Here is a 144,179-nt window from a genome sequence, read left to right as displayed (position 1 = left end):
GTTTTATTCCTTGCCGAGATATTTTTTTATTAAATCCCCAATTCAAATTACTGAAGTGAGGATGTCATATTGTATTACATTATTCATGTGCGATCACTGTGGTAGAGTTTTAGGTCGTTGAAAAGGCTAAGAAGCTATACTGACATTGGGGAAAAGAAAGTGTGAAACACTGGAGTACTAAACTCAATGAATACTCAAGTCATGGAAAGGCTCTCTGTATTGGTTCGAGTGTGTTTCTACAGAAGTGGCAGTGGTTAGGTAGGTTAGGTCTCACTCTGACCCAAGGAACTGTGATTTTGTTGCAGTCTGACTGTGAAGCAGAGGTCTTGGGAGATATATTATCTTTAATTAAGGCACCAATCCCTTTGGCAAGTTGTCTAAACAGGCCTAAATAGGCCTACTAAATCAGACTAACATCCTCAGTATTTGATGGTTTGGGAGCGTGCAATCGCTCCAGATGGTTCATGTTTCTGGAGTGATTCATGAGGGATGGCCCAGGACAGGGATCTTCTGTTTAAGCATTGCCTTGACAGACCTGGTTCCACAGAATCACATGCTGAATCCCCCCCCTCTCTCACCCCTTAGTCGGGGACTGTGTTGCTGAGTTCAATCTAAACAGTATTTTCCCCTGCATTTGACTGCTGCTCATCTCAGCTCACAAGTTGTTGTCTTGAAATATCTATGGGGTCATGACACTGTCACAGTACTATTAAAACAAATGCATCCCATTTCACCTCTTGCGTAAAGGGGACAGAAAGTAAAAGTATTTTTAATGCCCCTTGAAAACTTTCGTAGAAGAGCAATGCAAATACATATTTGGAGGTTGTGGCACGTATACAGAGTTTGATTTTGACCCAATGGAATGTTTGTTCTCGGCATTTTAATTCAAGATCAGCAAATGTACCAACTAACTGCAAGTTGCAACACAGGGACTGAAATCATCCCCTCCATATGTCTCTTCTGAAATACAACAGTGTGGTAAAACACTTCAGAGTTAACTGACTGCCTTAAACTTAGTTTTAGCTCAAGAAGCAGAAAATAAAGATGAAAGAAGGGGAGAGCGGGGGAAAGGAGTAAAGAGGAGGAAGAACAAGATGCTGAGTCCAGCGTGCCCTTGATAAGCTGCTGGCAGAGCTCCAAAACGAACACCCACGCAGCCCCCTCTTCGCCTCTGTCCAGTCCCAGCCTGGGCCCCGGTCCCAGCACCGGCACTAACTATTCCTCTTCATTAGCCGCCTAGAACGAGATGCTTGTCATGTAATTAGAAGAGGGGTTTTCTGAATGCTTGTGAAACACATACTGTCATTAGAGACGTGAGAGAAAGCTGGTGAAGAGAGAAGAGGGTAAGAGAGCAGCACAACGTGAATCTGGAGAGAGAGGGGTTGTCAATGTCGTATGTATAGGTGGCAGGGAAGTCAGGCGCAGGAGAGTCAAAATGGAGTGTAAATGGAGTCTTTTAATAAATGTCCACGTAACATGCTCCATAACAAAAAAATGTACAGACATAAACAAACATGGGTACGAGGACCCGTCACGCACCTATACAACTTAAAACTACACTGACAATAAAACAATCTCTGACAAAGACATGAGGGGGAACAGAGGGTTAAATACACAGCAGGTAATGAATGGGATTGAAAACAGGTGTGTGGGAAGACAAGACAAAACCAATGGAAAATGAAAAAAGGATCAATGATGGCTAGAAAGACCGGTGACGTCGCCCGCCGAGCACCGCCTGAACAAGGAGAGGCAACGACTTCGGCAGAAGTCGTGACAGGGGTCAACTGGAGTGGCTTGCCTGCTTGGTAAAGAGGGAGATGACAGTGTAAAACAGCCTCCCTTGTGACCCTCTCTTCGGTGTGTTTTGGACAATCAGTAACTCCATCCTAGTCCCGTTGTGTTAGCTCTGATAGCAACATAAGTGACACAAGTAGATCTGCCAGGCTCACTCAGCTCATCTATGCTGTGATCTGTGAAGGTGCAGCGAGGCTTATCAACGGCAGGGCGATGAGAGGGAAGATGTTGATGCTTGTCAGTGAGTGATTTTCACCAGGGTCTGGGTAGTGTCCAGTCCAGAACCTATGCTTTCTTCCAGTCTGCCCTGGGAAAGACATCACTCCTGCCACCCCTCACTCATACGCTCCCTTATTCTTACCAGGCCTTGGTTTCATTAACATATCTGAAGGGATGTAAACTTAGCTCTACAACCCCCCCATAATACTATAGGTACTCCAGCTGCTACAACGATGGAGTCCTGCTAATGCTCACCCTGAGAACAGCAGAAGCCCCTAACCCATGGTTCCCTCTTCCCTTCCCTTCCCTTCCCTCCGCTCCCTCCCTCCCTCCCTCCACCTGGTCGGGCTGAGAGAAGTGTTTATAGAGCCAGAGCCTATAATTAATGACAGGATAGTTAATTTGAGTCCTCGTTCTGTTCTGTGGAGGTAGATAGATACAGCCAGGGGGTTAGATTACAACTGCTTAAATAATACCCCCCCTCCATCTCGCCCCTTTTCACTCACACTCAGTCTTATCCCAACATAACCGTCCTCTGGAGAAGTGTTTCTCACTAGCTTTCCTCCTGACTATCCCACTTGGCTCCCCTTCCCATGCCCCCTAACCCCCACCCCATTTCCACCCCGCCCCCTTACTGTGCAGCGCAGGAGATATTTTTAGCCCAGAGTTGATGTTTTAAGGATGTATAGTACATCCTGTGCCATGATTCTCTCTGTGAGGAAACGGGATGCTCTCTGTCTCCCCCCATTCTTCTTTCCATCCTTCCCTACCTCCCCTCACATTCTCTCTCCCTCCACCCCTCTCTTTGCTTAGCCCCCCCCCCTCTCTCTCTCTCTATTTGTCTCTTTCTCTTAATTCAGTTCAAAGAGGCTTTATTGGCATGGGAAACATGTTTACATTGCCAAAGCAAGTGAAATAAACAATAAAGAAAAGTGAGAAGAAACACAAAATAACATTAAACAAATGTACAGTCTTGCATTCATAAAGGTTTCAAAAGGATAACGACATTTTAAATGTTATATTATCAGCTATGTACAGTGTTTTGACAACTTGCAAATAGTTGTTGTCACAGCTAGGAGTGGAGGGTGCGGAGTCAGGCGCAGAGAGCAGAGGATTCATAGAAAACCAACTTTATTTTGGTGAACGGGTAAGTGATCAACACCAACACAACAGCCGAACAAAATATGACCGACCCAAAACAGGACACCAAAAAGGTCAGAGAACATACTACACGCAACCATCCACAGACAAACAGAAAACAAGCCCGCACAAAAGCAGGTGGGCCTAACCGGCTTAAATAGCCCTAAAACAAATCTCAAACAAGGAACAGGTGAAATCAGTACAGACATAACCAACAGAAAAGGAAAAAGGGATCGGTGGCAGCTAGTAGACCGGTGACGACGACCGCCCGAACAGGCAGGGGAGCCACCTTCGGTGGAAGTCGTGACAGTTGTGGTATTAATAGTAAGGGAAGATAAGTAAACAGATTCATATTGGTTGTATTTACAGTGTTGTTTGTGCTCCACTGGTAGTCCTGTTTTCATGCCAAAGGGTCACAAATCTTGCTGGTGTGATTGCACATTGTGTTAACTTAACTAATAGACATGGGAGTTTATCGATGTTTGATTTGTTTTCAACTTCTTTGTTGGTCTGTGTGATCTGTCAGAAATATGTGTCTCTAATATGGTCATAACTTTGTCAGGAAGTTTTTTATTTACCTAGGCAAGTCAGTTAAGAACAAATTCTTATTTTTAATGACGGCCTAGGAACAGTGGGTTAACTGCCTGTTCAGGGGCAGAACGACAGATTTGTACCTTGTCAGCTGGGGGGTTTGAACTTGCAACCTTCCGGTTACTAGTCCAACGCTCTAACCACTAGGTGACCCTGCCGCCCCAAAGTAAGGAAGTTCAGCTCAGTTTCCACCTCATTTTGTGGGCAATGGGGACTTAGCCTTTCTGCTTTTGAGAGCCACGTCTGCCTACTGCGGCCTCACTCAATAGCAAGGTTATGCTCACTGAGTCTGTATATAATCAAGGATTTTCATCATTTTGGGTCAATCACAGTGGTTAGGTATTCTGCTACTGTGTACTCTCTGTTCAGGGCCAGATAGCATTCCAGTTTGCTCTGTTTTTTGGTTGGTTCTTTCCAGTGTGTCAAATAGTGATCTTTTTGTTTTCTCATAATTTTGTTAGGTCTAATTGTGTTGCTGTCCTGGGGCTCTGTGAGGTCCGTTTGTGTTTGTGAACGGAGCCCCAAAATAAGCTGGCTGATGGGATTCTTTTCTAGGTTCATCTCTGTAGGTGAGGGCAGAATGGCCAATTTTTTTTTTTCCGCCTTGCCAGCTCATGAATTTAGAACCAGACACGTTTCGGTTACTGTCCCAATGCTCTTAAACCTTAGGCTACCTGGCGCCCACAGAATTACCAGATAATCTGCAAACAGTAAACATTTGACTTCAGAGTCTAGTGGGGTGAGGCGTGGTGCTGCAGACTGTTCTATGCCCTTGCCAATTCATTAATATACTGTATATGTTGAAGAGGGTGGGGCACAAGCTGCATCCCTGTCTCACCCTACAGCTCTCAAGAAAGAATTTTGTGTGTTTATTGACAATTTGTACTGCACACGTATTGTTTTTGTACATTGGTTATATAATATCGTATGTTTTTTCACCAACACCACTTACATCAATTTGTATAGCAGACCCCGATGTCAAATTGAGTCAAACGCTTTTTTGGAATCAGCAAAGCATGTGAAGACTTTGCTTTTGTTTTGTTTTGTGTGTGCCACGGACCGCTAGGAGTGGTGGGTGTGGAGTCAGGTGCAGAGAGCAGTGCTTCCAATTAATATGTTTAATTCAGCTGGGTCCAGCCAACAACCAGGCAAAATTACCAAAAAAACGATTAGTCCCCCAACCAGAGAAGATAACAGACAGCGAACACGTAAGCACAAAACAATAATACACCACTGGCATAAAGGATAAGCCCGCACAAAAGCAGGCGGGACCTGGGAGTTTAAATAGCCCCTAATTAACAACAAATGAGATACAGGTGAAAACAATCAAGACAAAACCAACCAAAAAGAAAAAGGAATCTGTGGCAGGTAGTAGACCGGTGACTACGACCGCCGAGCGCCGCACCTTCGGTGGAAGTCGTGACGACAGTGTGTTTGTCAATTAGGGTGGGCAGGGTGTATACCTGGTATATCATACAATATTTTGCTGTAATCCACGTTGAAATGTTTGAGTCTGCTGTTGATGATAGTGCAGAGCATTTTTCATGAGGTTACTGTTTTGGTAGTAGTTTAGTAGTTTTGGAATTGTTAGCTAGAATTGTTAGTTTTGGAATTGTTAGCTAGATTACTTGTTGGTTATTACTGCATTGTCGGAACTAGAAGAACAAGCATTTCGCTACACTCGCACTAACATCTGCTAACCATGTGTATGTGACAAATAAAATTTGATTTGATTTGTTGACGCAGATTCCACAGAAATGATTGGCGTTGACTTTTTCTCTACTTTTGTGGATTGGGATGATCAGACCTTGGTTCCAAATATTGGGGAAGATGCCAGAGCTGAGGATAATGTTGAAGAGTTTAAGAATAACCCATTTGAATTTGTGGTTGGAATATTTTATCATTTCGTTTCGTATACCATCAAACCACAGGCCCTTTTGGGTTGGAATATTTGTATTTTGTCCAGTAGCTCATCCAATGTAACTGGAGAATGCAGTGAGTTCTGGTATTCGTTAATAGCTGATTTGAAGTTTTGCAAGTGATCATGTATATGTGTTTTCTTTTTGTTCTTTCTTATATGGCTGAAAAGGTTGGAGAAGTTTTGTTAGGTTTTCTGCTATAATATTTTCAATTAGAATGTTAGCTGATAGGTAAAATATACTGTTCTGGCTTCCTACTGATAAATTTACACCTTCAATATTGCAGGGAAATATTTTGTCCAGGAAGATGTCTAGGATCGATTGGATTTGTTGGCCAATTGTTTTTTGGTAGGTTGTCTACTCTACTCATGTTTTAATAACATACAGTTTGTTTGGCTTCGATACTTCATGGTGGAGTATTGGTCTGTTCAAGTAGACAGTGATTTACTGTGATCTGATAGGGGTGTCAGTGTGCTGACTGTGAACGCTCTGAGAGACTCTGGGTTGAGGTCAGTGGTAAAGTAATCTACAGTACGACTGCCACGGGATGAACCGTAGGTGTACTGACCGTAAGAGTCCCCTCAAAGCCTACCATTGACTATGTACTGACAGAGCTGCAAGAGCTGTGACCCATTTTTTTGTTGCTTGTTTTGTTGTAGTTGTGTCAAGGGAGGCATATTTGGGAGGGAATGCTGTCACCTCCAGGTACGTGCTTGTCCCCCTGTGTGCTGAGGGTGTCAGGCTCTTGTCCAGTTCTGGCGTTTAGGTCACCACGGGCTAGTACATGTCACCATGCCTGGAAATGGTTGAACTCCCCGTCTAGGATGGAGAAGCTTTCTTCATTAAAGTATGGGGATTCTAGTGGAAGGATGTAGGTAGCACAGTGAATTAAACATTTCTCTGTTGAGATTATTTCCTTTTTAATTTCTAACCAAACGTAAAATGAAAAAATGTTGATTAATTTAATAGAGTGGGTTAAGTCTGATCTTTACCAAATTATCATACCTCCTGAGTCTCCTCCCTGTGTAACACCTGGTGGATGGAACTACAAGCTCTCTGTAACCTAGAGGGCAACCAAAGGCAGATGACCTCAGACCTTGTATATTCCAGGATGAGATAGTAAAAACGTTCTTCCATAGTGTCTAGTGTTGTTTTTGTGTGGTTTAGGCATAGGCCATTACTCTCTCTCTCTCTCCTGCCCTGTTGCTGATTGTGAAGACTCAGAGGGTTCAAATCAAATCAAATGTTATAAGGTCACATACACATGGTTAGCAGATGGTGTTGCGAGTGTAGAGAAATGCTTGTGCTTCTAGTTCCGACAGTGCAGCAATATCTAACAGGTAATCTAACAATTCCACAACAACTACCTAATACACACAATCTAAGTAAAGGAATGGAATAACAATATATGAATATATGGATGAGCAATGACAGTGGCATAGGCAAGGTGCAATAGATGGTATAAAATACAGCATACAGATATGAGATGAGTAATGCAAGATATGTAAACATCATTAAAGTAGCGTTATTAAAGTGACTAGTGATCCATGTATTAAAGTGTGCAATGATTTCAAGTCTGTATGTAGGCAGCAGCCTCTCTGTGTTGGTGATGGCTGTTTGACAGTCTGATGGCCTTGAGATAGAAGCTATTTTTCAGTCTCTCGGTCCCAGCTTTGATGCACCTGTACTGACCTCGCCTTCTGGATGATAGCGGGGTGAACAGGCAGTGGCTCAGGTGGTTGTTGTCCTTGATTATCTTTTTGGCCTTCCTGTGGCATCGGGTGCTTTACGTGTCCTGGAGGGCAGGTAGTTTGCCCATTGTGATGTGTTGTGCAGACCGCACCACCCTTTGGAGGGCCCTGCAGTTGTGGGCGGTGTAGTTGCCGTACAAGGCGGTGATACAGCCCGACAAGATGCTCTTAATTGTGCGTCTGTAAAAGTTTATGATGGGTTTAGGTGACAAATCAAATGTTATTTGTCACATGTGCTGAATACAACAGGTGTAAACCTTATCGTGAAGTGCTTACTTACAAGCCCTTAACCAACAATGCAGTTAAGAAAAATAAGAGTTATTTACTAAATAAACTAAAGTTTAAAAAAATGGATGGCTGGAGTCTTTGGCAATTTTCTTGGGCCTTCCTTTGATACTGCCTGGTATAGAGGTCCTGGATGGCAGGAAGCTTGGCCCCAGTGATGTACTGGACCGTACGTATTACCCTCTGTAGTGCCTTGCGGTCAGAGGCCGAGCAGTTGCAATACCAGGCGGTGATGCAACCAGTCACGATACTCTCGATGGTGCAGCTGTAGAACTTTTTAAAGATCTGAGCACCCATGACAAATCTTTTCAGTCTCCTGAGGGGAATAAGCGTTGTCATGCCCTCTTCATGACTGTCTTGGTGTGTTTGGACCATGATAGTTTGATGGTGATGTGAACACCAATGAACTTGAAGCTCTCAATCTTCGCCACTACAGCTCTGTCGATGAGAATGGGAGCGTGCTCCGCCCTCCTTTTCCTGTAGTCCACGATCATCTCCTTTGTCTTGATAACCTTGAAGGAGAGGTTGTTGTCCTGGCATCGTGGCTGTTCTGTGTTTAATCTAGGCCTCTCATCATTCCGCCTGCTCCCCCTTACCACCAGGACCATCTGTGCGGGCCAGGGGGGCCCACCAGTTACTGTCAGCAAACCACTTTATTCTATATGTTTACTCTTTTGTGTTTGTGAACATACAGATAACTGCCAAAATAAAGGAAACACCAACAGAAAGTGTCTTAATAGGGCTTTGGGCCACCACAAGCCAGAAAAGCTTCAATGCACCTTGGTATAGATTCTACAAGTGTCTGGAACTCTTTCGGAGGGATGTGACACCATTCTTCCACAAGAAATTCATTAATTTGGTGTTTTGGTGGTGGAAAATGCTGTCTCAGGCGCCACTCCAGAATCTCCCATAATTGTTAATTTGGGTTGAGATCTGGTGACTGAGATGGCCACGGCATCGTTTTCATGCTCATCAAACCATTCAGTGACAATTCTTTCCATGTTGATGGGGGTATTGTCATCCTATGGGGGTATAGCCATGGTAGCCAAAATAATTGCCTGTCCAGTGGATAATTGTCACAGTATTCATTGTCGTCTGATAAGGATAAGTGCAGCGTGGTAAGAGTTCATGCTTTCTTTATTAAAACTGAACACTATAACAAAAATAACAAAGAGAATAACTGTAAGGTTCTGTAAGGTGCAAACACTAAACAGAAAATAACTACCCACAAAACCCATGTGGGAAAAAGCTACCTAAGTATGGTTCCCAATTAGAGACAACGATAGACAGCTGTCCCTGATTGAGAACCATATCCGGCCAAAACAAAGAAATACAAAAACTTAAAAAAATAACATAGAATACCCATCCAAATCACACCCTGATCAAAACAAAATAGAGACATAAAAAGCTCTAAGGTCAGGGCGTGACAATAATGGTGCCGGGGGGATGGCTGCTGTTTTAAGGGCTCCAAACCAACTGTGCTATTTTGTGTGTTTTTGTAAGTTTGTAACTTATTTTGTACATAATGTTCCTAGTACCGTCTCTTATGACCGAATATCAGAACAGAACTAAGAACAGATATAACCCTTGGTTCACTCCAGACTTTACTGCCCTTGACCAGCACAAAAATATCCTGTGGCATACTGCATTAGCATCAAATAGCCCCCACGATTGTCATAATCGTCGTAAAGGGGAGACCAAAGCGCAGGGTGGTGTGAATGCATGATTTAATGATTGACGAAAAACACGAAGGACACTGAACAAACTATACAAAATAATAAGACGAACGTGACTGCTAATGACACACTGTGCTAACATGCAACATAACATAGACAATAACCCACAAACCACAATACAAAACAGGCTACCTAAATATGGTTCCGAATCAGAGACAACGACAAACACCTGCCACTGATTGAGAACCATATCAGGCCAAAACACATAGAAACAGACTAATTAGACATGCAACATAGAATGCCCACTCATATCACACCCTGACCAAACAAAACATAGAAACAAACAACGCAAATAATGGTCAGAGTGTGACAGTACCCCTCCCCTAAGGTGCAGACTCCTGCCGCAAATCCTAAACCTATAGGGGAGGGTCTGGGTGGGCATCTGGCCGCGGTTGCGACTCTGGCACGGGACGTGGACCCCACTCAAACATAGTAATTTCCCTCTTCAAGGGCCTCTTTAGAGTGGCGACCCTCGCCTCTGACCTTGGGTCGTTGTCCCTATTTAAAGGCCCCATTGGACTGAGGAGCGCCTCTGGACTGAGGGGCAGCTCCGGACTGAGGGGCAGCTCCGGACTGAGGGGCAGCTCCGGACTGAGGGGCAGTTCCGGACTGAGGGGCAGCTCCGGACTAAGGGGTGGCTCCTGGCTGGCTGACTGCTCTGGCGGCTCCTGGCTGGCTGACGGCTCTGGCAGCTCCTGGCTGGCTGACGGCTCTGGCGGCTCCTGGCTGGCTGGCGGCTCTGGCGGCTCCTGGCTGGCTGGCGGCTCCTGGCTGGCTGGCGGCTCCTGGCTGGCTGGCGGCTCTGGAGGCTCCTGGCTGGCTGGCGGCTCTGGTGGCTCCTGGCTGACTAGCGGCTCTGGCGGCTCCTGGCTGACTGGCGACTCTGGCGGCTCCTGGCTGGCTGACGGCTCTGCAACATGCAACATAACATAGACAATAACCCACGAAACACAATACAAAACAGGCTACCTAAATATGGTTCCCAATCAGAGACAATGATAAACACCTGCCAGGACAGACGGGAGACTCTGGCGGCTCAGGACAGACGGGAGACTCTGGCGGCTCAGGACAGACAGGAGACTCTGGCGGCTCAGGACAGGCGGGAGCACCTGTAGGGACGAGACGGAGAGACAGCCTGGTGCGGGGGGGTGGCACCGGATAGACCGGACCGTGAAGGCGCACTGGAGATCTTGAGCACTGAGCCTGCCCAACCTTACCTGGTTGAATGCTCCCCGTAGCCAGGCCAGTGTGGCGAGGTGGAATAGCCCGCACTGGGGTGTGCTGGCGAACCGGGTACACCATGCGTAGGGCTGGTGCCATGTATGCTGGCCCGTGGAGACGCACTGGAGACCAGATGCGTAGATCCTGCTTCATGGCACCTGGCTCGATGCCCACTCTAGCCCGGCCGATACAAGGAGCTGGAATGTACCGAACCAGGCTATGCACACGCACTGGGGACACAGTGCGCTCCACCGCATAACACGGTGCCTGCCCGGTTCCTCTCTCTCTCCGGTATGCACAGGAAGTTGGCGCGGCAGTTCTCCTATCTGGCTTCGCCACACTCCCTGTGTGCCTCCCCCCAATAAATGTGTGGGGCTGCCTCTTGGGCTTCCAGCCACGCTGCCGTGCTGCCTCTTCATCCCGGGGCCTCTCTGCTTTCTCTGCCTCCAGCTCTGCTTTGGGGCGGCAATATTCTCCTGGCTGTGCCCAGGGTCCTTCGCCGTCCAGAATCTCCTCCCAAGTCCATGAGTCCTGCGTTCTTTGCAGCTGCTGCTGCTGGCCGTTACCACGCTGCTTGGTCCATTGTTGGTGGGTTACTCTGTCACGATCGTCGTAAAGGGGAGAACAAAGCGCAGCGTGGTGTGAATGCATGATTTAATGATTGACGAACAAACTATACAAAATAATAATAATAAGACGAACGTGACTGCTAATGAAACACTATGCTAACATGCAACATAACATAGACAATAACCCACAAACCACAATAGAAAACAGGCTACCTAAATATGGTTCCCAATCAGAGACAATGACAAACACCTGCCACTGATTGAGAACCATATCAGGCCAAAACACATAGAAACAGACTAACTGGACATGCAACATAGAATGCCCGCTCATATCACACCCTGACCAAACAAAACATAGAAACAAACAACGCAAATAATGGTCAGAGTGTGACAACGATATGCAACTTTTCAGGGAACTCTGCACCCCCCACAGCATTTTACCCAAGCCCCCCTTCTCCTTCATCCAAATCCAGATAGCTGATGTTCTGAAAGAGCTGAAAATCTGGACCACTATAAATCAGCTGGGCTAACAATCTGGACCCTCTCTTTCTAAAAATTATCTGCCGCAATTGTTGCAACCCCTATTACTAGCCTTCAAAGGGGGAGACACCCAACTGTTATTGACCTATACCCATCCTGCCCTGCCTTTCTAAAATCTTTGAATGCCAAGTTAACAAACAGATCACTGATCATTTCGAATCCCACCGTACCTTCTCCGCTATGCAATCTGGTTTCCGAGCTGGTCATGGGTGCACCTCAGCCACGCTCAAGGTCCTAAACGATATCAAAACCGCCATCGATAAAAGACCGTATTGTGCAGCCGTCTCCATCGTCCTGGCTAAGTCTTTCGACTCTGTCAATCACCGCATTCTTATCGGCAGACTCAATAGCCTTGGTTTCTCAAATGACTGCCTCGCCTCATTCACCAACTACTTATCAGATAGAGTTCAGTGTGTCAAATTGGAGGGCCTGTTGTCCGGACCTCTGGCAGTCTCTATGGGGTTGCCACAGGGTTAAAATCTCTGGCCGATCCTTTTCTCTGTATATATCAATGATGTCGCTCTTGCTGCTGATGATTCTCTGATCCACCTCTACGCAGACAACACCATTCTGTATACTTCTGGACCTTCTTTGGACATTGTGTTAAACCTCCAGACAAGCTTCAATGCCATTCAATGCCATCTTAAATGCTACTAAAATGAAATGCATGCTCTTCAAATGATCGCTGCCCGCACCCGCCCGCCCGACTAGCATCACTACTCTAGACGGTTCTGACTTAGAATATGTGGACAACTACAAATACCTAGGTGTCCGATTAGACTGTAAACTCTCCTTCCAAACTCACATTAAGCATCTCCAATCCAAAATTGAATCTAGAATCAGCTTCTTATTTCGCAACAAAGCATCCTTCACTCATGCTGGCAAACATACCCTCATAAAACTGACTGTCCTTCTGATCCTTGACTTCGGTGATGTAATTGACAAAATAGCCTCCAACACTCTACTCAGCAAATTGGATGTAGTCTATCACAGTGCCATCCGTTTTGTCACCAAAGCACCATATGCTACCCACCACTGCAACCTGTATGCTCTCGTTCGCTGGCCCTTGCTTCATATTTGTAGCCAAACCCACTGGGTCCAGGTCATCTATAAGTCTTTGCTAGGTAAAGCACCGCCTTATCTCAGCTCACTGGTCACCATAGCAACACCCACCCGTAGCTTGCGCTCCAGCAGGAATATTTCACTTGTCATACCCAAAGCCAACTCCTCGTTTGGCCGCCTTTTCTTCCAGTTCTCTGCTGCCAATGACTGAAACTAATTGCAAAAATCACTGAAGCTGGAGACTTATATCTCCCTCACTAACTTTAAGCATTAGCTGTCAGAGCAGCTTACTGCACCTGTACACAGCCCATCTGTAAATAGCCCACCAAACTACCTCATCCCCATATTGTTATTTATTTTATTTTTGCTCTTTTGCACCCCAGTATTCTCTACTTGCACATCTATCACTCCAGTGTTTAATTTCTAAATTGTAAATATTTCGCCACTATGGCCGATTTATTGCCTTACCTCCCTAATCTAATTACATTTACACACACTGTATATAGATTTTATATTGTGTTATTGACTGTACATTTGCTTATCCCATGTGTAACTCTGTGTTGTTTTTGTCGCACTGCTTTGATTTATCTTGGCCAGGTCGCAGTTGTAAATGAGAACTTGTTCTCAAATGGCCTACCTGGTTAAATAAAGGTGAAATCATATTATTTTTTTAAGCAGCGATTATTCACCTGGAATTGGACGAAGATTTTTTCTTACATTTTTTCTTTAACGAAATGGATATACTTCTTTGAGACCAGGCCCAAATCCCCTTCATTTGCGTGAAGAAAAAACGGTGGGCGAAGATCAGGGCGCCTTGTTAGAATTTGTCCGCCTCTACCATCCGTTATATTGGCCAACATGCAATAGCTGGAGAATAAACTGGATTAGCTCCGTTCGAGACTATCCTACCAACGGGACATTAACTGTAATTTCTTATGTTTCACTGAGTCGTGGCTGTACGATGACACAGATAAAATGCAGTTGGCAATGTTTTCCGTGCATCAGCAGGACAGAACAGCTATGTCCAGCAAGATGAGGGGTGGGGGTGTTTGTCTATTTGTCAATAACAGCTGGTGAGCGATGCCGAATATTAAGGAAGTCTCAAGGTATTGCTCACCTGAGGTAGAGTACTTCATGATAAGCTGTAGACCACACTATCTACCAAGAGCGTTTTCTTCTATATTATTCTTAGCCGTCTATTTACCACCACAAACCGATGCTGGCACAAAGACTGCACTCAACTAGCTGTATAAGGCCATACGCAAACAAGAAAATGCTCATCCAGAAGCTGTGCTCCTAATCGCCAGGGACGTTTAATGCAGGCAAACTTAATTTGGTTTTACCTAACTTCTACCAGCATGTCACATGTGCAACTAGAAGGGGAAAAACTAGGCCACCTTTACTCCATGCACAGAGACACATACAAAGCTCTCCCTCGCCCTCCAAATCTGACCATAATTCTATCCTCCTGACTCCTGCTTACAGGCAAAACCTAAATCAGTACCTCAAAACCTTGCTCAGTACGGATGTGGTCAGATGACGTGGATGCTACAGGACTGTTTTGCTAGCCCAAACTGGAATTTGGCATTGAGGAGTATACCGCCACAGTCACCGGCTTCATCAATAAGTGCATCGATGACGTCTTCCCCACAGTGACCGTATGTACATATCCCAACCAGAAGCTGTGGATTACAGGTAACATCTGCATCGAGCTAAAGGCTAGAGCTACCACTTTCAAGGAGCGGGACACTGATCCGGATGCTTATAAGAAATCCTGCTATACCCTCCGATGAACCATCAAACAGGCAAAGTGGCTATGACACTTGTTGGATGTGGCAGGGCTTGCAAACTATTAAGGACTACAAAGGGAAACTCGGCCACTAGCTGCCCATTGACGTGAGCCTACGAGACAGGCTAAATGCCTTTTATGCTGGCTTTGAAGCAAGCAACACTGAATCATGCACGAGAGCATTAGCTGTTCTGGACGACTGTGTGATCACGCTCTCCATAGCTGATGTGAGCAAGGCCTTTAAATAGGTCAACATTCACAAGGGCACGGGGCCTAGACGGATTACCAGGATTTGTACTCGGAGCATGCACGGACCATCTCAATCGCACTCCACACTGCTCTTTCCCACCTGGACAAAATGGACACCTATGTGAGAATTCTGTTCATTGACTAGAGCTCAGCGTTCAACACCATAGTGCTCACAAAGCTTATCATTAAGCTAAGGACCCTAGGACTAAACACCTCCCTCTGCAACTGGATCCTGGAAATCCTGATGGTCCACCCCCACGTGGTAAGGGGTAGGCAACAACACACCTGCCACGCTGATCCTCAACATGGGGGCCCCTTAGGCGTGCTTAGTCCCCTCCTGTACTTCTTGTTCACCCACGACTGCGTGGCCAAGCACGACTCCAACACCATCATTAAGTTTGCTGACACCACAATGGTGGTAGGCCTGATCACCGACAACGATGAGACCGCCTATAGGGAGGAGGTCAGAGACCTGCTGCTACTCGCTGTGTATTATCTATGCATAGTCACTTTACCCCTAGCTACATGTACAAATTACCTCGCCTAATCTAAACCCTGCACATTGACTCGGTGCTGGTACCCCCTGTCCATAGCCTTGTTATTTTATTGTGTTACTTTGATTTCATTTTTTACTTTAGTTTATTTAGTAAATATTTTCCTAACTCCATTTTTTGAACTGCATTGTTGGTTAAGGGCTTGTAAGAAAGCATTTCATGGTAAGGTCTATCTATACCTGTTGAGTTCGGCGCATGTGACAAATACAATTTGATTTGATTTAATTTGTCTTCTTGTTACTCATTTATTGAGGCACCACAAGGCATGCACTCATCCCCAAATGCTCTGCTGGATACACACTGCAGCAAAACAAAGACAATTAATCCCCAATAAATAATTGTATTCAGAAGAGAAACATTTCCATTGGTCATATTTTTTCAACACCTGTTGTATTCGGCTCATGTGACAAATAAAATTGGATTTGAATGGATGTTAATTGCCTAATTAACTCCAGAACCACACCTTTGTGGGAGTACCTGCTTTCAATATACTTTGTATCCCTCATTTACTCAAGTGTTTCCATTGTTTTGGCAGTTACTATATTGTAGGTAATTGCCTTGTCGAGTCATGCCTAGTCTTCTAAATGCTATATTCGCAACTGCATGTATATTCAGTTCTCCATTTCCCAAAAGTATGTCATAACACTGACTGTCAAGAACACCTGTGACCAAACTCTGATCTCTGGACATGTTTGGTCCTCAACTCTAACCCAATGTCTTTCCTATTGGTATCTGAACAAATCCAGTAAAATTGGATTCTTCTCTGCTGTTAATCTTATTTATTTCACCTTTATTTAACCAGGTAGGCTAGTTGAGAACAAGTTCTCATTTGCAACTGCGATCTGTCCAAGTTGTCAGTTTGCCTAAATTATTCAACGTCTAAATGTTTTGGAAGTTGGTGCGTGTTGAACAAGTTTGATGTTTGTTCCGATTCATAGCAGTCAATTTCTGTATTCCTTTTTTATAGTCCTCTGGTTACTAGCTTACTAATAATCGTGAATAGACTTTACACAAGGTTCTCAGTCTGTTCCAAAGCTCAACTGTGCCCTCTATCAGTGGAACACCATACTACAGCCATTTCCCAGCCAGTCCTCTCAGTAGCACGGTAAAGTGAAGAAGTGCTATAAGGTTTAAAGTGGCAGATTACATTTAAATAAACGTTTTTTTTTTCATAAGACCTGCTCAAGCTGAGAACTTTGATTCAGGCAATTTCTAAATTGGACTCTATTTATCTTTCCCAAAAACAATTTACACCAAATGACTGAAGTGGATATGTAATCAAGCACTGTGTTGAATACATTGTCTTTACGTACACAAAGCCCATTATAATAACTAGTATGGCCACCTTCTGGCTTCAACGTATCCTGCAGTCAGACCCAGAGAACAGCACCATATGTTAAAACTTTATTCAACAGATACACATATGATGACAGTGAGTGACACTGTCTCTTTAAGAGGCATGCAGGAATGCAGTGGTTTTGCCCAGGCGTTTGGGGCACTGCCCTTATAATTGCACACAAACACAACCTCTCTCTCTCACTCTCAAAGTGATTTATTGCCATTGGAAACACATGTTTACATTGCCAAAGCAAGTGAAATAGATAATAAACAAAAGTGAAATAAACAGTAAACAACACACTTAAAAGTATCAAAGGAATAGACTATTCAAATCATATAGTATGGCTATGTACAGTGTTCTAACAATGTGCAAATAGTTGAAGTACAAAATGGGAAACAAATCAACATAAATATGAGTTTTATTTACAATGGTGTTTGTTCTTCAATGGTTGCCCTTTTCTTGTGGTAACAGGTCACAAATCTTGCTGCTGTGATGGCACACAGTTATCAGGTATTTTCAGTTTGCTCCTTTTTTTGGTTGAACCTTTCAGTGAAGTGGACTTAAATCAGCATCCCAATATTACACTTTATATACATTACAGAAGACTGAAATATAACAAAACTGTTTGACAGAGAATATAAAAAATATTCCACCCATGAGCCCACTTGGGTCAATCACAGTGGTCAGGTATTCTGCTACTGTGTATTCTCTGTTTAGGGCCATATAGCATTCCAGTTTGCTTTGTTCGTTGGTTGGTTCTTTCCAGTGTGTCAAATAACTATCTTTTTGTTTTCTCATGATTTGGTTGGGTCTTATTCTGTTGCTGTCCTGGGGCTCTGTGAGGTATGTTTGTGATCAGAGCCCTAGGACCATCTTGCTGAAGGGACTCTACTCTAGGTCTGTCTCTCCCTATGTGATGGCTTTGTCTTTGTCTTGTCTCTCTCCTCTTTGAAGTTTTTGAGCCCTATCCTCTGGAATGATGTGTGTTGTTGTGGCTGATTTTCATTTCACTCAGCGTTTTGGAAAAACAATGCTTGGCATTGAGAGAGAGAGAGAGAGAGAGAGAGAGAGAGAGAGAGAGAGAGAGAGAGAGAGAGAGAGAGAGAGAGAGAGAGAGAGAGAGAGAGAGAGAGAGAGAGAGAGAGAGAGAGAGAGAGAGAGAGAGAGAGAGAGAGAGAGAGAGAGAGAGAGAGAGAGAGAGAGAGAGAGAGAGAGAGAGAGAGAGAGAGAGAGAGAGAGAGAGAGAGAGAGAGAGAGATGGCAATCGCTACGTTGTGAACTCTCAAACAGAAGACGTGTCTGTGTTTTGGTGTATAATAGGTGAAAGGATATATGCTTAGTAGCTAAGGAAATAGTCATGTATTATCAAGTCTCCTGAAGATCTGCCAATGAAACTAAACATATTGTTCATATATATATAAATGCATGTCTTAGGACATGCTTCTTCTCTTCAACATGCCTTGTAAGATGTTTTAGACACAGAGCTTGGTAAATTGCTCTGGCTTGGACCAGAGAGCCCTCTAGTGGTCTGAGGTTGAATGACTCCTAAATGAAGGGGATCAATAGTGGGTTCCTTTATTAGATCCAGATTTGACTGTCTGAAGGCACAGATGAATGATTTTTGTAGTCTGGTGAACAGCCCACATCGAGAGAGTTCAGGCTGTCAGACATGTCTGGGGGGGACAGGGGCCTCAAAGTAAATGCTTGAGAATGTATGGCACGGTAAACCTGAGAGCCCTACTGCCTTCAGCCGCCTTCCAGGGAACAACACAAGTCTTATGGAGCAAAGCAGCTAGATCAAAATTAGAGGTGACAGCATATTCATTTCATTCTGTGTTTTTCTTTAAGGGCTTTTTAAATGCTGTTGAATGATGAGTGGTCAGTAGATTTATAGTCCAGGGATGATTTAGGCTTTCTAAATGGCACTACTCTCTACTGCTCGCTCCCTCCTTTTTTTCATGGAGTATAGGCATTTTTGAAGGCTTTATTCCATCCCCATGTAGTTTATACAAGGATGAATCCCCTTGTGTTTTACTATTTTGAGTATTTGTGTAAGGTGAACAGCACCTTGGTTCCCATGTGCAGTAAGGAAGAATGGCAGCCTTCTTTACACTTTTGCACTCACACAGAGAAACATAAACACACAGGGTAAGTACTATTTGATTACAAGTGGGATACACGTTTAAGGTGTGGTGAGACAACGGTAAGGCATGTAATCAACACACACACCCTTTCAGTGATTTTCATTAAAAGCATACCAGAACATATTGTGTATAATGAGAGCATGTATTTGCTGTCTGAAAGATAACCCTCTGGGCAGCAGCCAGCGAGGCCTTCATATAAAGGACTTCTCATTTCTCCATGAGGTCAAAGAGGGTGTATTATTGATACTCTCAGAGCGTGATGAGTGGCAACACATCAGGGATGCCATTACCTTCAGAAATGTTTGCCTCATGAGAGGACTGCAGCGCTTTCATTTAATACTTCCCCCCGCAAATGATTATGACACACGAACGTGTCTCTGATTACACAGGGTGGGATTGATGGGGGCATTTTCCTCTCGTCGTCTATGAATTTATATTGCATACCATGAATCTGGAGCATTGTTCTTCTACACATTCATCTGTAACAGTCCTTTATGAAAAGAGGATTGGTGAGACTTATATAGGCGTTATAGTCTTCTCTATTCATAGTCTATAGGCCCCCCTCTACCCACTCCCTCCTTACCCCCCTCCTAGGACCAGAACTCTCTTCCCCAGAAGTCACGGTTTTAAAGTTTGGGTCTTTGGGTTTAACTACACTGCATCTGGGCTTGACGGGGGTTAGCGTGAAAAGATGTCAAATTCCGCCCTGCCTTGCCTTGCCTGGTGCCACGCTCCAATTTTCTCTGCCCCTGAGGAGTTCGCTCCCATTGCAGCCCTGTTTCTATCTCAATATCCAGATTATCTCTCCTGGTAGCTCCTCCAACTAAATAAATAACTAATTACAGTTCAGAGTCAGTAAGGGGCTTAATTTACTCCAGTCGATGTAATCAGAGATGTCTGTACGACGTTGCTGCCACAAAGTCCGAAATACAACTGTTTTGGTGGAATCCCAGGAGAGGGTGTAGAACTCTGGAACAACCCATGATGTTAACACCAGTCAGAGGGCCTGTCAGTGGAATGGAGATGTGGCACAGACCTGAATGCATACATGTTTTTTATAGAGCAAGACAGAGAGAATGGCTAGAGCCAAGAGATACAAAGAGAAAGCTAAAGTATAGCTACTGTAACAATTACAAATATGCAGATCATGTAGTTGTAACACCAAAACTAGCTGAAAATCTAATCAATTAGTTTTTTTTTTTTTGAACTTTCTGACGTTAGATTGGAAGGCAGATTGGATGGCATCTCTCTGATTCAGAATCAGATGAGCATACCTCTTCTTTTTTGAGAACCATTGTTTTTACTGTGTCACATAGGCAATGCAATCAATCCAAAACAACACAAATGTTCCCCCTTTTTCACAACCCCATCCCAAAAAATACCCCTTACGGCCCCACCCAATACCCAACCTCGGTCAACACATGAACTCAACGGCCCTATTTCAGGACCCTGTCTTTCAAAGATTATTCATAAAAATCCAAATAACTTCATGATCTTCATTTTAAAGGGTTTAAACACTGTTTCACATGCTCGTTCAATGAACCATAAACAATGAACATGCACCTGTGGAACGGTCGTTAAGACACTAACAGCTTACAGACGGTAGGCAATTCAGGTTACAGTTATGAAAAATTTTAACAATAAAGAGGCCTTTCTACTGACTCTGAAAAACACCATAAGAAAGATGCCCGGGGTCCCTGCTCATCTGCATGAACGTGCCTTAGGTATGCTGCAAGGAGGCATGAGGACTGCAGATGTGGCCAGGGCAATAAATTGCCATGTCCGTACTGTGAGACGCCTAAGACAGCACTACAGGAAGACAGGACAGACAGCTGATTGTCCTCGCAGACCACGTGTAACAAGAACTGCACAGGATTGGTACATCCGGACATCACACCTGCGGGATAGGTACAGGATGGCAACAACAACTGCTTTAATTACACCAGGAACACACAATCCCTTCATCAGTGCTCAGACTGTCCTCAATAGTTTGAGAAAGGCTGGCTTATAGGCCTGTTGTAAGGCAGGTCCCTACCAAACCCACCGTCACTGGATCAGACAGGATTGGCAAAAAGTGCTCTTCACTGACGAGTAGCGGTTTTGTCTCACCAGGGGTGTTGGTCGGATTCGTGTTTATTGTCGAAGGAATGAGCGTTACACCGAAGCCTGTGCTCTGGAGTGGCATCGATTTGGAAGTGGAGGGTCCGTCGTGGTCTGCTGCGGTGTGTCACAGCATCATCGGACTGAGCTTGTTGTCATTGCAGGCAATCTCAACGCTGTGCATTACAGTGAAGACATCCTCCTCCCTTATGTGGTACCCTTCCTGCAGGCTCATCCTAACATGACCCTTCTGCATGACAATGCCACCAGCCATACTGCTCGTTCTGTGCGTGATTTCCTGCAAGACAGGAATGTCAGTGTTCTGCCATGGCGAGCGAAGAGCCCAGATCTCAATCCCATTGAGCACATCTGGGACCTGTTGGATCGGAGGGCAAGGGCCATTCCCCCCAGAAATGTCCGGGAACTTGCAGATGCTTTGGTGGAAGAGTGGGGTAACATCTCACAGCAAGAACTGGCAAATCTGGTGCAGTCCACGAGGAGGAGATGCACTACAGTGATTTTGACCACCCCCTTTGTTCAGGGACACATTATTACATTTCTGTTAGTCACATGTATGTGGAACTTGTTCAGTTTATGTCTCAGTTGTTTGAATCTTATGTTCATCCAAATATTCACACATGTTAAGTTTGCTGAAAATAAACTCAATTGACAGTGAGAGGACGTTTCTTTATTTGCTGAGTTTAATATAGAAAACACACAGAAGAAAATGAATTAAAAAAAATAACAAATCAACACTACAATTAAATAAAAAGTACACAAAGTAACATTTATGACCAGTATAACAACATCAAGAAAGCATTTTTATCCCACACCTGCACCATCTCAAGGAATTCAGAGATTTCTGAAGCAGAAACTTTCCACGTTTCCAGAGTAGTATGTTTGGCTTTGTGCACACGGGCAGTAGATAACTCCAACATAACCACGTCCTGAAAGTTTACAAAACATTTCCTTATATGAAGGTCATGTGGTGGCAACCAGCACTGAACAACAGATCTTTTGACAGCAATCAACCCAGCCAGGCAAACTTTCCATTGTTTCTCATTCAGATACATACTTAAAACTACATCTCCAGCACCACCCCAACATCAACATTCACAAACATAAGAAACACCTTCCTAATATTGAGTTGCAGGCTCAATTCTTCAGGCCATGGACTCTACAAGGTGTCGAAAGCGTTCCACAGGGAAGCTTGGCCATGTTGACTCCAATGCTTCCCACCGTTGTATCAAGTTGGCAAGTTGTCATTTGGATGGTGGACAATTCTTGATACACACGGGAAACTGTTGAGTATGAAAAACACAGCAGCATTACATTTCTTGACAAAAAACGGTGCACCTGGCACCTACTACCATACCCATTCAAAGGCACTTAAATATTTTGTTTTGCCCATTCACCTTCTGAATGCCACACATACGCAATCCATGTCTCAATATTCTCAAGGCTTAAAACCCCTTCTTTTACCTGTCTCCTCCCTTTCATCTACACTGATTGAAGTGAATTTAACAAGTGACATCAATAAGGGATCATCGCTTTCACCTGGATTCACCTGGTCAGTCTATGTCATGGAAGAGCAGGTGTTTTTGTATACTCTGTGTATGTGAAAATGGCATGTTTCTATGTTTTGCAGTCAAAAAAAGATAGAAGATAAGTGTTTCCAGTGACATCATCAACCCATTAGTAGGCAATTAGTAGGCAATGCCTACTAGTAACTGGTTAAAATCACTTGAATCACACTGATGATGTCATTGGAAACACTTATCTTCCTCTATATTTTGTACTACAAAACATAGAAACGCACAATTTTCACATACAGTATGTTGATGTTAGGGTGGTGCTGGACATGATGAATATGAAGTTTAAAATGTTTGAATTGTCCTTTAAAGTAACAAAGGAATTTGTTCAAGGGTTTCTAATCCCAGAGGTGCAATGTTGCGAGATTTCAGGGAACGCTTGTGAAACAGACCAATCAGACCAAGCCTGGGTTTGGGGTTTGAGAAGTCAATGAGAGAAGTGAAAAATGATTTCTTAGTTGTACATATTCTCTCTATCTAAAGGCAGAAACTAGATACGAGCCAGAGTCTTAAGTAGTCGAGCATGTTATTACTCCAACCTCGTGAAAGAGACAAACTGACACGTTTAAATTTTAGTCAAAAACAAGTTTATATTGAAGTAGTGCCTTTGATTTGACGGCCTGCCTATGCGCAGTCAGGCACGAAATGACCATTACACCCGACGACGTGTTTCTATGCATGAGCTTAGCTAGCCAACTTTGCCATTACATCGACCAGAAGTGTGACCTGGGATTTCTATTGGAGAAGCAGTTTTAGCCTATCTTCATACTGTACTGTCTTTGGTTACAATTTTATCAATCATATCAGAGAGAATAGATGACCTTTTCCTCCAAAACTCATAAACCTCAGGACCATCCCAAATCATATGTTTATATGTGCCAAGTGTCCTATTGAGGGAACATAGGTCACAATTTGAGCTTGGAGCATGTTTTGCATTTTTTGCATCTTACCAGTGGTGTCCATTGCAACCTATGACAGAGCTTAAAATAAATAAATTGATGATTTGAGTTCTTTGATAAGTGAAATATATTCTTCCAGACATTCTCTCAATCAATAGCCTCTTTATCAATAGCCTATTTTTATCAATAGCCTCTTTATCAATAGACTCTTTATCAATAGCCTCTTTACCAATAGCCTCTTTATCAATAGCCAAATCCTTTACCCATGTTTTAACCATTGAAATATCTTTCTGGATTAGTAATTGAAGATGAGAGTAAATAGCTGACACAAAACATCTGGATGGGAATGTAAAAATCCACTCTATCACAGGGTACCCATGGGTCTTCTAAAAAGGAAAATAAAGTTACCATATTAGCTATAAACTGCATCTGTCATGAACGCCATTACCCATTTCTGTCATTAGGTTGACTTATAATGCAGATTTCAAAATGTCAATGTTCCTCACCATTTTAACTGGAATTCCTATAGGTAGACTAGTCAGTCCACTGTTTTCTTTTCCTGGTGTCCTGCTAGGAGGCTCTTGGATGTGTATGCGTCATCAACTTTACAATGTTGAAGTCATGTGTATGTTTTGTGGGCTTTGTTTTTTAATGATCCCCCCCACCTGTATGGTTCCACACTTCCGTTATCTGTTACAAAATCAACAGATGCTCAACAGATTGTCTTGAAAGAAGGCTACTTGAATATGACTGTAGCGTGTCATGCAACAGAAGGAAACAGTATTGAGAAGTTGAGAACATTGTCAGTTAACGGATGTTAGAATTTCGGGTCATTGTTCTGTAGAAGCAAAATCATGTAGCAACTGATGCTATTTTTATTAGGAACACCTTGACCACATCAGTGCACGCCAGCCATGGTAATACAATAATCTACCAGCTTTGACCCATAGGCCTAGGCTACAACATGCATCCATTACAGAGTATTGATACATGGGTTAGGCAAAGTGCCTATACCTAAGACATATGTAGATAACTGAAAGCTTCTCAATTTCACTTTGGTTGCCCTGCGTTAAATGATGACCTTAATGAGGCTGTAAAATCCTATGCTTGGGCAACTTTTCTCCCTGTGAATTGCCCAACATCCTTTGAGGGACTCTTGGGTGGAGGATAAGGGCACTGTGTAGGAAATGAAGTTACTGAACTGAGTGGGGTCAACTGAACAGGAAAAACAAACTCACTGGAGACACGTGTCTCTGTCAGGAGGCCACGAAGCGCGGATCCTGCTATGGCTGCAATTATTCATGCGGGAATTATCACAAGAATATCTCCATTGTTGGAGACATTTCAAAGTAAAATAAGATAAATGTAGATTTTTTTTAAAGGTTTTACATTCAATCGGACTGTACTGTTGTAAACACGTAAAGGGAAATATAACGTATTCAATCAGACATTGTTATCACTTTCTGTGTTTGAAAATAACATGTTTAACAACAGAAACGGTTTCATATGGTTGATATTATTGAGATCTTATTTGTGGTTTCAAGGTTGGCATGATATTTCTTTTGATAAAGCATTTTGTTTAAGTTTTATACAAAAGTTCACTCGATGTCCTGTTGTATTCATAACGTAAACATAGCCTACATGGACAGGTGTGTAGATATGCCTATTTCTTTTGTCCTAAAAACACTTGGTGGCCTTCAATATCCCACGAAAGGGCGGCAGAAGGACATTAGGCCCTATTATTTTTTCCAATTTAAAAGTACCTCTCACTATTTGCCTTTTTTATGGTGCTGTTCCTATTTCCTATAAGATTTTCCTTATTTCATGGTTCATTTGACTTGCAACTCCGGCTCCCTCTCACACTAAACCCAAGGGGAGTTTTTTCACTCACTTCCCATTGGTTGCCGACTGGCGGCTCTCTCATCACAGTAACATTCCCATTCATACACCCCGCGCTCCATACACCTTCTCAAAATAACTTACTGTCATCCATGGTAACGACTTTGAATAGACGGGACAAATTATTTAAATTGGGGAATAATTAAACTGAAATAATAGACGACTGACAACATAACGACAGGTGAGTGAGGAAATTACATTTGTAAGATTGCGACCCGTAGGCTATTCTAACCAGCCACAAACCTCTGTGTATGCTGTGTGTTTGGTGACCATAAATCAATTCCACTGTTTTTTAAAAACTAATTCTGGATTAATGTAGCCTGCCTTTTCAGAAAACTATCTAATTTATCAAGATTCAATGCCAGTCTGGTTTCCATTTAGATTAAACAAATGTTTTGCAGGCTATCATCTGATAAAAAAATTACATTTAGTTTATTTTTCGTTTACAAGTCATGTTTGTTTTCGAAATGTGTTTTAGTTTGTCCTAATATAACTTGCTTTCGTGGTTGCTTGATGAGTGAAAACTGTGGTTAGAAAGAAATGCAAAGATTAGGGGAAATCAGTTCGTCCTCATGTATGATGGATAACAGCAAGCTCTGGTACAAGGTAATATGCTTAAAATGTAACACTAGAGGCTTCCAGTCCACGGGCTGTCTCAGAGGAAAGCCACTGCAGTTATTTAACAGTCCTCCTGAGCCGCGAGTCGGCTAATTGCCTACATATGCGGAATTCTATGCTCTTTTACCATTTAGAAATTGGATGCATTTGGGAAACTTTATGAGGCGAGCCTAAAGTTTGCCTACAGGAGCTGAAAATACGAAACATGTTGGTCCCCTACAATTATAAATCGTGCCACGATCATAAGCCTATTGGATAATGTATCAGTGGTCGGTGCTGAGGCAGATATTCAATAACCAAAACATTTCAGCCAAACGTGAAAGGATTCTATAAAATATGTGACTGTGGGCCTATAAAATATCTGATCAGACACTAGTCAGTCCGTGTGTTTTACATGTATTTATTTGTTTAGAGATTGCTATAACATGCATTCTGGATGTGTAGTGGTCCATTTGTTTTCATCGTATTTCGAACATGTGATTATTTTTAACATAATGCCGCTGTGGATTTGGGGGCCTTGCACAATGCATTTTAGGCCTATAGTGACAAGTTATACTTTACCTTTCGGTATTCCCCGTTTTCACAATGACAGTGAATGTCTCCTGTCAGTGGATGTGAGTCGAAATGAATGAGTCTTTGACCGCAATCTGACAATAAAAAGTTCGTTTTCATTATCCACTAGTTCTGGAGACCAGTGTTTGTCTCAGTGTAATTTGCTTGATGTTAGGAATGTTAAATGATGCATGTGCCAGCCTTCTTGATAATTGCACACTGAGGGAACCGCTAAAGACACCGTCCTCGAGCTGCCCTTTCACCCTAGACTTTGTAAACTGCACTTATTAAAGCGAAAAGTGTTTCAATATGTGGTAAGCTTCAGGGAGAAACGTGATGGGGGTTGGGGTTGGGGCTCTGCTGCCCTGCTTTCTCCACATGAGTTGTCTATCGAGAAAGTTAAAGTCAGTCAACCATGGTAGTGGTTCTGGTCATCATGAACAGTGGTATCATGCATGATAATATGTGATTGGTTGTTAGATTATCATTGCGCCACCAAATATATGACGAAGGAAACAACACGGCAAGGAGGGTCACATGTCTGAATGAATCAAGTCTGTGTCCAATAACTTACAGTGGGCCTACGAACCAAATCTGTCCCTATTCCTTATTTCAGTGGAAGTGGTTGCACGGAATGGAACGCAATTCACAAAACCGCAAGGTGCTCGTGCGCGGTCCTGGGATCGCTCTCTAGCTGTGGTGGTTATTGATAATTGTTTCCATAATTTACCCTGATATCACAACAGCATGAACAATAGCAAAAGGCTTCCGAAAGTAAAAAGGTTTTCAAATTGTTTATTTAATTGAAACCACAATATGTGGTCTGAGGCTTGGAGACTTGGCTAAAGTCTATATAAATAAAGAATTTTACTTGAGGGCGAATTGAAAAAATATCTAAACAAAACTCATTTGATAACAACCAGAGTGCAGAAAATTGGACTGTTAGCCTGAAGGGAATATTTTCAGGAGATCACAGCCATTGAAAATGCACAAAAGTTGGCATATTTAATTTAACATAAAAAAATGAACTAACAAAAAGAGTCGAAGAGGTATGAGTTAATTGATTAATGAAGCTTGAATGCTGGCTGTGTGGATGCTAGTCCATTATGAAGAGAGGTTGTTGATGGTCGATTGCATTACTGGACGAGTGGTCAGGAAAGTGTGTTATCCCAGTGTTACGTCAAGCCTACTGTAGCTCTTTTACCAATAGGAAGCGGAGTCATTCTTCCACCAATCAGACAGAGCTATCATAGCTATTTAGACGTGACATATTGGCATGATATAACATGTATTATTCTCCACACTATAGGCCTTATTTGTCATTACATTGTTATTACATAATTAATTATTCTCATATGCATTGAACCACAATTGATGATCAATATGCACATTATTATAAGTATTGTTATTGACAATATTAGCATATTATGAATATGTTTTACTAATCTATTTATTTGTGTTATAATTATTTTAATGCATTGTTATTTTAGAATATATTTCACTCTTTCAGTTTTTCCCTTTTTTTGGTGTTAATATTCCTCTACTCTCCCCAGGGCCCGTTGAACACTGTTGAACACCTCTCGGCCCTCTCGGTTCTATGAACATGTTTCAGACCGTGCCTGACACTTCGTCTTATGTCAAGGTAAGACAACATCGTCTCTTCGAGCAGGTAATTTTGGTGGACGTTCTGGGTCGTCCCTCATTTTATATTCATGGGGATATTTTGCGAATAATTTGCATCTGGTAGTCATTTTTAAAATCTCTATCGTTATGCCTACCCTACGCATAATATGAGAGGTGTATTGAATAGGTATCCTATCAATTAAATCTTGGCACAATTGCCTCTCTCTATTCCATTGTTGTTATCATGTTTTAACCGTTCTGCAGAATAGTCCTGTATTCAAACATTGTTTGGTAGTCTACTGTATAATGTGATTCTGTTAATCTGTCTGGACATCAATATTGATTTAATCTCTTTGCGGGACCGGTATAGCACATTATTATATTTGACATCATGCAGTTTTTGTTCTCTCTCCGCCACAATCTCAAAGAATGTAAACAAAGCAAATAGTGGACATCTGGTTTTCAGGTTTAAAACTCTGTGCATTGAATCACATGGTACAGCGTGTAATTCTTGCAAGCGGACAATGTGTAGGCCTTGGGACGATTTGTTTGAAACGAAATATGCATTCCCATTGTTAATCTTAAATCCTACATTAAACTGCCCAATACCGGACATGCCATAATCTGACGTTAGAAAACTATCAGGGTACGTGCAGACGTCATGTTTTATGGGAATGTGTTGTGTGAGTGTATATGCCTTGTCATTGTTCTGCCTGTTGATTGCTCATCATAACACATAAACATTTCGGCAGGCTATTATGTGAGTCAGGCTGTTTTAAAATAATATTGGAAATGTGATGCCATATCTTTCATAGATCATTGGTTGAAGACCATTTGCATATAGGCGGAGCATGTCTGCTTATGAAAATGAACAATTATGCTTAGTCAAGCCATTCATAATATCTTTATAATCAAAATATTCCAAGAGTGACTTGTTATGTTTTGGCGACTTATTCCCCTTTGCATATAAGGGCTCTTTTCATACAGTCATAACGTTTGTAGCGCTCTGCAGAAATACTTAATTTTCACTGGCCACATTGCTTGAGTCCTCTGAACAATTCACGATTTGTTTTGGGAGACTTGAACAGCAAGGAATGTTTGAGGAGAAAATGTGTTTTGAAATGACCCTTTTTGCTCCCTAAATAAGACAAAGGGGCAATGACTGGGAAACCAATCCAAGAACCTGTGCGAAGTACTCTTTGGTTAACCACTGAATGCTTAAGATTCCTTAAGCAACCCACATTTCAGACAAAGTAGGTCAGGTCAATGAATATCGCATTGCCCTCGTTTTAATCGAAACGTTCATTTAATTATTTTACATTTTCGGGCAAGATATTGGTTAGAATGTGAACCAGGCACGCCTCAAGGCACATTTTAAATAAATATGCTGCTTCATTCAAGCGAATCCATGGTCTAGCATTTGTTTTGTTAGGTTAAGGCCAGGCGAGGCTCGAGCTCTCCAATAAAAATAAATCTCAAATTAATTATGGCCCCGAGCAAGGGACCAGACAGTTAGGTCTTGTATGCTGCAGTCTCTGCTTTTTGCCTTGAGTATTTTACTTGTTTTTCTTTTTGCCGAGAGAGGGAAGGGGTTTACCAGAACTCTGAAGTCTAATGAACAATCGTAAATTGCCGATCCATATCTATGGCTATGTAAGCCTAGTGGTTAAAATAATAGGCCAAAAAGGTTTGTCACATAAATTAATTTATAGAAGTGGAATTTTGTAGGCCTAACGTTTGTTTGGTCTTTTATTAATTAATATTTGTTCACGAATAATATAAACAAAGGCCTCTTTCAGTAGGCTAATAATCTTGACTAATAATTATGACGAATATCTATAATAATACCGGCATAATCATCGCCGTTATAATTTACTCTTTAGATCATTTGGTTACATTATGAAGATGTTTAGGCCTATATCTGCTATTCTTGCGCATTTATAAGCAAGTGAAGTGGTGAAGTGCTGTAAATTCACGATGAGCAAAAGGGCAACTATTTAAAAACTGGAACTAGTAGTATCCACCCACTTCTTGTATTGTCCAATGGAGGAGCTATGGCTTCCCACGGCTCGTGGTAAGAAATGTCTGGCTGTCAAGTTTCAGCGTCAAGCCAGATGTTATGTGGTTCGCTGTATAAACCAACTTGCATCTGCTTATTGGCCTCCGAAAATGTTTGTTACCACAGTATTCATTATGGCCTTGGCGGAAGCCGGGATAGCTTTTCTCTTTTTGCATAAACTTGCATGTTTCGTGCGTAATGGCGTGAGTAATTTGATTAGTGATAGCCTAGCTCTTACTTAGTCTTTAGTTTTGTTGTGTGATTTACCTCGCTTACTGTGCCTCTATGACCAACTCAATCAATATTGGCAGGTGATTTCAGAGTTTGGTCACATTATTCCTCAAGTAACCTCAGGTGTCAACAAATCACACAAGATTGTGTGAGCGTTCTACGGGTTATTAGGCATATTGGAAATAGGCCTACTTATATGGCCCAGAAAATGACAGACATTCACTATTAGGCATACTAGTCAATAGGCTATTTAAAATAATAAACATATATTATTTTCTAAAAGTTAAGCCATGCTATTGCCCTCTTCTATTGCAAACGGGTTTAAAATGGATGGAATCTATAATGAATATTATACCATGACATCATTCGCCCTACTTTTATTTTGAACTAAAATGAACGAAATCCAATACAAAACCAAAACAGTGGAATGTTGAATTAGAAAAAGTTACGGCCACTAAATAGTTAAACAAGGTGTCTCCCTTAATTACACGAAGCTGAACTGGCCTCAGGCAGGAGAAGCCTTGACCCCAAGCAGGATCCAGATGTGGTGGTCTCGAGGGGGCCTCTCCCGCAACAGACCCCCAAGTCGAGAGCAGACAGACCGGCCCGTCTGTCAGTCGCAGCAGCGCAGGCTCGGTTTGGCCGCTCTGTGGCCTTGCCGCTCCCTCAGGCAGAGCCCTATTGGTCTGGTCACGTTCAGAGCTGGCTCCATGTCTGGCATCTGAGCTGAAATTGTGTCTGAATTGATGAGGGCAATTTCCAAAGGTAGAGGGAAAATGGTTGGGGGTGGGGACAGGAGATGTTTGTCCATGGCTCCAGGAACCTAAGGAAGAAAGTAGTTCAACTATAGCCTAGACCTAATAATAATAATAATAATAATAATAATAATAATAATAATAATAATGATAATAATAATAGAAGCCTATAATAATGTAATAACATGTAATAGCAATGTAATAACATATCATGGGAGTAGGTATACTTCATCATTACATTAATGAAAACCACACACATTTATTCATGAACTAAACTCCAAACATATTAAGAGAGGGGGTTCCCCTTTGCAATATTTGGAAATATAAGCCTACAATCCATCATAATTCCCTACTGTGTTGGATAGCAGACGCACACGTGTAGAGCGGACCTTGATCTGGGGCGCTGCGTGCTTGGATGTTATTAATGGTGTTTCAGGAAAACGTCACTGAGGCTTGGAAAGCTATAACAAAGAGCATCAACCCTTGTCACAGGTAGTTCAAGTTCTTGTTCCTCTTGGTTTGATTTACAGTCAATTTCATCAGCACTCTCGAGGAAAACATCTGTCTGCTTTGAAAGTGAAACTCTATTTTATATCTCCATCTCGCAGTGGAAACGCGAATATAATATGTTAAAAGAGCAGGGGATGAATTAGGCTAAAGTAAAATCAAGGGGGAAATTATGGACGCATTGTATTAAAAGCAATGAGGAGATTATACAACATTATGGAATCACATAACAGTCTATACCAGTTTAAATTATTACTTTTTCATCGGCAAATGAATTTAACATAATACATGTATATTGATGGAATTGTTGAAACAAACTCATTCGCCAGTGTCTGTGACGTTTGTATAAAACATGCCACAAATGTAGCCTACAACAACATGTGCACAACGCTGGCAACCATTCTGTAAATATTTCAGAGTAAAAACATTAACAGCGGGGGAAACACGCAATTGTTTTCCCTGCTTATCTCTTTGGGACAAGTATCCTGCTTTTTGGAGCTGCAATGAAGGCAGGGCTTGAAGTGACACACATAGCTTCCTTCTCAAAAGCGGTGACTTCACTTCCCAAATGTAGAGAAAAAAACCATCCGGTAACTGTCTCTTTCTCTCTGCGACATATCGGGGGCTGGAATTAATTCAGGAGCGTGTCATGTTTGGAATATTGTTGGGGTTCGCTGAAAATTGCGCAAAATGGACGGAACTATTAAGGTAAGGGTGGAAGACTGGGTGTACGAATTTGTGAGAGCTTTGCTTTTCGGAGTTGCGCCTCCTTTTAGCATGAGTTGCTATGTCTGTGAGCAGTAGCCTACAATGTTGGGCAATGAACGTTTTTTTTTTGCTCCGAAAGCGGTAACCAGATGTCCTTCTTTTTTCCTATTTATCCCGAAGTTTCCTTTTCTGTTAGGAAACTTTGAAAGGGAAAAAAAGCTTTGGTTGGATAAGAAACGTTTAGACTCGACATATGCGTTCAATGTTGGAACGAGCGCGTAGATGCACATCTGCAACTAAACAAATTGCTGATTTTATTCAGTGGAAAGTATGTATTATATAACAAAATGGTGAACAATTATTTGTCTCCAGTTGAAATAGTGTTGGCTAGGGATTACGCAATATTTAGGCGATATATTGCTGTGCGGTTAGATGAACGTGCGTTTCTTTGTAAGGTATGGCGTGTCAAAGATGTGGCTGCGCAATTGTGGTGGCACGGTGCCCGGGGATCCTCTCACAGTTCATGGTTCAAAACGTTACTGATGGTGTACAAGGAAGTAGAATCCATGCGAAAAACCATAGCTTTTTAACGCATATTTTCGGTTGTAAAACGAGTGTTGAACACTTGCCATTTTTAATAGCCATATCAATAGCCAGAATGTCATTTGGAAATATCACGGAGTGATTTAGAAGCGAAAACTGCACATCTCCTTCTTGTAATTCATGAATAACAAAAGGCTCATAGTCTTACCTGGGTAGTTATACTTAAATTGAACACAAAAGGTCATTCATAATAGGGAGCGCTCATATTTTAGTCTTGAGGGACGGGTATTCAAGCACGGTCCTCCATGTATTGAAATTCCAGATGCATGGCTATGCAGATGTTTGATGGTTAGGTCACTGCATTTCGCACCACGGTATTGTGTCTTGACTTTGAGTAGACATAGCCGATTGTCAAATATAGTTATTCTGCTCTTATTGCTAACTAACTGGGCTATTATAATACCCATGGAAACGTATTGTTCTGCCAATGTGTTTTCTTTGGATGTTGAAAGAAGCGGGGTTGTGTGGTTGAAGTGGCGGCTGGGTGTGGTGTAAATTTTGGAACGGTATAAGCTTTGACTGCACAGAAAAATTGAATTAATATTAAATAATTTTTACCCGACTGGTTTGTGATTGTTTAATACACAAACATGCACAAATAGAAACATTTAGGCCTTGTGAAATGATTGTTAATATTCTGATAAATTGTGATGATGTATAACAATGATGACTATATAACAATAATATAACAGCAATAATTAATATATTATTATGAATGTATCAGGACTGTGCATGTATCCGTGTGTGTATTTGATTGGCTACAAACTGTATTCAGACTTTACTCATCAAAGGGGGGTTATCGAGCCATGAGAGCTTCCTGTTCTCCACAATCTGGTTTCCTGACAGGTTTCCCTTTCCTCCTCAAACAAAGGGCAGGAATGCCTCCTGAATCGCATGCTGATGGGTGTGTGTGGAGGACACAATAGACGTGTGCAGTCTGGATGGAAGTGGTGTACTGGGTACTGGCACTTGGTACTGGCACGCATCGTGAGGCATTTGTGATCCAGGCCGTTTGGCTGTAAGGCATCTGTGGTGGCCCAGGCACGTGGCAACTTCCACTGTCACAGTTTCCCAAGAAGAGTTTAGGAAGACCTGTTAGTTTATGAATGAGGGTTGTGAACAACATTAACCTATGTTGAGTTCATAATGGCATCATATGGTACCACACAATCATTGAAAAGTACTGTAAATCATTTAGAGAATGCAAGGCTTGGAGTGCCTTTCTGTTTGTTCCCAGTGAATATTATGTTGTAGGCTACTTGAATAGCCTACGTAGGAAGGGATGTTAGCACAAGATGTTCAGGAGAGAAGAGTGTAGATCAATGAGTGTAGATAAATGAACTTTATCTCTGTCGCACCCTTATCATTGGCAGTGTGTGTGTTCCACATTGATAAAGAACACACATTTCAAATAGACTCAGACTGGTGTGTTAGATTGTCTGTTTGGAAGTGCATACACTAACATTATTTAAAAAAAAACCTGCCAACATGATAGACACATGCTGATATGTCAGTGTAAATGTAACGTGCAACAGCCATAACAGTAGAGCTGCCCTTATCAGGAGACATTGAGACATTCCCTCACTACTCTCAACATATCATCCACAGACCAGGCTAGCTTCTGTATAAACTTCTCTGATAGGGCATATGGCTACCAGACTGCTAGTGTGCAGCTATAATGGTTTGACTGATGAAATCACTGGCATGTCTGTCCAACTCTGAGGGCATTATCAGATGCTGTCACAAAGTATCATCCATCCAGCCTTCCCAATGAATGGCCTTAAAAGCTGTCGCCTTGGTCAGTTTAGAACCGGTGGCACATTACAGGCACATTAGCGAATGTACATTGAAGCATTAGTTTGCTGGAAAGCACTGTACTGTATGTGAATATGCCGTATTCTTCTGATTCGCGGTGAAGATAGAAATCCCCGTCCCAAGATTAGACTTCTCAGGAGATGAGTACACAGGCTGTAAACAGCAGACTGGCCACTGCATGTATCACTGCAACTCCAGTCCACAGGGCAAACTCTGCTTCACTTTTTCACTTGTTAGGACTCATTGGCTCCGGTTAAGGGCTTCTAGTAAGCATTTCACCTGTTGTATTCGGCGCATATAACAAATACAATTTGATTCGATTCTTGAAATCTAGCCCTTGTAGACTTTTTGATCCATGTTTGCTATTTCGTGAACAGTCAGACGTGTTTTGATGCATACATACAGCACTTTGTTCTTCCACGGGGTAAGAACTGTGCTAATGGCACATCTTTGTCTTGATCTAGGATGTTATCTTTTAAAATATCTATAATCCCTCAAGATTACAGACATCTGTGTAATCTGTGACATCAGATGCTACCAGATCAGATGTGTGTCAGACATGAGCCTAATCCTTGAAACAGCTTAATTGTAATGACTGTAGATCAGTTTGTCTCTGTTGCTGCTGCTTTGTTTCACTAAAATGTGTCATTGACAGAGCTGAGGCAAGGCAGAACTCACCAGCTCCTTCATTCATAGTAAACAGAGGTTTTAAAATGGATTTAGCTAAAAGGCTGCCACAGTCTATACAGGCAGAGCCGTTTACCTGCATGTCTCATAAATACTGTACATCTCTTTGGCTCTGTGTGTAGGTTGTTGCATGTCAGATCATTGGAATAGCAAGTATTGTATTCCCATTAGCCCATATATCTCTCTGGCAATGATAGATCTGATATGTATTCCATGCATCAGTTACCAGACATGAGACAGAACACGTGGACACAGACAGAGGAGAGTTCCAGTGGAGCCACTGCACTGGGGTCAATGTAGAACTGACCCCCCTGCTGTTCCTGTTGATTCTTCATCTGCTTTTCCTTCTCTGTGGAAGGAAAACGCAGACTAGATCTTGTTGTGCATAGTAATCATCAGGATTTTAGTCATGTTTGAAGTCATGGTAACATCAACAGGAAGCTGTAGTTGCTACATAGGCCCAATCACTGTATACACAAACCCCTTTGGATGCCAGATTGCGATATGACACATAACTGCACATAATTACTGTAAACAAAATGGATCTACAACAAGTGAGAGATTGAAGTTGTGAGATCACAGGTCCTCTCTGTTGTTCTAGAGGTGCCCCGCTATAACCTGTTCCTCCTCTGGCCTGCAGGAGGCACTGTCAGTGGTGAGTGAAGACCAGTCCTTGTTTGAGCCTCCTTACGCTGCTGCTGCCCCTCTACCCAAGACAGACATGACTGCATCTGGCACACAGGACTACGTCCAGCCCCACAAAATCAACCCATTACCCCCTCAGCAAGAGTGGATTAACCAGCCAGTCCGAGTGAACGTCAAGAGAGAGTATGACCACATCAATGGATCCAGGTATGTTCAGCAGTATGCACAGTCCATCTCACTAGACTCCAGCTCTTATGTCTTGTCGTAGTATGTCTTCGTCTCTGCTGATTTGAGTTGATGTTCCCTAGATTAGTCGAGATTCAAAAGGACAGTTGATCATAACAATTGCTTGTGCACAGTTAAATATGATTTTTGTCCACCTTCTGCAGAAAGTGAGCTGTTTATCTACCACTAACTCACCTGACACTTACATTTCATTGGGCTAGCTCAAGCTCTGCTCCATTGGCCCTGTGGTTGGTCTATATTGCAAACCATTTTCATCTGCTTAGAGCCAATATAAGGATCCCTTGTCTCTCTCTGACACTGACACTGTGTGTCTGTGCAGCAGGGAGTCCCCAGTGGACTGCAGTGTGGGGGGTAAATGCAACAAGCTGGTGGGGGGCAATGACACATCTCAGATGAGTTACGGAAGCTACATGGACGAGAAGAACGCTCCGCCCCCCAACATGACCACCAATGAGAGGAGAGTCATCGTCCCCGCAGGTAACAATTACTTCTATAATATAAACCGCATGTTATTTCTTTATAATGAATGAAAATAACAAATTGTTTTTTCTTTATTTCCGATGTTATTAATTGCTCAATACCTAGACCTATAAGTACTATGACTACATTCCAGGCTGTGAGAAAGGTTTATTTCTTAGTCATTTTTCTTCCTAGTCAAATGGAGGGCCTATAAACATGCTCTTAATTGGCATACATTTTCTGATGTTGTAGAAGTGTTTTTATTAGCCCCGGATGTATTTAGCTATGTCACGGGTGAAGGCTCTTTGATGCTTTTGTTAGTCATGTTTTAGTTTACTCATGGGAGTACGGCTAAACACATACAGGCAAGAGAGGTCTGTTCAGTCAAAGAGCTCTTTACATTGGCAAATTGGTTCACATATTACAGAGTGTTATTTATGAGGGATAAATGCTTTGGGAAACACTCTCTGTCAGTCTTGGAAGCGATTGATGGTACATCAGATATACTGTAGAATAGATGCAGGTGTATGATTTCACTCCATCAAAGTATTACATAGGCTACACAATCTGGGAAAGGATGGGTCGGATACATTCACTGAAAGATGGATGAATGAATAGCTATTTAAATAAACAAGTGAAAATAACGAATGGATACATTAGCCATAATTTGGAAATAATTATGAGACCAAAACTTGAAATGCATTCTCAATCACTGTGAAAAGACTAGATTGTCCCGTGCTGTATACACTACCTCTGTCTTCTTGTATTTCTCCAGATCCGTCGCTGTGGTCTCAGGATCATGTCCGCCAGTGGCTAGAGTGGGCCATCAAGGAGTACGGCCTGCTGGAGATGGACACGGCCATGTTCCACAACACAGACGGCAAGGAACTGTGTAAGATGAGCAAGGACGACTTCCTCCGACTGACCACCATGTACAACGCTGAAGTCCTACTCTCTCATCTCAATTACCTCAGGGAAAGTAAGTTCTGGCAGCCATTTGAATTGATCTATACTGAACAGAAATATAAACACATCATGTGAAGTGTTGGTCCCATGTTTCAGGAGCTGAAATAAAAGATCAGAGAAATGTTCCATAAGCACAAAAAACGTATTTCTCTCAAATTTTGTGCACAAATTTGCTCACATCCCTGTTAGCGAGCATTTTTCCTTTTCCAAGATAATCCATCCACTTGACAGGTGTGACATCAAGAAGTTGATTAAACAGCATGGTCATCACACAGGTGCACCTTTTGCTGGGGACAATAACAGGTTTCTCTAAAATGTGCAGTATTGTCACACAACACGATGCTAGAGATGTCGCAAGTTTTGAGGGAACGTGCAATTGGCATGCTTTTTGCAAAAATGTCCACCAGAGCTGTTGCCAGATAATTGAATGTTAATTTCTCTACCATAAGCTGTCTTGTTTTAGAGAATTTGGCAGTATGTCCAATCGGCCTCACATTCGCAGACGTTGTGTGGGCGAGCGTTTTGCTGATGTCGTTATGAACAACGTCTTCTCCTGAGTGGCTCAGCGGTCTAAGGCCAGTTAGCCAGTTTGTACTGCATTCTGACATTGACATACGTCCAATCTCGTTTACCCGGCCATGTGAGAATGCCAGAAAACGTGGTCTACCCACTTTGAATGTTTTACATTGGTCTTTTGCCTGGATTGGTTTTTCATAAAGTGTAGAGGAGGCTTAAATAGCACAGACATTTCAGTCTCTGTTTCTCAGCGCATTGCCCCTGCTTTTGGATGTGAACAGAGTATGCCGAACCAAGGGAAATTAAATGACTCACTGTGTTTTGTCAGCATAGTCATCATGTTACAGTCGCCAGACAATGATGCAGCCTTACTGGAAAACTGGACCCCATTTCTCCAAAATGGCCGCCCTGCGGGCCTTGGCACATACAGCTATTCCAGCCATGAGGACTTAAGAGTTTTTTCCCTGTAGATAACCATCATCTCTGGACTGTAACCCGCTCTCCCTCCACTCAGGATTGCCTTATTCCACATAGGCCACAGTAAGATGAAGCCCAGGTGCATTGCCTCAGGAATCACGCGAGTGAGTGAGGTCTGTGTGTTCAGCAGAGCACAGGAAGTGTATCTGTAATATACAATGGAGGCAGCTTTGCTGATTAATTGGAAGGCCTTTTGTACATTACGACCTCACACGTTTTGGCAGCGAGACACGACTAAGGAAACAAGGTTTTGCTGCACCAATATGCAAATGCAATCTATAAGCAAGATACCAGGAGGACAGGCAGCATCTGGCATCTCGTGGAGATGATCTGGAACTGTGTACCGTTCTGTGCTGTAGAGTTCAGGTTTTTATAGACATCCACTACACTTAATGGAGTTGGGAGTTGGGATGGCCATCACAAAACATACTAAGCCACAATGTTGGAGGCCATCCATAACATCAGTCATTTCAGTAAACCAGTTAAGATTTCCATGGATATCCCACCCTCTATGTATGACAGTTATCCTCTGCTGTTTGCACTGTACTGTATAGCAAGAATAGCAGCTGCAAAGCGTCATGACATGGAGCAGGGTGGAGCCCTAATGGCTGACTCATTTTAAAGTTTCTCCTAAAAATCGTGATGGGTCTTGCTGTGATGTAATGGGAACTTTATTCTGTGGGTGTCAACAGTTTTCTCTGTGCTGTGCGTGGCGTCTGGGCCCAGGGAATAGGGATGGCTGCTGTGAGTATAACAGCCCCATTGTGTTAAAATGCAGCATGGACTGGAGGCTCTATGTGTTTGAATGACCGCCGCTGGGCCCTCTTACTCTCAGCAGAGCAGTTTTCATTAGGAATGGTTGCCGCGGGACTTAACCTGGCTTAGGCGTCCTGCACTGCGGCTCTACCCCCGCCACCATTCTTTTGATTTAGTTGTTGTGTGTTTTGGAAACAGAAGAGATGCTTCGGAATCCTCGGCTTGGGTATTGAAATTGCTTTGGACTCCTTCCCAAGCCAGGAGACAAATGCTCTCTCTTCGTCCCGTGCCAGGCTGACCAGTGGCAGGCCTTTTGAGAAATGAGCAGCATTAGGGCGTATATTGACGTGGGGCGGTGAGCTCGCGTTGAGGTGGGAGGAACTGTGTTAGTAAAGGCACGACGTCGGAAGAGTGTGGGGACTTTCCAGGGTTTACCCTGACCTCAGGGCCGCAGATTTGAAACTGAAGCCGATCTCTTCCCCCTGCAGCACAAACAAACACAATCACAGACACGGAGCTAGCCCATCCAGAACGCAGACCTCTGGCTTCACTCACGAGGAGAGGTGGAGCGGGGCTAAGCTCTCGGTTCCGACTCAGACACACAGGAGAGGGAGAAGCAGGCCCTGGAAGTTTTTAGTGATTACAGGCCGTCTGATGCCTCACCCTCTCCCATCCTCCGCCTCTCCACTCTCCTCCCAACTCGACGACAGTCTGTCCTCGACGAGCTGGAATAATTTCATACACATCTGTGTACATCATGTGTGTTACTTTGGGGTCTGTTTATTGAAACTCTGATTAACATTCTTCAGTGTCATTAAGCTTATTCACAGTAGGCCCGAGCAGGGCAGGGACATTTCCCCTCCCTGCGGCTATACGCTAAAAGTAACAACACACGCCTGTCTCTTTTGTCTTAGTCATACACAGGGAGGAATATCATATAAAAGCTCATGCCAGCAAGGCATTCTGCACATATCTGAATCTCTGTCTCCAGCTGCGAACAGTAATAAGGGTGGTTGCCTGTGCATTATTTTGGCCCCATTGTTGGTCACTTATCCAGATTTTCTACGCGATGGCCTCCCATTCTCCAATGTGCTTTCAATTTGGGGCGCAATTTGAGAATTTGTTCAAATTAGTCTGTCAGGGAGGGACTGCGGACTGTTTGCTTTATTGCACCCATGTAGGTCGGTTTGATACCACATGTGCTGGAACGAACCAAGCACAGCACAGTGAAACCTCCAACAAGGAGAGACTGTATCCTCAGACACAGAGACAGGAGAAAGGGGGGAGAGAGAGAAAAAGAGAGAATGAAAGAGTGGGAGTTTTTATTGAAGTGCATGGAAATAGCCTGAAGTGGCTCTGATTGAGTGCCATAGGAGAATAGCTGCATTGCTTTCTTTCCCAGGTGTCCCTGCTATGGTCTGGTCTGCTCTGTGTGGCTGACTGTGGCTGGAAGGATTTACAGAGTGATAAGTCTGGGCTCCCAGCCTCCCGGGCTGCCTCTGCTCCTGATCCTACTGCTGCTGCTGGTGCAGCCCACTCGAGTGTGGGGACATTCTCAAGACCTCAATAGTTTATGCAGACCATAAACATCTGGGCTGAAGGCTGCAGAGGAAAAGGAGATCTGGAGTTCTCTCCTTCGCAGCAAGTTACTCCCAATCTCTCTCTCTCTCTCTCTCTCTCTCTCTCTCTCTCTCTCTCTCTCTCTCTCTCTCTCTCTCTCTCTCTCTCTCTCTTTTTAGGTTTTTATGGAGCTCCTCCTGCATTAGTTATTTCTATTGGCAGATTAGCACTGCAGTGGAGGGGCTCAGAGGCCTGGCTGCCTCTTGTTAGCTGTTAGGTACCATTACACAGCACCTCTGGTTGGTTTGGCGTTGGTCAGGGAACTGGGCTAATGTAGTCTAATTACTGGGGTCTCCTAGGCCTCCTTTAAGGGGAAGTGGCCTCATCGCCCAGGTGGGTGCCCTTCAGATTGTTGATGGAGAGAAGGGTATGTACATGTTTGAGGGGGTGTGGGACTTGAGAGGGGTTTGTTGATAGAGAAAAGGGTATACATGTGTGAGGGGATAGTATAGATTTTAGCTTGGTAGGATCAACATCAGGCCAGGGCTCAGCAAAGGTCAATGACGTCTAACCATCTCAGAAGGATGTCTGTCAATATTATGGTGTGTCAAGATGGAGGATGAAGGGGCAGGAAGCGTTTTAGACTCATCATTTAGAGAAAAGAAAGAAAACAAAACACTGCTATTGGCAGGTATTATGTAATAGAAGTACAGACTTTTGGCAGATGTGGCTCGGTTGGAGGAGGCTGAACATCAGCCAGTCATTCCACTGCGCAGTCAGATTACTGGGATGCGTTTTCGAGGGGGAAGAGCACGTCCAAATAAATAGGCGGTTTAGCCAAGCCTCCCTCATCCAAAGTGTCAGTGTTGGCGCTCCCCATTTTCTCTTTCTCCCTCTTTCCCTTGCTCCCTCTCTCTCTCCCGTCCTTATAATAGCGGTCCCAGTGTTCTCTTTTGAATCTGTTTTCTCAGCAGCTCTGCCTGTCTGGGGCGGCCCCCATGTGGAACCCAGTAGGGCAGTAGTTAACCCTAACCCCGTCTCTCTCTCTCTACTACTTTTTACTATTCTCTCTCTCGCCCTGGAGATGGGTTGGTGCCGTGCCTGCCCCGTGCGCTTACACTGAGAGTGTGGAATAATTTTTGTATGGGGAGCTGCGTTTGATTGCTGTGCAGGGACCCTGCCTCACACAATGCTTCCCCTGTTCACCAGCCCCAGGTCCAAACCAGGGCCAGAGCCTTGGGGGTGGCGTGGGCTGTGGTGTTGCGGGATGGGGTGGGGGTTAGAATATGTGTGTAGAGCCCCCGCCTCCCGCCTCCCTCCGCCAACCCGCCAAGAAACAGACCCCAGGTCTACATTGCTGTGGGCCCCCCCTATTCCCCCCACCCTCCAAAATGAGCAAAGGCATCCTGCATTCCCAAGCTGTAGCCTATACTGTTATTCATCTCTCCGTCTCCTGCCCATTCAGAAAAGCTCATAGAGTTCCTTCCTAACCAGCAACTCCCAATAGTAGTAGTCTTTGTCTTAAATTTTACACTCCCCATAGTAGTACTAGTACTGGTATTTTCCCAGTGCATTTTTGGTCTGTTTTTCCACTCTGATTTATGCGTCGGGGCAGCTAAAGTTAAGAGAGCATTTTGGTGCCGCCCAGGGTGCCTGTGTAAGCAGAGGAATGCAGAGCACAGTTCTGCTCCATAAGGTAAAATGAAAAGCTCGCCATTATGCTATTATAAATAGTCTTGGTTTCTGGACTTTAATAGTCAGGAGGTTTGTGGTGGAATTGTTGACTCAGCACAGCATTCTGAGTTTAAAGGATTACATATAAAAAATATTGCTGGGTCGATTCTTTATTGGATAGAATGGATTGATTGTTTACAATGTACCATGGGCAGTTTTTAAGTATACTTTTAAGGGGCATCTCAAATTAAAAGGAAATTGAGATCTACTTACACTAATCAAGGATCTTCTTACTGCCACCTACTGGGTATTGGCCAGTGTTTCTACTCACAGCTAATATCATTGTACACTGCATACCAAACATTAGAAACACCTTCCTAATATTGAGTTGACTCCAATGCTTCCCCTAGTTGTGTAAAGTTGGCTGGATATCCTTTGCGTGGTGGACCATTCTTGATATACCTTTATTGGAAATGATTGAGCGTGAAAAACCCTGCAGTGTTGCAGTTCTTGATGCACTTCTATACTATATAACCTATTAGCCAGTATATTTGATGAATCTTGCCCTATGCACAGATAACTGTAAACTTTGAGATCATACAGCTCTGACGTTGTGCCCATCTGGCGTGTTGCAGGTAGCTCATCATTATCCTACAACACTCCATCTCACACGGACCAGTCTCCACGCCTGGCTGCCAAAGAAGGTAGGACAGCATTATTTTCTAAAACCTTACTGCAAATGTTAAATATGGGCAACAGTATTCTATTTCAGAGGTGTTTTTATAGGGGTCTATGCTTCCTTTTTTGAAGAGAGCCAGGTATATGCTGAAAGGGTGAGAGAGAGAGAGAGAGAGAGAGAGAGAGAGAGAGAGAGAGAGAGAGAGAGAGAGAGAGAGAGAGAGAGAGAGAGAGAGAGAGAGAGAGCGAAAGAGAGAGAGGACAAGAAAGAGTGTTCTCATTTAGCACGATCATTTAGCCAAAACAATAGAGCTGCAGCACGCTCCGCTCTGTCTGCCAGCCCCTCAGCGCACGGTGGTCTCAGTGTGAGTGCCAGCTCCCTCTCTGCTGCCACAGAGGAGAACAGGCCCAGGTCCTGGCAGCACCAAGCAGAGACACAGCTATTGACAGGTGTATCTTTTGTACAGGGGAATAATATCAGGCAGCGCTACCCCAGTCTGTGCTATTCATGGCCTACCTGCACATGGAGGAAAGCGAGGGCCACCTTACAATGGAAGGGAATTAGCAAAACAAAAGTCATGCCGTGGCAAACCTCCGCATCCACAGGGGGAGATATAGGAGGATAGGGTGGGGGGGCTCAGCGAGATAGCACGTCTAAATAAGGTCATTTTTGTGGAGCGGTGTACTTAAAGGACAGGTGGTTCAGCCACAATGTAAACAGAGACAGAAAGGAGACAGAAGGGGAGATGAGTTGTTTTTGTTGTCACAACTTTGACTCAATCTAAGAGGGAACACGTGGTGGTAGGGAGGAAAGGTTTTTTGGCGGTTGATGTGTGTATTTGTGCAGGTTTTGGAGGGCAACTGTTACACTGAGCATTGTAGGGCACAGTTCATTGTTTTAACATTCTGTGTTGTTTGGTGTTGATGAGACATGTTCATTCTCTCTGATCAGATACACTGATCAGTCTGGAAGACAGGGTTTTTTGCAGACAGCTAAAATGTGACTTTATGGTCCATAAATAACTCTGAATGTTTTTTATTTAACTAGGCAAGTCAGTTAAGATCAAATTCTTATTTACAATGACGAACCTACCCCAGCCAAATCCTAACCCAGACGACGCTGGGCCAATTGTGCACCGCCCTAAGCGACTCCCAATCATGGCCGGTTGTGATACAGTTTGGAATCGAACCAGGGTCTGTAGTGACGCCTCTAGCACTGAGATGCAGTGCCTTAGATCGCTGTGCCACTCTGAGGAGACACTTTGTCAAATGCGCATTTGCACTGACATTTATCAAATCACATTTTATTTGTCACATGCTTCGTAAATGACAGGTTTACCAATGCATTCCCAACAATGCAGAGGGAAAGGAAGTGGAGAAATAATAGAAAAGAAAAACACAGAATAATAATAAAAGTAATACTAGATACACAATCAGTAATCATAACTTGGCTACAGACAAGGGGTACCATCACCGAGTCAATGTGCAGGGTTATGACGTAAGTGAGGTAGATATGTACATGTACAGTGCATTTGGAAAGTATTCAGACCCCTTGACTTTTTCAACATTTTATTACGTTACAGCCTTATTATAAAATGGATTAAATAAAAACATGTCCTAATCAATCTATGCCCATAATGACAAAGCAAAAACAGGTTTTTAGAAACTTTTGCAAATGTATTGCAAATAAAAAACAGAAATACCTTATTTACACAAGTTTTCAGACCCTTTGCTATGAGACTTGAAATTGAGCTCAGTTGCATCCAGTTTCAATTGGTCATCCTTGAGATGTTTCTACAACTCGGAGTCCACCTGTGGTAAATTGATTGGGCATGATTTGGAAAGGCACACACCTGTCTATATAAGATCCCACAGTTGACAGTGCATATCAGAGCAACAACCAAGCTGTGAGGTCTTAAATGAAAGAAGTTTGGAACCACCAATACTCTTCCTAGAGCTGTCCGTCTGGCCAAACTAAGCAATCAGGTGAGAATGGCCTTGGTCAGGGAGGTGACCAAGAACTCAATGGTCCCTCTGTCAGAGCTCCAGAGTTCCTCTGTGGAGATGGGAGAACCTTTCAGAAGGACAACCATCTCTGCAGCTCTACACCAATCAGGCCTTTATGGTAGAATGGCCAGATGGAAGCCACTCCTCAGTAAAAGGCTAATGACAGCTTGGAGTTTGCCAAAAGGCACCTAAAGAACTCTCAGACCATGAGAATCAAGATGCTCTGGTCTGCTGAAACCAAGATTGAACTCTTTGTGGTGGTGGCAGCATCATGCTGTGGGGATGTTTTTCAGCGGCAGGGACTGGGAGAATAGTCAGGATTGAGGGAAAGATGAAAGGAGCAAAGTACAGAGAGATCCTTGATGAAAACCTGCTCCAGAGTGCTCAGGCCCTCAGACTGGGGCAAAGGTTCACCTTTCAACAGGACAACGGCCCTAAGCACACAGCCAAGACAACTTGGTGGCTTCTGGAAAAGTCTCAGAATGTTCTTGAGTGGCCAAGCCAGAGCCCAGACTTGAGCCTGATCAAACATCTCTGGAGAGGCCTGAAAATAGCTGTGCAGCAACGCTCCCCATCCAACCTGACAGAGCTTGAGAGGATCTGCAGAGAAGAATGGGAGAAACTCCCCAAATACAGGTGTGCCAAGCTTGTAGCGTCATACCCAAAAAGACTTGAAGCTGTAATTGCTGCCAACGGTGCTTCAACAAAGTCCTGAGTAAAAGGTTGAATACTTATGTAAATGTTATATTTCAGTTTTTTAATTTGAATACATTTGCAAAAATTTCTAAAAACCTGTTTTTGCTTTGTCATTTTGAGGGTAGATTGATGAAGAGAAAAAAAACGATTTAATCAGTTTTAGAATAAGGCTGTAACATAACAAAATGTGGAAGAAGTCAAGGGGTCTGAAGAGTTTCCTAATGCACTGCAACAAGGAATAAAGTGACAGATAGTAAACAGTAGCAGCAGCGTATGTTATGAGTCAAAAAAGTAATTGCAAAAAGGACCACTGCAGAGGTTGCTATTTGGTTAACTATTTAACTACATTTTTTGCAGTCTTATGGCTTGGGGTAGAAGCTGTTCAGGATCTTATTGGTTCCAGACTTGGTGTGTCAGACCCGCCTAAGCCTGTGTTAGTGTCTGTGAGATGAAGTACATATCCTTTACATGTGGACTGGGAAGTCACCACCATATACAGTACATGAGAACAGGTTGCAATAACACTGATAGACTGGCTCACAGGAAAAGGGCATATCTAGCTGGGAAGAGAGGAAGAGACTAGGCTGAGTTACACTGTTCTCACCCTGGTTCATATCATCATGGGTGTACTCGATGAGATACTTTATGTTTCTGTACGATTTTATTCCGTTTTTTTTAAGAAATTGACATAGACAAAATACATGAGCGCTAAGATTCTGCAGTGTCACCTCTGACCCCTTCTTCCTGGTTCTCAGTGGCAGGTGTTTGGACTGGCAGATCCAGCAGGTCAACTCCCCTCAACACCATTTCCCCAACACAGAGAAGTGGCTACCATAATAGTGCTCCTTCTTCTCCTAATACAAACTCAGTCACAGCCCAAATTCCATAAAAGCCTTTTTCCTCCAGAAATGCCAGTATTGAGACTTTTATCAACCTTCTATCACCAGATGTTCACAGTCATATTGTCTGTAGAAAAGGGTCACATACCATCTCAGCTCTGTCAGGGTATAGTAAGCACCGTTATTCAGCAGGAGACCTCCAAATCTTTTCCAGACTGTCTGATGTAAAAAGCAATGTTATGAATAAAAGTGAGCATATAAAACATGGAATGCAGCAGCCATGAAAAGTGTGTGTGTGTGTTCATGTGCTTGCTTGCCTGTGTGTTGAGTTTAAAGGGTACAGGGAGATAGTTTGGAGATTCAGTGATTTACCACATGGCTCCTCAGTGGTCACAGAGAGGGAAGCTTTAGCGATTGATGGGCTATTCTTTGTCTTTTATCTTTCCCTCTATGGCCTCCCAAGTGGAGAACTGCTGATTTACATTGGTTGTATAGCCAAGCATACATACAGTACTCTATCCATTGTATGTACATTGTGTCTGCTAAAGCTTGGCAGCTGCCTCTGCCAAGCTCATATAGTCAGCTCTTTTCCTTTCTCACACAGATGGCTTTTAAAGCACCTGCATACAGTATAAAAAGCCCTGCTCTGTCTGAGTCTGTCTTTGGCTTAGACTGTGGGTTAAAAGCGGTCCATGACTATGCTTCTCTCTCGTTGGTGCTCAGCCCTTGTTTTGAATAGCTGGTCTGCAGTCAGGTCTCCCAGGAGGAGCAAGCATTGCACCACACCCCAGCCCAGAGTGGAAACTGGCTCTACTCAGAGGGCCTGGAAAAAGAGGGAGAGAGAGGCTCCATACTTCTGGGGTGTCTGTTGAGTTTGCATGGCTGACTGTATTCCTGACCTGGTGTGCTCATCTGGACTCTGGTCGTCCTTCCCAGTCTGTCTGCCTGGCTTCCCCCTTTCCTATCATCTCTTCTCGTTTCCTCTCTACTCCTTTCGTACCCTCTCCTCCCCTCTCCTCTCCTCTCCTCTTCTGCCCTTGAGCAAGGCAGTTAACCCCCACAACAACTGCTCCCCGGTTGCCAATGAAGTGGATGTCGATTAAGGCGCCCCCCCCGCAACTCTCTTATTCAGAGGGGTTGGGTTAAATGTGGAAGACACATTTAGTTTGAAATCATCCAGTTGACTAAGTATTCCCCTTTCCCTTCCTTCCCTTCTTCTTCCCTTCTCATCTCCTCACCTCCCGTCTCCTCTCGTCCACTCTTCTGAATGGTGCTCCACATAGGTCTCATGTCCACCCCTGCCCTTCTGGTCTGACTCAGACCCTAATCGAATCAGGAAAGCAACTTCCCCACTGTCTATAGCGGTGAACCCTTAATATGAGGATATTGCAGGGATGTGACCCTCTCTCATGTCGAAAGGCTACATAGTGGAGCCGAGTGTAGTCTATCCAACCACCTCCTCTGCTCTTTATCAGACAGTAGCGGGATTCAACACCATTGTTTTCTTTTCACATTCCAACGTTGTGTTTTGTCTGTCTGAGTCTCTTGAGTTTCTCACTCTCTCTCTCTGTCTCTCTCTCTCTCTCTCTGTATCTGTCTCTCGCACTCTCTCTCTCTCCCCCTTCTGTTTGTGACCCTTCTCTTGGAAGGAGGTAGCCCCTGTGTGTTTTTTTGCAGAGGAGGGGGAGCGGGAGAGGGGAAAAAAGGGCTAGTAAAACAAAGAGAGGTTGTCTGCAGGCAAGGCAAGCAGGAAACGCAACTCTCCGAGGACTCTCCCCCAGTCGCTGCTACTTGGCTATCCCACCAGCCCACTGCAGATTGGACCTGACAGCCTCTGCTGAGCGACGGCCGCCCGACTGTTATTCGTCTCTCACTCTCTCACTCTGTCTCTCTCTCTCACTCTCTCTTCTATCACTCTCTCTCTGACTTCTCTCTTCTCCCTCCGCCTCTTTCTCTACCACTCCACCAGCTCCCTCCATCCTACCCCAGGCCCACCTGACAGTGAGAGAAAAGAGAGACCCACTCTTTGTTTAGTTCTTCCAGGTTCAGGCCCATTGAGTCAACTCTGGGGTTAATAGTTTAAAAAGCATAAAGAGTGAGATGTTCATGAGATATCTTTTTAGGGAAATGTTTCTGCTGAAGGACGGTTTTATAAAGCACAAACACACATGAGCAAAAGGAAATAACTTGAAATAACATCCTGTGAAAGTGTGATTAAATACACTGTTTGTAATTATTATAATTTATAATTATAATAATTTTATTGTAGATATGTAATTTATGTTAGACAATAAAACAAGTTCTAGTGACATTGCTTCTTAGAAAGCCTTATTTTTTATTTTTTATTACAGCTTTAAATCAAGTTTGTGGTTGAGAAGTACTCAACACTAAAGTAGATGTGCATTTTGATTTATTCAATGTTGGTTGAAGTAAACCAGTGGAAGGTCTGCATTTCCAAATGTTTGTTTTATAGGAAATGACATGTTTCTGACCACGAGAGGGCAGTGTTGGATAATGTTTTGAGAAGCCATGACATGGCTCTCAACCAGTTGTAGATGCGGAGGTCACTGATGAGTCAGAGGGAGCTAGTTGTGACAAAACCTCCTGTAATAGGTGGGTGTCTGCATCACCACGGTGAAGCATGTTAAGTTCTAGCTGTCCCATTGGCTGTATATGTAGCGTGACACACATGATTTAGAGCCTTAAGTCTTCACGTTAGGCACCTGCGGTGTCTCTTAACTGCATGTTGAGCTCAGCAGGGGCTTATATGAGCACCACTTATGTGACCAAACATAAAAACAGTGGTGACATCATGAGATTTGAAACATTAAAATATTAATGTAGTCATTATAACACGATGGAAGACTAGTAGGACATTACATCAGCTATATGTAATATTAGTAGGACATTACATCAGCTATATGTAATATTAGTAGGACATTACATCAGCTATATGTAATATTAGTAGGACATTACATCAGCTATATGTAATATTAGTAGGACATTACATCAGCTATATGTAATATTAGTAGGACATTACATCAGCTATATGTAATATTAGTAGGACATTACATCAGCTATATGTAATATTAGTAGGACATTACATCAGCTATATGTAATATTAGTAGGACATTACATCAGCTATATGTAATATTAGTAGGACATTACATCAGCTATATGTAATATTAGTAGGACATTACATCAGCTATATGTAATATTAGTAGGACATTACATCAGCTATATGTAATATTAGCTATATGGACATTACATCAGCTATATGTAATATTAGTAGGACATTACATCAGCTATATGTAATATTAGTAGGACATTACATCAGCTATATGTAATATTAGTAGGACATTACATCAGCTATATGTAATATTAGTAGGACATTACATCAGCTATATGTAATATTAGTAGGACATTACATCAGCTATATGTAATATTAGTAGGAAATTACATCTGTTAGATGTGTGTCTTGTTTCACTGGCTGTTATATGTCCTCCTGTCTAGTGACTCTTTGCATGTGGTACAGTCTTAGCCGATAACAAAGCTAAATGTCAGGGTTGCTATAGTCGTTGCCAACCAAATGAAGGTGAAATTGCATCTACTTTCAATTTAGATGGGAATGTGCAGTACTGTTTTTGATGCCTTGATGGAGAAAATATGCATCTTGTTTTATCTGCATGTCAAGGAGATTGATTACAACAGGTAGCAATTCAGGTACCCAGACAGCATTCATCAGTTGGGAACCTCACAAACATAAGGCAATTCTTTCCAGTTGCAGCATCTTACAATCATAAACTACCAGAATGTCTATCTGTCTGTTTGTGTGTCAGTTTGTGTGTATTTTCCCCTCCAGTTTGTGGTCACCATGGTGCAACCTGCTCATGAAACTGTCATTTCATCGAAGACATCTTGTTGGTTCCTCTAGTTTTGAGACATAGTTGTATGTCAGATAAACCCACATAACCGTGGCCAGATATCCTGCTGCACAGGGTTTCTTGGACAGGGCTTGGATAGGCAGGCAAACCTTTTTATAGCCAGCTCTTGGCATCACTACTCTGCCTTATTTCTGTGACAATCTCGTTGCTTGTTTAAAGCCAAGTTGTGTTCCTGAGATGGGTTCGCTTGCAGGTGGGGAGGTAGAGAGCACAGCCTAGAACATACACAGCCACATACCAAAAAGAGACACTACCACATTTTAATTCAGGACTAGTGTATATTATGAGATGAAGTGGAGGGTTCATCTTCTCGAGCAAGAATCAGTTCATTTCCCACTCGAGGGAGAGGGTGTCGAGGGAGAGGGTGTCGAGGAGAGGGTGTCGAGGGAGAGGTTGTTGTTTTATTCGGGGGGTCGAATGGTTGGGGCAGCTCTCACGTAACTGTAGGGGGATCTTGGATGGTTGATGGCCTGGCGGTTGGGAGCTTGGGCCGGTGACCGATAGCTCGCTGGTTCGGCTCCCTGTTTTTGAAAATTAAAAATACACTGAGTTAAAACGAGCCACAAACGATTCCCCACATGGCAGCTTCTTGTAATTGTTGCTAGCTATCTGACCATTCAGAGTCATAACACCCCACAGCCTTCTGCCTCATCGATGCGTGGGCATCATTTTCGTATACGATGTCAGCCAACCCATCTATAGGATAAATAAATGCAATACTCCGATATTAAATGTTAGGAAGTGCAGTAGAGTGTTTAATGTTGACAAATCTCTCTTTGTCGCTCTCCACTTCTCAGACCCTTCATATGATGCTGTACGGCGGACTGGATGGTCGAACAACATGCACAGTGGAAAAGGTAAGCAAGCGCTTTGCTTTACTGAGTCGCAGAAAGACTTGTAGCCTAACCACGCAAGGAATTAGCATATGGTCCAACCCATCATGCATCATCACATACAGTGCCTTCGGAAAGTATTCAGACCCCTTGACTTTTTCCACGTTTTGTTACGTTACAGCCTTATTGGATTAAATAAAACAATTTCCTCAGCAATCAACATGCAATACCCCATAATGACAAATAATAATATAATAATATATGCCATTTAGCAGACGCTTTTATCCAAAGCGACTTACAGTCATGTGTGCATACATTCTACGTATGGGTGGTCCCGGGGTGGTCCCGGGGATCGAACCCACTACCCTGGCGTTACAAGCGCCATGCTCTACCAACTGAGCTACAGAAGGACCACAGGAAAAATAGGTTTTTAGAAACTTTTTCAAATGCTTAAAAACAAAAAACAGAAAAACTTTATTAACATAAGTATTCAGGCCATTTGCTATGTGACTCGAAATTGAGCTCAGGTACACCCTGTTTCCATTGATCATCCTTGAGATGTTTCTACAACTTGATTGGAGTCCACCTGTAGTAAATTCAATGGATCGGACATGATTTGGAAAGGCACAACCCTGTCTATAAGTTGACATCACATGTTAGAGCAAAAGTCAAGCCATGAGGTCAAAGGAATTGTCCGTAGAGCTTGAGACAGGATTATGTTGAGGCACAGATCTGGGGAAGGGTACCATTTCTACAGCATTGAAATTCCCCAAGAACACAGTGTGCTCCACCATTTTCAAATGGAAGAAGTTTGGAACCACCAAGACTTCCTAGATCTGGCCGCCTGGCCAAACTAAGCAATCGGGTGAGAAGGGCTTTGGTCAGGGAGGTGGCCAAGAACCCGATGGTCACTCTGATAGTGCTCTAAAGTTCCTATGTGGAGATGGGAGAACATTCCAGAAGGACAACCATCTCTGCAGCACTACACCAATTAGGCCTTTATGGTAGTGGCCAGACGAAGCCACTTTTCAGTAAAAAGCACATGACAGCCTGCATGGAGTTTGCTAAAAAGCACCTAAAGACTCTCAGATCATGAGCAACAAGATTCTCTGGTCTGATGAAACCAAGATTTAACTCTTTGGCCTGAATGCCAAGCTTCACGTCTGGCGGAGACTTGGCACCCTCCCTACGGTGAAGCATGGTGGTGGCAGCATCATGCTGTGGGGATGGGTTTTTTAGCGACAGGGACTGGGAGACTAGTCAGGATCGAGGCAAAGATTAATGGAATAAAGTACAGAGAGTTCCTTGACAAACCTGCTCCAGAGCGCTCAGGATCTCAGACTGGGGCAAAGGTTCACTTTCCAACAGGACAATGACCCTAAGCAATCAGCCAATTCAACACAAGAGTGGCTTCGGGAAAAGTCTCAATGTCCTTGAGTGGCCCAGCCAAAGCCCGGACTTGAACCCGATCAAACATCTCTGGAGAGAACTGAAAATGGCTGTGCAGCAATGCTCCCCATCAAACCTGACAGAGCTTTAGAGGACCTGCAGAGAAGAATGGGAGAAACTCCCTAAATACAGTTGTGCCAAGCTTGTATTTTATAAATTAGCAAACATTTAAAAAAAACTTATTTTTGCTTTGTCATTATGGGGTATTGTGTGTAGATTGATGAGGAACAAAACAATGTAATCAATTTTAGAATAAGGCTGTAACCTAACAGAATGTGGAAAACGTCAAGGGGTCTGAATGCACTTTAATGCACTTTACATTCTTCCCTAGCTCATAGAGAGACGTGTGAGAGCCCACTCAACCCAAGCACGCAAGGCAAACCACCAATGATTAAATCCTCAGTCGTCAACCCTGAAATCTGTGAACTTTAAGCACTTACCCTAGCCACCAGTTACTGGCCTGTTTTCTTTGGAACGGGGCTGACATGCCATTAAGATGTGTACTGTGGTTTATCCATGACCGCCCAACTGGCTTTCTTCCCTCCTGTTTCTTTCCCCTCCTAAACTCTCCCTCTTCAGGCTCGCCGGTGGTCACACAGAACGTGTCCAAGTCCACTGAACAGCCCAGACCTCAGCCAGGTAATGTATTTCACCCTGCTCAATCCTACCATCATGTGTGTGTGCTCCACTTAAGACAGCCGCATTTGGTTACACCCATCTCACAAGGATGAGGATCAGCCTAATGTATAGTGATACATACAGACTAACAGACCTCTCTCTCCACAGATCCTTACCAGATCCTGGGGCCCACCAGCAGTCGACTGGCCAACCCAGGTAGGTACAGGAGGATGTATGAGACCAATCATACATCAGATGTAAACTAAATTTCCCAACATACATTGCTTCATTATGGCCCTGGTGGATTTCTCTGAAAAAAAATAATTTGCTGAGAATTGTGCACATTTGCATTCTAATTTATTGCAGTATTCAGTAAGTACAGTCGTGGCCAAAAGTTTTGAGAATGACACAAATATTAATTTTCACAAAGTCTACTGCTTCAGTTTGTATGATGGAAATTTGCATATACTCCAGAATGTTATGAAGAGTGATCAGATGAATTGCAATTAATTGCAAAGTCCCTCTTTGCCATGCAAATAAACTGAATCCCCCCAAAACATTTCCACTGCATTTCAGCCCTGCCACAAAAGGACCAGCTGACATCATGTCAGTGATTCTCTCGTTAACAGAGGTGTGAGTGTTGACGAGGACAAGGCTGGAGATCACTCTGTAATGCTGATTGAGTTCGAATAACAGACTGGAAGATTCAAAAGGAGGGTGGTGCTTGGAATCATTGTTTTTCCTCTGTCAGCCATGGTTACCTGCAAGGAAACACGTGGCGTCATCATTGCTTTGCACAAAAAGGGCTTCACAGGCAAGGATATTGCTGCCAGTAAGATTGCACCTAAATCAACCATTTATCGGATCATCAAGAACTTCAAGGAGAGCGGTTCAATTGTTGTGAAGAAGGCTTCAGGGCGCCCAAGAAAGTCCAGCAAGCGCCAGGACCGTCTCTTAAAGTTGATTCAGCTGCGGGATTTGGGGCACTACCAGTACAGAGCTTGCTCAGGATTGGCAGCAGGCAGGTGTGAGTGCATCTGCACGCACAGTGAAGTGAAGAATTTTGGAGGATGGCCTGGTGTCAAGAAGAGCAGCAAAGAAGCCACTTCTCTCCAGGAAAAACATCAGGGACAGACTGTTATTCTGCAAAAGGTACAGGGATTGGACTGCTGAGGAATGCGGAAAAGTCATTTTCTCTGATGAATCCCCTTTCCGATTGTTTGGGGCATCCTGAAAAAAGCTTGTCCGGAGAAGACAAGGTGAGCGCTACCATCAGTCCTGTGTCATGCCAACAGTAAAGCATCCTGAGACCATTCATGTGTGGGGTTGCTTCTCAGCCAAGGGAGTGGGCTCACTCACAATTTTACCTAAGAACACAGCTATGAATAAAGAATGGTACCAACACATCCCTGAGAGCAACTTCTCCCAACCATCCAGGAACAGTTTGGTGACGAACAATGCATTTCCCAGCATGATGAAGCACCTTGCCATAAGGAAAAAGTGATAACTAAGTGGCTCGGGGAACAAAACATCGATATTTTGGGTCTATGGCCAGGACACTCCCCAGACCTTAATCCCATTGAGAGCTTGTGGTCAATCCTCAAGAGGCAGGTAGACAAACAAAACCCCACAAATTCTGACAAACTCCAAGCATTGATTATGCAAGAATGGGCTGCCATCAGTCAGGATGTGGCCCAGAAGTTAATTGACTGCATGCCAGGGCTGATTGCAGAGGTCTTGAAAAAGAAGGGTCAACACTGCAAATATTGACTCTTTGCATCAACTTCATGTAATTGTCCATAAAAGCCTTTGACACTAATGGAATGCTTGTAATTATGCTTCAGTAACATAGTAACATCTGACAAAAAATGTCTAAAGACACTCAAGCAGCAAACTTTGTGAAAATTAACATTTGTGTCATTCTCAAAACTTTTGGCCACGACTGTACATAATGAGTTATGGGTCTTTGATCAATCGGCTGTTAGGTGTTCAGGGATAGAACAGCTGTTGATTTGACCTATGTATGTGTGTGTTTCCTGGCCAGGTTCAGGACAGATCCAGCTGTGGCAGTTCCTGCTGGAGCTCCTGTCAGACAGCACCAATGCTGGCTGCATCACATGGGAGGGCACCAATGGAGAGTTCAAGATGACTGACCCTGACGAGGTGGCGAGGCGCTGGGGCGAGAGGAAGAGCAAGCCCAACATGAACTACGACAAGCTGAGCCGCGCCCTGCGCTACTACTACGACAAGAACATCATGACCAAGGTGCACGGCAAGCGCTACGCCTACAAGTTTGACTTCCACGGTATCGCTCAGGCCCTTCAGCCCCACCCCACCGAGTCCTCCATGTACAAGTACCCCTCGGACCTTGCATACGTGCCCTCCTACCATGCCCACCAGCAGAAGGTCAACTTCGTGTCCCCACATCCCCCCTCCATGCCCGTCACCTCTTCTAATTTCTTTGGACCCACTGCTCCGTACTGGAGCTCCCCTACAGGGGGCATCTACCCCAACCACAGCGTCCCCCGCCACCCCAACTCCCACGTGCCCTCCCACCTAGGCAGTTACTACTAATCCCCACTGCACCATGCCGTCTTCCCCAACCTTCTCTCCCCCCAACCAAACCCACCAGTGCTGATCTGAAACCACAATGAAACCAAACCAACTAAGACCGAGAGAAAGGGCGATTCTCTGCCTGGACCCAAAGTCTGCTCTTAACTGGCAAGAAAGCTAACTGAAGAAAGCTAACTGAAGAAAGTTAACTGAAGAAAGTTAACTGAAGAGATCTAACTGAAGGAATGTTTGAAGGATAAAAAAAACTGGATGTTCCAAATGGAGTACTACTTATTTACAAGACAAGAGACTGTTTCCATGTTTGTTTTGTTCAGTTTTTCAGTTTGTCTGTGTTTTTTGTGCCATGTGTCCCTTGAAAACAGCACCCATGGGCCAGTTCAGAGTGCCCCCAAAATCTAGACACGTTACCCACACAGACGCAGCCTTATCGAGAGACCATAGAGGCTCTCATACCTACTTTGTGCCTGATCACAGACATGGACCCATTCTCTATGTGTCTCAATCTACATTTCCCTCATATGATAAAGCTCCTGCCCTGTTCCTCGTTCCAGTCCTGTATGGGGTCTCAGATCAACATCATGTTCTTCTGTCTCATGTTCTGGTATTAGTCCGTCCATCTGTATCCGGTGTAGGTAGGGCTTTAAAGAAAAGGACTTCTCAGCACTGAATGAAAATGAAATGTTGGCAACTGGAATACGCCATTGATTCACACTTATCTTATCCTCCAAACTGGAAGTAGGCGAGTTGGAGACCAGAGTTGGTAGTGAAGCGCTGTAGCTATGTTTTCAGGGGGCCACACACCGGTTGGCTGTTGTTATAGGAACTATGCTGTTTGTCCTCTTCAGCCATTGGTTCGTTCCATTTCCAGATGTTTTGTTGGACCAAGTCATTATTAATGTGAATGCCCTCTGGTCCATGGAACACATCCTCAATTTGACAATCACAGTTGTTTGTCTGTCCAGGCCAGTCAAGTGTCTCTGTGCATTCATATTGCACTGCCATTTCAAAACGTGCATTTTCAGATGTTTAAAGTTTGTTGTATGAAAGAAATAATTGTATTTAAACAGCTGAATATGGACTTGAAAATAAATGGTTTACGAAATAAAGAACAAAACCAATAAAGTAAGAAAGGATGAAAACGTAGAAATCCTCAGATTCGCGAATGCTGTGCGTTCGTCAGACCTATTTTCTATTATTTTGTAAACATTGGTCAACTAGGCATTAAAGCAACTTACTGTATAAATTATGCAGAGTTATTTTCATATGTGACACAGTTTTAAAAAGTCAAGAGAATTAATACGAGTTGACCTCGGTCAAAAATGCAAACATTGTTAAGTCCGTTACTGATATATAAGTATGTTCAACATTTTTAAACGTTTTATATCTGTACATTTGGGCAGTCCATTTTTACATGATTTGTATTTTATTTTATGAAATTCAATTTGTAATGTCCTCAGTGCCTTGGAGTGAACACAAGATTTGTTCTAGCTAGTTATTACCAAAAACCACAAATGCCTGCTTGAATCATAATCCTATACTTATAGTCAATCTGTTATTCTGTATATACCATGCTTATGGTTGCTTTCAATTCTAAAATAGGCCAACAATACTTGTCATGTCTCATATCATTAAGCCAACCACCCAGAAATTGCCAGCTTTTGTCTGTGCCTTTAAATTGGCCTGGTATATTATGCAAAAGAGCACAGACACCCCTTATATTCACAGCAAGCATCTCTTTTAAGCTCGATTGCTTTAGATGTGTGAATTAAAGGGAATTTGTTAATGTAGCATGAAGATAATAATCTAAAATGTACCCTTTACATCCACCTCTCATAAACAGTCATGTTCAATGAAAGGGGAGCTGTGCTACTTCGTATATGCAATGTATTTTGGATATTAAATATATAAATGTAATTTTGCAATTAACCATTTTATTATTATTGTAATTCCTGCCATGTATTAAGTACTAACTTTTGAAAAAGGGCTTTTGTATAGGAAAGAAATTTGACAAAATAAAAGTTTTTACTTCTGAACATATTTACTTCTGTTGGTCCATTGTCTGCCAGAAAGTAGGATACTGATCTTTAGCTACTAGGCAAAGTTACAACATCATTTGTATATTTTTCCTCTTATCTGCATCACTATAAGAAATCTAGTTAATGTGTAGCTCTGTTTCAATCAATACGTAATCATCATTACTAGCAATATTATCCAGACTATAACACAATTTCATTCATTTTTATAATTTCAGTGTTATACAAAATTATTTGATGAGAAAATACATTTCCTGTGGAGAAGAGATTGTAACAGGAAATACTTTATTGGTTTCTCTGATGTTTCTTATATACTGTATGAACACACATCGACCCAAGTCCCAATACCTGTGCTAACAATATCAGATGACTACTGGGGTTGTTGGGGTGTTATGTAAGTGCCTCAGAAGAGTATGTTGTGATTTCTTCTCAACTTGAGAGGTACATGGATGGGAGGAGAGACCTTTGTCCTCTTGTTATCATAGAGGATGTCAAGTGTGTGTTTATGATAACTGAGTTATTTACAGTAATGTATTCAGTGTACCCCATCAGCCTACGTACAATTGAGTCGTACAAAATGACAACGCGTGCATGTGTGTGAGAGAGAAAGAAAGGAGAGAAACTCTTTCCTATCCTATACTGTCATACTCATTTATCGATGTATCATGTCAGTCAGTCAAGCAATGCAGCTGTCATCAGGCTACACGTTTCCATATCAAGTTTTTTATGTGATGTGGTCCTTCTGTAGCTCAGTTGGTAGAGCATGGCGCTTGTAACGCCAGGGTAGTGGGTTCGATTCCCGGGACCACCCATACGTAGAATGTATGCACACATGACTGTAAGTCGCTTTGGATAAAAGCGTCTGCTAAATGGCATATTTTTTTAATTTTTTATGTCCATTGAAAGCCTTGATTATTTACATGGATTTTAAACAGCTGTGAAATATTCTGTGAATGATAAACCATTTATTGTATTCCATTAAACAGAGAAGGCAACATCCATCACATCCATCCTATACCACCTTTAAAATCGACAATTGCAGTCATGCACATCACCACGAGCAAAAACACTTCACTGTCGCCACCATGTGGCTAGTACAGGCCAATGCAATTGACGAAGCAATTCACTGTGTAAATCAGCCTCGAACAGGAGTCTTTTTTCCCCACATCTTGTCTTATCACCTAGTGAATGATAATGTCAGGGAGAAGTAATTAACATTTTAAAGTGAATAGATTTGGTCGATAGTTTTTAATTATTTCCAAGACCCGTTCTCGTGGGTGCTTTTTCAAAGCCTATGTCAGAGACTCCAGTGAGTGTAATGTGCTCATTATTATGACTTGAGAAATAAAGTTAACATCATTAGAAAGAAGATGTTCCCCTCTTATCTACTGTAGGTAATTTCATATAAACATACACAAAATCACTTTTTTAATATATATACAATATATATACAGTACCAGTCAAAAGTTTGGACGCACCTACTAATTCCATGGTTTTTCTTTATTTTTACTATTTTCTACATTGTAGAATAATAGACTTCAAAACTATGAAATAACAAATATGGAATCATGTAGTAACAAATCAAAATAAATTGTATATTTAGCCAGACTTTGCCTTGATAACAGCTTTGCACACTCTTGGCATTCTCTCAACCAGCTTCATGAGGTAGTCACTTGGAATGCATTTCAATTAACAGGTGTGCCTTGTTAAAAGTTAAGTCCAATTTTTTTTCTTCTTATTGCGTTTTAGCCAATCAGTTGTGTTGTGACAAGGTACGGGTGGTATATAGAACATGGCTGTAACGGATTTCCTCTTCCTCTTCTGAGGAGGAGTAGGAGAGATCGGACCAATGCGCAGCGTGGTACGTATCCATAATGTATTTTAATGAGAATGAATACAACATACAAAAACAAGAACAAGAGGATCAAAATGAAAACCGAAACAGTCCCGAATGGTGCAAACACTGAAACTGAAAATATTCACCCACAAAACACAGGTGGAAAAAGGCTACCTAAGTATGATTCTCAATCAGAGACAACGAACGACACCTGCCTCTGATTGAGAACCATACCAGGCCAAACACATAAACACAACCTAGAAAAACGAACAGACTGCCCACCCCAACTCACGCCCTGACCATACTAACAAAGACAAAATAAAGGAACTAAGGTCAGAACGTGACAATATTTGGTAAGATACCAAGTCCATATTGTATCAAGAAGAGTTAAAATAAGCAAAAAGAAACAACAGTCCATCATTACTTTAAGACATGAAGGTCAGTCAATCTGTAAAATTTCAAGAACTATGAACGTTTCTTTAAGCGCAGTCGCAAAAACCATCAAGCGCAATGATGAAACTGGCTCTCATGAGGACCACCACAGGAAAGAAAGTCCCAGAGTTACCTCTGCTGCAGAGGATAAGTTCATTAGAGTTAACTGCACCTCAAATTGCAGCCAAGATAAGTTCAAGTAACAGACACATCTCAACATCAACTCTTCAGAGGAGACTGCTTGAATCAGGATTTCATGGTGTTTCTGTAAAGACGTTCGTCTGTTGCGAGAAGAGAGTCAGACCGAAATGCAGCGTGTAGGTTACTCATGACTTTAATGAAGATAATTGCGGTACATGAAATAACTGAATAAGAAAACAACAAACGAAACGTGAAACTAATTACAGCCTATCTGGTGACTACAACACAGAGATAGGAACAAACACCCACAAAATACAACGCGAACTCAGGCTACCTAAATACGGTTCCCAATCCGAGACAACGAGAATCACCTGACTCCAATTGAGAATCGCTTCAGGCAGCCAAGCCTAACTAGACACACCCCTAATCATACACAATCCCAATTAATACAAACCCCAATACGAAACACAACATATAAACCCATGTCACACCCTGGCCTACCCAAACATATAACAAAAACCCAATATACAATGACCAAGGCGTGACACTCTGCAATTTTCAATCAGGATCTCAGCGATCGCGGCCTCATTGCCTGTATTGGCTATGGGTCCGTGGTCAAACGACCACCCCTCATCACTGTCAAACACTCTCTGAAGCACTTCTGGGAGCAGGCCTTTCTAATTGACCTGGCCCGGGTATCCTGGAAAGATATTGACCCATCCCATCAGTCGAGGATGACTGGTCGTTCTTTAAAAGTAATTTCCTCGCCATCTTAGATAAGAATGCCCCTTTCCAAAAATGCAGAACTAAGAACAGATATAGCCCTTGGTTTACTCCAGACCTGACTGCCCTTGACTAGCATAAAAACATCCTGTGGCAGACTGCAATAGCATTGAATAGTCCCTGCGATATGCAACTTTTCAGGGAAGTCAGGAACCAATACACGCTGTCAGTCAGGAAAGCAAAGGCTAGCTTTTTCAAGCAGAAATTTGCATCCTGTAGCTCTAACTCCAAAACGTTTTTGGACACTGTAAAGTCCAAGGAGAACAAGAGCACCTCCTCCCAGCTGTCCACTGCACTGATGCTAGGTAACATGGTCACCACCGATAAATCCATGATAATCGAACATTTCAATAAGCATTTCTCTATGGCTGGCCATGACTTCCTCCTGGCTACTCCAACCCCGACCAACAGCTCCGCCAACCCTTCAGCTACTCACCCGAGCCTCCCCAGCTTCTCCTTCACCCAAATCCAGATAGCAGATGTTCTGAAAGAGCTGCAAAACCTGGTCCCGTACAAATCAGCTCCGCCGCCATTGTTGCAAACCCTATTACCAGCCTGTTCAACCTCTCTTTTGTATCGTCCGAGATCCCTAAAGATTGGAAAGCTGCCGCAGTTATCCCTCTCTTCAAAGGGGGTGACACTCTAGACCAAAACTGCTATAGACCTATATCTATCCTGCCCTGCCTCTCTAAAGTCTTTGAAAGCCAAGTTAATAAACAGATCACTGACCATTTCGAATCCCACCATACCTTCTCCGCTGTGCAATCCGGTTTCCAACCCGGTTACGGGTGCACCTCAGCCACGCTCAAGGTACTAAATGATATCATAACCGCCATCGATAAAAGACAGTACTGTGCAGTCGTCTTCATCGACCTGGCCAAGGCTTTCGACTCTGTCAATCACCGTATTCTCATCGGCAGACTCAATAGCCTTGGTTTCTCTAACGACTGCCTCGCCTGGTTCACCAACTACTTTGCAGACAGAGTTCAGTGTGTCAAATCAGAGGGCCTATTGTCCGGACCTCTGGCAGTCTCTATGGGGGTACCACAGGGTTCAATTCTCGGGCAGACTCTTTTCTCTGTATATATCAATGATGTTGCTCTTGCTGCTGGTGATTCCCTGATCCACTTCTACGGAGACGACACCATTCTGTATACTTCTGGCCCTTGTTTGGACACTGTGCTAACTAACCTGCAAAACGAACTTCAATGCCATACAACACTTCTTCCGTGGCCTCCAACGGCTCTTAAATGCTAGTAAAACCAAATGCATGCTTTTCAACCGTTCGCTGCTCGCACCCGCCCGCCCGACTAGCATCACCACCCTGGACGGTTCTGACTTGAATATGTGGACAACTATAAATACCTAGGTGTCTGGCTAGACTGTAACTCTCCTTCCAGACTCATATCAAATCAAATCTAGAATCTGCTTCTTATTTCGCAACAAAGCCTCCTTCACTCACGCTGCCAGACTTACCCTAGTAAAACGGACTATCCTACCAATCCTCGACTTTGGCGATGTCATCTACAAAATAACTTCCAATACTCTACTCAGCAAACTGGATGCAGTCTATCACAGTGCTATCCGTTTTGTTACCAAATCATCTTTCACCACCCACCACCACGACCTGTATGTTCTAGTCAGCTGACCCGCACTACATATTCGTCGCAAGACCCACTGGCTCCAGGTCATCTATAAGTCTATGCTAGGTAAAGCCCTGCCTTATCCCAGCTCACTGGTCACGATAACAACACCCACACGTAGCACACGTTCCAGCAGGTATATCTCACTGATCATCCCCAAAGCCAACACCTCACTTGGCCACCTTTCCTTCCAGTTCTCTGCTGCCAGAGACTGGAACAAATTACAAAAATCAGACCTATATTTCCCTCACCATCTTTAAACATCAGCTATCTGAGCAGCTAACTGATCACTGCAGCTGTACATAGTCCATCTGTAAATAGCCCACCCGATCTACCTACCTCATCCCCATACTGTTTCTTTTACTTTTCTGCTCTTTTTCACACCAGTATCTCTACTTGCACATCATCATCTGCTCATGTATCAATCTAGTGTTAATCTGCTAAATTGTCATTCTTCGCTACTATGGCCTATTTATTGCTTACCTCCTCATGCCTTTTGCACACAATGTATACAGACTTTATTGCTTTTTACTGTGTCATTGACTTGTTTATTGTGTTATTGGCTTGTTTATTGTTTATTCCATGTTATTCCATGTGTAACTCTGTGTTGTTGTCTGCATCACACTGCTTTGCTTTATCTTGGCCAGGTCGCAGTTGTAAATGAGAACTTGTTCTCAACTAGCCTACCTGGTTAAATAAAGGTGAAATAAAAATAAAAAAATAAAAAAATTCCCCATTAAGCTTTTTGAGAGAATGACAGAAGTGTGCAAAGCTGTCATCATGGCAAAGGGTGACTACTTTGAAGAATCTAAACTCTATAATATATTTTGATTTGTTTAACACTTCTTTGGTTACTACATGATTCCATATGTGTTTTTTCAAAATTTTGATGTCTTCACTATTATTCTACAATGTAGAAAATAGTAAAATAAATAAAAACCCTTGAATGAGTAGGTGTGTCCAAACTTTTGACTGATACTGTATATATATTTTTGCGGACCCACTGCAGTACCTCCCGGTTGAATAACCCTGCCCTATATTTGTTTTCTCAGTAGTCACAAAAACATTTATTTTCGCGATAAAGTGCACATAGTCTGGAAAAAAAGACTATTTAGCAATGTCAGTGTTATCCGAGATTGTTTTCCTTGGAACATCCCTACCGTAAACCCTAACCCTAAACTCTAACCTAAACCTTACCCTAACCCTTCCCTAACCCTAACCCTAACCCTAACCCTTACATTAACCATTTTAAATTTCAGCTTCAATGCGGTAGGGACGTCCCAAGGATTTTGAATTGCATGGGGCATTTAGCAATGGACAGCTCTGTCTTAAGTTCAGTAGCCAATTTGGCATGAAAGCACATTTAATTATTTTGTTATTAAAACGTTATCACTGCGTTGACAATTCAGGTTGGTTGAAAAAGTATTTTGTTGTTCTAAAATGAAAGCACAGTTTGCTATTCCGTAGCCAATACAACGGCGTGATTTTGTTCAGAGAGAGATGTTCTTCACCTGGTTTCCATCATAATGTAAAGATAATGCTAATGATAGCTGACTAATCTCCATTCCATGGTGAAGGAAGTTTATGAAGAACTCCACCAACGAAGTGGAGCAGAGACCAGGCTTTATGTAATTCAGCTCTGATTACATCGATTCGCCCGAGATCAATTTAAAAAAAAAAAAAAAAATGATGAAATGCTTGCCTTGTACCTATGATTGTCCTCTGTAGGTGCCTTTTTTTGCTTGCTGAAATCATTACTTTTTCACGAAATGTTAAACAAATACAACCCCCAACTGATGCTGTCATTTGTCCTACAGACTATCAAAGAACCTTCCAATGAAAATAGGATATTTAAAAAAGGCCTACTTACAATGCAGTTTCAATGACGGTCAACATTCTGGGCCAACACTTTCCACAATTATATGATGTTTAATGCAAGAGATATATTTAATAACCCACATACAGTAGGATCATGTGCATGTATCGGCCTTCACTCAGTACCCAGCTAGCACATAATGTTCTGAGGACCATATGTTTCATAGAGCTTGGTGAGAGTGTGATTCTGCATACAACATTCCCATAACATTTCCTACAGGTTTCCTTCAAGGTTCAATTTAAAGTAATGTTTGGGGCCATCTTGCAGCTCAAGATGGCGCCGATTGACATGATCGCCGTGTTCATAGCTGCTAAGCAACTCTGCAGTATTTTTTGGGTGTGCGAGTTATTTCTCACCTTATTAGCTCAGAATGTCCTTATTACAGCTGGAAATAGCTTTTGGATATTAATATGGCGGGTAACTCACCAACATTTTGACCAGAAGTCGACTTTCTTGAATTGGATCCATTGTTCGTAGACATCAGGGACTGTAACATACTCTGTTCATGGCCATGTTTTACACCTGTTTTTTTTCACCCTTTCTTACAGACCAGGTTCCCAGAACGCTAAGGCAGACGCACTGTCCCGACTGTATGACACAGAGGAGCGGCTCATGGATCCCACCCCCATACTCCTGGCCTCCTGCCTGGTGGCTCCGTAAGTGTGGGAGCTGGATGCGGACATTGAGCAGGCGTTACGAGCAAAGCCTACTCCCCTCCAGTGTCCCACTGCTGTCCGTGACCGGTTTATCTATTGGGCCCACACGTCACCCTCCTCTGGGCATCCACACATCAGTCGGACGGTGCGCTGTCTGAGTGGGAAGCCCTGGTGGCCCACTTTAGCTAAGGACGGGAGGGTTCATGTTTCCTACTGCTCGTGTGCGCCCAGTGTAAGGCTCCTAGGCACCTGCCCTGAGATAAGCTACACCCCTTACCTGTTTCACAACGGCCTTGGTCGCACCTGTCGGTGGATTTCCTTACAGATCTTCCTCCCTCACAGGGTAACACCACGATCCTGGTCGTTGTGGAACTTTATCTAAGTCCTGCCGACTACTCCCTCTCCCTACGGCCCTACAGACTGCGGAGGACTTGTTTATACACATCTTCCGGCACTACGGGGTGCCTGAGGACATAGTGTCTAATTGGGGTCCCCAGTTCACTTCGAGTGTCATGGAACGTCTGGGGGTCTCGATCAGCCTTACCTCGGGTTTTCACCCTGAGAGTAACGGGCAGGTGGAGAGAGTTAACCAGGATGTGGGTAGGTTTTATAGGTCTTATTGCCAAGACCGGCCGGGGGAGTGGGCAGCGTTCATGCCCTGGGCAGAGATGGCCCAGAGCCGATTCTGGCCCAAGGAGCCGGTTCTGGCCCCTTGGCATCAGAGTCAAACCGAGGCTCCTGCGGTGGACGACTGGTTCAGGTGCGGGAAGGAGACATGGGACGCCATATTCACCTTCAGCGCGCCGTGCTGCGCCAGAAAGCCAGTGCAGACGTTCTCCTCAGGCCGGGTATTCTCTGTAATACTATAAGCCAACTAGCAGTTTATTATAGTTCCTAATCTCCCAACCTCAGCTACCAAGAATCCATTTCAGGCTATCAATCGAGTTGGAGAAAGTCAAATCTAATTTTATTTGTCACTAAATACAACAAGTGTAGACTTAACAATGAAATGCTTGCTAAGGAGCCCTTCCCAAAAACGCAGAGTTAAAAAATAATAATACAAAGAAAAATTGTAACACAAGAGGAATAAAATACACAATATTTTTTTCTATATACAGGGAGTATCAGTACCAGATCAATGTACAGGGGAATTCGGTATTTGAGGAGGATATGTACAAGAAGGCAGGGTAAAGTGACTAGGATAAATAATAATACGAGTAAAATAAGGAACAAAGTAGAAGCAGCATATGATGACTGTAAAAGTGTGTGTGTCTGTGTATGTGTTTGCGTTGTGTTGGTAAGTGTGTGTGTGTGTATGTGAATGTACAGTGCCTTGCGAAAGTATTCGGCCCCCTTGAACTTTGCAACCTTTTGCCACATTTCAGGCTTCAAACATAAAGATATAAAACTGTATTTTTTTGTGAAGAATCAACAACAAGTGGGAAACAATCATGAAGTGGAACGGCATTTATTGGATATTTCAAACTTTTTTAACAAACCAAAAACTGAAAAATTGGGCGTGCAAAATTATTCAGCCCCTTTACTTTCAGTGCAGCAAACTCTCTCCAGAAGTTCAGTGAGGATCTCTGAATCATCCAATGTTGACCTAAATGACTAATGATGATAGATACAATCCTGTGTGTAATCAAGTCTCCGTATAAATGCACCTGCACTGTGATAGTCTCAGAGGTCCGTTAAAAGCGCAGAGAGCATCATGAAGAACAAGGAACACACCAGGCAGGTCCGAGATACTGTTGTGAAGTTTAAAGTTTAAGTTTAAAGCCGGATTTGGATACAAAAAGATTTCCCAAGCTTTAAACATCCCAAGGAGCACTGTGCAAGCGATAATATTGAAATGGAAGGAGTATCAGACCACTGCAAATCTACCAAGACCTGGCCGTCCCTCTAAACTTTCAGCTCATACAAGGAGAAGACTGATCAGAGATGCAGCCAAGAGGCCCATGATCACTCTGGATGAACTGCAGAGATCTACAGCTGAGGTGGGAGACTCTGTCCATAGGACAACAATCAGTCGTATATTGCACAAACCTGGCCTTTATGGAAGAGTGGCAAGAAGAAAGCCATTTCTTAAAGATATCCATAAACAGTGTTGTTTAAAGTTTGCCACAAGCCACCTGGGAGACACACCAAACATGTGGAAGAAGGTGCTCTGGTCAGATGAAACCAAAATTGAACTTTTTAGCAACAATGCAAAACGTTATGTTTGGCGTAAAAGCAACACAGCTCATCACCCTGAACACACCATCCCCACTGTCAAACATGGTGGTGGCAGCATCATGGTTTGGGCCTGCTTTTCTTCAGCAGGGACAGGGAAGATGGTTAAAATTGATGGGAAGATGGATGGAGCCAAATACAGGACCATTCTGGAAGAGAACCTGATGGAGTCTGCAAAAGACCTGAGACTGGGACGGAGATTTGTCTTCCAACAAGACAATGATCCAAAACATAAAGCAAAACCTACAATGGAATGGTTCAAAAATAAACATATCCAGGTGTTAGAATGGCCAAGTCAAAGTCCAGACCTGAATCCAATCGAGAATCTGTGGAAAGAACTGAACACTGCTGTTCACAAATGCTCTCCATCCAACCTCACTGAGCTCGAGCTGTTTTGCAAGGAGGAATGGGAAAAAATGTCACTTTCTCGATGTGCAAAACTGATAGAGACATACCCCAAGCGACTTACAGCTGTAATCGCAGCAAAAGGTGGCGCTACAAAGTATTAACTTAAGGGGGCTGAATAATTTCGCACGCCCAATTTTTCAGTTTTTGATTTGTTAAAAAGGTTTGAAATATCCAATAAATGTCGTTCCACTTCATGATTGTGTCCCACTTGTTGTTGATTCTTCACAAAAAAATACAGTTTTATATCTTTGTTTGAAGCCTGAAATGTGGCAAAAGGTTCAAGGGGGCCGAATACTTTCGCAAGGCACTGTATGTGTGTGTATTTGTATTAGTATGCAGTGAAAGTGTGTGTGTCAGTGTAGCGTGTGAGTGTGTATATAGTGTCTATATATAGATAGATATATATATCTTCTGAGTCTGCATAGAGTCAGTGCAAGATAGACTCAGTGCAGATAGTCCGGGTAACCATTAAGTAACTATCTTATGGTTAGGGTTGTTGTGGTGACCGTATTTTTCTGTTTTGCTATTTGCTATTTAAGTGCATAGATGACATGTATTTTCCTAGCTGCCCCTGTTTTGAGACCGGTGCATGATAATTGTCCATTCTAAATCTCAAAAGAATTCACACATGTATAATTTAGTACATATGTAAGGTAAGATTAAATCAAGAAGAGTCTGATGGGTGACAATATTAGCCTATCACTTGTGAATTATATATTACCACTTGTGAATGACGCCCAGCAGAAGAAACAATTTGTCACGACTTCGGCCGAAGTTGCTCCCTCTCCTTGTTCGGGCAGCGTTCAGCGATAAATGTCACCGGCTTTCTAGTCACCACCGATCCATGTTTCATTTTAATTTTGTTTTGTCTTAATTATACACACCTGGTTTCTATTCCATGAATGAATGTTCCTTATTTAACCCTCTGGCTTCCCTCTCTGTTTTGTGCGTTATTGTTTGCCATGTGGGTTCGTGTTTTGTGCTCTGGGATATTATGTTTTTCCTTATTGGAACATTACTTCTATTTTTGAGTAAATTATCAGATTATTACTCATATCTGTGTCCTGCGCCTGACTCCGCATTTTTCCATTCACCAACACCCTCACACAATGCCTTTTTTAAATACGTTTTCTAATCACAGTCGCACACCTCATTTTGCCTAGCCCATAGGCCTATATGTTTTGCTAAGGTTTGTATCACAACTAAAGTGGCCAAATAACTTTAGGCACATTTAGGCACATTAATACAATGGCCGTAGAGCCTAACTGGCATACATAAGCAGCACATGAGTTTCAAGTTTGGGGAAGATCATTTTCACCATAAAAATGCTACTTTATATTGAAAGCATGACATGCATAATTGCATTTGCGGTCACTTTTGATAATGGTGTTTTTCTGCTAATGGAACATTTGTGCTTATAGCCTAATGTTTATTGCTGCGCATATAATGTGAAGAAATAGCCTAATAGTTTATCAACATTTTAAGCTAAATGCTCTGATCTGTTGCGTCAGCCACATTGTGTAAAAGGTTTTTTTTATGCTAGTTGTATTAATTTGGTATCTATCGCATCCTACAACTGTCCCAGACTATGTTTGTAATATTTATTTCTCGCACAGAAGAGAATAGGTCGACTTTTGCACTATGGGGGATAGTAGATCGACAGGCTATTGCTTTTGCTATTCGTTCGGCTGACTCATCTTGAAGGCTGACGAAAAGTAAATGTGAACAGTTCTTCCAATATCTTCAATATGCACCTCGTAATTGGATAAGGACGCACGCAGTTGTGTCCCAGATGTGTCTGTCTTCACTTGTAGCCTCTGAGAATTACCCGAAGCCTCTGAGAATTACCCGATCACGTGATGGAGCCATGTGAGTGAGAGGTGATTGGAGCGCTACTTATGGCTATTTAGCAGTCTTATGGCTTGGGGGTAGAACTATTGGTCTGCGAACTGATGCCGTTCGCTGGACGTTCGCTGATGCCGTTCTACCATTCGCTGGACGGTAGCAGAGTGTGGCTTGGGTGGCTGGAGTCTTCTACATTTTTTTCTGACATCGCCTGATATAGAGGTCCTGTATGGCAGGGAGCTCAGCCCCAGTGATGTACTGGGCTGTCCACACCACCCTCTGTAGCTCTTTGCAGTGTTAAGTTCTAGCTTGAAATCTACTGATTCATGTTGCTATACTAGAACTCGTGAATTACTTGACATGTATATGGAATGTATGTGTTGGGGTCAATGACGGGTAGATGTGGAAGTAAGAAACTTAATCTTCTGTTCCATGTTTCTGATGAGGGAGGTGAAAGGCAATTGTTAGTCTCTGATAAGGCAGGCTGGCTGTGGAAGTAGGGAGGAGTGAGGAATGTGTCTCGAGGTCAAATCAACAGATGAAGTGAGAAGAAACCTCTGGGAAGGGGGCCAGAGAGGCCCACCACAACGACTCTCCTACTGCAGTACTATTTTTTTATTTTTTATTTCACCTTTATTTAACCAGGTAGAACGGTTGAGAACAAGTTCTCATTTACAACTGTGACCTGGCCCAGATAAAGCAAAGCAGTGCGACAAAAACAACAACACAGAGTTACATATGGGATAAACAAATGTACAGTCAATAACACATTAGAAAAATATGTATACAGTGTGTGCAAATGAAGTAAGGAGGTAAGGCAATAAATAAGTAATTAGTTATTGCGAAGTAATTACAAGTGGCGAAGTAATTACAATTTAGCTGTTTACACTGGAGTGATTGATATATGTGCAGATGAGGATGTGCAAGTAGAAATACTGGTGTGCAAACGAGCAGAAAAGCAAAAACACATGGGGTAGGTAGTTGATTGGATGGGCTATTTTCAGATGGGCTGTGTACAGCTGCAGTGATCGGTAAGCTACTCTGACAGCTGATGCTTAAAGTTAGTGAGGGAGATGTAAGTCTCCAACTTCAGTGATTTTTGCAATTCGTTCCAGTCATTGGCAGTAGAGAACTGGAAGGAAAGGCGGCCAAAGTAGATGTTGGCTTTGGGGATGACCAGTGAAATATACCTGCTAGAGCGCGTGCTACGGGTGGGTATTGCTATGGTGACCAGTGAGCTGAGATAAGGCGGAGCTTTACCTAGCAAAGACTTATAGATGACCTGGAGTCAGTGGGCTTGGCAACGAATAAGTAGCGAGGACTAGCCAACGAGAGCATACAGGTCGCAGTGGTGGGTCGTATATGGGGCTTTGGTGACAAAACAGATGGCACTGTGATACACTTCCACACTCAGGGCTGTGACTACACCAGTGAGAGGAACCAATTACATTCATGCCTAGCAACAGTGATGTATTGGTTATCTAGATGTGTAAGGAGTTGACCACGCCTATTAGGAGGTTATAAATACTGTATTTGTGCTTGTGTAATCATGTCTTGTCTTTGCAGCTGTACGACCCAGTGGGTGAATAAACTTGGTTTGAGATTTTTATTCAATTTGTTCAGAACCTGATAGTTCTCAATTTTTGTAATCACAGAGTAAAAAAACGTTGGGGTAGATTAAAACACACACTGGCCTCCTTGTGAACAGAAGTTATCATGTTTTGTGTTGTCTGTAATTAAAACTTTTTTTGTTGCTGATTAAGATTTGGCAAAGTAAAAACTAACGAAATATACATATTCTCTTTTAGAAGAGGATGGGTTGTCCATATCTCTCCCTTTGAAATTTTTCCCGAGGCTGTTGCTTTGGGAGAGCAGTTAGTCAAATTCTGCACTTCTATTAAGTATAAGTGTACCCAGCTCCCAATCAAGTAAGGCCTGGCCATTTGTTTGTTTTTGCCCTATGTGTTACCACACACAACCCACCTGTTATGAATATTTGTTAGTGATGGTAATACCGTTTGTGATTTATTTGGTATTAGTGGGTTTTTCACAGGTTCGAAAGGATGTACCTTAAAGGGCACACCAATGACATTTTCTGAGGTATCCATTGTCGAAATTTTGGTTGCACACATACATTCTCTTGATAAGAAATGTGCTAAAAATCCCAATGTAAACCTGGTGCACAGAATGTTTGAAATGTCTTTAAATAATGAGTCTGAAGGACAGGGAAATAAAAGGGAAAGAACACTCACTTAATGGTGTTGAATGACCTGATCACCCTCACCAGAAAGGCTAGATACATTGGTTGATATTTAATTATAATATGTACATTCTGGTAAATATGAAGAGGTGTATTGCTGTGATTGTTTTTTGTTGTTCTGTTTTTGTCTTTGCTCCAATACAAATCTCATCAGATAAGGTCTGCTGTATGGTTGGAATGTCTCCCTAAGGGTTAGCCCTCTAACTCCCTGACCATGTAAATCTGCGCTGAGGTCGCCAATATGATAAGAGAGTATAAGCCAATCTGCTAAATGGTTTCAATCGTGTGTTTTTATTCTCTTCAAGAATTGTCGTACAAATTTGAATTAAGAATATTAGGAATGTAATAATTTGTCATACAGTGAATAGTTTATCCGGATTTCCAAAATAAGAAATGCCCTAAACTGTTTTTCTGGTCTGTCATCTCTTGAGGTTATGACAAAGATGACCCCAGATTGTATCTAGATGCATGAAAGGATCATAATTTGACCGAGAACAATGTGAGCCTCACCACCCCCTCGGTTGAAGTAATGGCGTTCACTATGGCCCTGTCCTTCACCACTTCTACCTGAGACCTGAATCCGAGTCAGCAACCGGTGTACAGCATCCAGTCAAATCTATCAACTGCCTTTTCTCTCAGGAGTGCTGCATGAGTCCCGAGACCGTCCATGTGGAGTGAGCATGGAGAGAGATCACGTCCAAACTTCTCTCATGCTGCTGGTGTACTGGCCAGAAAATGGACAAGACAGAATGGACCGTAAAGGAAGGTATGAGTTACATGTGTGCCATTGGGAGGATGAAATATACAGCTATCTAAAGAAGAAAATGAAGAGACGCCAGAAGAATGAGTGCCGGGGAGGGACGGAGGAGTCAACTGTGCCCATAATGGATTTAGGCTTCTTCAAAATTGGTCATTTGGGGGTGTCGGATTGATTGTGGGGGTCAGCACACTGTGACATTTATGGTAATTTAGATTTAAAATGCATTGCGATACCGATCTGTCATTAACATGCAACTCGCAAAGGTGTAGGAGGTGGATCAACGGGGGGTCGTGCTGAGAAAAGTTCATGCTGGGAATAAGATGAATATACTGTATGTCAATGTTAGTAGTACATGCTGTATATTTATCTCCCGTATGTAAATTAACATTCTGCCAGTGTCGGTGTGTGCTAAATTGAGGTTCTTAAATTTGAATGATAGACTCAATGTGAAGCACTGGGGACTGTAATTCTACATTTGTGTTGGATAATTTACAGTGGGGCAAAAAAGTATTTAGTCAGCCACCAATTGTGCAAGTTCTCCCACTTAAAAAGATGAGAGAGGCCTGTAATGTTCATCATAGGGACACTTCAACTATGACAGACAAAATGAGGAAAAACATCCAGAAAATTGTAGGATTTTTTATGAATTTATTTGCATATTATGGTGGAAAATAAGTATTTGGTCACCAACAAACAAGCAAGATTTCTGGGTCTCACAAACCTGTAACTTCTTCTTTAAGAGGCTCCTCTGTCCTCCACTCATTACCTGTATTAATGGCACCTGTTTGAACTTGTTATCAGTATAAAAGACACCTGTCCACAACCTCAAACAGTCACACTCCAAACTCCACTATGGCCAAGACCAAAGAGCTGTCAAAGGACACCAGAAACAAAATTGTAGACCTGCACCAGGCTGGGAAGACTGAATCTGCAATAGGTAAGCAGCGTGGTTTGAAGAAATCAACTGTGGGAGCAATTATTAGGAAATGGAAGACATACAAGACCACTGATAATCTCCCTCGATCTGGGGCTCCACGCAACATCTCACCCCGTGGGGTCAAAATGATCACAAGAACGGTGAACAAAAATCCCAGAACCACACTGGGGGACCTAGTGAAAGACCTGCAGAGAGCGGGGACCAAAGTAACAAAGCCTACCATCAGTAACACACTACGCCGCCAGGGTCTCAAATCCTGCAGTGCCAGACGTGTCCCCCTGCTTAAGCCAGTACATGTCCAGGCCCGTCTGAAGTTTGCTAGAGAGCATTTGGATGATCCAGAAGAAGATTGGGAAAATGTAATATGGTCAGATGAAACCAAAATATAACTTTTTGGTAAAAACTTAACTTGTCGTGTTTGGAGGACAAAGAATGCTGAGTTGCATCCAAAGAATGCCATACCTACTGTGAAGCATGGGGGTGGAAACATCAAGCTTTGGGGATGTTTTTCTGCAAAGGGACTGATCCGTGTAAAGGAAATAATGAATGGGGCCATGTATCGTGAGATTTTGAGTGAAAACCTCCTTCCATCAGCAAGGGCATTGAAGATGAAACGTGGCTGGGTCTTTCAGCATGACAATGATCCCAAACACACCGCCCGGGCAACGAAGTAGTGGCTTCGTAAGAAGCATTTCAAGGTCCTGGAGTGGCCTAGCCAGTCTCCAGATCTCAACCCCATCGAAAATCTTTGGAGCGAGATGAAAGTCTGTGTTGCCCAGCAACAGCCCCAAAACATCACTGCTCTAGAGGAGATCTGCATGGAGGAATGGGCCAAAAATACCAGCAACAGTGTGTGAAAACCTTGTGAAGACTTACAGAAAACATTTGACCTCTGTAATTTACCAACAAAAGGTATATAACAAAGTATTGAGATATACATATATATATATATATATATATATATATATATATATATATATAAACGTTTATTATTGACCAACTACTTATTTTCCACCATAATTTACAAATAAATTCACTAAAAATCCTACAATGTGATTTTCTGGATTTTCTTTTCTCATTTTGTCTGTCATAGTTGAAGTGTACCTATGATTACAGGCCTCTCTCTTCTTTTTAAGTGGGAGAACTTGCACAATTGGTGGCTGACTAAATACTTTTTTGCCCCACTGTACCAATAGGTCTAATTATGATTTGGAAAGGCGAGAAGGAGTGACAGCTGCCCCTAAACTGTGAGGAGAGCACAAAATGAAGGGAGGGTGCACTGCTTATCCTGCAGGTGGTTTTTGAAACTAATTAAGTATTTGTGGAAATCCATTGAGTCTAGGGAGGTTATCAGAAAATCGACTAGAATGTAGCATGGGCTATCCATAATTGGGATGATGATGGTAGAGGCTTTGTGGTCCTTGCCCCAATCTCATTCTTAACAAGGTTGGTGTGAAACTGTTATAACATGTGTTCTCTCTCTTCCCTGTGAATGTCAATAAGGTTTCTAGGTTGTGTGAAATGTGAGTGATCATTGTTCCAAATGAGGGAAATGGACTTGAGCACTATTTTAGTATGTTTATAACTATATAAGTGGCCAAGCAGTAGTAATTATTGGGTTAGATGGAATGATTTATGTGCAAATGTATTTGTGGCCGGCAGCAGCCTGTCTCTGAATCTAATTGACTTAGGCCACCTGGGAAAGCAGGAGGAAGTTTTTAGGGCATTCATTTTTGTGTACCCCAGCAGAACAGTGTCCCGAAGGTTAAGGAAGGTGGGAATCGTCATGTTATCAAACTTCAGTTTTTGCTATATATGAATATGCATAGCTTAATGCATTACCACCTGTCATATTTTGTGTTTCCTTTTGCTTTTCAAGGCTTTTGCTATCACTCTCGTAGGAACCTGAAGGAGGAAGAGAAAGTCACAAGCTCCGGCTGAAATGTCAGAGGGGTGTTGGCTTGTGAAGGGATGCATACAGCCGTGATGATTACGGATGAGAACTCTGTTGGTAGATAAAAGTGTCTGCAGCTTACTATGAGGTATTCTATATCAGGTGAGCAAAAGCTTGAGATTTCCTTCACACTGGAAGCAACGTTCATGAAGAGACTCACCCCTCCTCCTTTGGACTTACTCTAGGCCACCTTTGTCCGATTGTGCCACTGCATGGAGAAACCATGGAGTGCATGGAGTTCTATGTACAGAGTCATCCAGCCTTGTCTCTGCAGGGCATATTATATTGCAGCTTTTTGAGTCTCTCCAACGAAGGAGAGGGTCAGAGGGTCAATGATGGTAATGGTGAGAGGTTAGCATGTCTTGGGGGTATGGTCTTTGATCCTCTGTAAAGTTCTCACTCATCATTGTTCACGATTCATTCAGGATTATCCATAATGATGGTACATTAATGTACAGTAGAAGTGCTTGGAAACATAATCCATTGTTATTTACAATTAACGTCACTCCAAAATGACACAAGACACTATTTACTATTCGTTTTGATTGGGCTCAAAATATTCGCTTACACACCAAAACAATCTGCAAATGCATCCAAAAAGTCTGTAGAGTCACAAGCTTCATGTCGTCATTGCATGCTAGGAATTGGGACCAAATAAAAAATCTTATTGGTAACTTATTGAGAAAATATATATTGTTTGTTAAACTGAATCTCTTTCTCTGAGCAGTTGTGGAAATGTATTTATTTATTTTTATTTATTTATTTATTTATAGGGGACAATGCACATTAATCAACATCAATATTACAATAATGAAACATCCATGTAAATGTGCCGGGTTTAGTCAAAAGCTCATTTGCACCCGTAGTCCCTGGACATGTAAGGGTCCTTACACAGCCACAATACAAATACTCACTAAAGTAATACAAAATACAAATACATTACATCCAATAATATATAATTCTAACAACAACAACAACAACACTATCATCAATTGTCGTCTTACGTACGAGGAACCACAGATAACTCATGTGTACAGGTTTGGATAGATTTGAGCCATGTTTTAAATTACATTTTAAAAATACAATAATCATTGCGGCTTCTCATGTCCATGGGCATTGCAAACCAGTATACTGTAGCTATTACAGAGAAGGTTGATGGACCGATTTTACTGTGTTGAAAAGAGACAATGGAATCCCCTCTAGTTACTGCCCTTGTTATCCCGAGGTGCTTTCCTTGGGCATGAAATGCTGGCATAGGGTTTTTTCCCCCCAAAAAGTTGGATACAATATAGCACAGTTTATTTTAGTTATTTTATACATTCAATATTGCTCATCTTTATCAACGGTATCTTTAATATCGTACCCTACTGTATGTACAGTGGGGAGAATAAGTATTTGATACACTGCCGATTTTGCAAGTTTTTCTACTTATACATTTTTTTGTATAATTTTTAAGTAATTAATTTGCATTTTATTGCATGACATAAGTATTTGATCACCTACCAACCAGTAAGAATTCCGGCTCTCACAGACCTGTTAGTTTTTCTTTGAAGTCCTCCTGTTCTCCACTCATTACCTGTATTAACTGTACCTGTTTGAACTCGTTACCTGTATAAAAGACACCTGTCCACACACTCAACCTCTCCACAATGGCCAAGACCAGAGAGCTGGTAAGGATATCAGGGATAAAATTGTAGACCTGCACAAAGCTGGGATGGGCTATAGGACAATAGGCAAGTAGCTTGGTGAGAAGGCAACAACTGTTGGCGCAATTATTAGAAAATGGAAGAAGTCACAGATGATGGTCAATCACCCTCGGTCTGGGGCTCCATGCAAGATCTCACCTCATGGGGCATCAATGATCATGAGGAAGGTGAGGGATCAGCCCAGAACTACACGGCAGGACCTGGTCAATGACCTGAAGAGAGCTGGGACCACAGTCTCAAAGAAAACCATTAGTAACACACTACGCCGTCATGGATTAAAATCTTGCAGCGCACGCAAGGTCCCCCTGTTCAAGCCAGCGCATGTCCAGGCTCGTCTGAAGTTTGCCAATGACCATCTGGATGATCCAGAGGAGGAATGGGAGAAGGTCATGTGGTCTGATGAGACAAAAATAGAGCTTTTTGGTCTCAACTCCACTCGCCGTGTTTGGAGGAAGAAGAAGGATGAGTACAACCCCAAGAACACCATCCCAACCGTGAAGCATGGAGGTGGAAACATCATTCTTTGGGTATGCTTTTCTGCAAAGGGGACAGGACGACTGCACCGTATTGAGGGGAGGATGGATGGGGCCATGTATCGCGAGATCTTGGCCAACAACCTCCTTCCCTCAGTAAGAGCATTGAAGGATCTTCCAGCATGACAACGACCCGAAACACACAGCCAGGGAAACTAAGGAGTGGCTCTGTAAGAAGCACCTCAAGGTCCTGGAGTGGCCTAGCCAAGCTCCAGACCTGAACACAATAGAAAATCTTTGGAAAGAGCTGAAATTCCGTATTGCCCAGCGACAGCCCCGAAACCTGAAGGATCTGGAGAAGGTCTGTATGGAGGAGAGGGCCAAAATCCCTGCTGCAGTGTGTGCAAACCTGGTCAAGAACTATAGGAAACGTATGATCTCTGTCATTGCAAACAAAGGTTACTGTACCAAATATTAAGTTCTGCTTTTCTGATGTATCAAATACTTATGTCATGCAATAAAATGCTAATTGATTACTTAAAAATCATACAATGTGATTTTCTGGATTTTTGTTTTAGACTCCGTCTCTCATAGTTGAAGTGTACTACCTATGATAAAAAGTACAGACCTCTTTCTAAGTAGGAAAACCTGCAAAGTCAGCAGTGTATCAAATACTTGTTCTCCCCACTGTATATATACAGTTGAAGTTGGAAGTTTACATACACCTTAGTCAAATACATTTAAACTCAGATTTTCATAATTCCTGACATTTAATCAAAGACATTCCCTGTCTTAGGTCAGTTAGGATCACCAATTTATTTTAAGAATGTGAAATGTCAGAATAATAGAAGAGAGTGATTTATTTCAGCTTTTATTTCTTTCATCACATTCCCAGTGGGTCAGAAGTTTACATACTGTACACTCAATTACTATTTGGTAGCATTGCCTTTAAATTGTTTAACTTGGGTCAAACATTTCGGGTAGCCTTCCTCAAGCTTCCCACAATAAGTTGGGTGAATTTTGGCCCATTCCTCCTGACAGAGTCAGGTTTGTAGACCTCCTTGCTCGCACACGCTTTTTCAGTTCTGCCCACACATTTTCAATAGGATTGTGGTCAGGGATTGTCATGGCCACTCTAACAACTTAACTTTTTTGTCTTTGACCCATTTTACCTCAACTTTGGAAGTATGCTTGGGGTCATTGTCCATTTGGAAGACCCATTTGCGACCAAGTTTTAACTTCCTGACTGATGTCTTGAGATGTTGCTTCAATATATCCACATAATTTTCCTCCCTCGTAATGCCATCTATTTTGTGAAGTGCACCTGTCAATCCCGCAGCAAACAGTTCTATTTTTGTTTCATCAGACAATTCTCCAAAAAGTATGATTTTTTCCCCCATGTGCGGTTGCAAACCATAGTCTAGTTTTTTCATGACGGTTTTGGAGCAGTGGCTTCTTCCTGCCTGAGCAGCCTTTCAGTTTATGTCGATATAGGACTCGTTTTACTGTGGATATAGATACTTTTGTACCTGTTTCCTCCAGCATCTTCACAAGGTCCTTTGCTGTTGTTCTGGGATTGATTTGCACTTTTCGGCACCAAGTACGTTCATCTCTAGGAGACACAACATATCTCCTTCCTGAGCGGTATGACGGCTGAGTGGTCCCGTGGTGTTCATACTTGCGTACTATTGTTTGTACAGATGAACGTGGTACCTTCAGGCGTTTGGAAATTGCTCCCAAGGATGAACCAGACTTGTGGAGGTCTACAATTTTTTTCTGAGGTCTTGGCTGATTAATTTGGATTTTCCCATGATGTCAAGCGAAGAGTCACTGAGTTTGAAGGTAGGCCTTGAAATACATCCAAAGGTACACCTCCACTTGATTCGAATGATGTCAATTAGCCTATCAGAAGCTTTTAAAGCCATTACATAATTTTCTGGAATTTTCTGAGCTGTTTAAAGCCACAGTCAACTTAGTGTATGTAAACTTCTGACCCACTGGAATTGTGATACAGTGAATTATAAGTGAAATAATCCGTCTGTAATTACTTGTGTCATGCACAAAGTAGATGTCCTAACCGACTTGCCAAAACTATAGTTTGTTAACAAGAAATTTGTGGAGTGGTTGAAAAACTATTTTAAATGACTCCAACCTAAGTGTATGTAAACCTCCCACTTCAACTGTACATATTATTCATTTTTCCTCCAAAAGTTCACAACTTGGTCATATTAAGTTATTCTAGGATACCAATCACTCCAAATCCACTGTTGTCGATTCCATTAATGGAGGGGATGTGGTGTCCTACTATGTTGTGGAAGCAGTAGGCACAGTGTGCAGTGGTCACCGCCACCACCTTGGAGAAGTTGGAGAAGTCCACTCTGTACTTGCCCTCTTTACTGCGGGAGATGATGGGCAGGAAGTTGTAACCCCACATGATCTCCTGAGGGATGAAGGAAGTCCTGACCTGGCAGGCTGAGCTGGTGGTCTCGGCTGTGCTGTCCAGAAAGACCACCAGCTCAAACTCCTGTTTATGGAAGGTGTCCTCTGCCATGTCAAAGAAAGGGCTCGCCTTGTCAATCACATGGTAGAGTGTGAGAGGGCACACAAAGAAGAGGTTGTCCTTCCCAGCGTCCATCAGGAACTCAATGTTCACCTGGTCCATGATGATTGTCTCCCCATCGGGTTTGACGGTTGTCCTCAACAGCTTGCCATAGATTTGGCTCCCGATCATCAGGGTCTTGCGTAAGTTGGCCACTCTTATCATGAGGCAAAGGAAGTCCTTCTTAGGACAGATGACAGCCATCTCACTGAATGTGATGGTCTTGGCCCTTTTCTTAGGGAGGGATATCTTGGACACAATCACTCCACATATGAAGCAGTGTATGAGGGCCCCTATGAGAGTCTGGATAATGATTAGGGCTACAGCAACAGGACAGTAAGGGGTAATGGCGCGTACACCATACCCGATGGTGGTCTGGGTCTCCAGGGAGAAGAGGAAGGCTGTAGTGAGACCGACGACGTTCCACACACAGGGGGTGTGATCGTTTGAGGGGTTCTGCCACTTCAGATCCCCGTTGTTCCGGGCAATCCAGAACCACAGCAGGCTGAAGATGAACCAGCTCAGGGTGAAGGAGGTGATGAAGAAGAAGAGGACAAAGCGCCAGCGGAACTCCACAAAGGTCGTCCAGAAGTCCACGAGGAAAGCAAAGTGGTTGCCGTATTTGACGTTGCCAAATTCAATGTTGCAGCGGCCATCTTTGGTCACCAGCCGAGTTCTGCGGATTCTTCGCTCCACCAGGTGGTCTTGGATGAGCTTCTGGATACCAAACACCATTTTCTAGCTCCTGTCGCCTGTTAGAGAGGACAATGTGTTAATTTAAATTTAGTACACACCCAGAAAAATAAATCAAATATCCTTATCATCCACAAACTGTTAGATGTATACAGACTAAATACTATTAATACAGAATACTGTTTTTTTTTATTAATATGTTTAATCTTCCAAGATTAACCTGCATCCCAGATTTTGCAAGAAAGGCATTTCAGTGTACTTATGCATGTGACATTAAAACTTGAAACGTGAGAGGAGACAGACAACCAATCCCTCCCTCTATGCCAGTTGTTTAAGGTTCTTGGACGCTTTGAATTGAATGGAACAAGTATTATGAACTAGAATTCAATGATTAATAATGTCCTTATCCTTTCAAATGACCTTCTTGATCCAAATCAGTCAGGTTTCAAGACTAGTCATTCAACTGAGACTGCTCTTCTCTGCATCACGGAGGCGCTCCGCACTGCTAAAGCTAACTCTCTCTCCTCTGCTCTCATCCTTCTAGACCTATCGGCTGCCTTCGATACTGTGAACCATCAGATCCTCCTCTCCACCCTCTCCGAGTTGGGCATCTCCGGCGCGGCCCACGCTTGGATTGCGTCCTACCTGACAGGTCGCTCCTACCAGGTGGCGTGGCGAGAATCTGTCTCCTCACCACGCGCTCTCACCACTGGTGTCCCCCAGGGCTCTGTTCTAGGCCCTCTCCTATTCTCGCTATACACCAAGTCACTTGGCTCTGTCATAACCTCACATGGTCTCTCCTATCATTGCTATGCAGACGACACACAATTAATCTTCTCCTTTCCCCTTCTGATGACCAGGTGGCGAATCGCATCTCTGCATGTCTGGCAGACATATCAGTGTGGATGACGGATCACCACCTCAAGCTGAACATCGGCAAGACGGAGCTGCTCTTCCTCCCGGGGAAGGACTGCCCGTTCCATGATCTCGCCATCACGGTTGACAACTCCATTGTGTCCTCCTCCCAGAGCGCTAAGAACCTTGGCGTGATCCTGGACAACACCCTGTCGTTCTCAACTAACATCAAGGCGGTGGCCCGTTCCTGTAGGTTCATGCTCTACAACATCCGCAGAGTACGACCCTGCCTCACACAGGAAGCGGCGCAGGTCCTAATCCAGGCACTTGTCATCTCCCGTCTGGATTACTGCAACTCGCTGTTGGCTGGGCTCCCTGCCTGTGCCATTAAACCCCTACAACTCATCCAGAACGCCGCAGCCCGTCTGGTGTTCAACCTTCCCAAGTTCTCTCACGTCACCCCGCTCCTCCACTCTCTCCACTGGCTTCCAGTTGAAGCTCGCATCCGCTACAAGACCATGGTGCTTGCCTACGGAGCTGTGAGGGGAACGGCACCTCAGTACCTCCAGGCTCTGATCAGGCCCTACACCCAAACAAGGGCACTGCGTTCATCCACCTCTGGCCTGCTCGCCTCCCTACCACTGAGGAAGTACAGTTCCCGCTCAGCCCAGTCAAAACTGTTCGCTGCTCTGGCCCCCAATGGTGGAACAAACTCCCTCACGACGCCAGGACAGCGGAGTCAATCACCACCTTCCGGAGACACCTGAAACCCCACCTCTTTAAGGAATACCTAGGATAGGATAAGTAATCCTTCTCACCCCCCCCCCCCAAAAAAAAATATTTAGATGCACTATTGTAAAGTGGCTGTTCCACTGGATGTCATAAGGTGAATGCACCAATTTGTAAGTCACTCTGGATAAGAGCGTCTGCTAAATGACTTAAATGTAAAATGTAAATGTAAATCATTGTTTTTCAGATGAAATAGCTGCCCTTCACAACTTTCTAAATGTGATAATGACAAACCAAGCATTGGTCTATAAGAGGCTGTAAGAGAGAATGGAGTTGTGTAACATTCACTCTTGGATTCAGACTTGTGAAAAAGTTAATGTTTTACCTTCTTTAATTCTTAATTTCACACATCGTTATTAAGGTAAAACACAAGGTAATAGTCCCACTGACCTTAATTCTCATCAAAATATCATTATTTGAAACAGCTTAGTAGCACAAACGCCTCAGCCAGTCTATGATCAATGAAATGATTTCACCTGCTCCAACCCTCAGTCTTATTACTTAACTGTAAAGTGTTGCTCTAGTTACTAGCAGTTACTATGCATCACTTGCACATTTTAATCCACACTTAAATCCTATAATCCTGGGCACATGGCATAGTTAAGACCCCAAGTAATTACAGAAAGAAAGTTATTGTTGAAATATATCACTCCACTGACCCAAATCAGTCAGATCCCCATAACCTCCCTAAAACCATTATCATCTAGCCTACTACAACCATATATAGTTGAAGTCGGAAGTTTACATACACTTGTTGGAGTCATTAAAAATTGTTTTTCAACCACTCCACACATTTCCTGTTAACAAACTATAGTTTTGGCAAGTCATTTAGGACATCTACCTTGTGAATGACACAAGTATTTTTTCCAACAATTGTTTACAGACAGATTATTTCACTTATTATTCACTGTATCACAATTCCAGTGGGTCAGAAGTTTGCATGCATTAAGTTGACTGTTCCTTTAAACAGCTTGGACAATTCCAGAAAATGATGCAATGGCTTTAGAAGCTTCTGATAGGCTAATTGACATCATTCTAGTCAAGTGGAGGTGTACCTGTGGATGTATTTCAAGGCCTACCTTCAAACTCAGTGCCTCTTCGCTTGACATCATGGGAAAATCAAAATTAATCAACCAAGACCAAGAAAAATTGTAGACCTCCACAAGTCTGGTTCATCCTTGGGAGCAATTTCCATATGCCTGAAGGTACCACATTCATCTGTACAAACAATAGTACGAAAGTATAAACACCATGGGACCACTCAGCCGTCATACCGCTCAGGAAGGAGACGCGTTCTGTCTCCTAGGGATGAGAGGTGCGAAAAGTGCAAATCAATCCCAGAACAACAGCAAAGGACCTTGTGAAGATGCTGGAGGAAACGGGTAAAAAAGTATCTATATCCACAGTAAAACGAGTCCTATATCGACATAACCTGTAAGGCCGCTCAGCAAGGAAGAAGCCACTGCTCCAAAACCGCCATAAAAAAGCCAGACTATAGTTTGCAACTGCACATGGGGACAAAGATCGTACTTTTTGGAGAAATGTCCTCTGGTCTAATGAAACAAAAATAGAACTATTTGGCCATAATGCCCATTGTTATGTTTGGAGGCTTGCAAGGGGGAGGCTTGCAAGCCAAATAAAAACATCCCAACCGTGAAGCACGGGGTTGGCAGCATCATGTTTTGGGGGTGTTTTGCTGCAGGAGAGACTGGTGCACTTCACAAAATAGATTGCATTACGAGGGAGGAAATTTATGTGGATATATTGAAGCAACATCTCAAGACATCAGTCAGGAGGTTAAAGCTTGGTCGCAAATGGGTCTTCCAAATGGACAATGACTCCAAGCATACCTCCAATGTTGTGGCAAAATGGCTTAAGGACAACAAAGTCAAGCTATTGGAGTGGCCATCACAAGCCCTGACCACAATCCTATAGAAAATGTGTGGGCAGAATTGAAAAAGCGTGTGCGAGCAAGGAGGCATACAAACCTGTCTAAGTTACCTCAGCTCTGTCAGGAGGAATGGGCCAAAATTCATTCAACTTATTGTGGAAAGCTTGAGGAAGGCTACCCGAAACGTTTGACCCAAGTTAAACAATTTAAAGACAATGCTACCAAATACTCTTTGACTGTATGTAAACTTCTGACCCACTGGGAATGTGATGAAAGAAATAAAAGCTGAAATAAATCATTCTCTCTACTATTATTCTGACATTTCACATTCTTAAAATAAAGTGGGGATCTTAACTGACCCAAGACAGGGAATTTTTACTAGGATTAAATGCCAGGAATTGTGGAAAACTCCGTTTAAATGTATTTGGCTAAGGTGTATGTAAACTTCCGACTTCAGCTGTAGCTGCATATAAACTGGCACTTTCATAGTGATCAATGGTAGGGTATAGCACATAAATATTTGATGGAGGACCTCTGGCGATATGAAAGGCATAGGAGTTTTCTGAATAAATTTGTCTTGTCCTGCTGCCAAGTTATGCCAAATACTGATTTGGGTGGTGGTGCGCTTGTTAGGGAGTGGTGTGTACAAAATGACCAGTGCCGTAAGCTTGTGCCGTAAGCTTGTGCGTTTGTTTCTACGCTCAAAGCTTTGAAACGTCCTGTATTGTATTTCACAAACAAAAACCCGATAATCACACACCATGCTTTGTTGTGAAGCTTTTCTTGTTTGGGTCTCACAAAGCAATTTACTACTAATCATTATTTCTTCCCCATTGTTACTGTATCGTGATGTAATGAATGCTGAGCTCATTTTAGGTTACTTTGATACGATGCTTGGCTGATGCTTTTCAGTAATATACTTTTGAAATAGTGATACTTTTATTAGTATTGTATGGTTCACTTGTCAATGTCAGTAATAACTCTTCAACAATGAATGGTTTCCTCAAGGAAATCTTATAATAATTAATTTAGGCGTGTTACACACTGCTCTGCAACCAATGCCAAGGTAATAGGGACCATTTCCACCCTTGTAATCATCAGTTTGTGATTAATTGCGATGTTTTGACTACACTTATTCAGATTTTAATGTTTGAGCCAATTAGATACTTCACTCAATATTTACACTGACAAATGTATACACATGTTGTATATTTTGCTTCTGCAATGAGAGGTCAGAAAGTCCACAAATTATTTTACCGTTTGTGAGAAAGGTAATAACAATAACAATAAAAATATATAAAAATATATATATATATTTTCCCAATACCATTTCCTTTTAATGTTAAGATCCTCAACAATTTACAAGATGACAAACTAGCCTATACATGTACTTGCACACAAAGTTAGGACTGGAGTCATATCAGTCATACTACATACAATATGCTCACTGGCAGACATGCCACTTTCACTCATAGTGTTTTGGGAAGAAGAACATTAGCGGAATGCCGATTTAAAAATATATGAATCACATGTTTGTAGGAGAGAGTAGCTCTAACACGAAAAGCTCACCCAAGGCTCAAAGTGGGTGCATTTAAACATGATAGATATTATCATTACACTGTTGTTATAACAGGAGAATACAAAGTACTCACTGGATGATAATGGTCCAACTACAGAAGATGAGATCCTCACTCAAACTGAGTTTTCCCGTGAGTGTGGAAACTGTGTTGCACCCTGGATCACCTCTGTCTCTGTCTCTCTCTCTCAGCCAGTCTCTGATGGTGTGCCCTCTGAACTGTAGTGTCTCAGTGCTACAGCTGTGTGTGCTTTTATAAAGCCTTGTACTGATGGGATTGGAATCACTTCAGGTGATGTTTACACACACACAAACATGAAGTACGCTACCCATACAGCCCTCGATCAGGGCTGTCGAGTGGGCATGTGTTTACCCCACACTGCACTGGTACCCGTGTCCAGCCCTGCTACACCACCCGTGTCTGGGGCAGGGCTCTCAATGTTCAGATCAAGAGGAAGCTGTGTGCCACTGTTTACTGTACACACACATACACAATCACACACAATGGGAAAAATAAAGATCTTGAATCGAGGGACAGATTTTCTGATAAGACGTGTGACATAGGATTTGAGTTGCATCTGCTATTGAATTGTCAACCTGAGTCAAACAGTGATGCTGCATTTATGATGCACAGTCGCACAGTCACACAGTTCCCCTGATCTACCCGTAGCTCACAGCTCCTGAAGTGCTGTGACTTGCACTTTCTCCTTTTCTTATTCACAGATTACTGTAATACTTCTAAGGCCTGGTGAGCTCATCCCCATTGTGAATGAAAAGTAAACCTAGCAACATGCATAGGTTAGACTAACACAGAGAAAGGAGATGAAAGAAAGAGACCATGTCCTAGATCAGATAGCAGATAGCTCTCTTGGGTAAGACTGGTATTATCTTTGTTCATGATCGTGGAGGATATGTGTGAATGCGTGGGGTAGGGGGTAGACGTGGTGTGAATTGCTGTTTGTGTCGTCTTTCACCTCGTATTGTTTCCATGAAAAAGTCTACATGTCTGTTGACACACAAGAAGGGATCATGGCTGACAAAAAGTATTACTTCATCTTCCTAGGTATAATGGTTTCCACTAGCTACCACAGCCAAAAAGTCAAAAATGGCTATATCGTAAAAATCGTAAAAATTAATTATTAGCTTTTTGGTCTTCATTTCTGGTTAGGGTTAGGCATAAGGTTAGCGGTGAGGTTAAGGTTAAGGTTAGGTTTAGGTTCAAAATCACATTTTAATAAGAGACATTAAGAGATATTGAAGAAATAGGCAAGGTTTATGACTTTGTGGCTGGGGTAACTAGGGACGACCCGGTAGTTTTTTAGTTTTGTTTATTAAACAACTAACAACTAAAACTTGAAATAGCCATACATGCACATTAGTAAAATCATTGAGAATAACACACAATAAAATCTTGGACTTATTTACATTGTGGTCCTCTTGAGACAAGATCAAACACAGTTGCACATAGAATGACCTTGAAATAATAAAACATAAAAAGAAAGAAGAAAAACATCTATCTCATCACTGCAGTTACATCATAGGACACATTCACTTGGGCACAGAAGACATCAAACAGTTTGGTACTTTATTTTTAAAGCTGCCCAGAGAGGAAGTTGTTTTTATGGGCAGAAGCAACTCATTCCACTCTGAGGCTCCAGTACACAAGAATGTACCTTTCCCAGCATTACTCCTGAAACTGTATAAGCTATACTGCTTTATTACGTGTTAAAAGCATGTATGAGCCCGCATTACCTTAATATAAGGTTAATAATACACTACATGACCAAAAGTATGTGGGCACCTGCTCGTCGAACATCTCGTTCCAAAATCATGGGCATTAATAGGGAGTTGGTCCCCCCTTTGCTGCTATAAAAGCCTCCACTTTTCTGGAAAGGCTTTCCACTATATGTTGGAACATTGCTTTGGGGACCACAAGAGCATTAGTGAGGTCAGGCACTGATGTTGGGTGATTAGGCCTGACTCGCAGTCAGCGTTCCAATTCATCCCAAAGGTGTTCGAAGGGGTTGAGGTCAGGGCTCTGTGCAGGCCAGTCAAGTTCTTCCACACTGATCTCGGCAAACCACTTCTGTATGGACCTGGCATTGTGCACTGGGGCATTGTCATGCTGAAATAGGAAAGGTCCTTCCCCAAACTATTGGCAAAAAGTTGGAAGCACAGAATCGTTGAGAATGTCATTGTATGCTGTAGAGTTAAGATTTCCCTTCACTGGAACTAAGGGGCCTAGCCCAAACCATGAAAAACAGCCCCAGGCCATTATTCCTCCACCACCAAACTTTACAGTTGGCACTATGCATTCGGGCAGAGAGCGTTCTCCTGGCATCCGCCAAATCAAGATTCATCTGTCGGACAGCCAGATGGTGAAGCGTGATTCTTCACTCCAGAGAACGCGTTTCCACTGCTCCAGAGTCCAATGGCGGTGAGCATTACACCACTCCAGCCGGCACTTGGCGTTGCGCATATGGAATCTTAGGCTGGTGTGTGGCTGTTCGGCCATGGAAACCCATTTCATGATGCTCCCGAAGAATAGTTATTGTGCTGATGTTGCTTACAGAGGCAGTTTGGAACTCGGTAGTGAGTGTTGCAACCGAGGACAGACGATTTTTATGCGCTACGCGATTTAACACTCTGTCCCATTTTGCAATATCCCTCAATCAATTTGATTTTCAGCTCTTTTTCAAGGAATATTTATAAGTTTTGGTCGAAAAATCAGGTCAGAGGAAGTCCACAAAGACTTGGAATTAATTCAAGTTGAAGGATAATTTGGGCTTCTTCATATGAAATTATTTTCTTTTAATTTATGATGAAAAAAATCTGTCTCACATGATGGTTTTCAGCAAGGGGTCCGTTTTTCTACAGGGAAGCTTTCTGCAGAGTCATCATATTGAGGGACATTCATGTTCCTCAAACATCAGTCTGCCCTGCAGTCTCTGGCAGAAATGGTAGGCTGCTACGCTCTCAAATGTCTGACGTGGAAAATTGGGTAGTACTCAAAAATGATTTGCTGCTTTTGATCACACAAATAGTCCTTCAAAATGATTTGTTTGGCATGTAGCTGCCTCATTGTCTGTATGCATCGATGCTCACCTCTGACAGATGAGAAAAATGTAAACATTCAGAGAAGCAAGGTTTTATCAATATGATTGTAGGACAGAGGCATACTGTGATATCTTTGTGTGGATGAGGTGGGTGAGGCTGTACATGTCAATGGTACTGTTCCAGTTAGACCTTGATGGGGCTTTCAGGCTTTCCTCAAACACGCTGTGGCTGCTGGTTACCATGCTGGCATCTAACAAGAGCAGGTATAGACTCTCAGGGTCACATGGAGGTGTGGGTGTGTGCGTGCGCGTCTCTTCCTCCCTTGTCTTGCATTACCTAGCTCATGTCCTCCCCTTGCATGTCCTCCCCTCCAAAGACTTCATGACGATTAAGCAGCCGTCTAGCTTGTAGAAAGTAATTACACTGAAGTGAAAGAAAAGGCCTAAATTAAATCTGAGCATATGAAAAGCTGAAAATCTATTATTTTCTCTCGAGCGGCCTTTTTCATCCTGTTCTGTTCTATAAGGGGTGCAGTGGCGTGTGTTATGGTATGAGTGCCAATATAATTTCTTACAGATGTAGGATCTTAATTCGATCACCCTGATGCAGGAAAACTTGTTGTTTTTTAGGTTTAAAAAGCCTTCTGAAGTTTGTGATTCTCACTTTCTGACTTGATTTTCCCTTACAATTTTTTTTATCTACCCTTAAAAAAATGTCCATTAATTATAATCCACAAAACAATTCACATTTCCTACTGCTGTATGATTATTTTCCTGCTGTAGCAAACAGGCTCAAATTAAGATCCTACATCTGTAGAATGTTATGTGACACTAAGAGGTGGAAAGAGCACCATTTGTAAGAGAGAACATTAAGTTAAAGCCCGCTGCAAGCTCTTTCTATTGTCCCCCCTGTCTGGTTTAGTTTTGCCACGTCTGCTGTTTTAGATAACACCGCACCATAGTTAGTTCCCATTTAATTTACAATTACAGGTACAGTCCTTTACATTTAAGCTTCCATTTCTGGTTGTTGTGAAATAATAGAAACGTTGTCTGACCACCTTATCCCACTGCTGAACATTTCCTTTCAGCCTGTGTTATTTTTCTCTGTCAGCACTTCACTCCCCTACCTTCACTCCCCTACCTTCACTCCCCTACCTTCACTCCCCTGCCACAACATGAGGCTGATTGGGGTCAGAATGAGCCTACAAAGTGGAGGTACTGATCCTTCTAACCCCGCCAGGCCTCCCTGAGAACCACAGGGCTGGTCAGCTTGATGAGGAATTACTATCAGACATTGGTGCCAATCCAACACTGTTCCACTTCCAGAGACCAAACACCGGCTGGAGTGTTTTTTCCCCCTCTAAGCATGACAGGACCTCCCAGCAGACAACATGAACATTTGTATAGACAACACTGTTACAAGAGATGGCTTACAACAAGCCTAACTCCCCAGCCCAGCCAACAGCCACAGCCTGTCCTGTTGTAGTTATACACCTCTACAACAACAGTGCAGCGATACTTACACACTGTACATTCACACAGAGAACTGCAGCAGTCAGGGCAATTCTTCAATGGTTTACTGCTACTGCTTCTCTCCACACAGTGTCTGTGTGTCAGGGCTGTCCTTATCACGCACAACACACCATCGTGGGCAAGTGGTCTAGTCTTCCAGTAGAGTGCATCCTTGCTTCCCTGTTTTTAAGTTGAAATCCAAACCTCTTCCAAAGAAATTGTTGCAGTTCTCTCAGTTTAAATATTGTGCTTGATAGGAGGTAGAACGTTGGAGAATCTAACCAGTACTTCAAAAACATTGACAATCTTTTTAACTGCGGTGTCAGAGATAGTTCAGTGGTCCTGGAATGTTAACTTTTATCTCCCCGTTTTATGATTTATGTTAAGAGCCCCATAGAGGAACTGAAAATGTCCTAAACAATAGGATCAAACCGCATGACATGAGCTTGAGTAGATCTAGATGAATAATGTATCCTCATAAAAGAAGTAGATCCACACACCATAGAATAATTCATAATTTAAACACTAATAGAAGTTCTTTCCCATAGTTAGTGCATCAAACATGTGTACTTGTACTGAACAAAAATATAAACTCAAAATGCAACAATTTCAATGATTTCACAGTTCATATAAGAAAATTGGTCACTTGAAAAAATATTCATAGGCCCTAATCTATGGATTTCACATGACTGGGAATACAGATACTGTATGTACCTGCTGGTAACAGAAACCTTTTTTTAAAAGGTAGGGGCGTGGATCAGACAACCAGTCAGTATCTGGTGTGACCACCATGCGCCTCATGCAGCGCGACACATCTCCTTCACAAAGAGTTGATCAGGGTGTTGATTGTGGCCTGTGGAGTGTTAAACCACTCCTCTTCAATGGCTGTGCGAAGTTGCTGGATATTTACGGGAAATTGAACATGCTGTCGTACACGTCGATCCAGAGTATTCCAAACATACTCAGGGAGTGAGATGTCTGGTGAGTGTACAGGCCATGGAAGAACTGGGACATTTTCAGCTTCCAGGAATTGTGTACAGATCCTTGCGACATGGGGACGTGCATTATCATGCTGAAATATGAGGTGATGGCGGCAGATGAATGGCATGAAAATGAACCTCGGGATCTCGTCACTGTATCTCTGTGCATTCAAATTGCAAACCGCTCTCCTACACGATCCCATACACATGCTGACAAAACTGCCATTTTTTTGTCCCCAACACAAGGTGCATCTGTATAATGATCATGCTGTTTCATTAGCTTCTTAATATACCAAACCTGTCAGGTGAATGGATTATCTTGGCAAAGGAGAAATGCTCACTAACAGGGATGTAACCAAATTTGTGCACATTATTTGAGAAAAACAAGCTTTTTGTGCAATATGGAACATTTCTGGGATATTTTATTACAGCTGTAACATACGACCAACTGAAACATAGGACCAACACAACATGTTCCATTGATATTTTTGCTCAGTGTTTATTGATGGTTGGCTGGTAAATGGATGGTCTAATGATCTACACGATCTGAATGCCAAAATGTTTGCTTTGCTGACAAGGTGATTTATTGAAGTTAAACAAATCGGTCCCAGCACAGACGATAAATTAATCATTTAATCATTTTCTGGCGCCAATTGATATGCTTCATTATGAATATATCATTACCATGTTATTCATGTTGGCCCTCTCTGCTTAATATGAAAATGATAATTTAGTGAAAATGTTAAATATTGTAGACATTAACGCAGGGACTGTACCTTAAAAGAAGTTAAAACCTGCTGCACTATTTAGTTAGCCAACAAGGCAGAGTGATTATGGAATACTATTTCGATTTTTTTAAGCAATCCCTCCTCCCTTACAGTCCCTCCCACCCTTACTCCATAGTCCTGTTTCTTCCATGATGAGGAGTTTATTATTTGTTTAAGTCCTTGGCTCGCTTTGATTTCCCTGCCTGGTCCTTCTGACTGGTCCTCCCGCCTGGTCCTTCTGACTGGTCCTCCCGCCTGGTCCTTCTTGTTCTTGGGAGCTGGTAACACTTCAGTTCATTGAGGTGTCAATCACAACTAATGAACTCTGGGACAAGGCAGGGGAATGAAGGAAGGAAGGAAGGAAGGAAGGAAGGAAGGAAGGAAGGAAGGAAGGAAGGAAGGAAGGAAGGAAGGAAGGAAGGAAGGAAGGAAGGAAGGAAGGAAGGAAGGAAGGGGAGAATGGAGATAAATTACTCACTCATTCAGAGTTTTGTGCCTCCTAAGTCTAGGTAATTAACATTTTCCAGGGACACATCCGTCAACCCTATGGCCCAATCTCCCATCAGTCCAAGGTAAATGAGGACAAGGCTTGTGTAAAGGGTCAGACAGATGGTAGCTGGTTGTGAAGGAGATGTGTGAAAGGAGATGTTTGTACTCTATTTTCCTATTTATTATTGGAATCCAATGTAGCTAACAAAAATAGTGCAACTCAGTTGTCACCCAGAACACATTTACATAATACCACGGTTCTGGAGTTGGGGAAACACCAGACACTCACTCCCTCCCTCTCCTCCTCACTCCCTCTCCTCGTACCTAAAAACAACACACACTCCCTCTCCTCGTACCTACACCTCTTCCTGTTAATACTCTCTCTCTCTCTCTCTCTCTCTCTCTCTCTCTCTCTCTCTCTCTCTCTCTCTCTCTCTCTCTCTCTCTCTCTCTCTCTCTCTCTCTCTCTCTCTCTCTCTCTCTCTCTCTCTCTCTCTCTCTCTCTCCTTGTGTCTCCTTCTCTCTCTCAAGCCCTTAGGGCCTTTTCCTCAACTGCAATTTTAGAGGAATTGATAATACAGCACTTCCCTTTGGCGTATCTCTCTGTCTCTCCCTCATTCTCTTCCTATCCCCTCTCTCTCTCTCTCTCTCTCTCTCTCTCTCTCTCTCTCTCTCTCTCTCTCTCTCTCTCTCTCTCTCTCTCTCTCTCTCTCTCTCTCTCTCTCTCTCTCTCTCTCTCTCTCTCTCTCTCTCTCTCTCTCTCTCTCTCTCTCTCTCTCTCTCTCTCTCTCTCTCTCTCTCTCCCTCACTATCTCCCTAATCTGTCTCCCTATCATTTTTCTCCCTATCCTCTCTCTCCCTCACTGTCTCCTTCAATCTCTCTATCCTCTATCTCTCCCTCACTCTCTCCCTATCCTCTCTCTCTCTCGCAGTATTTTCTCTTCCAAGCTCATTCCTCTATGCCTTTGCCTGCAGAGTGAAACGAGCCATGTGGTAGGCAGGCACACACACATAGACTCTCTCTGCACACACACACACACACACACACACACACACACACACACACACACACACACACACACACACACACACACACACACACACACACACACACACACACACACACACACACACACAAAGGACAAATCCTGAGAGACAAGAGCTCTGTGTGGAAGTGAGAGAAGAGCAAGAGGGGGAGGGGGGTGGTTGGGGGAGGAAACACTCACACACATATTCACATGCTCTCCCTCTCTACCTCACACGCACTCAAACACACACTCAAACACACACACACAGGACTAGAGCGGTGAAGAGGAGAAGAGAAGAGCTGGGAGGCAGGAGGGCTGCTGAACAAAGCAAGGGAAGGAGAGTGGAGTCCAGGGGAGAGCAGCAGCCGTGAAATGCCTCAACAGGAGCCTGCCAGCTACTCTTGTGGCCACCTAAAGGTAAGACTCATGCTATACTGAGAAAAGTGGGAAGACACGGACGGAGCAGAGCGAGAGAGAGGGGTGGAGAAAGTATAGCGCTGATGCAAGCCTAACGCTGGGTACCCTCAGGCTGCAGCGGAGTTGTTCGATCTGCCTATGAATGCAGTGCTGTGCTGTGCTGTGCTGTCATTACCTTCCGTAATTCTTCACCTTGACATTGTCCATTTAGCCGCGTGTCAGATCAAAGAGTGTATGTTAATAGTATGGCTCTTATGCTCCCCAAGAGAGAGACTGATACGGTGTGTTGTGGTGGAGCTCAGCTGCCTCAGATTCCTCCAGCCTGCTAGCCTGTCTGCCTGCCTGCATGCATGCCTGCCTGCCTGCGACCTCTGTCCCATCACAGCCTGCCTAGGTTCTATATCACTAATGTCACTGCAGTGATAGATCACCCATGCATTTGTTTGCCCTCAATGCGAGGGCTAGGTAATCAAAAAGCAATGGGTTTTCAGCCCTGTCAGACCACTGTGAGAGGCTGCTGATGCTACTGCCTTTGTGTGCCTGCCTAGTTGTCTGGTGTGAGAGGACTCTGTAATTGTCCTATAGTACAATGCAGGAGTTTTACGAGTGCAGCAGCCAACAGTGTGGGGGTTTGCTACAGAGGGTGGCCGCACAACATAGTCCTCACATTCAATGAAAGAAGGAATGGTGGAGAGAGAGGGATAGAGAAAGAGGGATAGAGATGGAGACCATTATCTGTTTGCTGTAGTTTTCCGCTGGAATATTAGAGACTATCAAAACATTTAGACCAAATCATTTGTATTGATTCCATTGATGTGTCTCTGAGCCGGGCATTAGAGAGTCTGATTTCAGTGCCATTGTGATGTACTATTGTCTGCTGATTCCGTAAGCTCTCCTGTTATCGGCTGTCCTGGAAGAGTGTACCTTGCACAAAACATCTTGAGAGTTGTCACTGTAAAACTTTCATGACAATCAGGTCTGTGGCCATGGACAACAAGATTTATTTTCCTACGCAGTGTTCCCGGGAATGTCCTCAGCAGGGAATGCAGAGGTGGTGTAGTAGCGTTCAGTATTCATGCAGAATGTGTACGTGATCATATATTTCCCCTTAAGCAGTGTAAAAGCAGGGCTAACAGGGAAATGCTATAGAAGAAGGATGGTGCAGACCAGTAGCACATAGCACATATTTTATTCTATGCTCACCTTTTGACCTTTTGATACAATGTGCAGTTTTTTTCTCTCAGTCCATCCATATAGGCATCACTTCATTCTGACCAGTCTATCCATATAGGCATCACTTCATTCTGACCAGTCTATCCATATAGGCACCACTTCATTCTGACCAGTCTATCCATATAGGCATCACTTCATTCTGACCAGTCTATCCATATAGGCACCACTTCATTCTGACCAGTCTATCCATATAGGCACCACTTCATTCTGACCAGTCCATCCATATAGGCACCACTTCATTCTGACCAGTCTATCCATATAGGCATCACTTCATTCTGACCAGTCTATCCATATAGGCACCACTTCATTCTGACCAGTCTATCCATATAGGCATCACTTCATTCTGACCAGTCCATCCATATAGGCACCACTTCATTCTGAAGAGTCTATCCATATAGGCACCACTTCATTCTGACCAGTCTATCCATATAGGCACCACTTCATTCTGACCAGTCCATCCATATAGGCACCACTTCATTCTGACCAGTCCATCCATATAGGCACCACTTCATTCTGACCAGTCTATCCATATAGGCACCACTTCATTCTGACCAGTCTATCCATATAGGCATCACTTCATTCTGACCAGTCTATCCATATAGGCATCACTTCATTCTGATCAGTCTATCCATATAGGCACCACTTCATTCTGACCAGTCTATCCATATAGGCACCACTTCATTCTGACCAGTCTATACATATAGGCATCACTTCATTCTGACCAGTCTATCCATATAGGCACCACTTCATTCTGACCAGTCTATCCATATAGGCATCACTTCATTCTGACCAGTCTATCCATATAGGCACCACTTCATTCTGACCAGTCTATCCATATAGGCATCACTTCATTCTGACCAGTCTATCCATATAGGCACCACTTCATTCTGACCAGTCCATCCATATAGGCATCACTTCATTCTGACCAGTCTATCCATATAGGCACCACTTCATTCTGAAGAGTCTATCCATATAGGCATCACTTCATTCTGACCAGTCTATCCATATAGGCACCACTTCATTCTGACCAGTCTATCCATATAGGCACCACTTCATTCTGACCAGTCCATCCATATAGGCATCACTTCATTCTGACCAGTCTATCCATATAGGCACCACTTCATTCTGACCAGTCTATCCATATAGGCATCACTTCATTCTGACTAGTCCATCCATATAGGCATCACTTCATTCTGACCAGTCTATCCATATAGGCACCACTTCATTCTGAAGAGTCTATCCATATAGGCACCACTTCATTCTGACCAGTCTATCCATATAGGCACCACTTCATTCTGACCAGTCCATCCATATAGGCATCACTTCATTCTGACCAGTCTATCCATATAGGCACCACTTCATTCTGAAGAGTCTATCCATATAGGCATCACTTCATTCTGACCAGTCTATCCATATAGGCACCACTTCATTCTGACCAGTCTATCCATATAGGCACCACTTCATTCTGACCAGTCCATCCATATAGGCACCACTTCATTCTGACCAGTCTATCCATCTGTACAGGTGGTAGACATAAGTTAAAAAGCAGCCCATCCCCACTTATGTTATACAGTGCATTTGGAAAGTATTCAGACCCTTTGCCTTATTCTAAAATGGATTAAAAATAAATACAAAAAATCGAATCAATCTACACACAATGCCCCACAAAGACAAAGCAAAAACAGTTTTTTTGCATTTTTTGCAAACATTTTTTTTTTAAACTACGGGAATATCACATTTACATAAGTATTCAGACACTTTACTCAGTACTTTGTTGAAGCACCTTTGGCAGCAATTACAGCCTTGAGTATTCTTGGGTATGATGCTACAAGCTTGTCACACCTGTATTTGGGGAGTTTCTCCCATTCTTCTCTGCAGATCCTCTCAAGCTCTGTCAGGTTGGATGGGGAGCGTTGCTGCACAGTTATTTTCATGTCCCTCCAGAGATGTTTAATCGGGTTTAAGTCCGGGCTCTGGCTGGGCCACTCAAGAATATTCAGAGACTTGTCCCGAAGCCACTCATGTATTGTCTTGGCTGTGTGCTTAGGGTCGTTGTTCTGTTGGAAGGTGAACCTTCACCCCAGTCTGAGGTCCTGAGCACACTTATCATCAAGGATCTCTCTGTACTTTGCTCTGTTCATCTACCCCTCGATGCTGATTAGTCTCGGAGTCCCTGCCACTGAAAAACATCCCCACAGCATGATGCTTTCACCACAATGCTTGACCGTAGGGATGGTGCCAGGTTTCCTCCAGACGTGACACTTGGCATTCAGGCCAAATAATTCAATCTTGGTTTCATCAGACCAGAGAATCTTGTTTCTCATGGTCTGAGAGTCTTTATGTGCCATTTGGCAAACTCCAAGCAGGCTGTCATGTGCATTTTACTGAGGAGTGGCTTTTGTCTGGCCACTCTACCGTGAAGGCCTGATTGGTGGAGTTCTGCAGAGAAGGTTGTCCATCTGGTAGGTTCTCCCATCTCAACAGAGGAACTCTGGAGCTCTGTTAGAGTGACCATCGGGTTCTTGGTCACCTCCTTGACCGAGGCTTTTCACCCCATATTGCTCAGTTTGGCCAGCCGGCCAGCTCTAGGAAGTGTCTTGTTGATTCTAGACATCTTCCTTTTAAGAATGATGGAGGCCACTGTGGTCTTGGGGACCTTCAATGCTGCAGACAGTTTTTGGTACCCTTCCCCAGATCTGTGCCTTGACACAATCCTGTCTCGGAGCTCTACAGACAATTCCTTTGACCTCATGGCTTGGTTTTTGCTCTGACATGCATATAGACAGGTGTGTGCCTTTCCAAATCATGTCCAATCAATTGAGTTTATCACAGGTGGACTCCAATCAAGTTGTCGAAACATCTCAAGGATGATCAATGGAAACAGTATGCACCTGAGCTCAATTTCGAGTCTCATAGCAAAGGATCTGAATACTTATGTAAATAGGAATTTCTGTTTCACATTTTTATAAATTAGCAAAGATTTTTTTAAACCTGTTTTCGCTTTGTCAAAATGGGTTATTGTGTGTAGATTGATATGGATTTATTTATTTTTAATCTATTTTGGAATAAGGCTGCAATGTAACAAAATGTGGAAAAAGTTAAGGGGTCTGAATACTTTACGGTTGCCCTGTAGCAATGCATCTGTGTCATGAGCTTAGCCAAGCGTGAACAATTTGTTGTATTACACTTGTATTCTTTATGATTAAAATAGAAAGCTATACTCTATATTATATATTGCGTAATGGTCAACTGTGGATGAAAGGAGTGCTCTCTTCTGATAGCTGTTGTGTTGTTGAATTAGTTAGCGGAATTAAAAAGTAATCTACTGTAGAATTTCTCTAGCCTATAGCATGTTCTATCATTGAAATATATAGTCGACACTGAGCTCTGTTCTGTTAAAATACAATTCCAAATCATGCACGGGAAGAAAATGATTGAGGGTCCCATGTGGTTCAGTTGGTAGAGCATGATGCTTGGTAGAGCATGGGGCAGTAGGTAGCCTGGTGGGTAGGTGCGTTGGGCCAGTAACCGAAAGGTTGCTGGATTGATTCGCCAAGCTGACAAGGTAAAAACCTGGGGACCAAGGCTGTTCCCCGGGCACTGTGGATGTCGATTAAGGCAGTCATCTGCATCTCTCTGATACAAGGGGGTTGGGTTCAATGCTGAAGACACATTTCAGTTTTATGCATTCAGTTGTACAACTGACTAGGTATCTCCCAATGCCAGGGTTGTGGGTTTGATTCCCACGGGGTGCCAGTACAAGAATGTACATGCTCAGTACTGAAAGTTGCTCTGGGTAAGTTGCTCTGTCTCCTAAATGACTCGAATGTTAAAGGTATTCTTCCAGCAATCTTTGGCCATTGGTAATGGAAAGAGCTCTGTGTTTATACTGTATTTAAAAGTGACATCGTACATGTTTAATGTAGGTGAGTTTTCCTTGTAAAAGTATATATGCTCTGTCTATTGCTATTGCCTGGTTCTGTCATAAATTAAAGTTGGAAGTCCACGCTGCTTGTAAGCAGATCAAACGTACCTCCAGCAGCCTGTAAACAGATGCAGGTCGGGCAGCTGCAGGGATCACCTTTTTGTCCTCTATGCCCCTCAGCTCTCTGCCCACAGCCAGACCTCCTCGTACAGCAGAGACAGAGCTAGCAGATCACCTTCAGTCTCTACTTCCGTGTCTGGCAGTGCAGTACAATAATTTTCTCCTTCCCTGTAAAGCCACTCACCTAGACAGAATGGGAAGAGCATTCCTTGTCCAGGTTAATTGGCCGTTACCGAGGCGGAGGTGGGAGGAGAGTAATAATTGGCCGTGCTCTAATATGTCCAGTGTCATTGACAGGAGAACAATCTGGGATGACATTGAGGTTTTAGAGACAGAGCTCCTTGTTAAAGCAGTGTTATCCCTAACTAGCCCCATTGGAATATCCACGGGCATTACGATTGGGTTGCGTGCAGCTGCGCTCCGAATTGATGATTACTTGTGTGCTGCCAGCTGTGGGCATGTGTGCAGGATGGAAACAAACCCAACCTGTTTTACGTTCAAAAGTCTGTTTTGTATCCGACTGACTATATGACCAAAATTATCTTATTTACACTTTGTAATAAAGTCAATTGAACCTTATCTTTCAGGGTGAGACTGGTGCATCAATCGTTTCTCAGTATGTGTTCTCCGTAAGTCCGTTTGGATAGAACCATTTTATTAGTATTACTTCAGAACAGCTTTGATGACATTCAAATCCGTAAGAGTCGATTGACACACGTATTTAACAATCTAGCTGACATAATTGGACTTTTAGAGGATAATGACAATAATCTTCACTTTCCTTTCATATGACAATAATAATGTATTATTTGTTCTATAATATGACGGTGGTATAAAGCAGTAGTTGTGTCTATGCTGGAGAATCATAACTACTACCAAAGCTATCATTAAGGTGAAATTACTGAATATGCTGTTGACTTAACCATCTCCAGAGGAGCTTTTCTTTGCGTACACATCTATCTATGGAGGCAAGCTTGATTATTCATCACCCAGGTGACAAGTTGCCCTCAGTCATAGCCCATTGACACAGAGAAAAGAGACATATGTTTAATATAACAGGCTCAAGGCCTATTGAGTGACACCATGGATGTTCTGATGTGGTATGGTGGTGGCGTGTGGAACGGCCTCCTGATAGGACTGGAGCAGGGACAGAGCGAGGTGCTGCAGGAATTCTAATTAGGTCTGTGTGACCTTTGGCTCTTCCTGCATGCACTTCGCACCCCCTCCTCTCTTCATCTCCTGTTCTCTACATCCTCTCGTCCATCCATCCCTCACTCTCTCACTCCTACAGCGATGGAGCTGTGAGAGAGGAAATGTGGGGTTTGGGCTGTAAATCATGACAAGAGGCTGACGAGCCACCTGATAAAAGCGGGACAGGGTGTTGCAGGGTGTTGGTGCTCCTTTCCTCTCTTTAACCCCCATCCCCCGCCACATTCATTCCTGTAGGACTGCTCTGGTCCAGTAGAGTGGGTGTTTTTGGCTTGGCCCGGTGCTCCTTTCCTCTCTTTAACCCCCATCCCCCGCCACATTCATTCCTGTAGGACTGCTCTGGTCCAGTAGAGTGGGTGTTTTTGGCTTGGCCCGGTGCTCAGTCCGTCCAGCATCACTCAACAGTGTTGGGGAGTCTGGGGCATCACTTTTATAAATACACGTACCCTTGGCGCAGGGGCGCGAGAGGACGAGATTGGAGCAAGCAGCAGAGACTCAACTTGCAACAGCTATTCCTGGCTGAGGCTGTGTGGTGTTTTATTTGTCTTTTGTCAATTCATTAGACTAATAGTCTCCAGTGTGGGCAGGACATCTAGCTGAGGCAGTGTCTATTGCTCTGGAGAAGGTGATCCGTGAGAGATGTACTGTATATTCTCAAGGCCGTCTATCAGCCATGGGGAGGCGAAAAGTCAGTCTGGGCCTGGAGCCAAGCTGGCTGGCATCCGCAGGCTTTGGAGACGTTTTTAGTCATTTGCCCTGACCGACCTCAAAGTGTCATAGAGATAGGGACGAAGCGCTGCACTGTGGGCCACTTGTCTTAGCCTGAGACGAACGCACGCATGAGAACCTGGTAACCATGACGCTGCTGAGAGAAAGTTCCGGTACGCTCCCAATGCTGGGCTACAGAGATGAAAGAGACATGGGAGCAAATTATTCCACTAGAGGAGATATCTATCTTCTGCACTGATTGTGCAGATCCTCCCAGTGCAGATACTGTTTAAGACTCAGCTCTCTCTCTCCTCTCCTCTGCCAGATCTGTGCTCTGTTTTGATGTCTCCTCAGGATTGCCTTTCAGTGGAAAACGTGAAGATTCTGTATGACCTCGGAAATATATGGATGATTGCCCTCTCTCATAGCAGAATTTGTATTGTAAACTGAAGGTTTACTGCAGAATTAGCAGTTTCTCACTGCACTCATCATTCTCTGATGAATGGACAGTACCGTGGTATACTGTAGCTTGTTCACAGATCTATCTTGAAACAATTTTCAAAACATGCACGTCTCATGGATATTTTTAGGCAGAAAATGTGTTTGTTTCCCAGACTCCCTAAACTTGCTCTTTTAAAGAGCTTTGATTACCTTCAAATTATGAGAAAATGTAAGCTAATCGAGAAAATAAAGTGATCCAAACTCAGTTATCTTGTTGATGAAGTTCTTTGTCTTCTCAGGCAGAGTAATGATTAGGAGGTAATCTAAGGCCTCTGTACTACGGTCCTCCAGAGGCCGGTTTAACTCTGCTGGGCGACGGCCGTGTTATTGGAGCAGTAATTAGTATTGATACAAGCCCCATCCTGGCCTGGCCACCTGGCTCCTCATGGCTAGCCCTCACCTTTCCAAACTGCACTGAGGGCTGATGTCAAATACATTTTAGAAGTGCCTTTAATTAAGATAATTAAACCTTACAATAGCTTTTTGTGTAACTCAAACAAAGACTTGGACTGTCCTCAACACACATAATGTGAAAGTATACAGGTGGAAACACTACAGAAGCCTGACACAGCTGCTGTAGTGAGAGACAGAGAAAGATAGAGAGAGGGGGGGCAGGTTTACTTCTCTGCCACTGTCACCCTGCCTCTAAACACGACAGATGAGCGCTCACACTATCAGAGCCTAAACACAATTTACCCAAAGCATCCTGTCGCTCTTCAAGTAACAAGATAAACGCTTGTTACCCTCTTAAAGATAAAACACTGAGCTGGAATCTGTGTTCGCACAACCGCTGGTGAGTCTGCAGCGAGAGCAAAGCGACAATCAAACGCAGGCAGAGTATGCACACAGGTCCTGGGTTCACCAGTCACTGGGGAGATGTTTAATGCATGAAAGCCTAAACTGACTTGGAAAGCAGGACCTGGTGACACTATAATGCATTCACCCAGGGTTCTTCTGGGGCTTTGTGTGTCTTGTATTCCTCTGTCTGTCTGTCTTTCTACATCTCAGATGCCTGTCACGTCACTCTGCCCTTTGCTTTAAACCCGTCAATGTCAACACTGTATTCCTGCGTGGATCTCCTGTGTGACGTGAGCCCTCATTCCTCCACCCTGCTTTGCAATTTCTCTCCATGATGCCTTGCCTTACATCTCACTGATCAAAACAGATCCATGTCAGAGCAGGATGACAGAGACTAATCAGATAGTGTTGTAGAAGCAATCTGGTGATTGTTCTCTGATTGGCAGAGGTGGGATCAAGTCACTATTATTTTGGTCACAAGCAAGTCTCAAGTCACAAGGTCCGAGTCTCAAGTTGAGTCCCAAGTAGAATGGGGCTGCAGGTAGCCTAGTGGTTAGAGCGCTGTAACCGAAAGGTTGCAATATCAAAAAAGGTTGCAAGATCCCCGAGCTGGTAAAAATCTATCGTTCTGCAAGGCAGTTAACAAGGCAGTTAACCCACTGTTCCTCGGCTGTCATCGATAATAAGAATTTGTTCTTAACTAACTTGCCTGGTAAAATAAAATAATAATGGGTGGAGTCTCGAGTCAAGTCCAATCATACATTGGAGCAAATTGTTTAGTCATGTAAAGAAAAAGCTGTACATGCAATGAGTTGTTCAACTACACATCTTTGTCTAATTATTGAGACTACCAGATAGCTTTTTTCATAATTCTGTCTAAAACATATTTTGATTATGTAAAAATTCCAAATGCAAGCTTATGATCAAGCTTATGATCAATTTCAAGAAATGTTTGACACACCAAAAGACCAGTAGGCGTACGCTAGTAATTGTTGCTTGATGGCCCATTGCTGGTGAGCTTGCAAAGTAAACAGTGAATATCACCAAACAATTTTTGGAGCTGCATATTTATTTATGGCAATCCTCTCCAAAAAATGTGATGTTTGCGCTGCACCCGATCCTATAGCTGTATAGCAAATCAGCAATCTGTTCGCTAGCTCAATGGCTCTCAAAATGTTTGACCCTTGACCCCCAAAAAGCAGTGGTTAAAAGCTTGTGACCCCCCCGTGCACACACGTACATGTTTTACACCTGCATTTTGAGCTAAAAGTCATTCATCTTAATAGCCAATATCAAGAAGGCATATCATGTCACTTCTCTGGAGGCCAGAGCAAGCAGAATCATACGGCCAACCTACCTGTATGCAGTGGAGGTTGCAGGATCGAATGGAAAGCATTGTCTGTCTACACCAAAAACGATCCCTTTCAAGGTCTGCCCTTCTCCAGAATACTCCTTGCCAATTGGGAAACACAAAAATACTGTATTTAATTCACCAGAATATGTTCAATATTCATCCCATAATATTGAAGGCAGTGATATATTACAGCTATCCTTAAAGCTATCTGAAATATGTAAATTATCAATCAAATCGCCAGGTAGCCTATTGTTCCGGCATAGATGATTCAGTAGTACATTTCTAAATTGTATTTTATTGATGGATTAGCTGACAATGTCACAAAAACAATGTGCACACTTCAATGGGGCAGAAGTCCGTGAGTTGTGATTCTGGATGGCCAGATAACTACCAACAATGACAAGAAACTGCCATGTGGGGAATCGTAAGTGACTCGTTTCAGCTAGTTTCAGCTTGTTATTGATGCCATCTCTTGTTTTGGGGTGTTTTGACTGATTTCATGTCAATGCTAAAATGGCAAAAAATTGTCCACATACCTTTGTATATATATATGAAATGGGTTTCATGGTCGAGTAGCCGCACACAAGCTCAAGATCACCATGCACAATGCCAAGCGTCAGCTGGAGTGGTGTAATGCTCTCCGCCACTGGTCTCTGGAGCAGTGGAAACACGTTCTCTGGAGTGATTCATCACGCTTCACCATCTGGCAGTCTGACGGACGAATCTGGGTTTGGCGGATGCCAGGAGAACACTACCTGCCCCAATGGATAGTGCCAACTGTAAAGTTTGGTGGAGGATGAATAATGGTCTGGGACTGTTTTTCATGGTTTGGGCTAGGCCCCTCAGTCCCAGCGAAGGGAAATCTTAATTCTACAGCATACAATGACATTCTCAACGATTCTGTGCTTCCAAATGTTGCCAATAGTTTGGGGAAGGCCCTTTCCTGTTTCAGCATGACAATGCCCCCATGCACAAAGCAAGGTCCATACAGAAATGGTTTGTCGAGATCGGTGTGGAAGAACTTGACTGTCCTGCACAGACCTCTGACCAAAACTCCATCGAACACCTTTGGGATGAATTGGAACGCCGACTGCGAGCCAGGCCTAATCGCCCAACATCAGTGCCCGTCCTCAGTAATGCTCTTGCGGTTGAATGAAAGCAAGTCACTGCAGCAATGTTCCAACATCTAGTAGAAAGCCTTCCCAGAAGAGTGAAGGCTTTTATAGCAGCAAAGCGGGGACCAACTACATATTAATGATCATGATTTTGGAATGAGATGTTCAAGGAGCAGGTGTCCACACTCGCAACCCCACAACCCCCCTCACACTTTGAGAACCATTGCGCTCTCACCCGACCTGTGTTGATTGACAGTTTTCTGGTCCAATCAGAGGGCCGAGCATGCATTTCACTAGCCAAACTGTTGCAGTTTTTTTTAATTTGCAACTGAATGCTGTGGCTACAGTCTCTGACTGTGTGGAGAGTAATCCATGGAGACTCTGTGCCACAAAATGAGTGACAAAACGTGGCCAGATAATTTCAAGTCCATAGTCTCAAGTCAAAGTCGGGTCCCGAGTCTTGAGGCTCCAAGTCCAAGTCAAATATCAAGTTATATTTTTTTCTATCAAATCGAGTCTCAAGTCATCAAATTTGTGACTCGATGCAGATTTGAGTCCGAGTCATGCGACTCGAGTCCACACCTCTTCTGATTGGTGATTATGGAACACACAGTTCATACTCTCTGTCACTCTATTGGTTTATTTTCAAACACCAGTGACCCTATCAATTATTATGCCTTTATATAACTGAAAAGGTGTTATGAAATTGCTGCTAAAATTAGTCCCTATCGATGTGCCCTCTCCGCCTCTCATATCTGTAGTTCTGACTTCCTGTATCTGTTATTTCATCCTTTTGCCAAAATATTATTTTTTCTTTTTTTCCCTCTGTCGGTTTGAGTCATTGTAATTGATGTTTAAAAATAAAATTTCCAGCACTTTAAAATCAGATCACAGATACTGCAGTCTGTCACTAGATCACTGTATTACACCAACATACCTAAAATAGCAACAAAGAAACCACATTTAGTGTTCGAAAGAAGTCTTCGAAACTACATCAAATCACCTTTCATCGTGTTACTTTATTTGAAAAAGCCAAAGAGCTATTATTGTAGTCACATGGGAAGTTTAAACAAAGAAATTAAGGCTTTAAAATGTGCTGTGGACAGAATGTGAAAGGTCCAGGCTGGTGATCGTTGTGATTCAAGTAATGGTCAGCGTGTCCGTGCAGCATCAGGGCTTTTAACAGTTGGGTTGGTGTTCAGCCCAGGCAGCGTACTGGCACTGATGTGTTCTCCTCCACTCCTCCTCGGGGGGATAACAAAGGTTGAACACGGTAGCTACAGACAGCTGAGACTGCTTCACTCAGAGATTACAAATGAGCTAAAAGAGTGATGCACATTTTGAACAGAGTCCTATTTCCCATGTGAGTTTAGAGATAATCCACACATTAGCATTCTGTGTTGATGAGAAAGGTCTGTCTTATTATGATGAACTGAGAATCTGTTCTAATGTCCTCACTACTGACTTCACTGTCCTCACATGTCACCTACTGTAGCATGGAGTAATGAATTCATTAATATACTGGCTAAGTATTCTTATTGGCATGCTAGTATGGTTGTTGGAACATAGTGTTTTAGCCTAGATTTAACATGAAAATGGAGACCTGAGCAAGCATTGTTAAGATTCAGGCTCGCTGTTATTAGTAGCTTCTATTCAAACAGATGACTGGCATAGTAGTATTGATGTCATGAAAGTGATTGACATGATATGTGTAGAAACCTATTTATTGCGGGGTTATCACTCAATGTAGTATTGACTACGCAGAATTTTCCTGATCCCAGATTGTTCCGGAGTGATCTTAAGGGATGTTTTGTGAAAAATCATCCATTGTTGAGAGTTGATTGATGCATAATTCTGAACATGAATGAAAGTGAAATGCTGAATGGAGATAGTGTAGTGGAGATTCACAGTTTGTTGAACCTCCACCCCCCTCTCTCCCCACAGGTGGTGAGCTCCACCTGAGGATGGCAGGAGATTCTCAAGTCCACATGGACCACGACATGGAGATAGGAGTCACACCCACAGCGGTAAGAACATGTTTTCCATACGCACATACAGCCCTCTCCCTCCCCCAATTGTCCTGTGTAACACTGCTGGGTGGTAGAGAGAGGGGGGGGGGGGGCAGAGCAAGGAAGAGGGAAAGAAAGAGGTGGCGTGAAAGATGGAAGTGTCCGGTCTAAGGGAAAATATAAGGGGACGAGAGGGAACCATTGTGGATCATGAGTTTCCTATAAGAAGGGTGATCATGTGTGTGTGCCTGTCTGTCTCTGCAGAAGAGGATGGATGGTTCATCCCACTACCATGGAGAGATTGTGAGAAAACGACTCACACGTCCTGATAATGGATGGTGAAATAGTCCAGGTTATTTGTCTTCATTCCAGAAACGATTTCATTTATTCTTCCTAACCGAGTGTGGTGAGGCAAACCAACTGTGGAAAAATATCAGCACACAGCAATTGCTACTGAATTTGTTCATGAAGTGTCAGCACTGCGGACATCATTGACTCTGGGATGGCCAAACGTGGGCTCGCTGAACTACTGTAGCACTGTCTGTGATGGCTTCATCAGTCACTCAATTAGACATTTCTTCAACACTCAAAAAGGAAACAAAAAGGTCCATTGTCAGGAGAACTTGCAATGCAGGACATTTAAAACCTGTAGTGTGTTGAAGGTTTAAAAATGTCCATTCTAATCCACATAATAATTCACACTTCCTGTTGCTGCAGGATTATTTTCCTGCTAGAGCAAACTGTTTCAAATTAAGATCCCACATCTGTACAATTAAAGTCCTAGAGGAACCATAAACTGATCTTGTTGTCGGAGGGGATCTAAAAGCTACCTTCTCCCAAGGAAATACATGTTGAAGTGACCCATGCGTTCTCCCAAACACAGGTCAAAGATCCCAATGTCATTGAGTGACTAATTTCTGTAATTGTCAATGGGTGTTGTCTTTCACTTCACTGTCAAACCTCTAATTACCGTAGAGAAAGATCAATATGTACAGAAATAAAGCAACATCTGATGCATGGAATACTCTCCTAATGTGTGTGTACATAGAACTACAATGAAGAGACCCTAGCTAGAAGTTCAAACAGTAGCCATGTTTCCATTAACTTGTCCAGTCATTTTGTTGGTCAACATTTAGAACATTTTTATAGAAAACAGATTCAACAATTGCCTGCTATCTTGTGTTTATAAAAACAGCTGGCCGAAATGATGTCACACCTAAGAAAAAAACAACTGTGTTGAATACAAATTAAGTGGTTGATGTGTTTACATTACCCAAGTAGGCAAATTGTGGATGAATAAATTGGTGACAGGCTGTATGCCCTCCCTCCTATCTGTTTCATGTCTCAGGTAGCCCTCCCTCCTATCTGCTTCATGTCTCAGGTAGCCCTCCCTCCTATCTGTTTCATGTCTCAGGTAGCCCTCCCACCTATCTGCTTCATGTCTCAGGTAGCCCTCCCTCCCATCTGTTTCATGTCTCAGGTAGCCCTCCCTCCTATCTGTTTCATGTCTCAGGTAGCCCTCCCTCCCATCTGTTTCATGTCTCAGGTAGCCCTCCCTCCTATCTGTTTCATGTCTCAGGTAGCCCTCCCACCTATCTGCTTCATGTCTCAGGTAGCCCTCCCTCCAATCTGTTTCATGTCTCAGGTAGCCCTCCCTCCTATCTGTTTCATGTCTCAGGTAGCCCTCCCACCTATCTGTTTCATGTCTCAGGTAGCCCTCCCTCCTATCTGCTTCATGTCTCAGGTAGCCCTCCCTCCTATCTGCTTCATGTCTCAGGTAGCCCTCCCACCTATCTGCTTCATGTCTCAGGTAGCCCTCCCTCCCATCTGTTTCATGTCTCAGGTAGCCCTCCCTCCTATCTGTTTCATGTCTCAGGTAGCCCTCCCACCTATCTGTTTCATGTCTCAGGTAGCCCTCCCACCTATCTGCTTCATGTCTCAGGTAGCCCTCCCACCTATCTGTTTCATGTCTCAGGTAGCCCTCCCTCCTATCTGCTTCATGTCTCAGATAGCCCTCCCACCTATCTGCTTCATGTCTCAGGTAGCCCTCCCTCCTATGTGCTTCATGTCTCAGGTAGCCCTCCCTCCTATCTGCTTCATGTCTCAGGTAGCCCTCCCTCCTATCTGCTTCATGTCTCAGGTAGCCCTCCCTCCTATCTGCTTCATGTCTCAGGTAGCCCTCCCTCCTATCTGCTTCATGTCTCAGGTAGCCCTCCCTCCTATCTGTTTCATGTCTCAGGTAGCCCTCCCTCCTATCTGCTTCATGTCTCAGGTAGCCCTCCCTCCTATCTGCTTCATGTCTCAGGTAGCCCTCCCTCCTATCTGTTTCATGTCTCAGGTAGCCCTCCCTCCAATCTGTTTCATGTCTCAGGTAGCCCTCCCTCCTATCTGTTTCATGTCTCAGGTAGCCCTCCCTCCCACCTGCTTCATGTCTCAGGTAGCCCTCCCTCCTATCTGCTTCATGTCTCAGGTAGCCCTCCCTCCTATCTGTTTCATGACTCAGGTAGCCCTCCCTCCTATCTGCTTCATGTCTCAGGTAGCCCTCCCACCTATCTGCTTCATGTCTCAGGTAGCCCTCCCTCCTATCTGTTTCATGTCTCAGGTAGCCCTCCCTCCTATCTGTTTCATGTCTCAGGTAGCCCTCCCTCCTATCTGTTTCATGTCTCAGGTAGCCCTCCCTCCCACCTGCTTCATGTCTCAGGTAGCCCTCCCTCCTATCTGTTTCATGTCTCAGGTAGCCCTCCCACCTATCTGTTTCATGTCTCAGGTAGCCCTCCCACCTATCTGCTTCATGTCTCAGGTAGCCCTCCCTCCCATCTGTTTCATGTCTCAGGTAGCCCTCCCTCCTATCTTTTTCATGTCTCAGGTAGCCCTCCCACCTATCTGTTTCATGTCTCAGGTAGCCCTCCCTCCTATCTGTTTCATGTCTCAGGTAGCCCTCCCTCCTATCTGCTTCATGTCTCAGGTAGCCCTCCCACCTATCTGCTTCATGTCTCAGGTAGCCCTCCCTCCTATCTGTTTCATGTCTCAGGTAGCCCTCCCTCCTATCTGCTTCATGTCTCAGGTAGCCCTCCCACCTATCTGCTTCATGTCTCAGGTAGCCCTCCCTCCCATCTGTTTCATGTCTCAGGTAGCCCTCCCTCCTATCTGTTTCATGTCTCAGGTAGCCCTCCCTCCTATCTGTTTCATGTCTCAGGTAGCCCTCCCACCTATCTGTTTCATGTCTCAGGTAGCCCTCCCTCCTATCTGTTTCATGTCTCAGGTAGCCCTCCCTCCTATCTGTTTCATGTCTCAGGTAGCCCTCCCACCTATCTGTTTCATGTCTCAGGTAGCCCTCCCTCCTATCTGTTTCATGTCTCAGGTAGCCCTCCCTCCCATCTGTTTCATGTCTCAGGTAGTCCTCCCTCCTATCTGTTTCATGTCTCAGGTTGCCCTCCCACCTATCTGTTTCATGTCTCAGGTAGCCCTCCCACCTATCTGTTTCATGTCTCAGGTAGCCCTCCCACCTATCTGCTTCATGTCTCAGGTAGCCCTCCCACCTATCTGCTTCATGTCTCAGGTAGCCCTCCCACCTATCTGCTTCATGTCTCAGGTAGCCCTCCCTCCCATCTGTTTCATGTCTCAGGTAGCCCTCCCACCTATCTGTTTCATGTCTCAGGTAGCCCCCCCACCTATCTGTTTCATGTCTCAGGTAGCCCCCCCACCTATCTGTTTCATGTCTCAGGTAGCCCTCCCTCCTATCTGTTTCATCTCTCAGGTAGCCCTCCCACCTATCTGTTTCATGTCTCAGGTAGCCCTCCCTCCTATCTGTTTCATGTCTCAGGTAGCCCTCCCACCTATCTGTTTCATGTCTCAGGTAGCCCTCCCACCTATCTGCTTCATGTCTCAGGTAGCCCTCCCACCTATCTGCTTCATGTCTCAGGTAGCCCTCCCTCCTATCTGTGGTCCTTCTGTAGCTCAGTTGGTAGAGCATGGCGCTTGTAACGCCAGGGTAGTGGGTTCGATTCCCGGGACCACCCATACGTAGAATGTATGCACACATGACTGTAAGTCGCTTTGGATAAAAGCGTCTGCTAAATGGCATATATTATTATTATTATTATTATCTGTTTCATGTCTCAGGTAGCCCTCCCACCTATCTGCTTCATGTCTCAGGTAGCCCTCCCTCCCATCTGTTTCATGTCTCAGGTTGCCCTCCCACCTATCTGCTTCATGTCTCAGGTAGCCCTCCCACCTATCTGTTCATGTCTCAGGTAGCCCTCCCACCTATCTGTTTCATGTCTCAGGTTGCCCTCCCACCTATCTGTTTCATGTCTCAGGTAGCCCTCCCACCTATCTGTTCCATGTCTCAGGTAGCCCTCCCTCCTATCTGTTCCATGTCTCAGGTAGCCCTCCCTCCTATCTGTTTCATGTCTCAGGTAGCCCTCCCACCTAACTGCTTCATGTCTCAGGGAGCCCTCCCACCTAACTGCTTCATGTCTCAGGGAGCCCTCCCTCCTATCTGCTTCATGTCTCAGGTAGCCCTCCCTCCTATCTGTTTCATGTCTCAGGTAGCCCTCCCTCCTATCTGTTTCATGTCTCAGGTAGCCCTCCCACCTATCTGCTTCATGTCTCAGGTAGCCCTCCCACCTATCTGCTTCATGTCTCAGGTAGCCCTCCCTCCTATCTGTTCCATGTCTCAGGTAGCCCTCCCACCTATCTGTTTCATGTCTCAGGTAGCCCTCCCACCTATCTGCTTCATGTCTCAGGTAGCCCTCCCACCTATCTGCTTCATGTCTCAGGTAGCCCTCCCACCTATCTGCTTCATGTCTCAGGTAGCCCTCCCACCTATCTGTTTCATGTCTCAGGTTGCCCTCCCACCTATCTGTTTCATGTCTCAGGTAGCCCTCCCACCTATCTGTTCCATGTCTCAGGTAGCCCTCCCTCCTATCTGTTCCATGTCTCAGGTAGCCCTCCCTCCTATCTGCTTCATGTCTCAGGTAGCCCTCCCTCCCATCTGTTTCATGTCTCAGGTAGCCCTCCCACCTATCTGCTTCATGTCTCAGGTAGCCCTCCCTCCCATCTATTTCATGTCTCAGGTAGCCCTCCCACCTATCTGCTTCATGTCTCAGGTAGCCCTCCCTCCCATCTGTTTCATGTCTCAGGTAGCCCTCCCACCTATCTGCTTCATGTCTCAGGTAGCCCTCCCTCCCATCTGTTTCATGTCTCAGGTAGCCCTCCCACCTATCTGTTTCATGTCTCAGGTAGCCCTCCCTCCCATCTGTTTCATGTCTCAGGTAGCCCTCCCACCTATCTGCTTCATGTCTCAGGTAGCCCTCCCTCCCATCTGTTTCATGTCTCAGGTAGCCCTCCCTCCCATCTGTTTCATGTCTCAGGTAGCCCTCCCACCTATCTGCTTCATGTCTCAGGTAGCCCTCCCTCCCATCTGTTTCATGTCTCAGGTAGCCCTCCCACCTATCTGCTTCATGTCTCAGGTAGCCCTCCCACCTATCTGCTTCATGTCTCAGGTAGCCCTCCCACCTATCTGTTTCATGTCTCAGGTAGGCCGCAAAAGCCAGCATGGATAGAATCCAGGAATTTACACATATTTGCCATATTGTAATAATTCTCGTGTCAATGTATTGTCACAGCCCAGGCCATGGTGAAACTTATACTCCTGTAGATCTGACATAACTGGATGGGGAAACTTGCGTCCAGCAAATCAGAAAGCAAGTCGAAGCAAATCAGCCATTGTTGAAAGTCAGGACAAGGATCCTGCAAACAAACATTATTTTTTATAGCTGAACAAAAGATTTAGCAGGAGGTAGGCATTTAAAATAAATGTGGAGTGGAGCTTCATAGTTATGTGTTGATATCACGTGCCCTGTGTATTCGTCAATCATAATTTATTTGAAAAAACACGGTTTCCATCATAATTTGTCTCGATAAATAAACTTTGACAAAAGAAAAATCCATCCATTGAATGGATAAATTAATGGATCATTTATTAAACAAAATTTCCCCAATATCTTCTGCTTCCACTACACATTGCAAAGATTTATTTTGAGCATTGCTTTTGTCGAATAAACCTGGGTCAAAGGAAACCTGCCTATTCAGATCTTTATTTAAATCATTTGCAGGACTATAGCACGTATTTTGAAGGTTGTGTCTTTAATTTGAATTCCTTCAATCGGAGGCCATTATTTCAGTTTTGGATCTGGTGCTGAATAATACTCAATACAGGTTGTAAAAAAAGAAGAGTAGTGTGGCAGTTTCGGATGTCACACCACTCTGGGGAGAGGGTGAGCAGTGAACACAGGTGATTAACACCCTGATTTTGAGTATTAACACTCTGATTTTCACAGGAGGGGCAACACCACTACGGCAATACCACATTTCAATTAACAACTGAGCTCGTCGTCTCCAACGATCAGGATACAGAGTGCCAATGTACCCTTGGCCTGTGTGTGCTGGGGGATAGAGTAGGAGCTGAGAGAGACGGGACAGTGGGGTGTTCCTATGTTCCTATCCAGACCTGCCAGTGTCCCATAGGGGGACACGAGGGACAGGGGAGGCACAGCTATGGAGCCAGATCGCCTGGCTGGAGCTGGGCCAGCAGTGAGGAAGAAAGGCCCTGTACCCCTATGTTCTCTCTCTCCTTTTCTTCCCTTTTTCCCCTTCCTTCTTCCTCCCACAGTCATGACGCACCATGTGCTTGGAGAGACACTCTCTCACACAATGTTATGGGAGCAGTGCAGCTACAATCACTCAAGCACTCAAAAAAACAAATGTAGACCTCCACTAGTCTGGTTCATCCTTTTTAGCAATTTCCAAATGCCTGAAGGTACCACGTTCATCTGTACAAACAATAGTACGCAAGTATAAACACCATGGGACCACACAGCCATCATGCCGCTCAGGAAGGAGACGCATTCTGTCTCCTAGAGATGAACGTACTTTGGTTCGAAAAGTGCAAATCAATCCCAGAACATCAGCAAAGGACCTTGTGATGATGCTGGAGGAAACAGGTACAAAAATATCTATATCCACAGTAAAATGAGTCCTATGTCGATATAACCTGAAAGGCCGCTCAGCAAGGAAGAAGCCACTGCTCCAAATCCGCCATAAAAAAAAGCCAGACTATGGTTTGCAACTGCACATGGGGACAAAGATTGTACTTTGAGAAATGTCCTCTTGTCTGATGATACAAAAATAGAACTGTTTGGCCATAATGACCATCGTTACGTTTGGAGGAAAAAGAGGGAGGCTTGTAAGCCGAAGAACAAAATCTCAATCGTGAAGGACGGGGGTGGGAGCATCATGTTGTGGGGGTGCTTTGCTGCAAGAGAGACGGGTGCACAAATTATATGGAATCATGAGGCAGGAAAACTATGTGGATATATTGAAGCAACATCTCAAGACATCAGTCAGGAAGTTAAAGCTTGGTCACAAAAGGGGTCTTCCAAATGGACAATGACCCTAAGCATACTTCCAAAGTTGTGGCAAAATGGCTTAAGGACAACAAAGTCAAGGTATTGGAGTGGCCATCACAAAGCCCTGACCTCAATCCTATTGAAAATGTGTGGGCAGAATAAAAAAGTATGTGCAAGCAAGGAGGCCTACAATCCTGACTCAGTTACACCAGCTCTGTCAGGAGGAATGGGCCAAAATTCACCCAACTTATTGTGGGAAGCTTGTAGAAGGCTACCTGAAAGGTTTTGCCGAAGTTAAACAATTTAAAGGCGATACTACCTTATAATAATTGAGTGTATGTAAACTTCTGACCCACTGGGAATGTGATGAAAGAAATAAAAGCTGAAATAAATCATTCTCTCTACTATTATTGCGACATTTCACATTCTTAAAATAAAGTGGTGATCCTAACTGACCTAAAACAGGGATTTTTTTTTACAAGGATTAAATATCAGAAATTGTGAAAAACTGAGTTTAAATGTATTTGGCTAAGGTGTATGTAAACTTCAGACTTCAACTGTATCTGTAGCATTGACTTACAGTTTATTTGTCGTCAACGAGGGTAGCAGTTGAAGGTGGTTGAGGATGAATGCAAAGAAATTACTTAAAAGCTTTCGAATGTGTATTTTCTCATAATATAATGCACACATTGTAGCAGCAAGGGTAATATGAGGACATTTCACACATTTTAGCAACAGGGTAATGTGAGGAAATGTCACTTATTGTAACAAGAAGGGTAAAATGAGGACATTTCACACATTGTCGTAACAAGGGTAATATGAGGACATTGCACATGAATAGAGGCATACATTTTTGTTGACCTTTTGACCTGACCAGGAAAACAATGGCCTCTAGCAATAGACTGTAATGAGAGCACAGAGTGTTTCCTGAACAGGTCACTCCTGGCTACACACATGAACTTTTGAAGACAATGATAATGTGACCAACATCTCAGCAGAACTGTCTCTATTCCTCTCTGTCTCTCCAGGTGAAAAAGCTTCCCAAACACATGCGGGAGGCCCAAATCTCCACTGAGCGCACCCACCTCATCGCCGACCCCATCAAGAAGCCCCGACAACGCTACGTCCAGAAGGACGGCAAATGCAACGTTCACCACGGCAATGTGCAGGAAACCTACCGTTACCTTAGCGACCTGTTTACCACCCTGGTGGACCTGCGCTGGCGATTCAGCCTCTTCATTTTCACTTTGGTCTATGTGGTCAACTGGCTGTTTTTCGGCCTGCTGTGGTACATCATCGCCCTGATCCGAGGGGATCTGTGGCACAGCGACGAGGAGGGCTGGACCCCCTGCGTAGAGAACCTCAACAGCTTCGTCTCTGCCTTCCTCTTCTCCATTGAGACGGAGACCACCATTGGCTACGGCTACCGCGTCATCACAGAGAAGTGCCCTGAGGGCATCATCCTGCTGCTGATCCAGGCCATCCTGGGCTCCATCGTCAATGCCATGATGGTGGGCTGCATGTTCGTGAAGATCTCCCAGCCAAAGAACCGTGCCGAGACGCTCATGTTCTCCCACAAGGCGGTGATCTCTGTGCGGGACAACAAGCTGTGTCTGATGTTCAGAGTCGGGGACCTGCGCAACTCCCACATCGTGGAGGCCTCCATCCGGGCCAAGCTGATCCGCTCACAGCAGACCAAGGAGGGGGAGTTCATTCCTCTCAACCAGACGGACATCAACATCGGTTTCGACACGGGAGACGACCGGCTCTTCCTGGTGTCCCCACTCATAATCTCCCACGAGATCAACGAGAAGAGCCCCTTTTGGGAGCTGTCCCAGGCCCAAATGGACAAGGAGGAGTTTGAGATTGTGGTCATCCTGGAGGGCATGGTTGAAGCTACAGGTACGTCTTCTTGAAACAAGGCTAATTGGTCAGCAGGACCACTAGCCCATAGACCCTTCATGTAGATCTGAAATAATTAGATAGGCATAAGCAATATGGTAGTAGCTCCACCTTGTCTTCTGATAGGCTTGGTGGAATTGTCCAATCTTTTTGCACCTACACAAATGCGTAGGGAGTAGGGTCTAGCTAGGGGTTGTTTCTGGATTGGGCCTTGGTCAATTCCATTTTAACTCTTGTCTGTTCAGTTAATCCATTGAGGTTCTTCATATTCATTGATAATGTAATATCTTTCATTCTACAAACCAGACAATTTCAAACCCATACAAACACAATTTCTAGAGGTACGGATGTGGTACGGATCTGCATATAATAAATACAGTGCCTTGCGAAAGTATTCGGCCCCCTTGAACTTTGCGACCTTTTGCCACATTTCAGGCTTCAAACATAAAGATATAAAACTGTATTTTTTTGTGAAGAATCAACAACAAGTGGGACACAATCATGAAGTGGAACGACATTTATTGGATATTTCAAACTTTTTTAACAAAGCAAAAACTGAAAAATTGGGCGTGCAAAATTATTCAGCCCCTTTACTTTCAGTGCAGCAAACTCTCTCCAGAAGTTCAGTGAGGATCTCTAAATGATCCAATGTTGACCTAAATGACTAATGATGATAAATACAATCCACCTGTGTGTAATCAAGTCTCCGTATAAATGCACCTGCACTGTGACAGTCTCAGAGGTTCGTTAAAAGCACAGAGAGCATCATGAAGAACAAGGAACACACCAGGCAGGTCCGAGATACTGTTGTAAAGAAGTTTAGAGCCGGATTTGGATACAAAAAGATTTCCCAAGCTTTAAACATCCCAAGGAGCACTGTGCAAGCGATAATATTGAAATGGAAGGAGTATCAGACCACTGCAAATCTACCAAGACCTGGCCGTCCCTCTAAACTTTCAGCTCATACAAGGAGAAGACTGATCAGAGATGCAGCCAAGAGGCCCATGATCACTTTGGATGAACTGCAGAGATCTACAGCTGAGGTGGGAGACTCTGTCCATAGGACAACAATCAGTCGTATATTGCACAAATCTGGCCTTTATGGAAGAGTGGCAAGAAGAAAGCCATTTCTTAAAGATATCCATAAAAAGTGTCGTTTAAAGTTTGCCACAAGCCACCTGGGAGACACACCAAACATGTGGAAGAAGGTGCTCTGGTCAGATGAAACCAAAATTGAACTTTTTGGCAACAATGCAAAACATTATGTTTGGCGTAAAAGCAACACAGCTCATCACCCTGAACACCACATCCCCACTGTCAAACATGGTGGTGGCAGCATCATGGTTTGGGCCTGCTTTTCTTCAGCAGGGACAGGGAAGATGGTTAAAATTGATGGGAAGATGGATGGAGCCAAATACAGGACCATTCTGGAAGAGAACCTGATGGAGTCTGCAAAAGACCTGAGACTGGGACGGAGATTTGTCTTCCAACAAGACAATGATCCAAAACATAAAGCAAAATCTACAATGGAATGGTTCAAAAATAAACATATCCAGGTGTTAGAATGGCCAAGTCGAAGTCCAGACCTGAATCCAATCGAGAATCTGTGGAAAGAACTGAAAACTGCTGTTCACAAATGCTCTCCATCCAACCTCACTGAGCTCGAGCTGTTTTGCAAGGAGGAATGGGAAAAAATGTCAGTCTCTTGATGTGCAAAACTGATAGAGACATACCCCAAGCGACTTACAGCTGTAATCGCAGCAAAAGGTGGCGCGACAAAGTATTAACTTAAGGGGGATGAATAATTTTGCACGCCCAATTTTTCAGTTTTTGATTTGTTAAAAAAGTTTGAAATATCTAATAAATGTTGTTCCACTTCATGATTGTGTCCCACTTGTTGTTGATTCTTCACAAAAAAATACAGTTTTATATCTTTATGTTTGAAGCCTGAAATGTGGCAAAAGGTCGTAAAGTTCAAGGGGGCCGAATACTTTCGCAAGGCACTGTATATTCACCAACTCAGGTAAATATGGCTGTTATAAGTTTCATAAGACCATTAAAAAATAGAAACAACACTTTTTGAGAGCAAAGGTGTGTTTGGTATAAAGGGTCGGCAGGGAGGCGCAGGAATGTTTTATTTACCCAAATTACAGCGTGCCATGTACAGGCAAGGGGACAAAGACCAAACAAACACTATAAAAATACGCAATCGCACAATGATTATCACATGGGACGAGACCCGTAATCATCTGCACAATACACGTCGGACGAAAGCCAAAACATCACAGCACAGGTACTCACACGACCAACGGACATTGGAACAATAATCGACAGGACAATGGTGAACAAAGGGCACACTTATACAATAAAATGGGAATAGGGACCAGGTGTGCGTAATGACATTTCCGGAGGTATCCATGACAATAGGTTATATCTTGTTGCCATGACCATCCTTGTAATTTTCTACAAAGATAAATTACCACAAAAAAACAGTGGGTAGAGAAAGTTGTTACAGTTATGCATATGTTTCCACATCAATACTTAGGCCCACATCTACCCTATGTTGGTGCATCAGAGAGACCTCTTTGAGATGTTTGTTCCAAAAAGGAAAGAACATTAGCTGCCCATGCTGGTCTGTGTTTGGGGAGAGGCGGTCTGTATTTGGGGAGAGGCGGTGTAATGATGAAAGCAATCACTCCAGGGGGGTTTCAGACCTGGCCAAAGCATTATTAGCGCCTTCTCTTTTCTGGAAAGTTACCAAAAACACAAAAACACAGTTTTATACAGATGTCTAAGGATAAGAAGATTTCCCTTTTTTCTCTTGCAACATTTAAATTCAAGCTGTAAAAGACCTGTCCTATGCCTAATTAGGGGCAGATGGCAAAGTTGCATCCCAGAGACCTTTTAATTAATTTAATTCACGAGATCCCCCAGCAAGCTTCCTGATAGCCTTGGAAATCCTTGTATGGAATATTGATTGAGGAAATCTGCTTATTTATCATAGTAGCACAGGGAATGTAGACACTTGTAGAGTCCTGGCTTCCTTATTTGCTTGTCCTAATATATTCCTGTGGTGTATTATTTCACTCATAAACACTGTACGTGCAAGCCTTACGCATCGTATACTGGCAGGTTATAATGCACTAATCTAAATACGATGCATTATACATACGGGTCACTTGCTTACTTTGTTCTGTAGGGTCATGCTTTTTCTTCCTCATGAATGCAAACATGGAGAAACAAGGCACTCTTCGTGTAATTACAATGCCTTTATTTGTATGGCATGTTCAATGGATAAGACTCCTGAACAGGTACTATTTGCAATGTGTCGTCCCCCCAACTCCTCTTTTGCGTTGCTGCTACTCTGTTTATCATCTATGCATAGTTACTTTAACTATACATTCATGTACATATTACCTCAATTAGCCCAACTAACCGGTTTCCCCGCACTTTGGCTACCAGGACTATTTGCAATGTGTCCCACCACCCCCCACCCGCCAGCCCCCTCTTTTACGCTGCCGCTACATTCTGTTAATCATCTATGCATAGTCATTTTAACTATACCTACATGCACATATTACCTCAATTAGCCAAACTAACCGGTGCTCCCGCACATTGACTCTGTACCGGTACCACCTGTATATAGCCTCGCTTCTGTTATTTTCACTGTCATTTTACATTTTTTGAATTTCTTTACTTATCTGTTGTTTACCTAATACCTATATTTTTACTTAAAAATTGCACTGTTGGTTAGCGCTTGTAAGTCAGCGTTTCACTGTAAGGTCTACACACCTGTTGTATTCGGCGCACGTGACAAATAAACTATGATTTGATTTGAACAAATATTTTAAAACTCTGACATGTTTCGGCAGTATGGCCTTCATCAGGGAGTAGAAAGTTACAATGACACAATTATATTTTTGTACTACTTGATGGCTGAGCCCAAAGGCCTGCAGATGGCGATAATTGAGTCGTTTCATCTTACCGTCCCCAAAGGAAATGAATGCAGCCTGCTACACATTCGTATCCCCATGGACCGGTTTGTATATAAAACATTCTCCATTCAGGCTGCAAAAGGTGTCGATTTCCTCAATTTAATGGAGAGAAGTTGAAAAAAAAGTTGGAAAATATTTTTTTTAAAGACATTTAACTGTATAATCTGTTTGTAACTCCACTCACTACTTGTGAGTATAGTCTGTTTGCTTGTGTTGTTGATCTTGGCTAGCTTGATGTTCCGATAGGTAGCTAGCTAGCTAGCTAGCACTCACTCATGTGGCTGCTAGCACCTTAATGAAAAGGGACATGAGGGAAACTCTACAATATCGTGTTTTTTTTTAGACACATACTTTTGTTAAATATAGTTTTGTAATTGACAAAATCAAGCAGACAACAAGAAAAGGGCAAAGACTTAGCTGTGAGACTATTTCTGTAACCTAGGTAACCACATGTAACCACAAGAGGATAAGTACATTAGCGGCTAGTTTCTTCAACAGTGAATAGGTGACTCCGGGATGCTGGCCTTCAAGGCAGAGTTGCAAAGAAAAAGCCATTTCTCAGACTGGACAATAAAAAGAAAAGATTAAGATGGGCAAATGAACACAGATAAACTCTGAGACTGGTGTTTTGTGGGTACTATTTAATGAAGCTGCCAGTTGAGGACTTGTGGGGCGTCTGTTTCTCAAACTAGACACTAATGTACTTTTCCTCTTGCTCAGTTGTGCACTGGGGTCTTCCACTCCTCTTTCTATTCTGGTTCGAGCCAGTTTGTGCTGTTCTGTGAATAATGGGTCTCTGTACACCTGTGTAAATATTCCATTAAAAATCAGCCATTTCCAGCTACAATAATCATTTACAACATTAACAATGTCATCTGTTCCAAGATGGCGTAGCAATCGGACGTGTGTTTTGTCTTGTCCCGTCCTGTCTAGTGTAAATATAGTTTTCTTCAGTTTTTTTTTCTGTATATATTTCGTACATATTTTAATCTCACTTTCAAACTAGAGCTGAATATACTCTCCTGCAACCCGCATCACCCAATGTGGTACGGATCTGCTTTTTCTATACTTTACTTTAGAACCGGAACCACCATCAGAAGCTAGCCAGCTAACTAGCTACTAGCTCGTACTCAGTTAGCCATTGCTAGCGGTCTTCAAAGCTAACTAGGACACCAGCGCGACATCAACCCAGAGCATATCAGACTGCTCTTTCTCTACCACATCTCCGGATTCCTACCGCAAGCTCTGAACCTTTACACCGGATCATCGCAACTAGCTAGCTGCAATCCGAGTGGCTACTCCTGGCTAACGTCTCTGTCCCAAAACAAGCTACAGTTAGCCTTGAGCTAAGCCCATCTCCCGACTAGCCGAAGAGGCCCAACAATACCTCTTTTGCCAATTGGCCTGGACCCTTTACTGCCGACACGGAGCCCCGCCGATCCATCACGACTGGTCCGCCGACATAATCGTCCGAGGTGGTTTCAACAGGCTTTTTCGTTGCGACATCGCCAAAGATCCATCTGCTGGCCAAGGCCCGCGAGCTTTCTGAAACGCTGTGTCTCCAGCTCACCCAGCGCACTAGAGCTCCTGTAGCATACTCCTGGGCTACAATTACCCGGGCCCACGACCGGTCTGTCGATGTCACCGCAAGAAGAGGAATAAACAGACTCACCCCATCGCGACGTCCCCCAAAGGTTAGCTCTCTAGCCCTCGCTATCTCCCTGCTTGCTAATTCGGCCTGCTAACGGCTAGCTTGTCTAGCCCGGGCCTACGAACTGTTAGCACAGGCCTGCTAACCATCTGGCTCACTGCATTCCAAACACTCTGAACCCATTTACTTTATATCTCTCTTTGATTTTTATTTTGTTTATACCTTCCGGAAACCTGCCTCACCCACTGTGATACGGAATCGCTATCACCTTTAATTTTTATTTTATTTTTATGACACACTCAAGAACCTCCAGACGCTAACCAGCTAACTAGCTACAAGCTATTTAGTCATTGTTAGTTTTTTTTTTTTTTTTTTAAACCTGGATAACACTCGCCAGCCCAGCTTCCCTGCCCATCCACCGCTGCCCCCTGGACACTGATCTCTTGGCTACATAGCTGACGCACGCTGGACTGTCCATTAATCACGGTACTCCATTCTGCTTGTTTGTTTTATCTGTCGGCCCAGTTGCCTAGTCAACGCCATTTTACCTGCTGTTTGTTGTGCTAGCTGATTAGCCTCGCCTACTGTTTTTAGCTAGCTTTCCCAATTCAACACCTGTGATTACTGTATGCCTCGCTGTATGTCTCTCCCAAATGTCAATATGCCTTGTATACTGTTGTTCAGGTTAGTTATCATTGTTTTAGTTCACAATGGAGCCCCTAGATCCACTCTGCATACCCCTGTTACCTCCTTTGTCCCACCCCCCACACATGCGGTGACCTCACCCATTACAACCAGCATGTCCAGAGATACAATCTCTCTCATCATCACCCAGTGCCTGGGCTTACCTCCGCTGTACCCGCACCCCACCATACCCCTGTCTGCGCATTATGCCCTGAATATATTCTACCATGCCCAGAAACCTGCTCCTCTTATCCTCTGCCCCCAACGCTCTAGGCGACCAGTTTTGATAGCCTTTAGCCGCACCCTCATACTACTCCTTCTCTGTTCCGCGGGTGATGTGGAGGTAAACCCAGGCCCTGCATGTCCCCAGGTACCCTCATTTGTTGACTTCTGTGATCGAAAAGTCTTGGTTTTATGCATGTCAACATCAGAAGCCTCCTCCCTAAGTTTGTTTTACTCACTGCTTTAGCACACTCTGCTAACCCTGATGTCCTTGCCGTGTCTGAATCCTGGCTCAGGAAGGCCACCAAAAATTCAGAGATTTCCATACCCAACTATAACATCTTCCGTCAAGATAGAACTGCCAAAGGGGGCGGAGTCGCAGTCTACTGCAGAGATAGCCTGCAAAGTAATGTCATACTTTCCAGGTCCATACCCAAACAGTTTGAACTACTAATTTTGAAAATTACTCTCTCCAGAAACAAGTCTCTCACTGTTGCCGCCTGCTACCGACCCCCGTCAGCTCCCAGCTGTGCCCTGGACACCATTTGAATTTGTAATTGATCGCCCCCCATCTAGCTTCAGAGTTTGTTCTGTTAGGTGACCTAAACTGGGATATGCTTAACACCCCGGCAGTCCTACAATCTAAGTTAGATGCCCTCAATCTCACGCAAATCATCAAGGAACCCACCAGGTACAACCCTAACTCTGTAAACAAGGGCACCCTCATAGACGTCATCCTGACCAACTGGCCCTCCAAATATACCTCCGCTGTCTTCAACCAGGATCTCAGCGATCACTGCCTCATCGCCTGTATCCGCCACGGAGCCGCAGTCAAACGACCACCCCTCATCACTGTCAAACGCTCCCTAAAACACTTCTGTGAGCAGGCCTTTCTAATCGACCTGGCCCGTGTATCCTGGAAGGACATTGACCTCATCCCGTCAGGTGAGGATGCCTGGTCATTCTTTAAAAGTAACTTCCTCACCATTTTGGATAAGCATGCTCCGTTCAAAAAATGCAGAACCAAGAACAGATACAGCCCTTGGTTCACTCCAGACCTGACTGCCCTCGACCAGCACAAAAACATCCTGTGGCGGACTGCAATAGCATCGAATAGCCCCGTGATATGCAACTGTTCAGGGAAGTCAGGAACCAATACACGCAGTCAGTCAGGAAAGCTAAGGCCAGCTTCTTCAGGCAAAAGTTTGCATCCTGTAGCTCCAACTCCAAAAGTTCTGGGACACTGTGAAGTCCATGGAGAACAAGAGCACCTCCTCCCAGCTGCCCACTGCACTGAGGCTAGGAAACACGGTCTCCACCGATAAATCCATGATTATCGAAAACTTCAATAAGCACTTCTCAACGGCTGGCCATGCCTTCCGCCTGGCTACTCCAACCTCGGCCAACAGCTCCGCCCCCCCGTAGTTCCTCACCCAAGCCTCTCCAGGTTCTCCTTTACCCAAATCCAGATAGCAGATGTTCTGAAAGAGCTGCAAAACCTGGACCCGTACAAATCAGCTGGGCTTGACAATCTGGACCCGCTATTTCTGAAACTATCTGCCGCCATTGTCGCAACCCCTATTACCAGCCTGTTCAACCTCTCTTTCATATCGTCTGAGATCCCCAAGGATTGGAAAGCTGCCGCAGTCATCCCCTCTTCAAAGGAGGAGACACCCTGGACCCAAACTGCTATAGACCTATATCCATCCTGCCCTGCCTATCTAAGGTCTTCGAAAGCCAAGTCAACAAACAGGTCACTGACCATCTCGAATCCCACCGTACCTTCTCCGCTGTGCAATCTGGTTTCCGAGCCGGTCACGGGTGCACCTCAGCCACTCTCAAGGTACTAAATGATATCATAACCGCCATCGATAAAAGACAGTACTGTGCAGCCGTCTTCATCGACCTCGCCAAGGCTTTCGACTCTGTCAATCACCAAATTCTTATCGGCAGACTCAACAGCCTCGGTTTTTCGGATGACTGCCTTGCCTGGTTCACCAATTACTTTGCAGACAGAGTTCAGTGTGTCAAATCAGAGGGCATGCTGTCCGGTCCTCTGGCAGTCTCTATGGGGGTGCCACAGGGTTCAATTCTCGGGCCGACTCTTTTCTCTGTATATATCAATGATGTTGCTCTTGCTGCGGGCGATTCCCTGATCCACCTCTACGCAGACGACACCATTCTATATACTTTCGGCCCGTCATTGGACACTGTGCTATCAAACCTCCAAACGAGCTTCAATGCCATACAGCACTCCTTCCGTGGCCTCCAACTGCTCTTAAACGCGAGTAAAACCAAATGCATGCTTTTCAACCGATCGCTGCCTGCACCCGCATGCCCGACTAGCATCACCACCCTGGATGGTTCCAACCTTGAATATTCCGCAACAAAGCCTCCTTCACTCACGCTGCCAAGCTTACCCTAGTAAAACTGACTATCCTACCGATCCTCGACTTCGGCGATATCATCTACAAAATGGCTTCCAACACTCTGCTCAGCAAACTGGATGCAGTCTATCACAGTGCCATCCGTTTTGTCACTAAAGCACCTTATACCACCCACCACTGCGACTTGTATGCTCTAGTCGGCTGGCCCTCACTACATATTCGTCGCCAGACCCACTGGCTCCAGGTCATTTACAAGTCCATGCTAGGTAAAGCTCCGCCTTATCTCAGTTCACTGGTCACGATGGCAACACCCATCCGTAGCACGCGCTCCAGCAGGTGTATCTCACTGATCATCCCTAAAGCCAACACCTCATTTGGCCGCCTTTCGTTCCAGTACTCTGCTGCCTGTGACTGGAGCGAATTGCAAAAATCGCTGAAGTTGGAGACTTTTATCTCCTCACCAACTTCAAACATCAGCTATCCGAGCAGCTAACCGATCGCTGCAGCTGTACATAGTCTATAGGTAAATAGCTAACCCTTTTTCACCTACCTCATTCCCATACTGTTTTTATACTGTTTTTATTTATTTACTTTTCTGCTCTTTTGCACACCAATATCTCTACCTGTACATGCCCATCTGATCATTTATCACTCCAGTGTTAATCTGCAAAATTGTATTATTCGCCTACCTCCTCATGCCTTTTGCACACATTGTATATAGACTGCCCATTTTTTTCTACTGTGTTATTGACTTGCTAATTGTTTACTCCATGTGTAACTCTGTGTTGTCTGTTCACACTGCTATGCTTTATCTTGGCCAGGTCGCAGTTGCAAATGAGAACTTGTTCTCAACTAGCCTACCTGGTTAAATAAAGGTGAAATAAAAAAAAAATTAAAAAAATGATCAATTATGTTATTTTAATGGACAAAATATGTGCTTTTCTTTCAAAAACAAGGGCATTTCTAAGTGACCCCAAACTTTTGAACGGTAGTGTACATATTAGTATTCTTATATACAGTAGAAAGAGGATGGGAGCTGTGCTACAAGTTGTATTTAAAAAATGTACAAATAAACATGCTTTTTGCCTGAGTACCTTGCGGCAGAGCATTTCACAATGGCATGTCTCTATAAATAACTGAGCAACTCATTAAATCTGGTTTTGGTTTGGGTACCGTGAAGAAACCCACTGTGGTATGTCTGTTTGAAGTGAATGCAGGTAGCCTAGTGGTTAAGAGGTTTAGGCCAGTAACTGAAAATCGTTGGTTTGAATCTCAAAGCAGACTAGGTGGAAAATGTGTCGATGTGCCCTTGAGCAAGACTCTTAACTATCACGCCCTGATCTGGTGTCGCCCATTATCCTGTGTACTTATACCTGTGTTCTCTATTTGTCTGTTGCCAGTTTGTCTTGTTTGTCAAGCTTACCAGCGTGTGTCCTGTCAGCTCCTGTTTTTCCCAGCCTCTCTTTTTCTCACCCTCCTGGTTTTTGACCCTTGCCTGTCCTGACCCTGAACCCGCCGGCCTGATCACTCTGCCTGCCCCTGACCCTGAGCCTGCCTGCCGTCCGGTACCTTAGCTCTTTTGCTGTAATAAACTCTGCTTGCCCACTCCCCTCCCGGAATGCTTTAATGGAGAGTCGGGCACCTGTCAGGCGTTTCTAGCTCAGTGTGCCCTAATTTTCGAGCTTCAGCCCTCCTTCTTCCCATCAGGCTATCTTGGAGAGATCCATCTCATTACGCTGATGTCCGGGATGACTCTCACCTGGGCTACTGCTGTATGGGAACAGCAGCTGGCCATATGTGTTAGCCTGGAGGAATTCTTGACAGAGGTGAAGAAGGTTTTTCACTCCCCGTTCTCCAGGAGAGAAACTGCACGGAGGTTAATCCAGCTTTGGCAGGGCCCCTGCAGTGTGGCTGACTATGCTGTGGATTTTTCCGCACGTTGGCAGCGGAAAATGCTTGGAACCAGGAAGCATTGTTTGATATGTTCCTGCACTTCATTTTGGAGGAGGTCAAGTACGAGTTTGCTGCTTGGGAGTTACCTATGGATCTCGATTCCCTCATCGCTTCGACCATCTGAATCGATGGGCGACTACGGGAACGACGGAGGGAGAGGAAATTCGATTTTGCAAGCCCATGGAACCCACCTTGCAAGTCAACCCGGAAGCTCCCGACTGTCTCATTGCCGAGAGGACCAAAGTCTTCCTGACCTGCCCCGAGGGTCACTGCTTCCTGAGCCTATGCCACTAGGCAGAGCTGGGCTGTCACCAGCGGAACGGCAATACAGGATGGACACTAAGAGTTGTCTGTATTGCGGGACTCTTGGTCATTTCGTATCCTCTTGTCCTCTAAAGAAGCCAGGCTCACCGGTAGGAGCAAGGACGTTCCTGCTTCCCCTGCTCACACCCCTTTTCATGCCATTCTGCTGTGGGGAGACCAGTCCAAATCTCTCGGGGTTCTCATTGACTTTTTTGGACGCTACCCTGCGTCCGAGCTGAACATCCCCACTCAGCCCCTCTCCATTCCCATGGATGTTGGAGCACTGGACGGGCGCTCTATAGGCCGAGTCACCCACAACACCACTCCCATCCTCCTACGGATGTCAGGGAACCACAGCGAGGCTATCCAGTTCCTGCTCATCAAGTCCCCTCTGATTCCCATGGTATTGGGATTATCCTGGCTCCAATGACACAATCCCCTCTTTAACTGGTCTACTGGTGCTATCATGTGCTGGAGCCCGTTCTGCCAAGGCCATTGCCTGAGTCTGCATAACCTGCCCCGGGACATCTTCCTGGGGGTTCGAAAGGTGCCACAGACATCTCAGCCATTCCTGCGGAGCACCAGGACCTCTGGGAGGTGTTCAGCAAGGCCCGGGCCACGTCGCTTCCGCCCCACTGATCCTATGACTGCAGGATTGACCTTCTATCTAGCACCATGCCTCCCCAGGGAAGTCTGTACTCTCTTTCGGGACCGGAGACCAAGTCTGTGGATACCTACATTGGGGACTCACTGGCTACTGGATTTATCCGTCCCTCTTCCTCTCCCGCCGGAGCAGGCTTCTTCTTCGTAGAGAAAATGGACCCTACCCCAAACTGAGCAAATGGGGGACAAGGGCCTTGGTCAGGGAGGTGACTAAGAACCTGATGGTCACTCTGACAGAGCTCTAGATTCCTTCTGCGGAGATGGGAGCAAAGTACAGAGAAATCCTTGATGAATACCTGCTCCAGAGTGCTCAGGACCTCAGACTGGGATGAAGGTTCACATTCCAACAGGACAATGACACTAAGCACACAGCCAAGACAGCGAAGGAGTGGCTTCGGGACAAGTCTATGAATGTCCTTTAGTGGCCCAGCTAGAGCCCGGACTTGAACCTGATCAAACATCTCGATCAAACATCTCTAGAGAGACCTGAAAATAGCTATGCATCCAACCTGACAGAGCTTGAGAGGATTTGCAGAGAAGAATGGGAGAAACTGTAGCATCATACCCAAGAAGACTCGAGGCTGTAATCGTTGCCAAAGGTGCTTCAACTGAGTAAAGGGTCTGAATACTTATGTAAATGTGATATATATATATATATTTTTTTTAATAGATTTGCAAAAATTTCTAAAAAACAGTCTTTGCTTCGTCATTATTGGGTATTGTGTGTAGATTGATGAGGGGGGGGGGGACGATTTAATCAAATTTAGAATTTAGATAATGCTGTAACGTAATAACATGTGGAAAAAATCAAGGGGTCTGAATACTTTCTGAATGCTCTGTATCTCTCCCCATCTTGTAAATACAGTGTAAATGCAGTGACTACAAGAAATACATAGTAGCATAATTAGGAATATTTTCATCGATGGACAGAGGATTTTCAGTTTACGTTTCATCTTCCCCTATTTTTAAAATACAGAAATCTCCAACCTCTAATTTGATCTGGCACGGCTTTTCATGCATCTGAACATTTCTGCTCCAGTTCTTTTAGGATTTTTATTTATTTCATTTTTCTTCCCATACCACAAGTAGTCAACCCTCACACTCACACCGTGCCTGATAGTAATAGTAATAGTAATATATGCCATTTATCAGACGCTTTTATCCAAAGCGACTTACAGTCATGTGTGCATACATTCTACGTATGGGTGGTCCCGGGGATCGAACCCACTACCCTGGCGTTACAAGCGCCATGCTCTACCAACTGAGCTACAGGGACCACATTTGATGCCCAGACTCAGGCAGTAAATCGCATCGCTTTCCTCTTGACCAGTAGGAGCATGCCACAATGGGCCCATGTCGTCATGTCAATCACTGGTCGTTGAGTAATCCCTCCTCCACTATGTCTTGATACTAAAGGGGTCTTATACAAGCAATCACAAGCGTTTCTCACAGGAATTAACAGAAGGACCTCTCCTGACCTGGGAATTGTGGCCTTCAACCATTTTGCATTAAATGTTGTTCATCTGCAGGAGAGGAAATCAATATGGTCGGCTCTTGCTAATGACATTGATTTTGTGGACTTTGTGTAAATTACAAAGTACTGCATCTGACGAATGGTCCAATTGATCAGTCATCTTGGTGTCGGCTATAAGCCAGAGAAAGCATAAGCCTACAACTCTCACTGTTGGATCGAAGCCCACAGTACCTGGACTGGGTAATGATAGCTCACTTTCGATTCGTTACTCAGAGTTAACAACCAGTGGATGTATTATAAGGTCAAAGACACCATTACAGTAACCCCCATGCTGCAGCAACTTTTGAATTTGTGTCCACACTTGTCATTATAAATGTATGAGTTTGATATTCTGTTCTATTATGGCTAGATAGCTTCTAGATGGGGTACATTCTCTGCAGTAATGCTAAATTACTAGGCTTGTACTGTAGTTAATGTGCTGTTGACAAAATCGTAATGATTTTGATTAATAGTGGAATCATCTGGATGGTTCGTGGGATCCATTCCTATAGCCGAGCCGAGGGCATGCTAAACAGCCCCCAATGCAAAACACATATCCATCTCTTGAAGTACAGTAAACTGCCCTTTTCATGTACCATTTTTGTACCGTGGACATGTATAGCCCTGCAGCAAGCATCTGATTGCATAAGCATAATCTCATTGCCAAAAATAAAATCTGACATTTGCTTATATCACTGACAACCTACCACCCTGAAGATAAAAAAAACACAGTCAGCCACTTATACCACTGACAAATGTAATTTCTCTCACCTTGAGCATTTCAGATAATTAGAAAACAAGATGATGATTTATCTTGTCAAAGAACATTATATCCATGTCTTTGTCAATGCAACAGCAACAGATATAAAGGGAATACATCAAATGGTCTTGTAAAATACTCTGATTGTCATTCTGTCAGCACATTATTAATATGTCAGTACACTGTTTATTAGAACCTGCTTCAAATACAATATCACAAATCAACATCTTATGAGACCCTCTACCATTTACAATTCAAGCCTAGCTAAGCGAATAAGCTTATTTTTTAATCCTCCTTGACAAACTGAACAGAAAACACACATCGGCAGGTATTTCAATTTACAAGAGAAAACAGGGTGTTTTGTGTCCCCGTGCAGCCTGCATCGTGTTACCAGCCGTCATTCTGTGTGTGTGTGTGTGTGTGTGTGTGTGTGTGTGTGTGTGTGTGTGTGTGTGTGTGTGTGTGTGTGTGTGTGTGTGTGTGTGTGTGTGTGTGTGTGTGTGTGTGTGTGTGTGTGTGTGTGTGTGTGTGTGTGTGTGGGTGCATGTGTCACTGTCGTACCGGACACCCCCGCAGCCCCCTAATATTCATATGTACTAGGAAGCTAAGTGTTTGTTTCTTGGGCTTCAGGAATGTGACTGGAAAAGTGCCTTAGGGCTTGAAAGTTTCAGACTGAGTTTCATTTTCAGACTGAGAGCCTAATGCGTCTTAGGTAGTTCTTTATGATGTTTTGTTTAGAAAACAATCTCCCTGTAGAAGTTACAGGGATGGTGAAAACAGCAGGATTGCAGTAGCACCATCAGGGAAACTGGGTAGAAGGGAGTTGTGCTTCAAATATGGTAGTTTTGCAACATCTTTAATTGAGCATCTCATTCTCTTTAATTGCTGGCCTCAACACATTATGGAAAGAGATAAACTGTATAAGAAGCTCTGGGGACAGGTCGTCTGGACACGGGACAGCCAATAAATTAGCAGATGCAAGGAGGTTATCATACTTAGCGGACAACAGTTCTTGAGGGCTTGATTTCATTCATACTGGTGAACCAGTGTTTGAATTGTGTGGTTGCAAATATCAATAGTTCCTTATCTCTGATATATTTTGGGATGCATTATTCAACACTAAGTTTAAATTGTGTGCAGTGCAATGGACATAGGCCTATAATGTCTCAGGAAAGACTCTCTGGGTTGGCAATACTCAGTATAGAAAACAGTCTTGCGCACAACCTGGACCTTTAACCAGTGGTGAAAACATTTGCACACAAAAAAGCAAGTTGGATTTAATTTAATGTAATTTAAATTACCTTGATTATTGCAGCCCATTTGTGTAGGCTATTAGCCAGACAAAAACCGCTAAATTCAACAATAAATAGTGGTCGAAAATATCATCAAGCCGACTACTTTTTTCCACAGTTAGGCTATTTGATATGTCATTTTTATAAAACGTTTATAAATAGCAGCTAAATAGCAGCTAAATATGGTATATAAAGTAGCTATAGATAGTACACATTATAATGAAACAATCCCTAGTAAGCTAATGTTTTGAGGGTGGACTGACTATATTATTTGGTCCAGAGAAACTGTGTTACCCAGTGCTGTGTGTGCATGTGTGCCCGCGTACGAGCGTTCCATTGTGTCAGCTGAACTCACTGCAGCACACACACAGCTCTTTAGATAAAAATAGCCAGAGGAACCCTGGCCTTGAGGTGATTGCCAGTGTTTTTAAGGGGACAGAAACACATTCCAGTGTTCTATTGACTCCCAGGCTTAAGAGGGATCCAGGTCCAGTATGTGGGTGAATGGGCTCTGTTGTGCTGCTGCTGGATGCTAAATGAATGCTGCAGAGAGGTGACATCTCTCTCCCACACATGCCTCTTCAAGCTTGATGGCTCTGAGAAGTGACTGTGGATGGGGATGGAGAGGAGGGGTGTGTAGAGACCCCCGTGGCGTAGTGTTATAAAAGTCCATGGATTCTTCCAATCCCAACTCTGAGAAGAGCTGTTGAAAAATGGTGGTGAACAACATGAACTGGTTTACTTCAAAGTCATTTTTTAAAATGTGGAATATACAGTATGTTTAGTGTTTAATCACAAATAAGAATGCCCTGCTGATAATGATGTAGCTAGTGGAGCTGCTACGCCCAAAGACCCTAGTCATCAAAGAGCTTCCTGTTGTGTTTATTGTTGCCTACATGCACTGCTGTTGTTTTTAATGTTCTCAGAAGAGTTGGGGGATGAAACAATGTCCCCTTATTTATAGACCAAATATGCCTGTTTTATTCCTTTATCCAACATCTTTGTTGTTGTGTAAATGTTGAAATCTATATAAAGATGTCCTTGGGTATGCATCGCTTTAAAAGAGAGAAGAAACTTAGTCCTAGGGATATGAAAGGGAGGGAGGGTGGGGAGAGAGATAAAATACAGTTTTGTCTGTTTACTGAACATTCTTCCCCAATATCTCTCCTTCTGTGCGATTTCAAAGAAGAGCACGTCAAACTTAAAAAATACTTACTAACAGATTCATGAATATGTAAAATATATTATATTGTTGTTGTATTATGTAACATTTGCATGATATAATCACATATAGTTTACTCGTGTAGTCCAGACACATTTGTATAATGCACACTCAGCCCACATATAATTCACATGTTAACCTAGATTTTGAAATTGTATGGAAAAACATCCATTGTACATTATAAGGTGGGTTTAATGCTTAATTTGAAACATGAACAAATACTGGTTTCAGAGTCAACCAACCAGGTTTCAGAGAGTTTTGTTTTATTCTGTACGTAATTTGTGGATGTCCACCACACATTTCATATATGTCACGAGTACAATATGTAACAATTTTTAAAAATGTATAATATGGTATAGACATAGTATATAGTATGTGCATAGTCACTTTACACATACCTACATACAGTGGGGAGAACAACTCCTACTTACAAAGCATGTAGAGGTCTGTAATTTTTATCATAGGTACACTTCAACTGTGAGAGACGGAATCTAAAACAAAATCCAGAAAATCACATTGTATTGATTTTTAAGTAATTAATTAGCATTTTATTGCATGACATAAGTATTTGATCACCAACCAACCAGTAAGAATTCCGGCTCTCACAAACCTGTTAGTTTTTCTTTAAGAATCCCTCCTGTTCTACACTCATTACCTGTATTAACTGCACCTGTTTGAACTTGTTACCTGTATAAAAGATACCTGTCCACACACTCAATCAAACAGACTCCAACCTCTCCACAATGGCCAAGACCAGAGAGCTGTGTAAGGACATCAGGGACAGTTAGCCTAGTGGTTAGAGCGTTGGACTAGTAATCAAAAGGTTGCAAGATTAAATCCCGGAGCTGACAAGGTAAAAATCGGTCATTCTGCCGCTGAACAAGGCAGTTAACCTACTGTTCCTAGACCGTCATTGCAAATAAGAATTTGTTCATAACTGACTTGCCTAGTTAAATAAAATATAAACATTTGAGTCAATTGGAGGTGTACCTGTGGATGTACTTTGCTTGACATCAAGGGAAAATCAAAAGAAATCAGCCAAGACCTCAGAAAACAAATTGTAGACCTCGACAAGTCTGGTTCATCCTTGGGAGCAATTTCCAAATGCCTGAAGGTACCACGTTCATCTGTACAAACAATAGTACGCAACTATAAACACCATGGGACCACGCAACCGTCATACAGCTCAGGAAGGAGACGCGTTCTGTCTCCTAGAGATGAACGTACTTTGTTGCGAAAAGTGCAAATCAATCCCAGAACAACAGCAAAGGACCTTGTGAAGATGCTGGAGGAAACAGGTACAAAAGTATCTATATCCACAGGTAAATGAGTCCTATATCGACATAACTTGAAAGGCCGCTCAGGCAGGAAGAAGCCAATGCTCCAAAACCGCCATAAAAAGCCAGACTACAGTTGGCAACTGCACACGGGTACAAAGATTGTACTTTTTGGAGAAATGTCCTCTGGTCTGATGAAACAAAAATAGAACTGTGTGGTCGCAAAATGGGTCTTCCAAATGGACAATGACCCCAAGCATTCTTCCAAAGTTATGACAAAATGGCTTAAGCACAATAAAGTCAAGGTATTGGAGTGGCCATCACAAAGCCCTGACCTCTATCCCATAGAAATTTGTGGGCAGAACTGAAAAAGCTTGTGTGAGCAACGAGGCCTACAAACCTGATTCTGTTACACCAGCTCTGTCAGGAGGAATGGGCCAAAATTCACACAACTTAATGTGGGAAGCTTGTGGAAGCTTACCTGAAACATTTGACCCAAGTTAAACAATTTAAAGGCAACGCTACCAAATCCTAATTGAGTGTATGTAAACGTCTGACCTGCTGGAAATGTGATGAAAGAAATAAAAGCTGAAATAAATAATTATCTATATTGTTATTCCTACATTTTGTCACGCCCTGACCTTAGAGATCCTTTATTCTCTATTTTGGGTTACGTCGGGGTGTGACTAGGGTGGGCATTCTAGTTTCATTATTTCTAGGTTGGCCTGGTATGGTTCCCAATCAGAGGCAGTTGTCTATCGTTGTCTCTGATTGGGGATCATACTTAGACAGCCTTTTCCCATCTGTTTGTTGTGGGATCTTGTTTTTGTGTAGTGCCTCTGAGCACTGCATTTGCTTCACGTTTCATTACTCTTTATTGTTTTTGTGAGTTTCATTGAATAAACATGTGGAACTCCAAGCATGCTGCGCCTTGGTCTGTTAATTCTACAAACGCTCGTGACACATTTCACATTCTTAAAATAAAGTGGTGATCCTAACTGACCAAAGACAGGGACTTTTTACTAGGATTAAATGTCAGGAATTATGAAAAAAAAATGTGTTTAAATGTATTTGGCTAAGGTGCATGTTATTTTATTGTATTACTTTTTACTTTAGTTTATTTAGTAAAAATGGTATTAATACTATTTCTTGAACTGCATTGTTGGTTAAGGGTATGTAAGTATTTCCTGTTGTATTCGGTGCATGTGACATAACATTTGATTTGATGGTTCAAATTTGCTAAATGGAATGTATGATATGTTATGAATTCTAGCTAGGTGACTAGGTGGCTAACGTTAGCAACCTTTGTTTTTGCCTTAAGTAATCATCTGTTTTATGAAACCAAACGTAGCATATCATTCTAATTTGAGTGTCCCGGATGTACCTTTACTATGTTACTTCTTGTCTATAAGACCAGGCTGAGTCAGCAGGACCATATCGCATCTTTCTATCCTTCCCATAGAATAGACAGTGTTTGTCTTCTTCTTCCCACTCAGAGTAATGGATTTACTATGCCCTGATGTAATCACAGCAGGAGTGTAGCAGGCTCCTGAAGATGCTGTTATTTAGCACTAGATCACAGCAGATAGGTGGGTCTTTGTTTTCCCCAACAGACCTAAGAGATGTTTATTCAGTGATTCACCAAGAAAAAATGATCCTATGCCAGTTCCCTAAAGAAGCAGTTGGCTTCTCAGATCAATTGATTGTCTATCAAGGATGCTGTGTGCTGTCAATTACCATGAGGACCCTCCAGGGTTCACCCCTACCAAAAAAAAGAGCAGCTGATTAAGTGGAACTGATAAAAATGGCTTTAAAGTTGTTTTATTGTCCAACCAAATTAGTTGTAGGCAGATCACTGGATATGTGGTTATTTGTTGTCTTATTTTTTATTCATATTGACTCTGACCTCTGACATGACCTTTGACCTTGGTACACCCAGAGGAATACGTTTCAATTACATTTTGTTTTTACACCAACTTATGTTCATATATTTATTTGTATATGTCTGTCAGTTTCATATAGTTTGATACTTGTATCAGCAAAGAACAATCAATAATGCCAAGGTAAACCATAGACACTACAGCCCAAAGCTCGGTGAAACCAAGGTAAAAGGCAGTGACTGACGTAAGTGATGAGCCCCCCCCCCCCCATTTTCTCCATAACACGACACAATGGAGGCAGGATATTTGTCCACATGATAAAGCATGGTTTAAATGTATAAACATGTTTTGCCCATTTGCCCATTTGCTTGGTAGGGCAGTATATGCTACATACTCAATTTGGATAGATACTGTATTCCCCATCAATTAAGTTGGACACTACAGCAGGCTGTATGGTTAGTGAGATCTAACTTACAATGCTTTGTAGAGCACACTTTGGATTCCTATCAGGTTATGAGACAGATTCTCCAGAGGTATGGATATTAGCATAGACACACAGAGAATCCCAGGTGGAACATATCTTCTTGGACCTCTCAGTCCTGATGCTCCTCATATCTTATTCTCACTGATCCTCCCTGTTTGTTGATCCTGAGACCTCAGACCATTATTGACTCTGGAGTTGAGTGTTGTTTGTGAATAATTTATTATTTCTCTTCCTCCCTCCATCTGGCTCTCCCTTTCTGTGTTTGTGTGTGTGTGTGTGTGTGTGTGTATTTCTGTGTGTGCACGTGTGATCGCGTCTGTGTGTGTTAACAGGGATGACCTGCCAGGCCCGGAGCTCTTATCTGGACAAAGAGGTGTTGTGGGGCTGGCGTTTCACCCCGGTCCTGTCTCTGGAGAAGGGCTTCTACGAGGTGGACTACAACAGCTTCCACGACATCTACGAGACCAACACACCGTCGTGCAGCGCTAAAGAGCTAGCCGCTACACTACGAGAGGGCCAGCTGCTCCCCACGCTCTCTTCGCTGACGCCCGAGCCCCCCAAACCCTACACCCTGGAACCCCTGTCCACCCACAACCCACTCACCAAAGAGGTGGACAAGGGGGAGGAGGGGGAGAGGGGAGAGATCAACGGCTCGGCTGCAACTCTGGAAGACCAGCCCGGACTGGACTGACTACTTCAGATAAGCCAAACCAGAGACAAAGTTACGAAAGACTATGCCTCATTTAGTCAATGGCCAGCTTGTTCCATTGCATTGCTTGGAGATAAAAGATCCCCCCCCCTCCCCATGCAATAATTCTCTAGAGTGTCAATCTGTAGTATATATTTGTTTTGCAGACACAAATACACACAAACAAACATACACATACACAATTATACAAACACATAATACACATAATATGCTCCAGATTGGTCGTATTGTCTTTTTATATTTGAGGCGACCACATATTTCCATTACAGTAGTAATAGCTCAAGTGATATACTGTATAACCTGAAGTGGAACAGGTAGCCATGACGAACGAATATCACAGCTTACAAATGATCCAATATCCTAAATTTAGAGATTGTTGATTCCGCTTCCGACAGAATATGTGCGGACCAGATCATTATGTTCAATCCCATCACGCTTTGTTATTACAGTAGTCCACTATGGAATCTCTTAACTGAAGGCAATATGTACGCAGCCGCGCTTTAGCCCTCCTTCGTACCTGTAGGCAGGAAGTAGAGCTCAGCTCAGTTCAGCTCGCCGCTATAGATCAAGCGCTGTCTCTTTGTCCAATCACCCTCGTATTTTGTCCAATCTCCCTTGCGGTTCCACTGTCATGCTTAAATCGCATTACGTGTGACGAATATACTAGAGCAAAACACAGAACCCAGAGAGTCCCTCAGTATTGGACCCAGAGGAACGGGCAGTACCTCATTTTGATATTCATGATACATAAGCACAAGCCCTGTGACCCTGATATGCCCCCCTTCCCTCCATCCCTGTTCCCCCTCCTGCCCCTGACTGGTGCATATTTTAGTGCATGGTGTTGAGTATAGGCTACTGATGATACAAGCAGGTTTATAATGATATGTACGCTCATAAGTATTTCTTCCCTGCACTGTGACATAAGCTTTTTGTGCTATTCATCTTATTTCACCTTTGGTTAGTTCTGTTTAAATCAAATCTAAATAAAATGCAATTGTATTGGTCGCATACACAGATTTTGCAGATGTCCAGATTCAGTTTTATTCTACATTTACATTTACATTTAAGTCATTTAGCAGACGCTCTTATCCAGAGCGACTATACCCATAGTCCTGGTCTGGACTCAGCTAGCTACTGTTGTCTCTGCTTGAGAGAGTGTATGACTCTGTCGCTTGTCCTGTGTGTCACATTTTCTACAGTTTTCTTTTGAGGATGTGTATGACAGAGCTTGCATGATAATGAACTGTCCCCTCGACATAGCAAGTTTAATACACTGCTAATAATACAGGGTATTTTCTAGGCATGCAAACTACAATGAACAATTTCTACAGATATTGTAAACCAATATATTGATGATAGCTAAGATGACAAATCTCTTAAATTGAACCCTTCTCCCCCTTCTATAACATTTATTTGCATTTCTCCAAACACTTGTCCCATCAATGTATTTTATTTCACTGTGACATTGTAGCATCATATTTATGCCATTTGCATAAAGATCCTTTATCATTAGAGAAAATAACTTCTCCCATAGGTGGAATGTCATCTGTTTTATGTGTGTTCTCATTGGAATAAACCTAATATGGCCAAAAGCACAGTACAGTATGTTTCTGTTAGAGAACCGTGTGCGTGTGTGTGCACGTGTATGTGGGTGTCTGTGTCTGACTGTCTGCGTGTGTGTGTTTGATAGTTTGTTAATTGGTTTAGTCCTCTGTAAGTATGTGTGGTTAGGAGTTATTTTCCTGACAGAGAGAGCTAGTGGAAGTGAGAGTATACAGCCCAAGCTGCTGCGTGAGCAAGTCCTGATTTCACCCAAGGCTCTGTAAAATAGTTGAGATTTTTACACATGCTACCTGACAACTGGATTAGAGGTGCATCGAATCATGAGAAACAGACTTAAGCAACCATTTGTAATTGGTGTGGAACAATCTCATCTTGCACGGAAGCTCTGGGCACAAACACACTACTAAGCACAGGCAGCTGGTAGAGAATAATGATACAGTACAAACAAGAAATAGAAATCCAAGGCAATGTATGAATTTAGTACCGTCTGTACTGTAAATACAGCATGCATTGAACCACCATTGTTTTGTATGACTGCCAAGAACTATGTGGGTGATACAGTTCTTCTGTCATCATTATTGACCAAAAACATAGTGTCATAGGGTACCAGGGAAAGGAGCCAAATACTGGCTATATTATTCCCAGCTTATTCACTGTTGCCTTTCTAAATGATTTCCGATTGAGTAAGAATCCCTGGTAACAGAAATAGCTATACTCACCACCCAGCAGTGTAACACCATCTCTGAGTCAGCTTCTTCAGTGTATTGGGAGATTGTTTTCCCCTGCCAAGCGATTATGAAGATATCACAGCTATTAACAGTGAACAGACCCATCACAAAAGTCACTGACATAATCACATGTCTGCTTAATCACATTTCTGCTTGGGTTAAAAGCACACACTAGGCCAATCTGATCAAGCAACCAGGAATAGTAAACACCCGCATAGAGGATTTTTTGGCACGTTGGAGCTGTCAAATCGGTGAGCAGCTGCTGTTGCAATCATTGTCATGAAGCAACATCCGCCACCCAGGTGTTAAATGTTCAGAACAAGAGAGTCTAGGCTTTATAGAAATAATTACACAAAAATAATAATGAGGATATCTATCATCCTAATCGAGGTGTAGATTGCATCTCATATTCCAGTGTTCTAGTGTTCGAACTTGTAAACCAGGGTGCATGGTTTAATCTTGAGTCCCATAGAAATGCCTGACAGTTCATTGCCAAGGCTATTCATGGCTTTTTAATCATTCAGAACCTCGAATTTCAAATATCTGCTGGCCTCCAATATGACTTTGAATAACCTGAAATGATGACAAAACAAAGGTTTCATGAAATTATTAATGTGTCTGTGTGTGTTTGTGTGTGTATATTGTTTCCTACATTATCAGGAACAAAAAGTCCTGACCAGTCACCTAATGTCTGGACAAGGTTAGAAAACAAGAACATTTTTGAAATGTCAGGACTTTTTTAAGGATTAGGTTTTGGGTTTGGGGTTGAGGTTAGGGTTAGAAGTTATGTATAGGTTAAGGGGGTTGGGGTTAAGGTTAGAGTTATGGTTTGGGTTAGGTTTGGGGTTGGGTTTAGGCTAAATAGGATTTTGTATGAGGAATACATTTTTACTCCCCGAAAAGTGATGAAAATTCATGAGTGACTGTGTGTGCATGTTCGCGTGCGGACGTGTCCCAGAAGAATAGTAAACTAACACACATTTGACCAACTGGGGACATTTTGTTGGTCCCAACAAGGTTAAATTGTATTTCTAGGAGGTATTGGGTTAAAATTAGAATTAGTGTTGGTTTTAGAATTAGGTTTAGAGTTAGGGTTCGTTTTACGGTTAGGGTTAGGAGCTAAGTTTAGATTTAGGGTTATGGTTAAGGTTAGGTTTTTGGGTTAAGGTTAGTGTTAGGGTTAAGGGAAAATAGGATTTGGAATGGGACTGAATTGAGTGACCCCAAAAGGTTAGCTATACAAGACTGTGTGTGTGTGTGTGTGTGTGTGTGTGTGTGTGTGTGTGTGTGTGTGTGTGTGTGTGTGTGTGTGTGTGTGTGTGTGTGTGTGTGTGTGTGTGTGTGTGTGTGTGTGTGTGTGTGTGTGTGCTTGTGGACACACACTGTAGAAATAAGGCAAAAGTCTCTTGGACAGTATACCTGGACTAAGGGGCAAGACCGGCTCATTAAGAACATAAGTGCAGCATCCATTAACAAATGGAACCAGAACAGAACATACTGTTTAAGCAAGAGAATTTAACTTAGGGAAAAGAAAGTAGGAGGAATTCACTTGGCATCTGTTCCAAAACAATGGAGTGGGCCGACGCTATCTCTGACCCCACTGAACAACACCCACGCACTACGGAACACACGCACACACTCCACTTTTAGAGCCTGTATCTGCCAATGTATTCATTTCGAATTGGTAGACATATTGTCTTGTGTTATTTTTCTCTGATCTAAATATCTACAGTCATCTCCATAACCTCCTACAATGAGGCTTGTTATATTTAGACCATAGAGAAGAGCATCACTAAGCTTGATATGCTTTAGGTAACTGTCTACTCATAGCAATCCGATCATTCCCTTCCTCCAACCTCCCTCCCAGACCTGGCTGGTGTAAAAGCTGTGTAGATGTCATGTGAATGTGTTTCATCCTCCCAGACCTGGCTAGTGTAAAGGCTGTATAGATGTCATGTGAATGTGTTTGATCCAACCTCCCTCCCAGACCTGGCTGGCGTAAAGGCTGTGTAGAGGTCATGTGAATGTGTTTGATCCAACCTCCCCCCATAACTTGCTGGCGTAAAGGCTGTGTAGAGGTCATGTGAATGTGTTTGATCCAACCTCTCCCCATAACTGGCTGGCGTAAAGGCTGTGTAGAGGTCATGTGAATGTGTTTGATCCAACCTCCCCCCATAACTTGCTGGCGTAAAGGCTGTGTAGATGTCATGTGAATGTGTTTGATCCAACCTCCCCCCATAACTGGCTGGCGTAAAGGCTGTGTAGAGGTCATGTGAATGTGTTTGATCCAACCTCCCCCCATAACTGGCTGGCGTAAAGGCTGTGTAGATGTCATGTGAATGTGTTTGATCCAACCTCCCCCCATAACTGGCTGGCGTAAAGGCTGTGTAGATGTCATGTGAATGTGTTTGATCCAACCTCCCCCCATAACTTGCTGGCGTAAAGGCTGTGTAGAGGTCATGTGAATGTGTTTGATCCAACCTCTCCCCATAACTGGCTGGCGTAAAGGCTGTGTAGAGGTCATGTGAATGTGTTTGATCCAACCTCTCCCCATAACTTGCTGGCGTAAAGGCTGTGTAGATGTCATGTGAATGTGTTTGATCCAACCTCCCCCATAACTGGCTGGCGTAAAGGCTGTGTAGATGTCATATGAATGTGTTTGATCCAACCTCTCCCCATAACTTGCTGGCGTGAAGGCTGTATAGATGTCATGTGAATGTGTTTGATCCAACCTCTCCCCATAACTTGCTGGCGTGAAGGCTGTATAGATGTCATGTGAATGTGTTTGATCCAACCTCCCCCCATAACTGGCTGGCGTAAAGGCTGTGTAGAGGTCATGTGAATGTGTTTGATCCAACCTCCCCCCATAACTGGCTGGCGTAAAGGCTGTGTAGAGGTCATGTGAATGTGTTTGATCCAACCTCCCCCCATAACTGGCTGGCGTAAAGGCTGTGTAGATGTCATGTGAATGTGTTTGATCCAACCTCCCCCCATAACTGGCTGGCGTAAAGGCTGTATAGATGTCATATGAATGTGTTTGATCCAACCTCTCCCCATAACTTGCTGGCGTGAAGGCTGTATAGATGTCATGTGAATGTGTTTGATCCAACCTCCCCCCATAACTGGCTGGCGTAAAGGCTGTGTAGATGTCATGTGAATGTGTTTTATCCAACCTCCCCCATAACTGGCTGGCGTAAAGGCTGTATAGATGTCATGTGAATGTGTTTGATCCAACCTCCCCCCATAACTTGCTGGCGTAAAGGCTGTGTAGATGTCATGTGAATGTGTTTTATCCAACCTCCCCCATAACTGGCTGGCGTAAAGGCTGTATAGATGTCATGTGAATGTGTTTGATCCAACCTCCCCCATAACTTGCTGGCGTAAAGGCTGTGTAGATGTCATGTGAATGTGTTTTATCCAACCTCCCCCATAACTGGCTGGCGTAAAGGCTGTGTAGATGTCATGTGAATGTGTTTGATCCAACCTCCC

General features: G+C 43.4%; 3 protein-coding genes across 6 annotated transcripts; 2 read left to right on the top strand and 1 right to left on the bottom strand.

Moving 5' to 3' along the window:
- Positions 1 to 25,417: 25,417 nt before the first annotated feature.
- Positions 25,418 to 58,524, top strand: LOC118370774 (Friend leukemia integration 1 transcription factor-like). Of its 4 annotated transcripts, none has more exons than XM_035755908.2 (10): positions 25,418 to 25,573; positions 28,116 to 28,204; positions 36,191 to 36,402; positions 36,764 to 36,918; positions 37,676 to 37,879; positions 43,485 to 43,553; positions 51,811 to 51,870; positions 53,875 to 53,934; positions 54,082 to 54,129; positions 55,958 to 58,524. In XM_035755908.2, exons 2-10 carry the CDS (start codon positions 28,160 to 28,162, stop codon positions 56,485 to 56,487), a joined length of 1,383 nt encoding a protein of 460 aa, XP_035611801.1. In that variant the 5' UTR covers positions 25,418 to 25,573; positions 28,116 to 28,159; the 3' UTR covers positions 56,488 to 58,524. The 4 variants fall into 4 exon arrangements, with proteins under 4 accessions (XP_035611801.1, XP_035611799.1, XP_035611803.1 ...); XM_035755906.2 differs by having other exon boundaries at positions 25,419 to 25,573; positions 36,761 to 36,918; XM_035755910.2 differs by lacking the exons at positions 25,418 to 25,573; positions 28,116 to 28,204 and adding an exon at positions 32,243 to 32,445.
- Positions 58,525 to 77,014: 18,490 nt separating this feature from the next.
- On the bottom strand, positions 77,015 to 87,094 carry LOC118370775 (ATP-sensitive inward rectifier potassium channel 1-like). The gene is made up of 2 exons (XM_035755911.2): positions 86,946 to 87,094; positions 77,015 to 81,817 (listed from the first exon to the last, which is right to left on the bottom strand). The coding sequence occupies exon 2, from the start codon at positions 81,798 to 81,800 to the stop codon at positions 80,700 to 80,702; it is 1,101 nt and encodes a 366-aa protein (XP_035611804.1). The 5' UTR covers positions 81,801 to 81,817; positions 86,946 to 87,094; the 3' UTR covers positions 77,015 to 80,699.
- A 7,629-nt stretch (positions 87,095 to 94,723) lies between these two features.
- On the top strand, positions 94,724 to 139,994 carry LOC118370776 (G protein-activated inward rectifier potassium channel 4-like). The gene is made up of 4 exons (XM_035755912.2): positions 94,724 to 95,118; positions 108,026 to 108,108; positions 116,531 to 117,404; positions 138,023 to 139,994. Exons 2-4 carry the CDS (start codon positions 108,046 to 108,048, stop codon positions 138,379 to 138,381), a joined length of 1,296 nt encoding a protein of 431 aa, XP_035611805.2. The 5' UTR covers positions 94,724 to 95,118; positions 108,026 to 108,045; the 3' UTR covers positions 138,382 to 139,994.
- Positions 139,995 to 144,179: the final 4,185 nt, after the last annotated feature.

This window comes from Oncorhynchus keta, chromosome 1, assembly GCF_023373465.1.
Source record: "Oncorhynchus keta strain PuntledgeMale-10-30-2019 chromosome 1, Oket_V2, whole genome shotgun sequence".
Classification (NCBI taxonomy): domain Eukaryota; kingdom Metazoa; phylum Chordata; class Actinopteri; order Salmoniformes; family Salmonidae; genus Oncorhynchus; species Oncorhynchus keta.
This window is presented reverse-complemented; position numbering and strand designations above follow the sequence as displayed.

Coding starts and splice junctions, on each gene's coding strand:
- LOC118370776 (XM_035755912.2), top strand. CDS start 108,046: ATGGCAGGAGATTCTCAAGTCCACATGGACCACGACATGGAGATAGGA. Junction 108,109..116,530: donor TAGGAGTCACACCCACAGCG/GTAAGAACATGT, acceptor CTGTCTCTCCAG/GTGAAAAAGCTTCCCAAACA. Junction 117,405..138,022: donor GGGCATGGTTGAAGCTACAG/GTACGTCTTCTT, acceptor GTGTGTTAACAG/GGATGACCTGCCAGGCCCGG.
- LOC118370775 (XM_035755911.2), bottom strand. CDS start 81,800: ATGGTGTTTGGTATCCAGAAGCTCATCCAAGACCACCTGGTGGAGCGA.
- LOC118370774 (XM_035755906.2), top strand. CDS start 28,160: ATGAACATGTTTCAGACCGTGCCTGACACTTCGTCTTATGTCAAG. Junction 43,554..51,810: donor ACGCCTGGCTGCCAAAGAAG/GTAGGACAGCAT, acceptor TCCACTTCTCAG/ACCCTTCATATGATGCTGTA. Junction 54,130..55,957: donor CAGTCGACTGGCCAACCCAG/GTAGGTACAGGA, acceptor TTTCCTGGCCAG/GTTCAGGACAGATCCAGCTG.